The 142,098-nt window shown below is 46.2% G+C and overlaps 6 protein-coding genes across 15 annotated transcripts; all 6 read right to left on the reverse strand.

The window, feature by feature from the left end:
* Positions 1–15,327: 15,327 nt before the first annotated feature.
* Positions 15,328–20,097, reverse strand: LOC142902618 (ADP-ribosylation factor-like protein 8B). The gene is made up of 7 exons (XM_076047841.1): positions 19,843–20,097; positions 18,013–18,093; positions 17,817–17,890; positions 17,589–17,682; positions 17,132–17,199; positions 16,652–16,722; positions 15,328–16,560 (listed from the first exon to the last, which is right to left on the reverse strand). Exons 1-7 carry the CDS (start codon positions 19,963–19,965, stop codon positions 16,511–16,513), a joined length of 561 nt encoding a protein of 186 aa, XP_075903956.1. The 5' UTR covers positions 19,966–20,097; the 3' UTR covers positions 15,328–16,510.
* A 691-nt stretch (positions 20,098–20,788) lies between these two features.
* LOC142902668 (N-acylethanolamine-hydrolyzing acid amidase-like) lies at positions 20,789–25,075 on the reverse strand. The gene is made up of 11 exons (XM_076047943.1): positions 24,823–25,075; positions 24,288–24,452; positions 23,742–23,865; positions 23,572–23,662; positions 23,121–23,206; positions 22,766–22,938; positions 22,622–22,684; positions 22,475–22,541; positions 22,287–22,315; positions 21,568–21,637; positions 20,789–21,455 (listed from the first exon to the last, which is right to left on the reverse strand). The coding sequence occupies exons 1-11, from the start codon at positions 25,065–25,067 to the stop codon at positions 21,438–21,440; spliced, it is 1,131 nt and encodes a 376-aa protein (XP_075904058.1). The 5' UTR covers positions 25,068–25,075; the 3' UTR covers positions 20,789–21,437.
* Positions 25,076–28,568: 3,493 nt separating this feature from the next.
* Positions 28,569–32,268, reverse strand: bhlhe40 (basic helix-loop-helix family, member e40). The gene is made up of 5 exons (XM_076047904.1): positions 31,849–32,268; positions 31,648–31,711; positions 31,397–31,504; positions 30,929–31,052; positions 28,569–30,812 (listed from the first exon to the last, which is right to left on the reverse strand). Exons 1-5 carry the CDS (start codon positions 31,923–31,925, stop codon positions 29,983–29,985), a joined length of 1,203 nt encoding a protein of 400 aa, XP_075904019.1. The 5' UTR covers positions 31,926–32,268; the 3' UTR covers positions 28,569–29,982.
* Positions 32,269–35,118: 2,850 nt separating this feature from the next.
* Positions 35,119–101,682, reverse strand: itpr1b (inositol 1,4,5-trisphosphate receptor, type 1b). Of its 10 annotated transcripts, none has more exons than XM_076047873.1 (62): positions 101,417–101,680; positions 100,100–100,213; positions 97,384–97,454; positions 94,042–94,157; positions 93,788–93,874; positions 92,946–93,104; positions 91,809–91,907; positions 91,606–91,689; positions 91,330–91,476; positions 91,122–91,226; positions 90,960–91,004; positions 90,838–90,867; positions 90,357–90,511; positions 87,276–87,375; positions 87,035–87,195; positions 86,734–86,875; positions 86,485–86,643; positions 86,229–86,401; positions 85,810–85,929; positions 85,542–85,733; positions 85,215–85,466; positions 84,978–85,119; positions 84,716–84,869; positions 84,412–84,605; positions 84,202–84,328; positions 84,037–84,091; positions 83,780–83,945; positions 83,517–83,684; positions 83,369–83,437; positions 83,141–83,278; positions 82,893–83,018; positions 82,546–82,746; positions 82,136–82,387; positions 81,574–81,699; positions 81,260–81,388; positions 80,297–80,417; positions 80,024–80,208; positions 79,030–79,178; positions 78,196–78,307; positions 76,738–76,773; positions 72,050–72,085; positions 70,926–70,973; positions 69,948–70,077; positions 68,399–68,583; positions 60,481–60,664; positions 60,100–60,362; positions 59,102–59,302; positions 57,900–58,010; positions 57,373–57,468; positions 57,158–57,292; positions 56,444–56,551; positions 55,754–55,946; positions 53,115–53,237; positions 47,771–47,946; positions 46,642–46,806; positions 46,198–46,387; positions 45,937–46,029; positions 44,574–44,722; positions 43,897–44,062; positions 42,506–42,666; positions 37,106–37,267; positions 35,119–35,475 (listed from the first exon to the last, which is right to left on the reverse strand). In XM_076047873.1, exons 2-62 carry the CDS (start codon positions 100,189–100,191, stop codon positions 35,389–35,391), a joined length of 8,301 nt encoding a protein of 2,766 aa, XP_075903988.1. In that variant the 5' UTR covers positions 100,192–100,213; positions 101,417–101,680; the 3' UTR covers positions 35,119–35,388. The 10 variants fall into 10 exon arrangements, with proteins under 10 accessions (XP_075903988.1, XP_075903987.1, XP_075903981.1 ...); XM_076047872.1 differs by having other exon boundaries at positions 55,715–55,946; XM_076047866.1 differs by having other exon boundaries at positions 90,960–91,226; positions 101,417–101,681.
* Positions 101,683–109,249: 7,567 nt separating this feature from the next.
* Positions 109,250–110,820, reverse strand: setmar (SET domain and mariner transposase fusion gene). The gene is made up of 2 exons (XM_076047963.1): positions 110,653–110,820; positions 109,250–110,069 (listed from the first exon to the last, which is right to left on the reverse strand). The coding sequence occupies exons 1-2, from the start codon at positions 110,731–110,733 to the stop codon at positions 109,272–109,274; spliced, it is 879 nt and encodes a 292-aa protein (XP_075904078.1). The 5' UTR covers positions 110,734–110,820; the 3' UTR covers positions 109,250–109,271.
* Positions 110,821–118,251: 7,431 nt separating this feature from the next.
* On the reverse strand, positions 118,252–129,037 carry lrrn1 (leucine rich repeat neuronal 1). The gene is made up of 2 exons (XM_076047960.1): positions 128,729–129,037; positions 118,252–121,467 (listed from the first exon to the last, which is right to left on the reverse strand). Exon 2 carries the CDS (start codon positions 121,305–121,307, stop codon positions 119,151–119,153), a length of 2,157 nt encoding a protein of 718 aa, XP_075904075.1. The 5' UTR covers positions 121,308–121,467; positions 128,729–129,037; the 3' UTR covers positions 118,252–119,150.
* Positions 129,038–142,098: the final 13,061 nt, after the last annotated feature.

The following is a 142,098-nucleotide window of genomic DNA, read 5'->3' on the forward strand; positions in this document are numbered from 1 at the left end:
GGTTAGGGTTAAGATTAGGGTTAGGGTTCCTCAAGTACTAGAAGACCCAAATTTGCTGTGGGCGCTTCTTGGGGGCTCCTTATGAAAGAGCAAGTGGCCCCATGTCTCTAGGACAAAGTTGAAATTTCACCCCATAGACTTGCATTGAAATAAGGCTGAAGCTAGGGTTAGGGTTAGGGTTAGGGTTAAGATTAGGGTTAGGGTTCCTCAAGTACTAGAAGACCCAAATTTGCTGTGGGCGCTTCTTGGGGGCTCCTGATGAAAGAGCAAGTGGCCCCATGTCTCTAGGACAAAGTTGAAATTTCACCCCATAGACTTGCATTGAAATAAGGTTGAAGCTAGGGTTAGGGTTAGGGTTAGGGTTAAGATTAGGGTTAGGGTTCCTCAAGTACTAGAAGCCCCAAATTTGCTGTGGGTGCTTCTTGGGGGCTCCTGATGAAAGAGCAAGTGGCCCCATGTCTCTAGGACAAAGTTGAAATTTCACCCCATAGACTTGCATCGAATTAGGGTTAGCGATAAGCCTGAAACTAGGGTTAGTGTTAGGGTTAGGGTTAGCTGAAATTGGGGTTAGGGTTTCAGGGTTCCTCATGGGCTAGAAGCCCCAAATTTGTTGTGGGTCTGTCTCAGGGGATCCTGATGAAGCAGCAAGTGGGCCCATGTCTCTAGGACAAAGTTGACCTTTGGCCCTCATAGACTTGCATTGAATTAGGGTTAGGTTTAATGCTGGAATTAGGGATGTGTGTATTATTTTTCCTGTGGTAATCCTTTTCAGAAGTATCAGGTGAGTATCTTTTTATTTTCCTACAAGAAAAATACTTCTCTGGGAGGTCATTCCCTATTAGCGGAAAAATCAATGTTTAGTCGATTGAACTCCAAGGGTAAGTAAAATCCATCTACATAAATAAAAAGACCCTGAAAGTTTTTTTCATGTCCAACCTTCTGATCCACGACTTGCAAAATTTTCATAGAACACATATTTCTGCAAGTTTTGGAAAATCTTTGCCTTAAACCTTTTTCCAAAAAAATTAGGTAAGTTAGGACAGGGTTTGGTGTTGGGATCAGGGTCTGGGTGAGGAAAGGGGTTGGGGTTGGGGTTAGGGTTCTATTGCATGGATATATCAATGTAGATCACTGTTTTGGTGATTTACAAGGGTCACTGAGAGGTTTGAAAAGATTTAAAAAAAAAAAAAAGAATCTGAGGAGTTAAACATTAGACTGAAGACTGGATGGGCGATAAAAGTGGAGCCACGGACCTCTGACAGACTTTATGACATGAAAAAGAAACTGACTGACCTTTCGAAGTAGTCTGACCACACACACACACACACAGATACGCACACACCATCATTAGTCACACATTTACCTTCCCCTCCAGGCCTCTTGGCCGCAGATCACAGCCTCCGTCTAATTTATGAGGGGCAGAGCCGTGAGCTCCACGTGCCTCTTCGCTGATGTTTACGCGGGAGCCGCCGCTGCCGCTGCCGCCGCCGCCGCCGCCGCCGCCGCCGCCGCCAAGAGGACATTAAAGGTTTGATGCTCACCTTCCCACTTTGACTGAACTCTGACTCATTAAGGGGCTGTTCTGACTTTGACACGGCGCGCTCTATCATTTTTTTAAAGGTTCACGTCGAGGTTGGGGGTGGTTATGGTGTGGGGGGAGACAAACGGAGGCGACGCCGCTGACATTAATTAGTAAGAGAGGTGAGAATGTGGGTCGCTTTTTTTTTCTTCCAAAGATTTCAAAGGGCCGCCGCCGCCGGTTTGAAGGAAAGCAGGGAGGCGCTGTCACTCGGCGGGATAACTAATGGATGCTAGTCGTCGTCACGGCGAGGCACACCTGTCACGCTCCTCTCTGTTTTATGTCTCAGAAGAAGAACCACTCCTGGCTGCTTCACTCTCTCACTCTCACTCTCTCCTTTTCTCTCTCTCTTTGCGTCTCTCCCAGAGGCGTAATTACCTTCGACAGCCGCTGGAAAACTGGGAAAAATAATTCAGAAATGGGGGAAGGGAAAAAAAATCCCTTTTTTGCTGTACACTTACACACACATGCACACACACACACACTCATACACACACACACACTGGGACACTGGGACCCCCTCCAAGACGCTTGACACATTCCCGAACAAGTCTTTGTTAAACATGCAGGGTGGAGCCTTGCTACAACAGGCATCGGGGAAAATGACACGAGGGATGTTGAAAAGGAAGCAAAGAAGCAGCGTTTCAAAACCTCCCGTCTCCTTGCACAACTCAGTCGCAGTCACAGTGGAGTCGGTGTACACATCTGCTCAGTGGCTGGTTTTAACCTTGGTTGATACTAAAAGTCTGAAGCGCCACACATCCGCCCTCACACGCTTGAACAATTTCAAGTGTTTTGTTTCCACAATTTGTCAAGCAAATTTTGAGGACCCGCTAAAAAAAAAATCAAGATGAAAACAATAAAAAAAGGAACGCGTTTTCATATTTTTAATTTTGTGCTAATAAATGTAATTTTTCATGTTTAAATATAAAAAGGAATAACTCAAATATAATATATATATTATATATATATAATTTTCTTCAAGTCTTGTGAGGGATTTCAGAATAAGAGACAATTTTGAAAGCTGCACCTGCATAAATATTACACAACTGCCTCCTCCCCGACAGTGTAACTGACTCCCTGCATGGCTGTGAGGATCCATCACTTTTCTCTATTTAGCCTGACTCAGACCACGCCCCCTCACTGCCCCTCCCTCGCCCCGTTCTTACACACATCCATAAAGTGATGATATTTTCATAACCTGATAACTGTGATGTCATGGGCTATAAGGGAGCGACAGCTGCAGGAAGGACCCCGTCGCTGGCCAACGTCTCTTCCATCTAAACCAGGGCGGCGCTCATCCTCCCTGCAGGGCCGGAGCGAAGCGCAGCACCAGCCAGGGGCGGTGCAGAGGTTTAGGCACCAGAGTTGTTTTAGCAAACGCAAATTCCTCACAATGGCATCAAGGGAAAGAGGTGCAGGACAAACTCTCCTCGGTTCTGGGGAGTCGAGCAGATATTAGCTGTGTATTCCAAACTGTTGTAGCGGTGGAAACTAGCTGGACACGACAAAGAGCTTCAGTGACTAAGCTGGGACAAGATGCGGTGGATGACAAGTCGCTCGTCATGTTGCACAAGCGACACACAATCAGCCGTCATGCATGAGGTGTGTGTGTGTGTGTGTTTGTGTGCATGCATGTGTGAGTGTGTGTGTGTATGTGCAGCAGCTACAGCGAGACACTGTGTTTGCGCTATCTCTCTTTCTTTCCTCTTGTTTGGGTTTGCTTAACTGAAGCCTAAACTTCTGCCGATCAAGTGCGGAGCAGCAAACAGCAGCTAAGATAAGAGGCTAAATTCAGCCCCCCCCCCCGGTGCCCCCACCCCCTCCCTCTCTCTCAACGGACCAACAGCTGAAGCTGCGACACAGTTGGTCAATTTAGCAAACGTCTAAAGGTTTCATACCAGCGGGTCTTCGTCGTGTTTCCCACCTCCAGCTAATTCCAAAGGAATGCGGCCCCATTGTGCATGTGCAGAACCCGCCCCACGCTCCCACAGGAGGGGTCTAATTAGGCTCCGCCCACCTGTGAGGGGAAAACTGCTTGTCTTTGTTAAAATTGTAATCACCTGAAAGCACCTGCTTTTTTTCTTATGTATTTATGCATTTGTCTATTTATTTTCCTCATAGCAAACAAACACAGATGTGAGGCTTTTGAACACGCGTAATACAAACTGTGTGTGTGAAAACGGTGATAATATATTCACAATGAGATGCTGTGTGGTTGCTTCCCTTCACCAATGGAGATGTTACAATGACCTAATGAGATAGCCTAGTTTTTGTTTGATTATTATTTTTTATTATTTATTTAACCGGCTTATTATTTATTATTTATTTTACCATATAAATCAATTGAACTCTTTTAAGAACACAAAGCAGGTCAAAAATGCTGTTAAAAAGCACTTTTTGTCACAATAAAATACAGTTAATTTATGAAAACAAGGTTTCAAAGGACAAACAACGATGAAAGAAAATTCATCTCATTGTTTTCCTTGTTGTTGACAGTCGCCTTGCATGGATATAAGATGAGATTTCATGACTGTTGTTCAGGAATGTTTATTTTCTAATGGATTTTTCAGAATGATTTTCACCCGTCAGTCTGAGTGACAGCCCAACACAGCCGGCAGTGGCGGCGGTGCTCGTGGTGAGAGGCGGAGCCTGCGGGGACGGAGGGAGCAGCGGGGAACAGGTGGCCATTCCTGTCAGCGAGCCTTCCCCGAAACATCGCACAGAGCCAGCGGGGCGACAACGCTTTTACAGCTCCCACCGGGCGACTTAAGCCCATCGGCCGACCCGGAGAAAAGCCTGTGGTGACAGGTCACCTTGGCAGAAGGTGGCGCCGTCTCTATCTCGGCCGGGTGTGCGGCCGGGTTAAACCTGCAACTAGACGAGTTGTCGAGGAGAAACACAGAGAGGATGTGTGACAAAATGAAGGTGACTGGTAGCCACTGTGAATGCTGCTGCAGAGGATTAGCTTGGCTGCTGTGGTGGCGCACTGCTGTCGTTGAGGGTGATGCACCAAAAGCTTCATCTGAACGACCTTCACTGGATCGTCACCCGACCTTCAGTTTGTTTCCTTTCCTTGTTTTTGAAGGATCTCCTCCCTCCAGACGTTGCATAGCGGTTCGTTGCCAGATGAAGATGTGAAATAATCCCAACAGAGTCTGAAAACATCGTGTCAGGCCACTCAAGTCGCTGAAAAAAAAGAGAATTAAAAAAAAAAAAAAAAAGCCAAGATCTCTATGAGCCAAGACATTCCTTCACGGTTTCAGTTCCCTTGCTGGACTTTGAAGTCATAAATAAGCGATTGAATGTAATTTTTTGTTTTAGCGCGTATTTTATTGCACAAATACACACATCGTTTTTTAGACCCACACAGTTGTTGCTCTTACTACAGGACACACTCGACGCGCTGCATGTTGTTTTACTTTGGCTCAGGTCAATACTTCTGACCACTGGTGTAGTGGGTGTGCTCTTAATTCATGTCATTTTTAAGCAGCCCATTCAGCAAAGGATAAGTGTCCTGTTTTATAAACAGTGACGTGTTTCACTACTCTTCAGTTTCCCCATTCAGTTGAACTGGCTGTCTGTGTGTTGGGTGGAGCACTGAAGCCTTTCTACGTCTTTGCTCATCAGCGCTGAAGACGGTCTTGTGGGGAGCAACAGTGACTCCCAACGCGGAGGTCACAGGATCGAAACCCAGCGTGGAACAGAGGTACAACACTTGAGTGTGTGTGAGCGTGTGTGTGTCTAAACCAAAATCAAACCAAACGAAACTCAAAACAAACCTAAAACCACCAAAACCACCAAAACTTGCGTTGCGTTGCGTTCGTCGAATTTCCAAGCATTTCAATCTTCCGAGCATTTGGAATTTCCTTCAACTGAGATCAACAAGAAGCAGCAACAAGGTAAGTGGAGCTAGCTAGCTAGCTCCCCCTTTCTTCTTTTCAAACTGTTTTTGAATTCATTTTTAAAGGAGCGGGGAAAATTATTTTTGTCAAAATTTGACATAAAACTTCAGCTACTTGTTGTGTTGTTGTACAAAGTGAACAAGTGTTTACATCCCAGATTAGTCCAGTGGGTTAGGCTGCTGACTCTGGTGTGGAAGATGAGGGTTCGAATCCTGGTCTCCACCTTCTGAAGTTCTGTTTCATTTTTTTGCTCCTGTCAGTCACTTTGATTTAAAAGACAAATGCTCAACAGGACAGAGAGCTCTGTCGTTTGTGTGTGTATGTTTTTTTTGTTTGTTCTTCTCAGGAGAAAAAAAAACTTGAATCACTTTAATCTGCCTGAAACTCGCCCAAATGAGTGTCCTATCAGAGGTTAGCGAGAGACAGAGTGGTACGATGCAAGAGCACTTTGAAACCAAGGCTTCCAGAGGATAAGTGTACCAACAGAAAGGTCTCCAGAGCAGCCAGATAGCTCACGGCAAAAGAGGAAGGACTTTGAATCCCAAGGTTGCTGGTTCAAGACCTGGGACAGACACACTGGTGTTTTGAAATTCAGAAGGTGCAAATGTGTTTGTCAACAGAATTGCACAATCCTGCAGTCTTCAGAAACACTGTTTTTTCATGCCGAGCCACATGAAAACTCTTGGGTCCCTTCGACAGGAAAATTAATCTTTCAGGGGCCATTGGACTTTAAAACAGATCTCTAACAGTGGTTGGACTTGAACCTCCAACCACAGGAATTATAAGTCAGTGCTCTTCCACCCTGAGCTATCAGTTGACGCTTGAAGCAAATCCACTGGCAAATTTATCCTTCATTTTTGGCCCATTCCTCTTCAAAATGAGTCTCTATCTAGGGTGAGACTTGATCCACCAACCTTGTGAGTCAGAAGCAGTTTTCCTACCAAATGAGCCATCTGTTGACCGCCCTTACTTAACCTAACCTAACCTAACACATATATCTTGATATACAATCACAATTCAAGGAAAACTAATAACAATAAGTAGCTAAGAATTAATATTTGATACAGTCCCTGATATGATTTATGTTAAGAGAATATGTTAAATAGAATGTAAAATAATTGTGATACATTTCTGAAAAGAAAGAAATGTGTGTTGTTTTTTTAATTGGTAAAATAAGATTAAAATGTTGGATTCATTTTTGAAAGCAAGATTATTCTCATTTCAGGATTTAATTTAATCAGTGAATGTATTATTATTTCATTTAGCAGTATCAAATCTGTTGAAGAAAGACCTCATGCACTCCCTCATCAGTCCAGCAAACATGGTTTGTCCCATCAGAACGGTTGACTTATACAACACAGCGCCATGGCGACACAGCAGACAGTGCCTCAGTGCTGCAGCTCCGGGTTCAGGAACAGGCTGCAGGCTCTCGGCCAACACATCCACAGGCGCTCTAATAGACCCATGCCACTATTTATGCCGTGAATGATTTTGGGCTCGTATAAAGAAATAATTAAGTCAAACTGTTGTTTTGGCTGAAAGGCAGAAGGTGCCTCGTTTGGACTTGGACTTGTTTCTCATCCAGGTACGGACGAGACCGGAGGGGAGAGCACATAAATCTCACAATCCAGAGAGATTACACACTATTAAAGTCACGTGATCCAGGCTGGACGTGAGTCGGGGTCTCTGTCTGACACACTGGCTCCGTTCTGAGCCCCTCTGGTGCTGGAGCACCGCCAGTTCCTTTCACTGGTCGCATTTCATCAAATGTAAGCACGGCGTCACTATAAATGTTAACGCTAACGTGACGACCCAGTGACCTACATAGTCAAACAGGAAATGATGCAAGGAGGGATTGCTGTTGCACAGCTGCTCATTGTTCACAGGTCACCTTTCCTTGTGAACACGGTTTCAGTTTTTTGGGGTTTTTTTTTAAACCTGATAATCAAAATAGAATGTTTCCCAATCCTGTTGAGTTTATTTCACACGTCGATTTTGGAAAAACTGGATAGAAAACATTTGGAAGAGGGAGGCTGACAGAGGTGCTTAGACAAACCTTCTGTCCGTCTCAATGCTACTGGAGAAAGACTTTAGCTGCAGGTTGAGCAAATTAGCTTTGTGTGCTGCTATTGAAAAAAATGCAGCGCACACCGCGCAGTTTTGAGCTAAACTCCTGCCAGAGCCAGTCGCAAATAAAACCAAAAGATCATTTACACCTAAAAAACTAAAAAAAATATGCATAATAAACCACATTTTTATCATTTATTGTAAAAAAAACAAACAACAAAAAACAATATATTTTTAATGCTGTGACATCCAGATGGTGACGATGTGGCAGGTGTCACATTTGTGTATCTATTCCTTCAATGAGAGACTCTGCTGGGGAGGGGGGAGGGGGGGTGCCTTGTTTAGCAGAAACTGTGTTAGCCTCAATCAGCCGCTGCAGGTCATCGGAAGCTCTTTGCCGCCAGCAAGACACACGTTGCGATGTGTGCATAACAGTAAAGACAGGTTGCTGTGGCCTTTACACTGCGTTCAGCCTTTAACATGAAAATAACGCAGTTGTTTGAGGGTCCATAACTCAGCGTTGACGAAGCCTCGTGTCTGCGGACGGGGAAAAAACTCCCTAAATCGTTTTCATCTTTTGACGTCGGAAAACAAAAGCTCCTCTGTCCTGAAACCAAACAGGAGAATGTGCGAGAGGCCGTAAATTCAGCAGGCTGCTCCCCGAGCTCTCCGGCGGCTCTTCAAAGCCAGAGCAGGGGAGGGAGGGACCTCCGCTGTGAGCTGGAACACGGGCTCGGCCGTCAGCGGGATTGTTTGAGAACCTGCCAATTTCTCTGGATTATTGTTTTTTTTTTACCAGTTAGTTATTGTTGTGTAACACAAGAATAATTTGGGGGGATTTATTTTGAGGACATCTCCCTTCCCTTCCAGATTTGTTTTTAGAAATGCACAATACAGAGATATTTCTACTTCTTTTACTTTATATGATTGTTATAATTGTTAGTTAGTTATTGTTACCTTTACTATTTCTATTAATGCAATCTACTGCTCAGGCATTTTGCTTTGGTTGTTGCTGATGTTTTTTTTTTTTTGTGTTTTCAAAGTTTTTATGGCCTGTGACACAAAAACATTGAAGGAGCAGGTGCACCAAGCGTGGGACCTGTGCAGGCGTCTGTTCCAGCAGCAGCAGCAGCAGCAGCAGCAGCAGTGGGGTGCGGCCCAGCGCCTGGGAGAGAGGCTCCCGCTGGGACGGCAGCTCCATCAGTCAGTCTGATAAAGAGTCAGAGTGACAATCGGCCGAGTCCAGCCGACGCTGCGCCCGTCCCGCCCAGATAAAGTCCGACAGGCCGTCCGTCAGCCGGGAGACACGGAGCCGCTGGGAACAGCCCAGGATGACCCGCCGCCGATGGAATGTGGCGGCGGTGGGAGGAGCCAAAGGTGGCAGTCAAGGGAGACTAAAAGGGGGGGGGGGTATGTGGCTCCGGCTGAGGACCACCGGGTCGGCAGAAAGCAGGAAGCTCCGAACTGCAGGTGTCACTGCAAACATTCCACACGTCAGACCTGCACACAGACGCACAAAGCCAGAGGAGGAGACGGACAATGAGTCAGACAACCGCCGCCCTCACACAAACTGGAAAAAAAAGTGATGAGATTCCAGATAAAGGTGCAGAATTCAATGCGAGTAGAAATCTTCTTTGGATTTTCTTTTATCTTTCACACGGCAGAAACCGTAAACAATTCTGTCGTTCGTCAGAGACGACTGCTCAGCTCGGCTTTGGTTGCGCACTGAGATTAAACAACAACAAAAACAACAACAACACAGCCAGACTCTTCGAACGAGCCGTCAAGCGTCATGCGAATTTAATCATCTCCAGCATTAAACTGTTGCTCCAGTGCTCTTAGACAGTAGATATCAGCAAGCAAAGGAACCAAAAACAACTAAAAGATTCCCAGTCTGTCAGTCAGTCAGTCAGCCAGTCAGCCAGTCCGTCAGTCAGTCAGTCAGTCAGTCAGTCCGTCAGTCAGTCCGTCAGTCAGTCAGTCAGCCAGTCAGTCAGTCAGTCAGTCTGTCCGTCAGTCAGTCAGTCTGTCCGTCAGTCAGCCAGTCAGTCCGTCAGTCAGTCAGTCAGTCCGTCAGTCAGTCAGTCAGCCAGTCAGTCAGTCAGTCAGGCAGTCAGTCAGTCAGTCAGTCTGTCCGTCAGTCAGTCCGTCAGTCCGTCAGTCAGTCAGTCAGCCAGTCAGTCAGTCAGTCAGGCAGTCAGTCAGTCAGTCAGTCTGTCCGTCAGTCCGTCAGTCAGTCAGTCAGTCAGCCAGTCAGTCCGTCAGTCAGTCAGTCAGTCAGCCAGTCAGTCAGTCAGTCAGCCAGTCAGTCCGTCAGTCAGTCAGTCCGTCAGGCAGGCCATGCAGAGTAATTGCCAATAAAACTGATTTGCCACCATTTAATATGAACAACTGCATTGAGAGAAGGCTGTAGTGCCCTGTGAAGCAGCACTACAGCCTTCAGTAGTGCTGCGTCAGTCTGTTGCCATGGTGACGGCTACTTCCTGGTCCCGGCAGGAAGAGTGTCCGGGAACTATTGATGCACCTGCAACGTTCTTTGGGTCCGTTGCTGAGCTGTGACGGTGTTCAGAGCAACACGAGGTCGTGGTCCGAGGCTGATCCAGGTCTTGGTCTTCACTAACTAAACTTCTTCTGAGCGTCCAGCAGCAGGCGTCAGGCTGGGTGCATCGCAGGACAACCTGCCTGCTCACCTTGTCCTCGTCCTGACTGCTGCTGGCACACGATGAGTCCGAGATGACGCCCCCTCCCCCCCGACTGTCCTCAACCGCTCTGCCAGCAGGGGGCGGAGCTTCTGCTGAAATCAAAGGCAGGTCAGCCAGATCCGGGTCCAGCTGTCGCCTGGTTCCTGCTCCATCTGGCCCAGGGGAACATCTGTCCTTCCCACTGAACCGGCTCCAACATCTCGTCAAGGCCTCCTCCAGGGATGGAGGGTAGATGGCGGTGACGCCTTCGTTATCCTGCCCTCCGTATGATCAGTCATGACTCAGTCAAAAACTGCAGCGCCACCTGAGGTTCGCAGCCTGAATTGTGCTTTCATTGTTTCCCTTTCTCTCTCCGCAGCCCTTTCGCGATTTCAGCCGCTGCCAAGCTGATTCCACGGCCACCTGCGGAAAATGACGCAGCCGCTGCACCGACGCTGAATGCAAACAAAGACAATCTGGGAGCTCCTGGAAACACGACTGCAGGGAAGACTGGTGGGTCGTCCACTGAGTGGAGCTCTCAGCACCTTCTGCTCTCTGGTGAAGCCATGCAGGGTGGGTTTTAGGAGGACTTGAAGCAATTTTGTAACTCAGTACTATTGCAGTAGATACTCTCTCTCGCTCTCTCTCTCTCTCTCTCTCTCTCTCTCTCTCTCTCTCTCTCACACACACACACACACACTCTCCCTCCAGTCTAATCCAGTTTTCTAAAAGTCCTGCAGGAACTTTGAAAGTTTCCTCTGGGTTCGGTGCAGCAGAGCAGCAATGACAGCGGCTCACTTCTCGTGCACGGCAGCAATCAGACTCTCGGCTCCAGCTAACGTTGCTTTTTGCATCTCTGCAGAGAAGCAAAAGGGGTGCACGTGGCCGCACGTGAGCGGGAATAACAGTGGAATATAATATTATTATCATGACATGAAAACGACTTCATGGAAGAGTATACTTTAGGAAAATTGGGTAAAGTTGAAATAACTTTCTACTGGCATCTGCTCAGGAGAATGTAGAAGTTTTTCAGGGTGGATGGAGAGGCCAGTTTATGGTCCACTGTGTGAAAATACACAAGGAAAAAGGACTGGCGAGGGAAAAGTATTTTATGTTTTGGGGCTTTATGTTGGAGAGTGGGACGTCTTCAAAAGGTATTCATGATAATAGAAATAAACAATCAAGGTAAACAACTAATAAATGCATTTACGACAACAAAAAAAACAAGTATGTCCCTTCTGTCTTATGCACGTTTGCTGCTCCAGTAGAATTAGAGAGTCAATGGCAGCCGCAGATGGATCAAATTAAAGCTGCACAGCGTGCAGTCCGACCAATAACCATCTGTCTACTTTAGAACGCTGTGAAAGTCATTAAAAACTTGTTTTTATTGCTCTTAAGTTTGTTAATTAAAAAAATAAACTAAAAACAGTGGCAACAAGTGGTTACAGCGGGAGTTTCACACTGTGGCACTAAGAAAAGGGAAACACATGTGGCCGCCCAGCAGCAGAGCCGCTCGCAGCCAAGTTGAGTCGTTCACGCCCCAGTCGTTCATTATTATTCAGCACACACAGCGAGTGGACTCCCTTGTTCAGAGAATTACACTCCCCTACATCAACTTTTCATTAAATATACATAAATCCAACACGGTTTAATAAAGTGGACTACAGTGAACCTGCCTTAAAAATGCAGGCTGATAAATACTCAATCTATATGTAAATAGGAGGTACACTGGGGGAAGGAAGGAAAAAAAAAACATTGCAGAGAAAATGCATTAGTCGCCCTGTTTGATCAGAGCCGCAGGAGCTGAAGTTGAGCTTTTTTTTTAATGGAATCTGAGGACGGGAGAGGGTCTGAGCCGAGGTGGCGGCGTGAGAGCGGCGCTCGGAGGGGACGGCGGATAACTGGACGCACTCCAAAGATTAGTGGCGCGGAGGGGAAGCGGAATGATTGCATTTGGAGATTTTCCTCTCTTCCGACGCGGCACACAAAAAAGAGGAGTGAAAGTCGCAGTTTACGGCAAATCTTTCACAGAGCATAACTGTTTGTTCCTCTGCGGGTGGTGGCCAGACGACAGCCGCGCTGACAGAAAGCCAAAGTGTGCAATAAGAATAACAATAAGAGAGAGGAATAATCATGGAAACAGTGAGATTAAGTATTGTAATACTGGGGACTGGTCCTCTTAAAGGGCCAGCGTGGAAGATTGAGCACCATCTAACTGTCAGTGGGTGCATTGCAAACAATAGAATAACATGTTTATATCACTCAACGCCACTTTGTGCACTTTTCACGCAAATCACTCAAAATTCTTTAGAACAAATACAGTCCAAGTCAAACATCTCTGTGACGCAGGCCGTGACGAGCACAACCATCTGTTTGACAGCTGAGTAAATGTGAACAATGACAGGACGATCCTCCTCACTGTACAGTTTAAATGAGACCGATCACATTTCTCAAAGTCGGCAAATCGTCCAGTTTGTCAGGAGGCTGGTTGTTGCAGACAAGAACAAGCTGCGATAATTCACATGGGAGCTTTTCAATATGGATCGTTGCTGTGTGTGCGTGTGTGTAACCACCTGCCTTTTACAGGGTGTGGAGCAGTAAAGGATGGTGACTGGCACATGCCACGCAGCTCCGCATGAGTCATGTGACATTCCGCACATTGCAATTAACGGCAAACGCCGGCGGCACGAATGAAGTGCGTGCGGACGCATGCCAACGACGCTCCCAGGCCACTCGCGGCTCTGCAGGAACTCGGCGACGACTCGTAAAGCAGATGTCAAAATCCCCGGGAGAAATGAGGCCCAGGTGAGCACAAGACTCAGAGGACGCCGTGACATCATCGTTGCCGTCGTCGCGAAACGATGCCACGCAGCAGCATCAAACACAACAACAGGCCTGGAAACTATGCCGGCCGTGGTCTCCTCTCCTTTGTGTGCCATACATTTGTTTGTGTTTGCGAATCAGACGTGTAAAAGATCTTCCCCAAACCCTGAAGTCACAAAGTAGGCACGGCTCAATTTGTCTTCACCTTCCTGTTTCAATTTCTGAGCGGACTGAATGTTAGTACAGCTTTGGAGCACTTTGAAACAACATGCCGGGGGATTAGGAACAAAGAGAGGGACAGATGCCAAATAAACCCAGATGCACATCAAACACACACAAAATAACTTGGAGACATGAGAGAGAAAAAAAAAATCCCCATTTGCTGGACACTAATTTCTACCAGAGACAACCTTAGCAACCTCTTCCTTTCCGGATTTTCTATGAGAAGGTGCCAAAAGCAATAAGCGTACCGGGTGTGATGTCTTCAGCTTCGCTCAGAGCTGTCAGACGGCGACGGGGGCCAGAGCGGCCCGTCTTGGGTCCTGATGGAAACGGTTCTGCTTTCCAGGCCAGACGCCGAGCTGGTGTTAATGTTTTTAGTGCAGTGAACACAAACCAGCGCAGATGAACATGGACGTCGTCAGCTGTGGAATTTCTTGCCAGCCTTTTTTTTTTTTTTAATTTAAACATTGTTTTTTATTGAGGTAGAAGGGTTGAGATAGGGCAGCTGGACTTGTTCTTGTGATCTTGAAGACGTTTCCTCTCTAGCATCTCTGGAACGCTGAGATTTCAAGAGGGAGACAGGAGCGACTCATCAACAGCACTGAGCTCCAGAGTTTTAATTGGCTGATGAGATGATGATGAGCACTGGGTGCGAATGTAAAAAACACACCAACCCTTGAACCAATAGGACGCTGTCGTTCGCTTGCTCAACAGGCAGTTTTCCTTTCTTAAAAAAAATAATAAAAAATTGAATTACAGGAATGTTCCAATCGTTGTGTCAGGTTAAATCCCTGTAGTTTTGCAGAGGGTGTGTTTGCGACAGGTGGTGAGAACCAAACCTGTAGTAGTATTACATAATGAGTCCGCTGGTAATTGAGTGTAGCTACATTAATGGCCTGTCACACCTTCAGGTCTCCTGTTCTGACCTCCTTGGGCTTCATTTGGAACCGCAGTGCGTTATCCCACACACACAGACACACACTTAAAATTCCCACACAGGCCTGCACGGCACGCCCGGGCCCGCTGACCCATGGACTCCATCAGACGACACCTACATCTGTCTGCAGCTTCGCTGGATGCCAGCAGCTGTTTGTTAGAGATGAATTAGGTCGCTGCCGCTCCCACAGTGAAGGTGCGCGGTCGGAACCCATTCCGCTGTGAGAACACAGTGGCCTTTATTGACCAACTCCAGTTCGAGGACACAGCCAACTAAAACTCTTCCCAAATTTATTGGCCAGGAAAAATAACAGAAGGTGTCAAACACGGAGCTAATGCTGTCTGCAAGTGTCGCTGAGGTCCAGGATGCTGGCAGTGGTGGCTGCACAGAGGGCTTCACCATCTTGTGACACCGCTGACCTGGAGTCGGTTCTTCCAGGTTCACGGCGCGCCAGCTGCCTTTCGGTGGGAAAACTTCCCGCTTCGCTTCACCGGCTGCCCGGGTTCCCGCCCATGAACTTGCACCAACTTTCCCACGGTCCTCTGCCTCCACCTGGTGGCGACAAGCGGAACTGACGGGCGTGCAAAAAAGAACTGAGGCGCGACACTTGGAAAATAAAAACAAGTTTTTATTAGCAATCACAAGGAACATAATGCACGACATGTACGGGAGCATCGGTCGGAATAAAAATGCTAACTTCTTATTTACAAAGTCTGCAATTGAATGTGGATAAATTCAGCACATGCACATACAAATTGCAAATAGGCTATAATATTATTATAATTGTTTTGGTTTTTACTACACAGGTAACAAAGCTTCCCCCTAAATGTTCCCACAGTCACCAAAAAAAGAAGGAAACTCTCTCTCACAGCCCCTCACTGCTGCTGTGGTCCCAACGACACACCGAGCACAGCGACGATGGACGGCAGACACAGCGGCATGAGGCAACAACAGAGGGGAGACGTGTGCAGTGAAATGACATGATGGCACACAAAGCAGGAATCCATCCTCATCCAGCAAACGCGCGTGGAAGCGTGATGGAGATCGACTGGCCGAGCGAGGGGCGGAGCTCTACGAGGCCGAGAGGAGGAGACGGTCAATCGATGCGTCGCCAGACTGAAGCGAGACCAACCCTGACCTCCTGTGGGTCGCTCTCTTAACAACAGGGGGCGCAGCTCTACTTCATTGAGTGAGTTTTCTTGCGAATAAAAAAACCTTTTAACATCCTGAGAACTTACAAGCAGCGGTCGTCTGCGCGTTCGAGCCGAGAAAGAAGCAGCGCGGACGGCGCGAGAGAGAGAAAACGCCGTCAGGTCGGCCCTGAAATCTCGACACGTCTCCTCCTGCCGCCGCCGCTCGTCGCGTCGGCCCCATCGTCACCGCGCTCGTCGTCGGCTATCAGCATAGACCTCGTGTGTTTGCGCCATCAGTGGAAACACAGAGGAGATTGTCGAGGGTTAATCAGGGTGATTCGTCCGTCTGATCAGTGTTGATTCCGTCAAGAGGCTTTAGAAGTTGGGACGACTGTCTTCCAGGAGCACTAACCCAGACCAAGGCACTTAAAACACGTCGGAGCCACCGCGGGGCTTCACCTCACGCCTCTCCAGATGTTTGTGTCTGAACTTTGACTTAAGTCACTTGAGAGAAGGTACAAACTTGCTTTGCCTGCATTTCTGCAGAGTTGATTGGGAATCGAAGGCATCGGCGCGAGCGAGCGAACGAACAAACGGGCGAGCGAGTGACCGACCGCTGATCACCGCTACGGTCGCTAACGGCACAAGTCACAATCACAGGACGTAAAAAAAAAAACAAAAAAAACACACCTACTGCTGACAGGCGACAGGACGGAGGCAGCGCGGCTCCAGCCGGGCGCGTCCGGTCGCAGTGCACGCAGCGACTGTAAAGAAACACTTTTTTTTTTTTACAGACAGTCTGTCGTGACAGACACAGAGACACTGCGACGAGGCATGGCGGGAATCTGCAATCTGCCTTCTAGCGCAATAATGACACGTTGTTTGACGTTTTCAAGACTGCGGATGTGGTGGTCGGACAAGCGGTGGCGCTGTGCAGGAGGGTGGGGTGGGGGAGGGGAGACATGTATAGTAGTGTAGTGGGTGGAGGTGCAGGTGGTGACAGAGAAGAGCTGATCACATCATCACAGAGGCAGTGCGAGGCGTGGCTGTCAAAGACCCATGACCATCAGTGGGGCTGGGGGGTGGGTAGGGGTGGGGTGTCGTGGCCACAGCTGCGACTGGGGGGGGGGCTAAGGGTGAGGGGGGGGGGGGGGGCATCGCTTTCAGCATCTCCTGGACTTTGAGTGCTGGATGAGCCACTGCAGCGTGATGTCTGCACACAGGGAGACACAAGGAGGTTTCTCCATTAGTGAGACTGCAGGTTCGTTGTGACAGAGTTCGGAGCTGTGAGTTTGCTCCCCTACCGATGTTGTCTTTCTCTTTGCAGGAGACGGAGTAGCAGCAGATCTCTCGGTCCTGGATGGCAGACAGATTCCTGAGGTGGACAAAGAACCGCGTTGAAGACGGATCCAATATTTGAAATGAATACTGATTAGAGGTGAAAACCAGCCACTAGTTTGCACGCGTGTGTGCATTAATATTTTAGAAAATAAAGTCATAATTGATAAAGAAATGCAATCAAATGCTTTTAGATGCTTTTCGTTCTCAACATACTAAAAGAGTTGACGTGTGTTTATCTGGAAACATTCAAAAGGTGAATTTTCATTCTAGAGGTGATGGCGAGGACAGTTAGTTCTGGTGAACTGGCAAGCTGAAATCAGAGAAACCAGGCAGAATAAAGAAACTTTCCAGAACATTTGCAGATGTGAAGGAAGCTAGACAGTATTCCATTCATTGACATTTCACCGTTGTCATTCCCAAAATGCTTCTCTTGCCTTTCTTACATTTTTTCAATGAGCTGCTTCTCATCGAGTGCGTTTGGCAGGTCCCGTTTGTTGCCCAGTACTAGAACCTGCCGTGAGAGAGGAGACAGAGGGATTCAGGTCCATCCATCCTCACCAGAGCACAGTGTGATCAGGGACTGGAAATGAACGACAACACTGAACAAGGAAGAATCTTCTGTGACTAGAATCCCATTGACTGACCTCACCAGGGTCAATTAGCCTGTCAGCTCTGACATGGAAAAAAAAAAATCATAAAAAACAAAAAGGATTCTGGCTTGGTTTCAAACAGGCACTTAGCTTTAATGTCATTAGGCCTGCGTCACTGCAGCCAATCACTAATTATGACTTAATCAGGAATTGTTTGCAGCCGATTATTTTTTTTTAAACAGGAAGAGGAAGTGACTCGCTGCATGAAATCACGCGTTTCTGGGGGGCACCTGGGGTCACAAGCACTTACCGGAATCCCCTGTAGCTGCGGTTTCTCAAGAAGGTTGTGAAGTTCGTTCCTGGAAGCTTCAACCTTCTCTTTGTCTGCAGCGTCCACCATGTAACTGTGGTGGCGGAAAAGCAAAGACACAACTTGCTGTTAGATTATCCCTTACACTTTCAAATGCCTCACTGTGTCATTGATGCAAGCTTTTTTCAAAAGAAAAAAACAATTGAAAAGGACCAAAATGTTACCCACACAATGGCGTTGACTCCTCTACAGTAACGTTCCCACATGCTTCTGAAGCGAGGCTGACCACCGATGTCCCATATCTGAGGGGAGAAGAGAGGAGTCTTAATGCACAAGCGTTAGAGCGCTGGGCACAGAGCTGCAGGCCAGAACGACCGGAATGATTTCAATGCGATTTACAGCATTATTTATTACGCGGACATACCTTTATTGTCACGTTGCCTTTGGTGACCTTTCGCATATTGAAGCCAACCGTGGGAATCATGTCTTCACTGAACTGACCCGACTGTTGCAGAAGAAAGCAGAAGGTTGGAGAGGAAACTGGTGAAAATGTGCATTCGCAAAAAAAAAATCAAAAAACAAAAACACAATGTTGAGAAAGAACAGACATTAAAACAGCATGATGTTTCACCGCCATGCGTCTTTCTCTTCTTACCTTCAAGACGCAAATTGCATTTCTTATCTATGTATGAAACTTTACTAAACAGAACAGTCTAAGGAGAATTGTTTGCCAGTGACTTTGATTGTGACCAAAGTCACATGTAAAGCACAGATAATGTGAAGGCATTTTGTCCTCCTTTTTCTGCAATGGACAAAAGAAAATTGAATTGATTAAATTAAAGAGTAATTTTATCTGCTTGGGGGCCTGAGAGACCTGAGCTCCGCCTTAAACGACTCAAGCTCAGATGACACAATCAGTGCATCAACTACTGTGGAGTCAAATCAGCTGCAAACAGCTGGTGTTTGGCAACCGGAAATGCCACACAGTTTAAAATAGGAGCATTAAGATATGCAGTTGGAGGAGTGGAAGGCGATACATTAAAATGTATGTTACAGCTTCGATATACTTGGTTATGTGGTTTAAACTTGGCTTCAGTCCAGTTTACCAGCCGTGACGGAGAGAGGGGGGAAGCAGCTTTATTTTAAACCTATTGCTAGATCACCTGACGTGACCACAAAAGTGCGATTGTGTAATGAAACCAAAAGGTATTAGACTACACAACAACTGCCACAAGTAGCAGTCCGACCTGTTGGCACACAGGTTGGGCGCCGTTGCACACAGGCGACAACATAGAGAAAACAAATGCCAGCGGCCCTACAAGGAAGCAGCGAGGCTGCACAACAAGACAGACACGCCGACAAAACCCGAAATTATCTACCAGGACACGCGGGAACAATTTGGAGCAGAAAGGCTCTCATTAATGGATCCCAACACAGCGCCAAACAGTCAGAAATGCAGCTAAAATAGCAGCCTGGCGACTGATCCACGCCTCGTCACTCTGATTCATTTCGGCTGGATGACGTAAACAGGCACACACACACACACACACACACACACACACACACACACACACACACACACACACACACACACACAAAAAAAACCCGTGTTGACAAACTAGCTGGCGTTGTCAACACATCCGTGATGCTAACACACACACACACACACACACACACACACACACACACCAAACAAACAAAAAAAAAAAACCCGTGTTGACAAACTAGCTGGCGTTGTCAACACATCCGTGATGCTAACACACACACACACACACACACACACACACACACACACACACACACACACACACACACACACACACACACACCAAACAAACAAAAAAAAAACCCGTGTTGACAAACTAGCTGGCGTTGTCAACACATCCGTGATGCTAACACACACACACACACACACACACACACACACACACACACACACACACACACACACACACAGGTACAACCCGCCCGGCCCTAAAAAAAAAAAAACAAGTCCGTTCACATGACCGCTTTCACAAGACAGGGAACTTCGTCATCCAGCTCGCCGGGACAACAAGTGCAGGATGTCGCCCTGAACGTCGCTCCCGTGTCGGCACGCGCTATACAAGCCCAAAGCGTCAACGCTTCTCCACAACACTGACACATAATTCAAATGTACAGCAGGAAAAGAGAGTGACATCCAGCAGCCTCTCCCCAGGCAGCAGACGGCCCCACACTTGACGCTGCACACTGGGCTTAGCTCAGCCTGTCTTACCGCTATCACGTTGACGAAAGTGGTCTTCCCGGAGTACTGGAGGCCCACTAACGTCAGCTCCATCTCCTCCTTCCAGAACAGGGAGCGGAACCAGTCCAAAAGCCGGTTTATAAGCGCCAGCATCTTGCTTGAGCCAGTAGTCGCAGTGGCTGGAGCCCAGTTTCTCTCAGTGTGTGTGTGTGTGTGTATGTGTGTGTGTGAATGTTGCTAACTGGCAGCAGCAGACGCCTTCCAGGAAGTGGCTAGCTGCTTTGTCATGTCATGTGATTCGGCGACAAGCCCTGCTGCCTCTGCTGCGCGACCAGGTGAATCTCGCGAGACTATGTCCGCCGGAAAGTGGGATGAAAAGGAGGAGTTAAAATCTCTTCGATATAATGTGTTAAGTATGAATGTTTCTATTTGAAACTCTTTAAAAATCGGGTGCGTGGAGGGGAATCCGGGTCATAGACCAGTAACAGCTGATCATTAAAACCCACTTGTGACCAATGTCTCGCCCCGAACTACTTTCTGATTGGTTGCCTCGATCCTACCACTCCTAACCTCTCACCCAATCAAAAGTAAGTAGGGGCGGGTCTTTTCTTTACAAACCTTTTCGAGTGCTCACTGTATTTTCGCGAATGTAGAGTGTAATTTGAATAAATAGATTATTAAAGAAAAAAGCATTCCAACACAGCCCCGCATCAATCAATCAATCGTTTCCTTAAATTATTAGAATACAATCGCGCAGTGATGATTAGTTTTATTATAAACCCGCATTGTTCCTGAACTGATGAGCCTGTCAATATCGCTGTTTTCAGATTGTGTGCGCGCGCGCGCGCGCCTGTGTGTGTGTGTGTGTGTGTGTGTGTGTGTGTGTGTGTGTGTGTGTGTGTGTGTGTGTGTGTGTTTCTCTCGAAAGTGTCAGAGTAAATAAATACAGTGGAAACAGTTGGCTGCACCAATGTACTGATATTAGAAAATGTGATTTTTACTTTTGAATACTTAGATACAAAGAATGCATTTAATAATTGAAGTGACATATGCATAAACAGCGCTGAATGCGTCAGAGTTATAAAAGCTGTATGAGCAGTAAAATGAAGAGGAGCTCCTGAAGTGCATCAAGTCTTCACCTGAGATGTTCCTCTTTGCACACGTGACCGTCAGACCTCCAGAAGAGTCGTCGGCAGAGGAGGGTTGGAGGGTTTGCAGCAGTCGAGTGACTCAATTTTAGGAAGAGAACGATGAAAGAACAGATGACGCGATGATCTCAAGGTTTGTGTTTTTGTCTTAAAATCGTGCCGTCCTTAAATTTGCTGAGTTACATTATAACACGAATAAGACAAAACCATGCATGTGAGGCAACTTGGGAATTCTAAATTGTCTGTAGGTGTGTGAGAGCGAACGGTGGTTTGTTTTTCTATGTGGCCATGCGATGAACTGGCAACTTGTCCGGGGTGTCACCCTGCCTGACAGCTGGGAGAGGCTCCCCAAGACCTCCACGACAAAGTGCAGGACAAAGTGGGTAATGAAGATGGATGGATGCATTGGCATTACAGTGTAAAGTTCATACACATGAGGACGCTGCATCAACATCTGTCTGGGGGCTCCCAGTGAAGTCACTGTGGTCGGCAGCCCTTGAAAGGGGAATAAAAACATTAATGCACTCAAAGGGGCTGTGACTGTGTTTTTATGAGTTGAGAGAAATATTGAGTCATTTGGGTGCATTACAGATGCTGAGGCTATTACCTGTGGTCGGACCACAGTGCTGTATTTCTCCGGGTTGGCAGCACTCATAGTTGTTGTATAAACGGTGATTCTACAAGATTATGAACATAAACAAATAAGAGACAGTGTCAGAAAAAGTGGAACAAGCTCTGCAAAGGCTGTTTAGAAATTCAGGCCGACCCACGCATTGCAAAATTCACTTCCCTCATGTGTACCGAAAATAGAAATAAAAGCCCACTCTTTATCTCTCCTGCAGTCTCCACCTTTCAGACTGTGCGGGCTAAATTTCTCAATTGGGGTAAATCGGTGATGTCAAAACGTGTGTAAGGTCCAACAAAGCATCAGTGTTGGCAGGAAGCAGCGAACACAGCTTCCTGCCAACGCATGCCGCTTTCAGGAGGAACTAGTCCGGGGTTGTCGGGTTGGATAACTAATCATGTGACACTGCGCCACCAGAGTCTGTGCTGAACAATGCAGATCTGGAAACAGGTTGAATGTGGGGCCTTTAAATGAACAACGAGCACAGACAGAACTACGTCTCAATGGCTGTAGGTCATGTGCAAACCACAAGACTGCCGTCCTACATGCTGCGTTGCTACGCGCTAAGGTATGGCGTGAAACAAAAGGCATATTGGTGCTGCTGCTGTAGTTAGACGAGGGCAACAAGGGCACACAGTTGTCAGTGTCAACAATCATGTAACGGGACAAAAGTACAATGGGAGAAAAGAGTGCTTCCTTACCCATTACACACTGGGAACAGCGACAAAACCTGCAGGACAGAAGTCGGTCAGAACGTTCGCAACGTGCAGCTTCATTTATTTACAATGGAGAGCTATCTCCAAACAATACCATGCGACTCCGGTCCAAAGGACAGACACATCACGTGTGTCTCCGCACCTGGCACGCAGCCCAGCGGCTCGGTACTTGCCTGATAAAGCGTCTCCATGTTGATGTGATCTTGGCCGGTCACAGTGAGCGCTTTGTTGGCAGCTTCCCTGCGTCCCAACACATCGTCACAATTGTGCCATCGACTTTCAAGCAGACTCTTTAATTTTCAGCACATGGGAGGTCTCACCTCCGATGGTCCCTGCTCGGTGGGGGGCGCCAGTGGTCGAAGTTGGTCTCCACTCTGTACCATCTGAAAGAGGAAGGCGGGGCTTTGAGTCTGCGCTGACGCAATACCTCGGATCCTCGGATCCTTTTTTTCTGCCGCTCCTACCCTCCGTTCAGGGGCTCCAGAGGCCAGATGTCGGCAGGTCCGGCCCGGTCCCTGGTGATCACGACCCCTTCGCCCGCTCGCACCCCACCGACGATGTAATACACTCCTGTGATGATGGGGACTTTGGCGAGACGCATCACCGCATCCTGGAAATCTTCTGCTTCCTCCAACGTCTGCATAGTTTACACACCACTAGTTAGGGTTTCAATTCCTCAAGCTTGCACCGAAGGTCCTGAAAGACACCTGTGAAGGTCCCTCCCAGCTTGACTTAGCCCTCTGTTTGTGGCCGGTCTGTGCTGAAAACAGAGGCTTCACAACATGGGACCTGGAAACCACGAGACTGCAAAACACCCACCTCCCTCACCAACCAGCTGACTGGAGATCGCCTGAAGAGGAGGGCAGACACCACGTTCTTCCACCAGTTCCACCAGTGCTCAGTGCCTGAAACAGGTAAGGCAGGTAATTACATCTCTAATAGGCAGTGTGTGTACGTGTGAATATGTCAGCAACCAAAAAAAAACAACCAACTGGTGCAACTAGGGCTGCGACGATTAGTCGACGTAATCGATTACATCGACAACATAAATGCGTCATCGCGTCATGTTATTGCTATTGTAAATTGCGACATGCTCATTTATACCTGCAGTGCTGTACTGGGCGCTGAGGGTGGCAGTGTCGCTTGTTGTTTACATCTTGCAAAAAACACGGAAGAAGAACGGCTTCTTCTCTCAAAGGCTCGAAAACTCCGAGCCAAAGTTTCTGAAGTTTGGATGCAACCAGTCGTAGTAGAGAAGGTGTGTTCCTACCTCGCTGGTCCCCAGAGACCGTGAACTTGTTGGGACTCTGCCCGGTCCACAGGCCGATGTAGCCGGCGAACGAGGTTCCACGGTACGCCACCTGGAGGAGCCAACAAGGTCTCGTTATGACCATCTCTTCTCTTCGTTAGCCTGGAAAAATCCAAACATCCAAGTGCTACCTTCCCATTCCTCAGGAAGACCAGGTTGACGGTCAGATTCCTCAGAATGGGGTGTGGATAGTCCAGGTTCCTGCCGTGGAACACGTTGCCATCCTTGTCCTGAGCCACTATGCTGGTGCAGAATCTAGAGCGGGAACAAAAAAACACGTTGAAAATCAAAATCAGCTTCATTTGTATAGTGTCATATCAAGGCGAGGTTCTCGCAGATCTGGTCTAGGCCAGATCTTCCCACCACTCTGCCTGGGCTTGTTTGAGCAAAGCCTCATTCCAGGAACATACATTACACCTGTCTGCTGTTGTGAAAACAACAGCAGACAGGTGTTGGCTCCGCCCACTGAGACCACCTCGTGTTTGTCACCTTCAAGTCACGTGGATAGGTTTTAGCGGGAATCTAAAATCCAGGGTTTTAACTGGATGCTGTAAACAGAAAGCTAAATATGTTGGAGTTTTTCTTTTTCTTTTTGCAACATCTTGGATATATTTTTTGGAATCATTACTCATATGAAGCTTTTTAAAAGATGTCACAACATCCTCTGTCAGACTTACGCCGATGCTTCGTAGGCAAAGTTGAGCATGATGACATCAGAGAGGCTTCCTTTGAAGTACGACGCCAGGCCACGGATTTCGCCTGCGTAGGGCGGCGGGACGTACTTCTCCAGGGCCAAAGTCACAGGTTTCAGCGCCTGATGGACCCATTTAGGGACCGTAGAGCTGTCAAAAAATAACATAATATAATATAATATAATATAATATAATATAAAAAAGAATAAACATTTTTAAAATGTGGTTGTTAGTGTAATCTACAGTCGGCAGAGGAGAACAAAACACTCATTAATCCAGTCACTGTTGACCCATGACCTCATTCTCCGAAGAACTTTTTATTTTTATTTTATTTTTTTAATGTAGTTGATTTTCTACTTCATTTAGTTTATCTGTTTCTATAATATCTCGATGAAACTATCCAAGTTGTGCATTTTCTATATCCTAATATCGTAGTTGTAACACACTTGTGACAGTGTATGAATTAATTCCAGAAGAAGTAAAGGCAAATTGTAACATTGTAATACGCACTCAGACTCACTCGATGATTTGCGTGGCTGCTTTCTCCAGGTAGTCCGGATTGAACACTTTGAGCAGCGGCGACCATCGCTCCTCCGGCGCCGCGTCCAGGTCGATGTTGAGGGTCGGGGGAGCGACCTCGGCCAAGCTCGACGCCGCCAGCGCGAGCAGGAGCACCGCTGCCCACAACATCGCGGCCGACTCGTACCGGGACACCGGAGACATAAAGTGGCTCCACTGCCGCTGCGAAGTGCAGCACGCCTTCATATATTTACGGCTCAAGGGCCGGGCTGATACATCCGGTTGAGACGCTTTCAGAATAAGAGCTGGCCATTAGTCTCCTGAAGTAAACCGGAAAAGATTATCCAGCAACTCAATTTTACAGCTGTGATACTTTCTAATCTTTATATTTACAATTGTGTGTGTGTGTGTGTGTGTGTGTGTGTGTGTGTCTGTGTGTGTGTGTGTGTGTGTGTGTGTGTGTGTGTTTTAAGTTATTGTAATACTTGAGGAACGCAAATAATAGACATATTTGTAAAATAATCCATCGATCCATTTTCAATACCTGCTTATTCCTGAGCTCAGGGTCACGAGGGCCAGCTGGAGCCTCTCCCAGCCGAGGGCGAAGGCAGGGTAATAACCACACATAGACATCCTGTTATCATGTTCTTCTTCTTCTTCTTGGATCTTGAATACTTAGGTTCTCAGCCTCGAAACACGTTTCGACTGTGATAGTACAAATAGTATGGTGTAGGTTTTGCTCCTATTTTGGAAAGAAGTAGAAAATTGGACAGAATTCTACAATGTTGATTTGTACGGCACTTTCTCTAAGACCACAAAGACGTTCACGACGAAACCATTACAGCCCCTTTTAACAATTTAAACCACAGATTTAGTTTTTCTTTTTTGTATAATAATAATAATAATAATAATAATAATAATAATAATAATAATTCAACTCAATGAAACAATGATTATATAAAAATGCCTTCTGCTCTTGGGGATTAATGGATCCTACACGTGCTCGGATCACTGGGGTTGCTGTCGCCGGCTCCAGCCTGAGGGTGAGACACACCCTGGACACCAGCTTAGCACAAAGACACATTCATGTTTGGGGCCTGTTAAATCGTGTTTAAAAATACCAAACAAAAAGATCATATTTTGAGTGCCCAATCTCACTCACAGTGATCCCTCTGTTCTCCGTTTTGAAGTCACGCTTTTATGATTCGGACCTCCAACATACAAGCTCATCCATTTGATGTTGTTGCCACGCATTTATTTGTTTATTTCGCTGTTTGAGTCTTGTGACCGTCCCTGTCGCCGACTCCCTCACAGTGCTGTGATTGTTGTCTGCTGCTGTTGTCCACGCTGGCCCCCTCCAGGCCGCTCTGCTTCGAACCTTCCGATCAGAGAAGGATCCAATGCAGTGAGATGCTGAACAAATGTATGGTGACAGAAATCTGATTGGAGCAACAGGCCGGCTCGTTCAGAATGCTGAGTCTGTTTTGAAGTGGTTACGTCAGAAGTGCTGCGGTCAGTACCACCACTTGAACGTCCACCAGTCTCTTGTGATGCCAATGGCCAATAGTCGTCTATTTATGGCCACCGGGGGGCAGCACTATACCACTTGTCGAGGGTTGGTCGAGCTGTATGACGCCTCAAGGAGGCTCTCCGACCAGAGACGCTTGGATGAATATATTTCAATCCAATCAGTCATTTTTCGTATAAGTAATTCCTGAGATGGAGCTTTTGGCCTTGGATTCACATGGAAGCACTTACGTGTCTAATTAAAGTGTGTCCAAAGCCACTCAACAGTGGGGGGAAAAAATGCAGTGCCTTTACTTCTTTGTTCTTCTTCTAACGAGGAAACATTGTCCAGTTCTGATCAAACTGAGCACACCGCAGCGCCCTCCCCCACCGTCCCTGCCTTTTTCTCCATAAAGGTTGCTGATTGGTCAAGTTATACTTTTGACCTGCTGAGTTTGCAACTGAGTTTAGTGGTTGAGCATCCAAACTGCATAGCATCCATCCATCCCTCTATTTTCAAAACCCACTTCTTCCTGAGCGCAGGGTCACCGGGGTGCATTTTGTCTGGCTTGGTCTCAGCAGAAAAAAATGAATTTGAGTTGTTTTGTGGGAGGTTTTAATTTAGTAGTCCACTGTGGTTTACCAGCAAATGTGCCGGTGATAGGCCACACTTCTGCTGTCACGCTCCAATCGCTGTTCACCACCCTTACCACCACCACACAGCCAAATATAAAATCTTCCAAAACAGAGCATGACCATAAAACCGATCTCTCGGCTTCCGAATGGCTGGTCTCAAACCAAAGGCTGGCGTCAGAACAATGACATGACACGTCCATCTTGATATGCAGTCCATGAACCAAGCTGTGGACGTTGTGCTAATTCAAGATTTTCCGCGCTGAGAGCAACTTCCTGCTGCAGCTGGAAGTGAGAATAACCCTTGTGAAACAAGACAATGAGGTTGGTGGCAGTAACTAAGAAGTGAAAGTGGAGACTCCACTACAGAGGAACTACATTTTCATGTGGTCTTTAACTATAAACAAGCAATTTTACATTAGGCGGCCTGACCTTGGACTTATTCACCATGTTGAAACGAGCGTGGAGGGATGGAAGGATGATGTGACTCTGACTCTACGCACAAATCGTGATCTGCAAGATGACTTGGCGACCCCTCCAGGTTGTCTGTGTTTTCTCACATCTAATGTAACTAAATCTGTTGCAGGTCGTTTCCTTCAAAGATGTGTTTTTAATAAATACTCAATGGTAATAAAGGCCAAAGTGATATTAGTAGGAAGCGAATTAAAATGGACTGGTTGTCATACAGCAATCTGTCCACAAGATGGAGCCCGTGCTATGTTTACGAGCGCATGGAGGCCTTCGTGGGTTATTACAGCGGCCAGAAGAAGATCAAATTACAAAATGCCAGCGTGATTACAGCATCAGGAAAAGTGAGACCTCCGTCTCTCATATAGCCACTGTGGGCGGCAACCACCTGACATTAAGATTTCTTTGATATTTACTATAAATAAAACTAATGATGAGTTCCCAACAACAACACACACAAATAAGCCAGGGCTCGGTGCAGACTTGTCCTCACTATTACAACATGTCAAAGTATTTTGTTGTTGTTGTCGATGTTGTTGTTGTTGTTGTTGTTGTTTTAATGTTAATTTTAACCTTTAAACCGAAAGAAATAAAAAAAAACATTGCCAAATGCTGCTTCTCAAGCAATCAGACACATTTTCTGCTTCAACACACTGTGCACTGTGAAAGTACCGTTTTAGATCAAACAAAGTCCCACAGGAAACGTTGGACTTCACCCAACTGAGGCAGCAATTTAGGTAAATGTGTGTGTTAGCAGCTCTCCTGTCATGTTTTTTTACATTGAGGTAACAAATTGCTGGCTTGTTTCCAGGCAAGACGTAATCGGCTCTTGAGTTACAGGGGGTTAAAAGTTGTCTGGGAAAAGAAAAGAAAAGAAAAAAAAATCAGCAGTGGGATTATTAAACCTGGGGGATTTTCTCTATCAAAGATTCACTTTAATGGCACCGGCGATTCCTCTGAAAAGCTTCAGAACAGGAAATGTTTACAGCCTGTAATCTAAGACACGCTATTGATTTACACGGGCGCTGCTGCTTTATGGGTTATGTAAGTGTTACATAAGTATGCGTTGCTATGAGGAGCTGTCAGGTCGGCTGTCGACATCACGTTAAGGGCATCAGGGAGTCAGACACAGATTCCACAGAGGGGAAAAAAATCTTTATTAATATTATAATATATATTTATATATATTTATATATCAATAATACTTTATATACAAAATATATACAACAAAAACAACCTTTTATGTTATGCTTCAAAGACAAATCCCATGTACCTCTTTTTTTTATACAAAACTATTATTTTTTTTTTCTGTTTTGACATTACATTCACTCTCTTAGCCAAGGACACAGCATTTACAACAAAAATACATTTGAACACCTGCCGTGCGCACGTGTGTGTCAGTGTGTGTGTGTGTGTGTGTGTGTGTTACACGAGTAAAGGCAACAACAGGAGCTAAGGTCAGGCCTTAACTTGAAGGGGGAATTTTTTTCTGCAAGCGAGACGTAAAACTTTGGGCGCGTTAAACTGTACACCATCTCCCTCCCCCACGGCGCCAGCCGCTCTGTGGCAGCCAGGCCAATACACTCAGCGGGTCACGTATCAAAAATAGAGACGTATGCGGGGGAGCGTCGAAGGGGGAGAATTAAAAGTACGGCGACTTGATGGGAGCTTTGTCTAGAATAGTCGTGAGAAAAATAGTCATGACTAAGAAAAAAAAAGCCACATCGCTCTTCGAGTGACACACCTGGTCTGGTGACAACGCCCTGAATTCTTTGAACGTCACCAAGACTGTGGTTCACTCTGGTTCACCCCCCCGCCCCCCCAACTCCCCTCAAAAATGTACAAATAAAAATAAAAATAAAACATGTCTTCCATGATGTTGACTGTCAATACATCTCATAAACTAGAAAAAAAAGTGGTTTGTTGCAGGAGAAGTGACAAACACTGAGGACAGTTCATAGATCTACAGCAGATAGAAGAATAATTCAAGCAGCAGCATCTACAAGGGGCTCTTTGTTCATCCTTTACATTCATTTCAGACTGGTGTGTGTGTGTGTGTGTGTGTGTGTGTGTGTGTGTGTGTGTGTGTGTGTGTTTGTGTTCAAAAAGAAAAAAAAAAACATAGGTCCAATATCTTTCAAGGTTGGGATTTTTAGGACTTATCTGTACCTTACATTCTGAGTAGTTTTGTGTTGTTGTTTTTTTTTTAACCGCTGACATTCAACACTGAGGGTGGAGCGGATTAAGCTTAACGAAAAGCAAAAACGCAAACAGACTGACTCCGAACGCACGCGTGGCCTTTCCGAACTGACTGTCTTCACAGTGTTTCCCTGCGCTGCTCAGCGCGCCGCAGCTGATCTCTGAGCCTTCACGCCGGGCCAGTTCTCCTCGTGCCGAAAAACACAGGTTGTTTCAGGCTGCGCCGCTGCTGATAAGACCATCTGGGTTTTAGTTGAGCCGGGGTCGATCGACGGGAGGGTCGAGGGGTCGGGGCGGAGAAAGAGTCTTTGCCCGAGCCCTCCTTCCTCTCTCCCAGCGGCAGGGATGCACCTGCTCAGTCTCGGCTCTCCAGGCTCAGTGGTGGAACCTGCTTCAAAGCCTTGTGGAGGGTGGGAGAGTCCAGGGGTCCATGGTGAGAGACCGGGGACGCAGCCCTGGGGGACATCCCCAGCGACGACGGCAGGGCCTCAGCGCTCATGCCCGGGTACATCACGGGCATACCGCCGGGGTACCAGCACTTCTCCAACATTGGCAGGTAGGCGGCCACGGGTGCCGTGGAGGGCGGGATGAGGTAGAAGGGGAGGCAGAAGGGCGGCTGGTTGGGGGAGAAGCCCACGTAGCCGCCGGCGCCGCCAGACAGGCAGTCCTCCTCCTCCTCCGAGGGCTCGGACCGGGCTTTCTTGGCCTTGGGCTCGTCGCCCTCCTGCTTGATGGCGCCCGCCGTCCTCTCGGCCGCCAGCTGCTTGAGCTCCCCTTCCTTGGCGTAGCGCTCCGACCACTGCGCCTTGGGGTCGCGCTTGTCGTGCTCGCCGCCGTAGCCGCTGTCAGTGTCTGTGTCGCTACCGCTCTGCTCGCCCGCCCCGGGGCCGGTAGTCCTCTGGATGACGGGGACACAGTTCTTGGCCAGGCCCTCGGCGGCACTCTGCGGCTGCCCGGCGGGCTTCTTGGCTTTCTCCATCACTTCCTGGGGCTCCTCCGAGGTGTGGCTGCGCTGCTTCAGGACCTCCGCCGCCACCTTCTGGACGTGGCTGATGACGTGGGACGCAGTCAGGTCCCGGCTGCTCTCCTGCCGCGCCACGTATTGGAGCACCTCGTTGGCGCACAGGTGGAAGCCGGAGCGGAACATCTCCTCGCTGTTCTCAGCCACGTCGCCTCCGTGGTCACCTGGTTGGTTAAGGGGTGGAGCACAGGGCACGTTAGGCCAATCCCGACTGCGCTCTTCCAGCCGGACGCAACACATCTCGGAAGGCCGCGGTCGACTCGCAAAATGCAGAACTTACCGATCCGCAGCTCCTTCTGGAGTGCCATGATCTTCTGCTGCTGCTGCTCCAGCACGGAACTCAGGGTTCTCACATGCTTGAGAGTGAGCTCCAGGACCACAGCTTTCTCCAAATGACCCAGTGTCTAAAACAGGAAGACCTTCGATAAGCATGTTGATCTTTCTTATGTAACACATTCTGCAGCCTAGAGCAGAGGACGAGCCTCACACCAGTCATGCAATCCACGTAAGCACAGAACAACAGGGGCCAACTGAGAGTGAAACTTTGGCAAAAGGAACCAAATCGATTCAATTGCAACATACAATCAACAACTTTTTTTCCCCAGAGATTTTCAGCGCGATTTTTTATTTTTTTTTAGACTATTTTTTAATTTTATTTTAAATTTTTTGAATAAGGGGGAACGCCATGTGGCGAATTAGATCCCTGGGCTGCTCGAGTGGCTAAATGTGGAAGATAATAAAAACTTACCGTCAGCTTTAGATGTTCGGGCAACAAATCCTTCAGCTGGGCGATGCACTCGTTGATTCTGTCGCGTCTCTTCTTCTCGATCAGTCTGTGCGGCAACTTGTACGTCTCCTGAGGAGGGTCGAGAATGTCGCGGGTGAAACTCGGCTCTTTTTTTTCTTTTTCTTTTTTTAAACTCCCCTCCAACCGCTTTCACTTAAACTGATGGACAAATTGTTTAAACTGTAAAAAAAAAAAAATGAACTCGGATTTACCTTGCTGTCGTCCCCGCGCTTCATGCCCCTCCGGGATTTGTACATACAAATGGGGAAATCCATTCTATAAGGAGAGGATAGAATAAGTTCATTCAAAGTGAGGATAAAGTTGACGTGGAAAAATAAATGTAAAAAAAAAATCAATAAAATCAATAAATAAAATCGAAAATATATATATAGCAAAGTCTTATTATTTCTTACCCCTGCATGTCCGCTAGTTCCAGTGGTGCGTGTTTGGGCACAAATGGAGGTGGTTGCGCACTGGTAATCCTCTCCATGACGATCAACTCCGCTTTTCTGTTTTGTTTGTGTTGTTTGAGTTCGAAGAAGAACAATCCAACAGAATAAGTCCAAAATGTCGTCTGAGATCGAGCTTTAACAAAAACAGGACTAACATATATATTTAAAAAAAAATTGCTTTGATTTGAAAAAATAAAGGTCCTCCAAGAAAAAGAGCAAGAAGTGCGCAGCGTTGAGCTTGTGTGCGGCGCGCAGTCGGTGTTGTCACCCCGAGGTCCGGATTCGGTAGTGCGTCTGGGGAGGTTCCACGCCCGGGTGGATGTGTGAGAGCTGGGTGGGTTTGTGACCAGCCTACGTGTTAAATAAACCCTGTGGCTGCAGGCACGTCTCTCTGCTACACACACACACACACACACACACACACACACACACACACACACACACACACCGTCACATGAGCCTCACGTGTTGCACGGCGCTTTCAACTCCTCACCCTCCCTTCCTCGCGCGCGTGCGTGCACCCACACACACATACGCACGCACACAAGCTGCTGCCGCTGCCGGAGTGCAAATCCGTCGGTGTAGTACACCTCCTCCTCCGCTGGGGCTCAGTCTCGTGTACCACCACGCTCCCACCTTGTTTACAAGAAGACACGTAAAGGAGAGCAACAGAAGGGACACACGGATTCAACAGCATCGCAACGCGCACAAAAACGATTTAATACGGACCCGAGCGAAATTACGTTCAACAATCATTAGTTCACGAAAGACACGTGCAAGTGAAACGAGTAAAGCGTCAATATGCGTGACGACAAAAAAAAACTAACTGAATCCCCACGTTTGTACGTGTGACATAGATATCTATGCGTGTAAACATCATTTCACAAAATGTGCCGCCACAAAGGGTCAGTGTGAGTTTTGAACGTTTCCTACTGTTGCAACATTAATACTACACACCACACAGCAAACTACCACCCAGGTCGTGGTCATAACAGCAGTGATTATAATATAACGCTTGTAATGTATCAACACTAATGATCGTAAAGTGCTTGATGACGGTGCCCGCGGCTGTTTTCCCCCGCCCCGTGTCACGCGCTCGGCTGCGGACACCGTGTAATTGCAGGTGCTGGCACGTGCACCTGCGGCGGGATGACACTTAAGCCCGCGTGTACCCTGCCGCGCGGCGGTCACGTTGAGCTCCTCATGGCTGGCAGCGAGCCGAGCGAGCGAGCGAGAGAGCGCGCGCGCGCGCGCGCGCGCGACAGAGAGAGAGAGAGCGAGGCAGCGGCAGCAGCTGCAGCTGCGGATGGATTCCTGTTGGTGACGTCACGGCTGCGCGCGCAAGCAGTCGCCCGAGAAGCGAATGCTTCGCTCGGTTCCACCCGCCGACGTCCCGACGGCAGCCGAGAGGTGGTTCCGCAACGAAACGTCATGTAATGATAATAATAATAATAATAATAATAATAATAATAATAATAATAATAATAATCGTTTCCTTCCTTTTATCTTCGTGAATAAAACATTTAAATTTTATTTAATTAATTGCAAAACATTTTTTCTTCAAATTGAGGCTCAGTTCTCCAGCCACTCATCTATTTATTGATTTATTGCTGTAATTCTTATGTTGAACAAGTAAACAACATGCTGAATTTTTGTGCACAAACCCAGGTAGAAAAGTTTGAACAAGGTCAAAAGTTGTGATGTGATCTTTAGTTTTAGCACAAAGTTAAAAAATAATAACAAAATAAAACAATAACAACAAAACTGGAACATGAATTTAAATAGGATTAATCTTTTGTAGATCAGAAGGGTCTCCTGCCGCTGCTGATGTGTGTCAGTGTGAGGTTGTATGAAATTATTTATCCGGTGACACACAATTGAGTTTGATTCTTTTGTGTCAACTTCTTCCAGTCAGACGACTCGGTGTAAGATGAAAAGCCGACCAGCTGCTGCAAAACCCTTTTTCCTGTGAAAAAGCTCAAAATATGATATTCAGATTCTGTTACATTTTGCGACACATATTGATTGTGCTTTAGTTCACAGTCTTTTGCTTTGCACTTTTAATGGTGTGAATGCGTGTTGACTGTAGTTGAGTGTCAGAAGCACTTTTCACAGTATTTGAAAAAAAAAACCCCAAAAAACAAATAATGTTAATGAAGCAACTTTTCTGCTTTAAACATCGTTGGAGAATTGTTGAATTAAATTGGAAAAAAAACATTAAATCTCAAAATTCTACAACGGTAGTTGTTTTTGGGATAATTTCTAAAGCACTCAAAAAATACAGAAACACAACACAAGTTAAAGGGTAATTACATCCAACTTTAATAAATAATTCTACATTAATATACAAATTGACAGAGATTAGATTTTTTTTTACTTCTTAACATTCATGAGTAACAGGTTAAACATATTTTGTCTCCATACAAAAAGCAGCAACTTTATGTACACAATATGATCTGCAATATCTCTAAAAGCAGCATAAAAGTCAATGAACACGTTCGGCTAAACATGGGCAAATAAATAAATACATAAATAGATGTATAAATTAAAAGTAAGTGAGTTTGCACGAGCGGCAAACTGGAGTAAGACTTTCAAACAGACAGGCACGGATGGAAGGAGTTTGCGGCAGAAGTGGAAATGACGCAGAAACGTGGTTTGCTGCAGTGCGAGAGTTACACAACTCCTGGGCGGCTGTGTGACGCACACGTCCACCTGAATAAAGTAGACGCTACAATACATAAATTCTGGCTAAATCCAAAAGGAAATAAAGCAAATTTCACCATCAAACAGGAAGAAGGAAAAGAACCCAGCTTTGACCTCGGATTTCCACGGGTTGAAAGGGAACTATTGCTCTCACATGGTAGACTACAGCCAGCGCCGCTGACGCTCGGTTAATGTGCACGTTCTCAGCAGATAAAATGGAACGAGGTCAGGAGCAGCCTATTAAAGTTTATTATCTCTATATTCCTTTGAAGTAAAGACGATCATCTAAACTCTACACTATCCAGTGGCAGTAAACACGAAACGTTGGCCCACGCTTGAAACGTGACTGATGGAACTTAAATGCACGCAGGGCTGTGGTTGCATATTTAAGGGAATATATTGCACAACTTACCCCCCAAAAAACAAGGAAATAAAATGGAAATTAAGACATTCCAGAGTGCTGTTACGCCTGAAACATAAATAATGAACGTTAATAAATAGGAACAAAAAGACGTTTTGTTTCCCCCCCCCCCACTGGCCCAGACGGCTAAGTTACTGTTCAAGTCCAACCAGTGAAGGCCATGTGCTGCGCTGAGTGAATCCAGTTTACGCCTAAAAACAGACAAAAGGAGAACATCCCATGGTTTGGCACTGACTCCGACCGGAGCGAGCGGGACGAGGTGGGTGAGCGTGACGGCGCCGAGCGACGCCAGCGTGGGCCAGAGCTACACACTCGCCTTATGACTAAACTATCTTGCAGCCGTTTTCCCCTTACGGTGACGACCGGCGACGGCCGCTCTACGCCGGCTGCTGCGGGTTGACGTTCATGTGCTGCGGGTGTCCCAACAGGCCGATCCGCTGCTTCTGCTTCCTCTGCTCCGTCATCTGTCGGAGAGAAAAGGAAGAAAAGAGAGCAGACGAGTTCACCTCAGCTCAGCACCTCGGTCCTCGGTCCTCGTCTCTGAATCTCCGTGGCCTTTGATGCCGCTCGCTGAGCAAAAAACGCTCGGTTGCTTTGTGACGGAGGCAGCTGAATACCAGACACTAAGACCGAAACTTGGCTGCAAGAAATTTCAGAGATCAAGCAAAGTGCGTGAGTCATAACGCAGGTGCGAGCCTCTGTAACTGCGGCAATTAAAGTGACTTTTTTGGCCAAGAATGTGACTTTAGGCGAGGCAGGGGCAGCCGCTCGCGCCTCGGCACTGAAACGCAACGATATCAATAGTGAGACGAACAAAGTTTTGCAATGAGTGTTCCAAGAGAAATAGTTTGGCGCCGAGAAAATTAGACCGAAATATCACTGAGTCGTTTCACAGTCGTCACATTCGCGGCTCCGACGTACACCATGGTTTTCTGGTTAAGGCAGTTTTCTTTGAAATTGCCCCCCACCCACCCCCCAACTAAAGCAGCAGCAGCAGTGCAGTTTTCCTGTCGGCGCCGCACCCAGAACATTTATTCCAATTAGGCACAAATTTGATTTCACACTCGGTTCATTTACTGATTTTTCCTGCCGAGACTGAAGGCAGACGGCAAAAAAAAACACACACAAAAAAAAAATCTTGACTGGTGGCTAAATTTGTGAGCGTTGTGACTGCGACCTTCGACGATTTTTAGAAACACAACAATCATTTCCCCCTACTGTCTGGGTCAAAATGTCTCGCTGACATTCACTTCCTCTCACATAGTTCTCATTTCAAGTGTAGAGCCACTTCTACAAACGGGGCTTACTAGAAACAACGCAGCAGCGCCGCGGTTGTGAAATCGCTGCTTTCCTCCGCGTCCAAAGCCGTTACTAGGAATTTGGCCTCCGCTTCGTGTTGGAATTAGTGATGAAAAACTGTCTTTTTTTTTTTTTTTTGGCTGTCTTCTCATTCATCAAGCTGTCGCAAAAAAAACAAAAAAAACAACCAAACAAACAACAAAAAAGCGAAAACAACCTCAAGTTAGTCTCGGTGAGCCGACAAGTTGGAGTCTGGCTCAAGTGTGTTGTGCAAAAAAAGACCTGGTGACTCATGGTGTCTTGCATCCAGCCGCAGATTGTCGTCTAACGATCGACGAGCCGCGATTACAAACAAACAAACTAACAAACCCCGAGCGGCATCTGAAGAAAACTCCCCTTCTCACTCATCTTGCTTCTCACAGCATTTCTGTCAAGTTTATATACGCTTTCACACACACGCACATGTGCACGCACAAGCACACGTAAATGGAAAAAAAATATTCCATTATTAGTCTGACACAGTGGTTTTGCTGCGGCTGACCGTCGACATGAGCACGAAGCCCAACTTTAAAACCTTCCTGTGAGACCTTTCGACTACAAAGAAGCTCCACACATCCCATGTGGCTCCTTTATCAAAGTAGGAATACTGACACATTCTCAAGAATTCTCGGCAGAATATTGCTGAACATGAATAAAAATAAATGAATAAACAAAATAAAATGATAAAATAAAATAAACATACAAACAAACAGAGCAAAAGGTCCACGGCCTTTGCGGCGTGGGACCAGCACCCACCTGCTCCTTCAGCTCGGTCAGCTGACCCGACAGGTTGGACACCAGCTTCATGGTGGACTCCAGCTTCTCCTGCAGGTTCCGGATCTCGTTCTGCTCGCCGTCGCCATCGCTGCTGACCAGCGACATGGCCCGCATCCGGGGGAACCAGTCCAAGTTGTGCTCCTGGTCAACAACAGAGGGTTTAAAAAAAAATAAAGTTCAAATTAATTTTCCAAACAAATAACAAAACCAATTTTGAGGTGTTTCACACCAAACGCACTGGGAGGGAGGAAGAGCTCACATGCACAACTCTGGAAATCAGCCCCCTCTCTGATGTCACAAAGGGCCGTGATGCCTCGTCTTACGCCAAACATTTTAAGCAAAACCAGTTTTTTTTGTAGGAGGCTGCGAGCATAGGGCTAAACATGCTGTTTGTCTGGGGTTTGTTTTTTTTTTGGCAAAAATGAATCGTGTGAAGCTGCCTTTTGCACCGCGACTGAAAAACAAAACTCAGTCAAACAGACAAAGACATAAAAATAAAAAAAACCCGGGGGTTAGAATATGGAATCCATGACCGCCGCTCCTTGAATGAGCTGTTCTGATTTTTTTTTTTTATCTTGCAGCGCCACAAACAACAACTGAAAACAAAGCACCCCAGATGGAATCTAGTGCACACAGATGACCTCTTTCATCAGGTTCGTGACTCTCGATCCCGCACTGGTGCGCCGTGATTTGGAGCCTACCCTGGTCACATGAACCATGAGGGACTTTCCAAGTTTCAATCACATGGGATGCGAGGGCAACTTTTGAAATCACAGTTTGACGGGCGTTAGGTCTCACCCCCGCACGCCCGCCTCGAACAGACCAAACAAACCAACAAAAATCTAAAAAAAATCTAAAAAAAAAAATCTAAAAAAAAAGGAGTAGGTTGACTTCTCCCTCTTAGTTTACAAAGTGCAAATATTGCTTCATTTTACGACCACAAATAAATACACACCCTGTGATTCACCGGGCCGCCAGCTTCCAGTAAAGCTGCGACGAGGGTCTCTGAGGGGAAACCAGACACAGGAATGAAGCCGCTGCTGTTCCTGCTGGGATTTGGACTCGGACTGAGTTTTGGTTGAGCTTTGTTAAGTAAAAGAAAAAGCCAATGAGTCGAGCCGTTTAAGAAGTAAAAACATGCGTCGTGTCGAGAGAGAGTGGAATAGCAGAGCAGTGAGGAAACATTCCTGCTCGCTGATTGGACGGCCGCTGCCAGTAAACGTTGTGATGCACAAACATGTCGGTAAGTCAAAACGATGCAGTGATTTATTTTACAGTAAACAACTAGTTTACAGTTAAACAGCTACTAGATTTGAGTCTTTTGAGTTCTATGATGATAAAAAAAGTGTTACAACTTGAGTAGAGCTATTTCATCTCGTTTTGTAAACATTTTTTAACAATACAAAGACTTTGAAAGACTTAAACATTTATTATTTATTTATTAATTTTTACTTGAACTATTATTAATTGACTTTATTTTATTTGAATTGAACAAAAAGCCAAAGCGCGGCGACAGAAATCAGACTGCTACGATTTGCTCTGGATATTTCTTGTCAAAAGGTGAGAATTGACACGTTTTAATGTGCGCGGCCTCTCCGCTCCACGACGCGAGTCAAACGAGTATCAAACTTTCGCAAAACTGCACCGCTCCCCCGATTTCAGGTCGTCAGGCTAGGAGTGAGTTGCAGTGGGCAGCTTCCTCTGAATAACAACTGTACTACTGAACTCAACATCGAGGCAGGAGATTACGAAGCTGCAGGACCTCCCCTCAGGAAAACTCCAACTTAAGAAGCATAACGTGGCGATGATTTCAGTGTCACGAGAGGAGAAAAAAATGAGCTGCTATCATGCAGCCGCCCCTCCAGTTGATGTCCTGCTATTGGCGACGTGTGCAGCCAATAAAACGGCAGATAAGGGAGCGGCGAGGCCGCCGTTTGGGTCGAGGCTGCGGTCCAAACAGCTTTTTTTTTTTACGGCACTTTGTCAGTCGCCGCCCATTACCAACTAACTTCTCCTCCCCCGCACCCCCCCACCATCCCCTCCCGTGATGGCAGAGTCACAGCAGTCATGTGACCTCCAGGCGAAACACGCAGTGGCAAGCAGCTTCCTCGCCTGCCGCTGAGGTCACCGCAGCGCGGCCCTACCGGAGAATCGGCTCAGAAAAAGTCCCTCCGTTGGTTGTGGCGGTTGATGTGGAAATGTCGGGGGGTGGGGGTGGGGTGGGGTGGAGTCGGGGGAGCAGGGGGGGGGGGGGGGGCGGGGTGGTTGGTGGTTGGTGAGGTGTCCGTGCAGCACCGCAGAGTCAGTCCCGGGTCAGGGAGCAGCTTGAGGGGAATCACGCAGCTCAGACGCACACTCATTGTGAAAGGCGGTGACGGCTGACGACTGCGGCGAGCAAGTTCCACTTCCTGAATGTGAGAGAGGCGGGCGGGCCATCAGGCACGCGTGCGTGTGTGCGTGCGCCACTTTCACGACTCTGTCGGCCGGCCTTGTTTCCGTCGCGCCCCGGTGTTTACAAACTGAGAGCGCTTCCAGTAAACGCAGCAGCGCCACCGCCGCTGCTGATGCCACTGCCTCCGCCGTCCAGACTCTCTGCTTCTGAATGGGACTGAAGGAAGGAAGCACATTTTTTTTTTAGTGGGGGCCCTCGGAAACAGGAAGTGGTTTTTTTTTTTGTTTTTAAAGGGCCACGGGGAACATCACAGTCATGCCACAAGCCACCTGATGAGCTGGTGGCTGGCCTGGCGCAGCAACAGATATGCAAAGTGATGCAGTAAATACATTAGACGGGAAGCAGGAAGGGGATGCGGTGAAAGCACGTTTGCCGGTCGGGGTGTTTCATGTTGGAACCAGGCCAGGCCGACCGCTGCGAGCCACCGTCACATTCGGCACTTGACTGTCAACCCTGCACCATTGACGTCAGTCCCAGTCATTGTCGGAGTACTGAATCCCCCCCCCTCACCCACTCACCCGGCCCTCCCCCGTCCTGTTCTGACTTTGGCATTATTGCAGCATCAAATGAATCGAAACAGCAGTGGGTGGGAGAGCTAGGACTCTGAAGAATTTCTGTCGTCATCGTGACGCCCAGGTGGGGCAGGAGAGATTGTGGAAAGCTGGAGACGGGCTCGACGATGACAAAGCGACGACAACAACAACAACTAACCGACTTTCCACACAATCTGGGTTAAACAACATGGAAACGTTGTTTACCTGCAGCAGCAGCGTGCTGCTTTACCAAACCAACGCAGTCAACTGGCTTTACTGTAATGTGTACATCCATCTTCTACACCTGCTGATTTGTGCACTATCACGGGGCGGAGGCAGGTTGACGCCTTGGACAAGTCGCCAGTTTATCACAACCATTCGCCTCTTAAACATACACACCAAGGGACAATAGAGTTTCCAATTCACCTCACATGCAGGTTTTTGGACTGGGAGGAAGTCGGAGGACCTGGAGAGAACCCACGCAGACGCAGGGTGAACGTGCAAGGCATGAGGCAACAGCGCCAACCCCTGCACCACCGTTCCACCCTCAATTTGCTGCATTTCTTTATAAATTCATACAAAATTGAATGATAATGGTACTAAAAAAAAACAGACTCACACACAGCATCGGCAACATGTGCACCTAAGACCTTGCTGCAGTTTTCCAGGGCAGCTGTTGCACAGCATCGCTCTCACTTTTCAGACTGTCTAGCAAATAAAGCAAAACGCAAGATCAATTAAGTCGGGATTGATTGAAGTGCTCACGTCTGTGCCGGATCTGTGCGATATGCTCTCTGGAAGAGGCGGAGAAGCTCAGCACAGGGAGGCCTTGTATCAAACACCTGCTTGTGAGGCCGAGGGTTCAGATCAGCGGGTCCGTCGACGGGTCATCGGGGTCTTTTGCACCCTGAGCGCCCTCCCCCTGCACAAACTAAATAAGGCTCGGAGGCGCGCTCGCGTTAATGAGCAGGGTGGGGGTGGGGGTGGGGTGCGCAATGGGGTCAATCAGGTGCTTTCTTCTCACAAGCCAGGGACCTGCAGATGGAGGCTGCTGGTGCGCTGGGCTCAGCGGCCGGGCCGACGAGAAAGTGTGTCAGACAGCAGCAGCGAGTGCGTCAGGGCATCAACCACTTCAGAGGAAGGGGCTTTCCTCCGCCGGTGCTGCGACGTGACAGCCACGCAACTTTGAGGAAAATCTGACCGCTTCCCTCTAGTTTTTAATTCTGTCGCCTTTCCACAGAGGGGTCAGAGCCCTTGTGTGCGTGCATGCGTGTGTGTGAGTGCGCTGCTGCGGCTTTCAAATGTGTCGCGGCGAACGCAGCCGAGGTCTGAACGCAACATTTTTGCCTCTGGTCCCATTCCACATGTTTTTAAGACCCAATTTGTTTCATGAGAGGGAAACCACGAGGGCAGGCTGGGGCGCTCGCCAAGCGCCTGTCACAAGGTGACGCAAGGCTACGAGGTGAGACGGGCGTACGTGTGCGCGCGCACATGTGTGTGTTTAGCGAGGCCTGTCTGCTGCCAGGGATTAACACATTTCATGCCGCCGGCATACTCTGTCTCAGAGTTAATTCTCCATTCACAGAGCTGACTGATGTGATAATACCTCAGAGGGATTCGGGGTCATGGAGGGAAGGATTGCGTAATGCCGTCCTGGTAATCTGGGACGGATGATGCAAAGAAGAAGAAGAAGAAGAAGAAGAAGAAGAAGAAGAAGGTCGATTGACTGCTGGAGCGAAATGAAGAAGCGGCAGCGGCGGTGGGATCTTTTAAAAGTGACGGAGAGCGTGTCGCCTCGAGTGTAGCTGAGGGGTGAAGGTTAACCTCAGCAGCCACCACAACAGTCGCTTTAAGGGAGCGACATGCAACTTCTGCATTTAAAGGCTCTTTGAAGAGCAGCGATTTGCCGTGTGTCATGGAGAGGAGGCATAGAGTTGCTTTTTGTTTCAAAAGTCAAGGAGGGAATTCTTTTGAACTGCTTTTACAGATATCGGTTCTTATTTTTTTTTCATAGATCCACCCAACGCAGAGCCTGCGCAAAACCCTTATATCCCTATAAAGGCTTTTACTGCGGGGGGTGGAGTCCTGTAAAAAAAACAAAAAAATAAACTGCAAAGGACATTGGTCCAACCAACCATCTAATATTTCAAAAGTGGCCCAATCAGAATTTTTAACCGCAGCTGTAGTACCTAGAAGGCTTCCTGACTTCTTTGAAAAAAACCTTCATCCGCAAAATAAGTTTTCCGTCACTCCCCTCAGCCTCTTCTTCTTCTTCTGTGGCGTTGAGAGTTCAGCTTGCAGCAGACACTTCCTGCTTTAGCCACAACTGAATGCGAGTTGGTGAAAACGCTTCGGATTGGAGGCGAGGTCGAACCTCGGCCTCGTGGGCCTTACCCTGATCATTTCGGCCACGTAGCTCTCGGGCCCCGTGTACTCGGTGGAGTCCTTGACTTTGACCAGGACGATGAAGAACAAGTAGTGCCACATGTTGTGCTCCACCTTGATGTGCTCCTCGAAGGTGACCGTCTTATTGTCGAACTTGTCCCTCTCCAAACCTGGAGTGTGCAGTCACACACGCACACACACGCACACACACACGCACACACACAAAAAAAAAAAAATCTGAGTCAGATTGTTTCTTCGGAAGAGTTAAGAAACTCACCCGGTGACATCATCAACCTTGTGACTAGAAGAATACGAAGTCATGACTGAACAGGAAGACAGACATCGGAGGTTGTGCTTTGGTAAAAGCGTTCATCAAGTCATTGTCAAATCAAACCAATCAGCGGTTTTGTGTGTGTATGTGCAAAAAAACAAAACTAAAAAAACAAAACAAAACAAAACCTAAAGTTGTTGCCCGGTGACAATATCCAGAACCGACCGACAGTTTCCAGTTAGACGGCGCCGCTGCGGTTCAGCTGAGTGACGGCAGAGCGCAACATGGTCAAGACCCGAACGGCAACAGGAAGAAGAAGCACCCCTCCTCCTCCTCCACAGCTGCACCTGCCATGACTAACTACTCATTCTGGGAAGAGGAGGCGTTGCGTTGTTTATACTGCTGAGAAGAAAAAACAAGAAAAAAACAAAACAACACAGCCCCCATTTTGCAAAGATCAAGTGTGCAATGCAGTAGCAGCAGCAGCAGCAGCAGCAGCAGCAACACGCTCGCACAGGTGCAGCAGTCCTGAAGCAGCCAGCCAACCAGCCAGCCAGCCAGCCAGCCAGCCAGACTCTGAGAGTGCATGACCTCTGCGTTCGCACCATGTGGTTGATCGGAACAGGCTGAGGCTGCTGCTGAGACCGACGGGAGACACCCGGAGAAAAACGGCAAATCAAAACGAGCAGTTCTGGAGTTCTTACTGGCAGAAAGATTCTGGCAGTAAGAACTGTCTGTAGCATTTTAGCCGCGTTGAACAGTCACAAATCACATGAAATACGTTTTTGCACAACGGATTGAAACCACCTTCGGGAGGTAGTTGCATCAGTGTGTGGGGAGACAGCTCCATTCAAGCCAAGCTCCAGGGCAGGTATCGCAACAAGTGCCGCTGTCACAATTATATGCCATTACACACTATACCCGCTAAGACATCATTGCTACAGCAACCTGTCAGAACGGTCAATAATGTCAGTCAGCCCTAAGAATCAGATTTGAGAAGGAATCTGATTCTGAACGCAGCCTTAGTGATCACTAAAGGGAGGGAAGGCAGGGGGCGGAGGGACAAGGAGGGGGTGACCAGGAGGCTCATGGGTAGTGTGAATAAAATGTGCACCACTTCCTTCCTCACCGCAAATAAAGCACGTCGTCTTGAGAATTTCCTCTTTCTTCTGCTTCTCGCTCCTCAGGTCGGCAAACGTGTCGATGATGACGCCAAAGATGAGGTTGAGCACGATAATGATGACCATGAAGAAGAAGAGGAGGTCGTAGATCACCCGGGCTGCGAACAGAGGCTCCTGGCAAGGCCGCGCGCGCACACACACACACACACACACACACACACACACACACACACACACACACACGCACACAGATTTTGCAGGGTTAAGGCGCTGGTTCCCTGGAGATGAGGCCGACTGCGTGCGCCTTTGTTACACAAGAGCAGTTAAAAACAAACCCAAACAAAGCAACTGCGGACTCACATGAGTCAAATGTCCGTGGTGTCGCCTTCCACTGACTTTCTTTCTGGCAAATCATTTTGTCATTGTTTTTTGCTTTTGTTTTCAGATGACAAGTCAATTAAACAAGAACATCACACGGTACCGTCAGACCAATTTAATCAATCAAAGCGGGAGTGTCGAGAGTTTGATGTAACTTTGCTTTGATCCGACTTGATTCAAACTGTAATTTCCAGGCAGATGAGATTTTTTTTTTTCCATCTCCACCTCCTCCTCCTCCTCAATCAGAAGTCTCTCTCTCTCTCTGCGTCATCCTCTCCTTGCCGTTGCCTCCCAGTGCTTCTCTAACCTCTTTGGACGGCTTCCGCAGGACGTCCCCGACACCTCCTCCGCTCCTCAGGCCGTGACTCAGCACAGTGACGATGCACATGAGCAGCGAGTCGCACGCTCGCTCCTTGTCTTCGATCACGACGGCCGAGGGCTGAGTGACGACGGAGGCTGAGGAGAGGACACAGCAGCATTAGGGTGCAACCGGCGTGACGCTGATCACATGAAGTGGAGAAATAACAAAACAAAAACAAAAAACAAACATTTTGACAGTATTGAGGAAACCTCTGAGGCTCTGTGCACACACTGCCATCACTTACAGGACTTCCCATTTATATCAACTCAATAAAACAAAGAGTGGGCTTCAGCTTCCTGTGTGTAAGGGCAGCTGTGAGGACAGACTTTTCTTATTTCTGGGGAGTTTGCTCACAAACGGGACACACGGGTTACTAAGAGAGTTCACCTAAAGCCTTTTGATGCTTCGTTAGGAAGTATATCACGTTAGAAAATTCATGGAAACTGCATTATTTGGGGGTGGGGGGGGGGTTTACTGCAAACTTTCTTGTAAACATTTTTTACACACTTTATGGGAAAGTGTGTCAAAAGAAGAGGCGAACTACAAAAGGCCCATCCATGTTCATCACAGCTGTCATTTCATTCGTTTGTGCACACTGGGTTACTAAGCTGGTCCCTGTCGGGGTCTGAGAGTTTAAAACAAGACTGGGAAAGTTAGCCAGTGTCCAGACAAAAACCAGTCACCAGACTGAGATCATTAGCGAGCCTGAGAGGATGACTGAGGGGGGGGGGGAGTTGTACAAATGGAGCGTAGCCCCTCGGCAATCAGAGGATTCGACATGGATGGCTGATCAATTTTTAAAGTGGTGCACGCCTCCGTCTCTGATTGGAGACGTCTCCCCTCGGGGTCATTGGGTTTGCAGGAGCAGGTTGATCGCCTATTGGCCGCCACAGGGTGGACCCACTGACCCGCCGGTATCCGATGGTAGTTAATCCTTGATCTTTCACCCTCCCAGGCCTCAACATCGGGGAGTCACACAAGGAGCCTAAACCCGGCTCCCTAAGAGGTCCCGGTTGGTTCAACCAGGCCGAATCCCGTGATTGAAATGAACCTTCTCAGGAGACGTCTGCGAGGTCTTCTTAAGATACCTTCACATGCAGACTGGCGCTCCCAGAGTCAGATGGTCTGTAATAGCAGTCACACACACTTGGGAAAGTCTGACCCTGACCTCTGACCCCTAGCATGCACAACCACGTGGATTCAAACTTAAAAGGGCCCTGAGATCCTGTCACCCGGCCCGGTCGCACACAAGTACGACTCTCTGCGCAAAAGTTGTTGTGTTGTTTTTCTGAAAGCAGTGTGAACCTACTGTCCACTGCAGCCTCGGTGGAACAGTTCTCCCCGCTGTCTTTGTGGCAAACCCCTCCAGAGAAGAACTCGGCCGCCAGACTGGCTCCATGTTCTGTCCAGACGGGAATGAACACAAGACGTTATGCAACTATCAGAATCTTCAAATATTACACACAGGGATGTGCTTCAAATACAATTTTGGCCTCCTGCCAGCATTCACTTGGTGTGTTTGGACCAAGGTGAAGCATCGACCCTCCGGGGTCGTGTTGTTGCTGCCTACCGAGTGTTTTGTTGGGTATCCTGTCCACCGCTAGAATGAAATCGTCTTTGAAGAAGATGTAGCCCACGATGGAGAAGAGATAGACGAGGATGAGGGCGAGCACGGCGGTGAGAACGATGGAGCGGCCGTTGCGGGTCACGCTCTTTATTACGTTGAGCAGGGTTTCCTCCCGGTAAACCAGATCAAAGAGCTGCGAGGGAGAGCGGGAGCAGGAGGAGAACTTTCAATGTATCAGGAAACAGTATGTGACTAAAAAAAGAGGCACCATAAACAAAAAGCTGACATGTGTTATTATTATATATTTATCTTATTAAAATACTGTGTTTAATAGAGTGTTTCTTTGACAATCAATGTACAGCGCCACCTTTACATTTGTCCAAGGCTGCGTGTGTGTGTGTGTGTGGAGGCTAAAGAGGCGGGGTTAGTGTGTGTGTGGTCACGCACCAGCAGGCTGTAAAAGAAGACGTGGACAAAGACCCCCAAGCTGCAGATAATCAGGTAGAGCAGGTGGTACAGGAACTCCACGTCTGTGATCATGGCTGTGTAGCCGCGTGTGAAGGTGCCGCGGTTCCCAACAAAGCTCATCAGGAAGATGACCTTGTTGCATAACTGCACAACAAAGACAGGCAAAGACAGAACAGACATGTCACGGTCGTGCACGGGAGGTTCGAAAGTGAACAGAAAGGTGAGGGGGAGGGGCCTTGGGTGAGGAATCCGCTCGGCTCATCTATCAACACCCGAGAGTTATAACTGACATCGTAATCAGCAGTCTTCCAACTGTCAGGCCAGTGTCGGCATGTGCGCTCCAAGAGAGACGTGCAGGAAGCTGCTCCGGGCCAATGATAATCCTGCGTCAACAACATTTAAGTGTTTACTCAGTGGTTCTGGCTCGCAGCCATGTCAGTCCAGCCACGGCAACCTGACGACTGCAAGCAAGGCTTAGTAGTGTTGTAGTCCTGGAGATTGGTCTTGGTCACCAGACCGCTTTTTGAGAGTCTCGGTCTCGTCTCGGACTCCAAAGCATTTTCACTGGGTCTTGGTCTCGGTCTCAGATTGGACTAGACTCTGGATTTTTGATCAAGACCAGTCAAGACTCAGCCAAAATCACAATGACAGATAATAACAGAAAGGAATCCAGCTGCTGCTGTTTTACACTCTGTTTGTGACACCCAGAGTGACACCCTGGCCCCTTATTCCTAGTTCATTTATTTTTTCATTTTATGAAGCAAGATTGTTTTTTTGAAAATGGTTCAAAATAGTTGGCAAAACAGCAACTTGTTCAAGAACATGATTAAAGAATGCCTTGCTGAAAAGAATGTTGAATGTTGCTGTTCCATTTGGAAACAAATTTGAATTTAAATAAGAGACTGGTCACTTTTTTCTCTTTTGTTGTTATTATTCTTTGATATATAGAGTCTTGGTCTGGTCTGGTCTTGGTCTCCAACCCCAAATGTCTTGGTCTGGTCTCAATCTCGATACTCTCTAGTCTTGCTAACGACACTAGCGCTTAGTGAAAAAAGACACAAATCAAAAACAGGGCCTCTCTAAGAGACGCACGGATGCGCACGCTTACGTTGAAGCCCCCCAGCAGCAGCAAGGTGGGCTCCAGCCCCACGGAGAAGATGAGCCGCAGGATGGTGGAGGCGATGAGCGCCCGGATGCCGTGGGGCTGAGGCAGGACGATGACGATGGCCAGAGAGACCAGCATGGTCATCCACAGCAGGGCCGACAGATGAGGCTCCAAGGTAGCTGCGGAGGAACGACATCACATCCATCACTCCATTACAGCGCCGGCTCGGCTGCCCGTGAGGAAACGGCCAGTTGTGAGCTCTCGTGGCTGCGCTCCTGCGTGTCTTGATGTTTTAACGACTCTCTGAGTGCGGCGACATGACTTCATGAGGAAGAAGAGGTGAAGAGTTCTGATGCCAAAAAGGAAAAAAAGAGACAATAGCAGGACTATTCCAGCAAACTGAATGCCGCTTGGCTCCCCGCGCTGCCAGAGTAATAAGATCATGATCCCTCCAGTTTAGTTTTTGGACGTGCTTACTGTGTGTGTGTGTGTGTGTGTGTGTGTGTGTGTGTGTGTGTGTGTGTGTGTGTGTGTGTGTATGTGGTCATTGTAGGTCAGGAAAGCATTATTCAGAGCTCTCCAGGCACTCACTTAGTGCCAAGTCCAGAGCAGTGAGCGGCCTGTAGCACACACACACACACACACACACACACACACACACACACACACACACACAGACAGTCAGTGCGAACACACAGCTATCTCCCTCCTCGTCCTCCCTTCTGAGGCCTCCTTCTTCTCGCCTCTGTGTGCACAGATCACATGACAGGTATTTGTTACATAAGCCCCCCCGCCCTTCCACCCGCCCCCCTCCACTTCCCTCCCCTCCTCTCCATCGCCCTCCCCGCCTGGCTAAAAATACTCTCAGCTCCAGCTAAATTCATCAGGGATGGTCCTGGGCACGGCATCCTAACAGGCTGCCCTGCCGCCCGGATTTGGCTGCCAACCCAGACGCAGTGCTTTGTACCTCACACGCACACACACAGTAAAACACCATCCAACTCCCTGACTGGCTGACTGGCTAACTGTGCAACCGTTAGCAGACAGATGTGCATCAGACTAAACAACAGCACCACCACCAAGGTTCATTCAGCTTCCTCGAGTCTGACAGTGTTTATTCCATTCTCACATTTTTTTCACACTCACACCGTCAACACTTCCTGTGATATGACGGCTGAAGCATGCTCCTATATGTCTTGCGGTAGAATGTGTTATTTTTCCTTGTGATTAAGATGAAAATTGCTGAGGATTCCACCAAACTCATGCGAGCAGGAAGCGAGCGGATGGAAATGTCAAGACCCCATTCAAACGCAAGCAAAAAAAACCCAACAAAACACGAGTGTGACAGTTGTTGTGCATGCGTAGGAGACTAGTGATTGAGCTCAAGGCCAAAGCTCGACGCAGGAAGAATAACTGAGTTGTGAGAAATGTGAGGAATGAAGGAGCAGCAGGAGAAGGTTCAACCAGGGAGAGACTGGGCGAGTCAGGGAGAGAAGAAAAATCCATCTGCTCTGGCCACTGGATTTTATTGGATCTTGTGATACGTGTGAGATGCCTATTAGTACCAGGTGTAAACGTGGGCGGCGGTGAAGTTGCAATCGAATCCCATAAAAGCACTCAAGGCCAGACGCAGGACAGGGCTGCAAAAGTGCTCCCGGTCAAGGACTCGAGCCGCTCCTTGAAAACGCTGGCCAGAGGAAAACCGCAGCATTCGCCTCTGGGAAATGTTCACCAAGAAGTTACTCAAAGGCTTTTTTTTTTTTTTTTTTTTTTTTTTACTGAGGACCGTGGCACACCTGGCCACTGCGGAGGGAAAGTCTCCAGCCGCAGTCTCTCATTAAACAAGAATCAGTTTGGTCGGCAGCCAACGCAATGATGTCCACGCGGATTTTATAGTGTTTGATTTGTCGGTGCGATCAGCAAATTAAGCGGCGAGAGGAGCGACTCGGTGTTGGGTTTTGCAAAAGATGTTTGCAGTGCTCGAGCGAGGTCACGTGTTTCAGTTTATTCAGCATTTACAAGCGGCTGGCTGGAAAATTAAACCCCCGACAACATGGCTTTAAGTGAATGCAGAACAAAGTGTGAGCACGTGAGAGGGGGATGAGATCCCTGCAGATATTAAATAATCATCACTCGGTGACTGGTGCCTGAGAGTTTATTGCTTTACGGCTGAAACTAAAATCCCATCCCTGAGGGAACCACTAAGCCCTCAGATGACCTTTAGCTGCCTCCCCTTCTTTTCCTCTCTAATAGGCTTGTCTTGGTGTGAGTAAGTTCAAACAAAAGGGGAGCTCGCCGTTTGACCCCGGACGGAACAATTGAAAGTTTATGCCGATCACAATGTGCGTCTTCTTCTCTATCTGCTCCTCTGCGCTGGAACAATGCGGCCGTTAACGTTTGGGGCTTAGCGCAGCGCCGGCGATACGACCCTCCAAGGATACTGATGCAACGAGGAAAGAGGAACGAGCACAACAAACGAAAAACATCTGCATGATTTGGCTTTTGGGAAAATACTGCAGCCACGCAGGAATTAGCAGCGCAGAGCCTGAATGACGGAGGACTCCCGTCACACCCGCTGACCTTGTGAGGCTTTACAACCCCTAATTGCTCACAGTTTGGCCACATGACTGACCACTGGCCAGGGGTCAATGTGGTGTCTGGAATTAGGAACAAAAAAAAAGTCGATCCTCACTAATGGCAAAACTGATTGGTGCTTTTTTCTCTGTCCACGCACACGCAGGGCTGGAACTTTCTTAAGGCGTATTTGGCGTGACCTGTGCCGAAATGTGGCCGAGAGCGTGGTCATGCGCTTTCGAAGGCTGATGAAACTCACACCGTGTTTGCATTCTCGGGTTTGCTCATGCGACGTGGGATGGGTGTTATGAGATTTGCGTGTTCAGAACGTCAGGGGCGTTCACAAAGTCTGACACCTCAGCGCGGCTACGTGTTGTGTTGTTGCGGTGAAAAACGCGATAAAACGATTTCGCCAAAATCCAATTTGACGAGGCCTCGTTGGAGCGAAGCGCCGGACTCGCCAGCGGTGAGTGCCGGCGTGTGATCGGCTGCCAACCTGGCTGCATATAAATGCTTTGAAGAGGTGTAATTATCGCTTGAGCGCGGGCCGACTTTACAAGCGTGAAACGTGTCATTTTAAGAAGCCTTTTAAGTGATTGTTGAATTCCGCTGGCATATCCTGCCGGCGACAGCAGCCGGGCCGGAAAAGCACGGGCTGGAATGCGACTCTGACAGGGAGAGACAGTTTAATTATGTAATGTTGGACTATTGAGTCCACATTATAAAAACCTGACTTTGTTTTCCTGTTGTTTTTTTTCTTTCCCTGCGTGCTGCCGTTCACTCCCCTCTGACCAGGTGCGAGTCTCTCTGTCAGAAGTTGTGTTTCCAGCCCTAGAGTTGTGCAAAACCTAAATATCACAATAAAACACTGGTAATCGAAACACCTAAAAAAGAAACTCTCAAATATGGCTAAAAGGTTTTGACAATCACATGAGATGTTTTTTCAGACATATCAATATAGAGGTATATCACAAAAGTGTCATGGAAACTTACTTCACTTCAAGTGAAAATGGCGCGTTATGTTTGGACGGAGGAGGAGAAGGAATATTTTCTTTTACAGGAAATCAAAGAGAAAAATATAGTAACCATTCTGGACAGCAAACAAACGTAAACAAACAAAAGCAAACGTAATTCTACAAGTATTAAGTCGCATCACATCACACCATTGAATGAAAACACCTGCAAATCCCAATTGTACTTTGTTGAAATTTTTGAATTTTAGAATTTATTTTGTGAAAAACTGTCATGGGAACGCAGCTAGAGACATGTTGGAGGGCGAAGGGGCACAGGCAGCCCCAGCCTGTTCCATTGCCCACTGGAGGGACACCGTGCCAGTATTTACGCAACTGGGTGTAAAGGCAAAGACACTTCATCGCGAGGAGAGGAAACAGAAGACTTGTGTTGACATGTGACACCGCAGCAAGTCACCGGTGGACCTGAGCGAAAGGTACAAGCGTCCACAGAACAGGTCAGGGCCCCATGAAGCTCAGATCCATCTTGGGCTTTTGTGACAGTTCAGGGCTCCAAATCTGCAGCTCGGATTACTGTCTCATCGCACCTCCAACTTAAGTGTAGTTCGGGAGGTGTGAAGCTACACCCAAACCACAAGACTGATCTACGAATACACACACACACACACACACACACACACACACACTTCGGAGTCAACGTCCGACATCATTGTTGTTGTTGGCATCTTCCCACAATGCAAAACAGCGCCAAGAGTTGCTCGGCAGCCACGCTTTTCCTCATGGGCCTTTCTAAGAATTTATGCAACTATCACCACACACACACACACACACACACACACACACACACACACACACACACACACACACACACACACACACACACACACTGCTCCACCTCCTGGCTGTTGCCGCCTCACTCTGAGGGACAGCTACTCTGGTGCAACGTGGTGGTTTGAAAGCAGTGAGCTGATAAACTTGTCGCTATAAAAGGTTATCCGCTGACTGGCGGACGTGACCCGGGGTCGGCTGAGGTTGGTTCAGGGCGAGCACCTCAGCGAGGAGCCGCACCTAACGAGTGGGAGGGTGTAACATGTGAAGCTACACTGCACAACAAAACGGAACACAACATGCCGATAATCCATTTCTGATGAGAAACGATAAATCCTGTGTACCACACACTCACTTTGTTAGCCATACGCTGTTAAACCACAGTACACAACTTAAGGGGTTGCAATGAAAACTTGATGTACGTGGTGTTGTGTCTGTGAATAAATAGAAATTAGGCCACTTGCATGCACTCTGAGGAACTTTACCCAAAACCCAGGAACCTTTTTTAGGCAATAAAGTGGAAGTTTAGTGAGATTTCACTTGTTATCAAAGGAAAAACATGGCATTGTTAAACAAAATTTAAGAAGGACTTCATTGAGCCTGTATCATGTATTTGGACTTAATGCCTTTACATTGCTGACAGAGTCCCAGAACGTCAGATGCCTGATTTGCAAAACCCGTCCAGGACAGAGATAGAAACATTCACAACAATATGAGAAAACTAAAAAGAAAATCCTGGTACTTTCTTAGCAGAACACTGACTTATTTGAGAACTTCCAGCCATCACAAGGGTGGCAGTGTGATGAGAACTTCATGAGAAACTTTTCAAACGTTTCGAGGAGACAGTATGAAAAACAAGACGAACGCAAACACATCGCCAAGGTAGCAACACTGTTTCAAACTGACAAGCACTGTCATGATGACAGAGGAAAACATGTCTGTCAATCAAAAGAAGGCCACATTGGAACACTGACCTCCACGAGCCCCCTCCAGGGGGTAAAAGAAGGCCACCAGCAGGTTCATCAGCACGGCCAGGTTAAAGGAGATGCTGCTCCAGAACGACATGTTCCTGGAGCACCAGTACAGGATGGGCTGAGCTGGAAGACAGTGGATCACAGCCCATTAGTGACAGTCACAGTTCTGTGAATCAGTGGTCTTCAGGAGACAAATGCAGTGCAGCGTCTGCTGAACGGCGGTTATGTGCCACATCCGAGCCAGCCGACCAGCCGACGTCCTGGAGGAGACATAAGGGTCAAACACACAGTGGCAGAGCAGCGATTCACACCACTGAGTTTTGTTGCTGCTGGCAGAGTGAAAGTTTCTTTTACAGGTACTACCCGAAAAATTCAAGTAAAAGTTGTTTTATTTTGGCAATTTAACATAAAAGATGAAACCAACAAATTTTATTGAGCCATTACACGCAAATTGACATCTCAAGCGGTTCCTTGTTGTAACTTTGCTGATTAAGATTTTCAGCTTATTAAAACCACAAACCCACAAACTCAGAAAATTAGAATACTGTGAAAAGCTTCAGTTTTGTCAGTTCAACGAGTCCAAAGAATACAAAACACCTGCAAAAGGGTCCTGAGCCTTTAAAAAGTCTGTCTTGGGTTGTCTCAGAAGAAATCACACATGGGGAAATACAACAACCTCTTCAGGAGATTCTAATTTTCTGGGTAGTACCTGTACACTGGAGGTGAAAAAAGTCACGACAGCCTTGAGACTTTGATGAGTAAATGCAGTTCATTGATTCGCTACTGACGCGGCCGTGAATCACAGCCCAGTCAGGAGTGGTTCTCATGTCATCAAAGATTCTCCCCAACAAGCAAGTCAAAGAGGAACTTTGTACTATTTTGCCACCAGTCGTGTTTTCATGTTTGTATATGGACAGAGGATTTCAGCATTCCGCAGAAAAGAGAAGTGCACGTGGGAGTTCACTGGTAAATACCAGCGAAACACCAGGTTTGACTGACTCAGATAGAGACCAGGGCAGTGGGTTGCTCTCTTTAGGTCTTTATGATTATACAGAGATTCAGAAAGAACGGGCAGGACAGAACATGTTGACGTCACTACAGGAGCTAAATGAGGCCGTTCATGTCTCTTAAATGGCAAAATGGTGATGCAAGTGGTTAGTACCGTCGTGTCACGTCAAGAAGGTTGTGGGTTTGATCGCTGGCCTGGAGTCTTTCTGCATGTTCTGCCTGTGTCTGCGTGGGTTCTCTACGGGTTCTCCAGGTTACTCCCACAGTCCGAAACATGCGCATGCAGCAAACTGGGAACTCAAAATTGTTTGTGTGTGTGTGTGTGTGCGTGTGTGTGTGTGTGTAAATTGTTGTTTGTCTTTCAATGTGGCCCTTTGATGAACGGGTGACTTGTCCAGGGTGTCACCCCGCCTCCACTCTATGACAGCTGGGAGAGGCTCCAGCAGACCACCGTGACCATGAAGATGTATGGATGTATGGATGGATGTTTCAATGACAGACTTGGACTATCCAAAACTCGACACAGTCAAACTTGAAGATGTGATCACAGCAGGTACAGAGAACTCTCTAACACGGTGCTTTCCCTTCACTTCTCTCTCCCGTTTTTGCTGTTAAAAACATGAATTCCTGATAGATTTAGAAGTTTGCACAGACGGAAGGGGCAAGTCAGAAAGCAGAAAGTTTCCTCTGTTTTGGTTTGACTCATCTTCTGTTACACAGGATTATACAGGAACCTAAATCTGCGTTCCACTTTCAAAATGTACGTCCAAACACAACACCGGGGTGGCGTGTAAATTCCAATTTGAAGACATTCCTTTTTTGTGAATGGGAAGTGAGCACGATTGTTTTCATTAGCCGCTGTATCACTCTCACAGAGACGACAGACATCACTCACTCATGACAGCTTATCAGTACAATTTCCATCGTTAATCATGCAACAATAATGCAATCTTAGCTTCATGGGAACTTATTTTGCTTTATGAAAGGTGCCTGGTTTACATCTCTCTCTGCCTCCATCCCTCCAGGGCTCAGAGTTAATGGAGCCCCTCCCACTTTCACAAGTTCACAAGTGTTTTGCTTTCACTTGCAGAAAGATTGTCTACATTTTTATAGAATATGAGACTGGGAATACAATTTAACATTCCTCATACTGAACCTGATTACAGACGAATTGTCACATGCTTAAAACAAGTCACAAATGTTTGTAAATTGAAGTTTGTCAGTCTAATTTGACTTAAATAGTACCTATTACATCATTAGGGAACTTTTCTGTCTTAAAGATACAGGTAAAACCTGCTTAAGGGCCTAAAAAGGTGTCTCGTCATGGACAACCTGAGCTGTCAACACAACAGTGTGCCTGCTAATGATGGTTTGGTTCCTGTGTTTTACAGCTAACAGTCACTTTGCTCTGTAAACATCACGTGACTGGAAAAAGCACAATGATGCCTGTATTACAATTATTAATAATAATTTCATAATATAATCCGTACCCAGAAGCATGTACATTTTTCCTGAGCGGCCTGGAGCGATGTGAGCGGAGAGCGTGTAAACCCTGAGGGCAAAAAGGTAAAAAGTTGAAGAAAACCACGCACAGGGAACGGTGTTTGTGTTACCAGTCGCCTCTTGAGTACCTCGCAGCTTCTTCTGCCAGTTCATCTCATTGAAAAGATCTTCTGAGCTCAGGAAGAAGTCATTGATCTTGCTGCCTTGCTCGTCACGCTCGGTGGTGTAGTAGACTCGCAGCTTGGACTCCTGGGTGAGGAACTCGCAGATGTTGGGCACGGGGAACACAATCTGCTCCATGGTGCGATCCAGCCGCACAATCTGGACACAGCCACACCAGCAGCCAGAGGTCAAACACACAAATTGAAACGCCTCTGCACTCCTTCTGAGGCAATTATTGCGCAACGCGTTCGCACCAGTCATCTGACTTTGTTGTTAACAAGTGACATCCCATAATGCGAGCTTAAAAAAATTAAAGTTTACAAGGCCGTCAACAGCTGCCAGCCCTTCCATCTTGCTGTGGATGAGCTGCAAACGTGGCCAAGGTGCACACAACTCTGACAAGGAACACAGTCGCAGTCAGACGAGCCAAGAAAAACAGCATCACATGCATCAAGTCAAGGGAGAAGCCCAAACATGTGCCACTGTTGCAAGCAAGCAAAGGCAACGTCCCATGACAGACGCCTTTTTTTTTTTGTTTGTTAGAGGTTGGGACATAAGAGAAACTGTGGGAAAGTTTTACAGTAAAGAAAAAAGAAAAAAAAGCAAAGCTAAAAATAAAAGGCGGCGAGGACGACTGCAGTGACGTAAGCGCTGACCTCGATCTGAGCCGTGTGCTTGGCGTAGAACTCCAGGGCCTCGTCCCCCTCCCCGTACGTGCCCCCTGGCTTCAGCATGGCCTGCAGCTCCTTGTTGTGACGGGCCAGCTGCAAAGACACAAACCACACCAGCACATCAGTCCCGGATGGATCACTGACTGTTCGCGGCAGGACCGGTTCTTCGCCTGGCTGCCAACGGAGGCTTCAGGTGGTCAAATGGAAAAGCATGTGCTGCAGCGCCGCGCTGACGTCGGCGCTCAGTTCAGCTCAGTTCAACTATTGTCATTGTTTTCATGCAAACCATTTCTGGTGGCGCAGGTGTGATATCACGGTGCGTGTCATGGAAAGATAACCACATGCGAGTTCTGTTTTTCGAGCAACACAGCAGCGCGGTGGTTGGTACCGTCACCTTGCAGAAAAAGGTTACGGGTTCAATTCCCCTGTTCCGGGGCTTTTCTGTGCGGAATTTGCATGTTCCACTGCAGGTAGTCCGGCTTCCTCCCACGCATGCACGACGTGCTCTAAATTGTCTGTAGGTTTGAGTGTGAGTGCATGCAAATGGTCGTTCCTCCCTGCAGGAGAAGCTGCGGTAGAAAATAGATGGAGTTGCACCGTGGACCATGACCTCAAGATGAGAGCAGAAGGGAATACGAATGTCTCTCGCTGAGGAAAATAATATCCCCTGACTGTGCACCACTGGATGATATCGCTGACCTGATGTGCCAGGATGTAGATGTTATGGCCGACATTGCGCGGGGACGTGGAGTGCTCCTCCTCTGCGTCCTCGCCCTCCGGCGGCGGCTCCACCTCGATCTCACCCTGCATGTAGGCCTTTTTGATCACCTCCACCTGCGGCAGAGACAGACTGTCGGTGGCGGAGCCTTGGCATGTGACGTTGCGACCGCTGCAAGTGGCGGTCTCATACGCACAAGCTCCTTGGGCCTCATGTTGTACAGTATTCTCTCGGCGTTCTCGCTGTCGTGGCGACTCTCCATGATTGCGAGGAGCAGCTTGGAGGCGTTATTCTGTAAAGAGGCAGTAGAAGGAGGGCAGAGTCTGACAGCAAGCACGCAGGTTTTCTTCTTTGTTTGTTTTTTCAATTATGGAACACTTTACGATTGAGTTCGATTTGACGCGCTGCAGGTGTGTGAGCGCAATCACTCATAGTGTCACATTGTGGTTTTCCACTGCTATGAAAATGCTTCATGCTACTCTACAGTGCATGTTCTCATGTTATTTCCCCCCCCTCAGCGTCATCCATGACGTGTCTGATTCAAAGCTCTCACCATTTCGATCAAAATAAACCTCTTATATATTCCATTAATGCGACTTAGAAAGACTGTTGTGATGCATATGATACCTGTTGGGGAGGAAAATATGAAACCCACGCATAAGGACGAGTGCACCTGCACTTCCTGTCCAGGAACTACACATCAGCAGATCAAGGGACGCTCACTTTGAGTTCCAGCACCAGGTCCATCCGCTTCTTGCCAAGAGGGTTGATGTCGTTGAGGATGAGCGCGATGATGATGTCGATGCCATTGCACTCATGAGTGGCGATGCAGTTCTGTGAACCACATGAAAGGAGAGTGAATTAAAGCAAAGAGGAGAGTCGTTGAGTGTTCTCTGATGCTGCTCCAGCCTCCTCCTATAAACCCTGGAGTGCAGCAGGACAAGATTTGTGGACACACTTTGGCATTTTTATTTTCTGGAATCACATCATAGATGTTATTAGTTTAAGAAAAATAGATCCTATATAATCAAAAATCCACCTTTCCTTTGTTTTTTATTTTATTAATAATAGTGGGTCTAGTCAGTCATGGAAAACAATGAGAAATTCATATTTTATTTTTCCCTTTCTTGGAAAAATGCCTCTGGAGATGGGAGTATGAGACATTTAAGGGCAGCAGGTCCTCAGGCTGCGCTCCTCCCTGGCTGATGAGGATGTTGCACGTGACCAAGTCAACAGTCATGTGCCTTCTCAAAGTTCCGCACTGTTGGTGAACGTTGATGGGTGTTGACTCTGTCACTCTATTACAGTTTACCTTACCAGACATGCGACACAAGTCAAACTCTGGCTCAAAGCAAACACGAGTGACTGGAAATCCAGTTTAGAACTTAGAACTGATGTCATGGTCTTCTTAACTTTTTTTTGGCTGAGCAGAACAACCAAATCTCATTAATTCAATGCTGCGTGTAAGTAGTCGTGTATGGTAATTTTTTGCAGAGATTTTAAGGAGGCAACAATACATTGAATGTAATGTCTATACAAACGACCGGCAGACGCAATGACTCCAACCACTGTTGTCACTGACTCGGAGGCACAAAGATATTTTTCGCACCTCACCCCCTTTAGCACTTTTGTTGCTGTTATTTTGCATGTGAGAACAGTGTCAAGTCTGCTGGTTTTTGTTATAACTGTGTTTTGTGGAACTTAAATGAGCCATCAAACAACCTGCATTTGTCCATTTGTTTGTTTAGTTGCGTGAAACTACCAGACATCGGCACAAACCAAGTCAAAAACCTCAGACAGACACAAAAGAGAGGGACATATATTATATTTTACAGAAAAATCCATTCGTAAAAGTTAATAATGAGAAATGGCAGAGATGTTTTGTTTTTTTAAACCCTTGAGCAAGCAGTGTGCTTGTGAATCACCTGGTTTTCATGACATGGACCTTGGCAGTACTCAGTCAGACTCTCAACCGTCTGGTTTATGAGTCCCACATTCTTCTCGTTGATGTAGAGACCCAACAGGCCCAGTCCGCCAGTGGTGCTGCCACAGATGCAGTCCAGAAACTGGAGGGTCTCACAGACCAGGTTGTAGTTGTTTTTGTTGTTCTGGTTGCGCAGGAAGTTCTGGGGGAAAATGAAGAACAATGAGAAGCCGATGCCTTTATCTCTCAGGAATTGAGCCGTTTCTGAGAATTTGGGAAACCTGGGGCAGTGTCACACTGCCTCACAACGAAGACAGAAGCAAAAGCGAAATCTTTCTAAGAGAAATTAGGGTCTGAAATCAAAATGACTGGCTTTCTCGAGACACTCATCTTAGCCAAACGCAAATTTTCAGTCAACTTGTAATTGAGATAGAACTGGAATTAGTCGTGAGGCTGACTTTTTTTTTTATTGTCATCCTATGTAATAATTCACAACGACCATAAAATCACTCCTTTTATTTATTTATTTAGGGAACAGAAACATCTCGCGGAATTGATCTTCGGTGCTGCCCAGGGAGAACTACATCAATATCTTACACCCACGCTGGTTCAGAATGGACGAGACAGGGTGATTCAGCACGGAGCCGACCGATTCCTAATGAAAGACGGCGCTAGTTTGAGGCATACAGTGAATCTGTGCACAGAGGAAGTCTTCTGTCTGGGCCCACTGGAGCCAGCCATTATTATTCCCCTGCACACTTCTAAAAGCGAAACCAGACCAAGACGCACCAGATATAGGAACAGCTGCATCACAGAGTTCTGCAAACGACGTCTATTTTCTACACGGTTTCGTTTCTTTGTAACCGAGTGTGGTAAGAGAGAATCAGAACGCAGATCAGGAAATGCTTGCGTGGGGGCAGTACGAGGGGCGGGGGGTGGGGGGGTGGGGAGGGCGGTAGCTGAGGCAAAATGAAAATCCTGTGACAACAGCAGACTGACCTGCAAGTCTCTATTGTGGTTCTCGCAGAGCAGCTGCATGAGTCGCAAGATCGGCTGCATGATGGTGATGATGACGCTCATCTCGCCTTCCTCCTGGCTTTTGTCAACCGCCGGCACGGGGGTCCCGTCGGCGGCCGCCTGGTGCTCTTCCGCCTCCGCCTCTCGCCGGTACGTTGTGAAGGCCTTCTGGGTGACGGCGGAGGCCTCCACCAGCTGCTCCTTCACCTCCTCGGTCACCACGGCAACCAGAGGCACGTCTTTGACTAAAAGTCCGACACGTTTGGACAGACACAGCATTAAACCCCCCCCCAAAAAAACAAAAATACAATGATATTTAATGTAAAGGCCCCCTGAATCCAAGCCTTGTGGCCCCTCCCGCACCTTTCTTCCGTGCAAGTGCGTCTTTGTCAGGTGGCTCATCGTCCTTCTTCTTGCTGCCTAAATCGCTGGTGTTGACGGTCACAGTGGCTTTAATCTCCTGCTGCGCCAGCTTCATGCGCTCGTAGAACACCTTGAAGAATTTTTCCGACTTATTATCCCCCGTCAAACGCTGGAAGAAGGACCGCTGGGAAAAAAAACAAGAAAACAAAACAGGTCATTGTAATGAAGAGGTGAAAGCAAGGTGTGGGGGAGATGCGTCCTAAATATTATAGTATAGCGACAACAGGCATCACACCTGGTCAAAAGTGTGTGTCTAGTCAATACACTGCCACGCCGAAAATCTTTTGTTAGTACTTAGCCAAAATAGTTTTCTTTTTGTGTTTTTTTTTGTTGTTTTATTTTAAATGAGTGAGCTGTGCATGTGTTGATCACAGACACCCAGAAAATGTTTTGGGAACCAACGTTTCTTGCCCTTCAAGCTATCTCCAAAGTTAGCGCTTCCTCAGGTTCCTTATCTGGGACTTTCTGCCTCTGTTATGGTTTCTGCACAGCGCTGCGAGGCAGAGGTACGCCTCGAAACGCTTACATAATCCTCCCCTCAGCGTGCCAGGAAAACACGCTGCTGGGCCTCGCCACGCTCACCTGACTTTACACCATCTGTTCTCTGCTTCCTGGCCACAACATGCTTCTAGTGCCCCTGGGCATCAACGATTGCACAGCGGCAAGTAACGTTGAAAAAACAAAGGCAGGGTTTAGGTTGGGGTCGGCCCAGCGTGCACACGCCCGGGTGCAAGCGGCACCGTTTTGCTGCTGCAGGTGATCGTGACCCCGGAGGAAAGCGTGGTCACAGGACCGGCCGCTCCAGCTGCATTCCTGCGTACGCACTTGACCGCAGATTTTTCACTTTGCATGGGCTGCGTGAATGTGCAAACGCAAAGGTTTGATCCAGCATGAGTAAGCGTTTTTTTGCAAAGTCCAGGAAACAGTCGGTCGCCGGAGCAGACAAAGGGCCGTCTTGTTCGAAAGCTGCATATGCCGAGAGCTGCTGCTGTTTTCCCCGCGACACGCTCGTATGTTCTGTCCCATTTTCCCTTCGACAATCCCCTCCTTACATAAGACCTGTAATCAGCTGAGTGGTTACAGTGAGGGCACACAGCGCCTCGGCTCTATCGCTGTTACATCAGCCCACTGAGGGTGAGCTCTGGAGAGAGGGACTGTGTGAAAGAGAGAAAAAAAAAAACCCTGCCCTACTTTTCCCGTGCCAGACCGGCACGAAGTGAAGCGTGTGGTGTGAGAGAGAGAGGGAGAGAGAGAGAGAGAGACAGAGAGAGAGAGAGAGAGAGAGAGAGAGAGAGAGAGACAGAGAGAGCATGGAAGAAGGAGACAGGGTAGTTTTGTGGGGGTTCGATGCAAGCAGAGGTTATCACATCCGTTGATTGTGGGGTAGTTTCAAAAGCCTGTTACACAAGACTGTTGCCAGGTTAAGCTCAAGTTTCTGATGGAAAAGGGACAGGCGTGCAAACAGAGGCACAGCACGCACTACAGTGACGTGATGTTCTCACGGGAGGGAGCACTTTATGGGAACTGTTCAGTGAAAATCACTGCAGAAGGAGCACAGGGATGCAAAACTTGCAGGGGGTATTTCAGTTTTCCTAAACCTTGTTCTTATTCCTGCTTTACTATTGTACTAGCTGCAGCCTGGACAGACTGGCTGCAACAAAACCACCGTGCACAAGTCCAATTGTTGAAATGATGGTGATCGAAACCCTATTTTTCTTGTGTTGCAGCCTGAGCTTGTTTGCTGCACAAGCTCAGGCTGCAACAAAAAAAAAAAAAACGGCCTCAATTTCACTATGAGTTGGTCTCTCCCGCTCAGCTGTGCAGTGAAACCTCGAAACAGATAAACAACACAAAGGTGGTTTGACTAAACCTGCATCAGACTCCTGGGTCAGCTTTAATAGGGGTTTGGACCCTTTAATCAACACGGATGCTGAAAGGCTGACGTCATTGTAACACTGTGAGGCTAAACGCTAGACAAAATGTTGGAATCCTCCTTTATTTCTCCCTGCCATGGTTTAATGCTGACAGTTTGTTGTTTGCTTGTTTTTCAAGCTGTTTGCATCACGCTGTTGACGAGTCACAGTCATTCATTGCTAATGATCTGATTAAGACTCAGCGGCAGACTTACGCAATCAGGCCGACTTATCCAGGACAGCAGCTTTACAAGATAAGTATATTAAAAAGGTCTCATGACTGGAGATGAAATGTCTTTTTCTTTTCTTTTCTTTTTTTTCTTTACGAGGAAATTGTTTTGTCAACATTTATTTGTCGCACACGCCCGACGGCAATGTCGTGCAGGAAGTACAGCTCTTTGCAAAGTGTGCAGAGTCAGTGGTGCCTGTCCTGCATTTGATTGCAAGCTTCATCCACTGCAAGGACTGAACAGAAGCTTGAAGTGGAACTCATCAGTGTCAGTTTTTCTGGGATTGCTACTGTTTTGAGTGTAAACTTTTGTTAAGACAGTTAAAAAAATTGTTGTGGTGTTAAGCGAGCTTGGCAAAATTGAGATTTCAAGTAAATCATGGCAATACCAGAAGATTTAAACCCTTTTTAACTGTTATCGGTGTCATGGCAAATTGTGATTACTTGATCAATCACTAACCATTTAATCTACTGGCAGGTGGCTTCTGTGAAAAAACACGACTCACCACAAAGGTGAAGCAATGAGCAAAAAATGCTAATTAAAAGGAAAGCCCAGAGGGTTTTCTTCCCTCGCTGTTCAGACGACTTTGACAACAGCGCTTTCGAGTGGAATTCTGACCACCTACTGCTGCACATTGACAGCTGAGTCATTCTTCCATGCAGCGAGTCTGCCTGGGCTTGACCCCTGGGGCAGTTCTGCATAAGGCCAGTCTGATGGGCCATTACGACCCCTGGTAGCTCTGTTGATCCTGTAGCTGTCAGTCATTTTCAGCCCAGCGGGCTTGAGGGAGCCACATGATTCGCTGCTCAGAGTTTCAACATGGTAGCACAGCGGGTCCTCCCCTCCGATTATCCTGCACATCCACTTCTCTCTCTCTCTCTCTCTCTCTCTCTCTCTCTCTCTCTCTCTCTCTCTCTCTCTCTCTCCCTCTCCCTCTCTCTCTCTCTCTCTCTCTCCCTCTCTCTCTCTCTCGCTCCTCGTCGGTCGGCTGCCACCTCAGTTTCTGGCATCAACACGAGTCGGTTATGTAAGGCCTGTTTATACCAGCAGTTCAGGCGCTCTTATTATCCATCTCATGCCCCGCCAGGCTGACACCTCGGTGAGTGACACAGCCATCTTTGTCCTTATTGGGCAGCCTGGGCGGCGTACTGTACTCTGCCACACCTGGCTGGAAACCACAGCGAGCGGCTCTTTGAAGATATGACACGGCTGGAAGTTATTGTTGCACAACCAACCAAAGAGTCAGGGCAAAGTTTTAACCATGGAAAGATATGTTGGGCCATTGTCTAGACTAAGTCGCATTAACTCAAATGCATGCATTCACTCTGAATCTCAACACTCACACTGGGAGAATCCCTTGCACGCTCTTGATCTGGACCAGGACTGGCATCTTGATGCTTCCAGCGCTTGGCTACTTATAGCATTTCGGGGACTCGTTCTGTTCTGCAGAAGCTTTTTAAAGCTTTCCAGGAGGCAGATGTAAAATGAACTTGACTGGAAGCAGAGGTGCTTCCCTATGTGTGTGTGGGTGAATCATGTTTGAAAGAGCCAGAGGGTAGCATGTCACAACAAGCCTATTGAGGAAGAGTGGTGGCACCTGTTCCCTCCTGTGACAGCCGAGGGATCTGATGTCACAAAGACAGCGTGGAGTCGATGGAGCGCAGAGCGGGAAGAGCCCAGCGTCTACACTTCTTCCCTTACATAACACACACACACACAGTGTCTCCGCTCTCCGCAGGGCTGTTTTTGGAATGAGCTTTTGCAGCCTCTAAGTATATCCAGGAGTGTGTGCATGTGTGCGTGCATGTGCAAATAGGGTGTACAGACGCCATGCACGAGTGTACTTTAGCACTACGATGCAGAACATCTGCTGAATCTGCAAGAGGCAGCGTCAGCCCGAGGCTTCACCGACTGCCACTGCACAGAAACCAGGAGGGCTCGGCCCAAGGTGTCTCGTCACGTCTTATCTCGCTGTCAATGCACGCTTAGGATATTTATGATGAGTTATGTAGGTCAGTGGCTAATGTTTGACATGTGAATGTGCTGTTGTATAAGCACTTCATCAATCATTGCCAGACTTTCTTTTTTTTTTGTGAAGCAAATATGAGATTGCCCATTAAATGACTTCCACCACATGACTAGTGCAGAGTGTCAATTGTTACTTTTGTCATTGAGTTATATAAATGCATAATTCTATGCGGGAGCACGGGGTGGGTACAGACAGGCAGCAGCTTACAGAAAGGCCACTGGAGTTTTGTCTTCAAAGACATCTGAAGACCGCAGGAAAGAAAGAAGGGCCTTGTGAGCTTATTGCTATGAATCTGTGATTGGGCGACGCAGCAAATTATCTTCGAATCATCATCATTGGAAATAATGGCTGCTTCCTTTGACTCCAGAGAGCCAAAAGATAATTAAAAAAAAAAAAAAAAAAATATTCAGGCAACCAGCAAATTAATTTAAAAATGCACCAGCTTCCTGGTTCCAGCAACTCTTCTTTGCCCTGGATGTTACATAAAGTCCTGTGAAAGACTTTGGGGCAAGATATTTTGAAAAACTGTGATAAGGATATTTTTTTCCCCTCATATTTGATAAACCACCTCTGGCTGGCTACATGTTGAGACTGTTCTCCTCTTTTGCTTTGCCTCTTATCTGACATGCTGATGGCCACACAGTGACCCTGAGTTACCTTAAAAACAAACAGTCTCGGAGAAGTCTGCAGGCGTGTTTTTGTCCCGCTTTCATTTAGGCAACAAGCGGCCTTCTGTCCTGAAAGAGGGCCAGGCAACCCCTTGTTATGTAAGACTGGGAAATGTGGTGCGTCTGCTGATATGTTGTAAATTCGCTCTGCGCCATGCGTGATCCTTCAACAAAGCTCGCTTGTGTCTCTACCAAGAAGGAGAAAAACACCTAACTTGAATTCTGCAACAAGAAGCTTCTTCATAACTGCGCTGCAGCCTTGTAGTTATAGCCAAATGAAGTGAATAATCAGCTCCTTAAGGCCACTTCATGCTTCTTTTCCACCGGAAAATGTGGAGTTGGAAAACTACCTTGCTGCAGTGTCGCCGCCAGACTTCTCCAAGTGTTGGCTGAGATCCTCACAGATGGAACAATGCAGAGTGGAGAAGTCATGTTTGTCATGTGCCAGACACATGACAAACATGATTTCAGCAGACTTCCTGACAGCATGACGAGAAAGCAACAGTGTGCGTGAGCCGGACTGTCCAATTCCTGCAGCCCATGCAAAGTATGAGATGGGGGATAAAGTGCTTAAAATCCTTAAAGAAGACCTCAAACTGATCATAAATAAAATTTAAAAAAAAGTGTTAAAAGGTGATGAACTGGGATTGGCATTTTATTCAAGTACAATTAGGCCAGATTTAACACAATTAGGGCGTATTCACACCTGCTTGTTTGGTTTCGGACTAAACAAAAAAGGTCCCTGGTGCGGACCTTTTGGGCTGGTGTGAATACAATCCAGTGAACTCTGGTGCGGAGCAAACAGCCGGTCCGACACCTCGCCGGAGAGGTGGTCTCAGTTCGCTTCCAAACGAACCATGGTGCAGTTCGATTCATGTTACACGTAACAGGCTTCCGTAGCCACAGGAATTATGGGAAATGGGTTAACATAGTAGAAGGTTTAGTAGTACGTCGTCGGACCGTGAGGCTAACATTAGTCGCGGTTAAACGTGGAGCAATGAGGAGACGGTTCTTGCAAAACGTCTTTGATTTTGCAAAATGGTAAACATCTCCTCATAAAATCAACATTGCATCAAAAGCCGCTGATGCTCCGAGTTTCCTGCAAACGCTTGCAACTGTATGAAAAAAAAAAAATTATTATGAGCACAACGAGTGCAGCACGCTGGAGCTCCATGATTGTTTACTTTCCGTATTTTCCTGTGTTACCCTTCCCCAGACCGTTTTGTCCGATGATTGAACGATCTTTGCACACATGTGGGTTTGTTATCTTGCATCGTGAAAAGGAACCACACCAAACCAAAAAAGATACATTGTATTTTGGTCCGGACCAAAGAAAGCGAACTAAAGGACTTTCCTGGTGTGAATACACCCTTAGACACTCTAAACACAAAACCCAACCCAACTTCTAGTTGCTGGCTCAGGTGAAAAAACAAGGCAGATCCCACCAGTTGCTGCTGGCATCTTCGTCATATCCTGATCCATGCAAAAAAAAAAAAAAGAGTTAATTAGCAAATGAAAAGACGGCCAACCCAATACGGTAGATGAGCTGATGATCTCTTTAAATCATTTAGGGGGTTATCACTCAAACAGCTTCATGGTGCACAGGTCCACGGAGATGTTTTGCTTTTTAGTGCCTTCTGCTGACTTTACGATGTATGACCTAGTTAAGAAGTCCGTTTGGAATGCTAGTAGGAGGCCCAGGGCTCAGGGCGTCACTCACCCAGGCGGTTCAGGCAGGCAGCCGCTTATGTAAGAAGAGTCATGTGAGTGTCTTTGTGTACACGTCGGAAAGTCAGGACTTATCAGGTAACGAGCGGGGCTGATGTGGGTTGATGATTCACAGGGTAATTCAACTCTTAACCTCTGCGATTCTAAACCGGTTTTCAAATGCTAATTGCATTGCATGTTGGTAAATAAGTGATGTCGGCAAACACAGCACACATTGGCTGCTTTTTAGTCCATCTTATGAAACAACAGTTCTGCAGGGAGAGAGCGACACACGTCACAGAACAGTCTTTGGTTAAAGCAAGACACTGAACTACACTTTCCTCAAAGTCATGAGTGCCGTCGACCACTTGCATTTCCTGACGAGATGAAACTTCCAGCCAACTGTGGTCAGTTCAAATAAAACCAGCTTGACCCACAATCCAAGGCTGCTCCCTCCATTCCCGGAGACAAAACCTGACATACCAGCACGGAGGACCGTGACAACACACCTATTGACAGATTCCAAAAGAATCCCGCCCTGTGTAACAACGCTATGCAAATAAGAACCTATTATGCAACAAGCGTGTTTGTGCAGGAGAGCACAAATACACAAACCACAAAACCAGAATACACACATAGAGGGCTTGCAAACGCTGCTAACGGAGCCTCTTCACAAATTTGTGCACGCACACATGCAAGTTCACTGCAGACAAACAAAGCACTCAAAGACGAAATATTGCACGCGCAGCAGGTCCCCCCGCAAGCCAACCACCACCTTCTTGCTGGGAAGTTGGAATAGACATTTAAGTTGCCTTAGCAACTGCTGTCTCGCGATGACGTGCTCGGCTGCAAAGCGTTGACCTCTCCTCCTCTTCCGCTGCTCTCCTCAATTCCCCTCTTCTTCTTCTTTTTTTTTTTTTTTTTTTTTACCTCTGCCACGTTCCTCTTTGGAGCACAACTCCAAATGTCAAAATGTTCAAATAGGTCAGGGCACTTTCTGCTTTTGACTGTTAGGTTTGCATCTGAAAATAAGCCTAGGTCCCAACGCTCCCTTGGTCCTTCTTCTATCTTTGACGTTTATTGACAGCGTGGAGCAACAACTTTAAGTCCTGGCAGCAAAGAAGTGCTGACTTACTCCAATCCCGACCCTTGGAAAAACTCTCCACATTGTTATTTTTTGCCCATGTCTCTTTGACCACCGTGTTAAATCTTATGCAGGGGAGTGCTGGGTCTCATTAATGCAACTGGCCTTCCTTCCCCTGAAGTGTTTGTGCTGAACATTCTGCAACCCACTGACCCCCACCAGCTCACCTGGATGACTGGGTTTCCTCCCTCCAGCATGGCGATGGCCAGCAGAATGCTCTCCTGGAAGATCCTGTCACTGGTGGCGTTCATGATGAGATCGATGACCAGATCCGAAGCCCCCTCTTTGTCCAGGTGGCACTGGACCTCTGCCAAGCTCAGCTCCCCGCGGCCTCCGACCCCAGAGCTGACAACTGTGGTCACAGAGGTGAAGGAACTCGTCATTCCCATGCATTTGTGTTTCAGACAGGCTACACGTCAAGCACGTCATAGCCTTGGGTCAATTATAGATGCATATTCATGTTCAACAATATTAATGCAAGCAGAAATGACATCGTAAAACAGAAGTTTTGTATTTTCAATTTTACTTCAGAATTTAAAATGTTGTGCAAAGACATAAAGAAGTAACTTTGTTAGGCATGAGGGTCACTACACCATGCTGGAAATAAGTACAGCACTTTTGCATGTCATCATTTGGATTACTGTTTTTTTATTGTCTTGATCCAAAGATAAAATCAATCAATCACATTGACTTTGAAATCTCACTCATTTGTCTTAGCTTCAAGCGCGGCAGCACAGATTTTTGTTTCATTAAAGATTCAACTCAAGTCGCAGCACAAAACATCCCAGATAGTTCTGTTACCCTAAAGGACATATTAACCCCTGCAGCTGCTGCTGCTGCTGCTGCGGGTAACCGCCAGCAGCCAGAAAAGCCAGTGGTGACATAACAGCAACCATCAGAGCCATCTCTGGCCGGGCAAGACACTGAATCAACAACACATCCCATTCTAGATGGACAACGGCTCTCTGGTAGCTTGGCAACGACACGGCCCGCACTCCGCACAGCAGCAGAGCTGCGGTCTGAGGGCTTAAAGGGGCACAAGGCCATGTCTGTGAATATGATCGCATCATTTCCTCCCTTTGAGCTCGAAGGCAACGGCGGCCAGAGTGCGATCAGAGGCAGGGAAGGAATAAATGTCAGTGCCAGAACAATCTTTTTTGTTTTGTGAAGGTCAACCTTGATCGTGGTAAGATTTGTGAAATGACAAACGGAGGCTGCCGTCGCAATCACAAGCGCGTTGACTTCTGCGTGTCTCTTTTCTTATCTGTATCACGCAGTCACTACAAATATGCTGCAAATATGCAGTGCAGGTGGGCGAACGCCTGCTGCGTGCACGTTTTGTTTACAGCCGAGTCAAATGGAAAGCGTTGACAGCTGCTGACTATTGTTGCGATCGGTCTTCATAAAACAGAAACATCTCCCACGCAAGGGGAACTTCCGTCATCCACAAACACTCTCCTATACACAATTAACTTTTTGTCTGTTTAAAAAAAATACCCTATGTTACAAAGTTAATTTATTATTTTTTTTTTATGTAAATTTGGTCACCATGAGGTTAGACGGGGCTAAAGAAAAACGCGTCTTCCTGAAGCGAAATATGAGTTTAAATCATTTCATTTTTTTTTTCTGAACTTAAAGCTTGAAATGGCAATGACCAATTTTCAGCAAGTCAGTCGTTTCAATCTTGCCGTCTTGATGACACATGGTTTTACACACCTGTGGGTGATTTCCCCGGGCCTCCCGGAGCCAGCGGGCCGTTGCTGAAGGTGGTCAGACTGTCTCTCCTTGGGCCGGCTTTGACATTTCCGTAGTAGCGATTGACCAGAATCTGCCGCAAAGCTTCGCCCTGCCAGCGACAGAAGGTGTCAGGAGAAGAGTTGAATTCACAGAGACGGAGACGGTTCCCCAAGTTCAGTGTTGTGTGTTGTATCATAAGATGTGTACGGTCTCATACTGGACCCACTGTAAGATCTTTATTTTGTATTTCAGACTCAAGTGGAGTATAAAAACCTAACGCCTCCTAACCAAAAAACACACAGTCAAAAAAAAACAAACAAATCCACCTGGCTGGGACACATTCCCAGGAAATGTGTATTTTTGTAAATTTTTTTGAAGTTTGATTAATGAAAATAAGTAAAGGATGGACATTTCTCTTGTGGTTACTGTCAAAACAGTGGTGAATTAGTTAGGATTCATTTAATAGTGGTTAATTCATTGACTTTATAGACAGACGAAAGACAAAAATATAATGTGAATCTTGGGAGATTTAAAAATTCAAAAAGCAAATAAAAAAAAACCATGAAATTAGATAGAAAGTGGAATATTTTAACCTCAACAGGTTGTCCTGAAAAGACATGAAAGTACAACTGAGCCAAAAGCAATTATTTCAGCTTTGCTGTCTAATCTCAAAGACCCCTGTGAACTCCCCAGTCTCAACATATATTGTTGTTCAGTCCTTTCCCATTCTGCCTTGGTGTATAATCGGGTCAGCGCACCCAAATCATCCCTCTGGACCAAAATATCCCTCCAGCCGTCAAAGAGATGATCAGACAAAGCTAATGACCACCACATGATGTTGCTCACATGTTCCATAGTGGTACATTAAAAGGAAGTGAGTCAGTGCCATGCTGTGGAAGCAGTGCGTAAAGATGGAGACCTGGACCGGACCACAGTCAGAGCGAACTCGGTACCTACCCTCTTTTCATCCTCCAGCTGCTTCTGTGGTTGGGTGGGATCAAGCTCCTTAAAACGTGAGGTGAATTAGTAGAAAGCAATGAAAATAAGATCAAACAGAAAGCAAACAATAAAAAATAAAATAAAAAAGAAGTTCCAAACAGAAATAAGGAAAGGAAATTAGAAAAGAATATACGGTGTTATTACAGTGCATATTAGTTACTCCACCAGCATGCAGAAAAGTAGCTTTAAAGTAAAACGTGCTGTTTTTAAAGGGAAGTGGTTTTGTCAAGGAAGAAGTGAGGTCAACTAAAAATGATGCAAGGCCTCATGCAAGGAAAGACTGAAATTATTTTTTTTCTTTTTTTTTGGTATTATAAACATACCAGTGATTTGGTTCACTTCTTAGTTTAAGTCAAACTCATGTCTATCAGCTTTTCAGCATTTGTGTAGACCTTAAAACTCAGAACAGACCCTCCCTTTAGTCCACAGTAGGAAAAACCACTTTGTAATTTCCTAAAATTTTGCCTCCATCCCAGTCATGGTGGCAAAAATAATTATTTACATAAGAGACTGACAAGCAGGACAAATCATGAAAATGAGAGGGGGAAAAAAGAAAGAAAGAAAGAAAAAAAAAACTTATCCCAGGTTACATAATGGAGCTGTGAGCCACTGACACACACTGTAAAGCACCAATCTGGCATGGAAAAACACCTCAGCCATGACTTCAACACCCCCCTCCGCCCCTCCCCCCGCCCCCCCACCAACCCCACTAGAAGAGGGTCAAGAAATTGGACTTTGCTCAAAACCCAAGAAGCGGATGGAAAGACGAGGAGAGGAAGGGAGAGAGGTGGGAGACTGATGACTGGCCAAAGTGGGAGGCGGTGCACACAAACAGGGGCCGTTACGTAGCACAGTTCAAGTTCCACAGAGCCACACAGTCGACTGTGCCTTTGAAAAGAGGAAGCACGACTTGGGCTGCAACTCTTATCTGGCCAGATAAAAGAGGCCTGTTTTTTATTTTCTTTCTTGAAACGACTGAGCCGTGCAATGGGATGGAGTCAGTCTCTGAATGTGACGGGTGATTTTTGACCGGCAGCGACCCATATTAGCAACAAGCAGAGCAATGTGGGACTCAAACACACCTCGGCAGGGACTTCAGGTTCGGGTGGGGGAGCCAGCTGATTGGAAATAAGAGGATGGTGTTAGTCAGAAAGTTGAGGATGCTGAATTAGTTATGATGTCTCAAAACAAAAAAGAAGACACTTGAAGAAATCCCTCAGAACCATCCTTAATGGCAGCTAGGCGCTTATCTAATGCTACATTGCTTTCTACTGCTGGCCAAGATTAAGTCACATGCACAGCTTGTAAATGTGCATGACTGATAGAGCCATGAAAGCATGTTGCAGTCAGAGAACTTGGTGATAATGGATCGCTCATTGCATAATTTCATCTGGATATGCTTTGCGGCGTGACTCTTTATGGCGCTTGCATGATAAGCAGCAGGAAAGCAGAAGCTCTACATCTAAAAACCAAAGTGTTAAACATTATGACTCTTCTGCAACACACAGGGACCTTCGCTTAAAGTTCTACCACAGTGCCACAGTGTCGTGGTTAGTGCCGTCTGGTGCTAAGGGTCAGTCCCCCGACATGACACGACAAAAAGTAAGAGCAGATATATGCACTCGACTTTGCATATTTACAAGCCAATATATACACTCTGAAAAATGTACATATTGGTTACTCTAACAAAATGACTTGAGAGGTAATTTCCATCAGAATTTTTTGTCCAAGTGGTACTGCATTTTGTTTTAAGAATTTAACCTATACTAAAAAAAAAACAAAAAAACTTTATGATTATTTGTGATTAAACAGAAAATGTGAAAAATTATTTTTTTTAGATAATATATGACATATGTATATATATATGTATATATATATATATATATATATATATATATATATATACATATTTTTTTTATTTTTTTTTTACTAACAAATCATTATTGCTGGCCTTTAGAAATATCTAAAAAAAAGATCAAAAATTTGTAACTAAAAAAACAAAACAAAACAATTTAAAAAAAAAATGCATCTCTTAAACTGCTACAACTGAAACAGCAGCATGAACTCAAGAATAAAGTGAGAAAAATAAATATCCCACAAACAAAATCATGATAAGTGTGGGTTTGTGTTTGTGGTTAGTAAGTGAGTTCACTGGGGAAAAACAAACAAAAGTCACAGCGTCAAAACGCTCAACAATTATTCATATGTATACGTACCTAACTGAATTATGATGTCATATAAAACCAGAATTAAACAGACAGGCAAACGGACAAGGAGGGGAGCTCATTCGTAAAATACGTGCCAAGCGTTGATGCTGATTAATAAGCAAATTCGATAGGAATCTACAGGAAACAAGCCGCTGTCGACACGTCAACGCGGATTTCCACCTTGAAAACCTTGACGCACTCAGCATCTCAACTGCGCCCTTGAACTCGTCAGCTTACATCAAGATGACCAGATAATGAGTTTCACGCAGGAGGAGCAGCAAGGATGAAGGCGCCACACAAACACAAATGTACAGTAGGCTGATTCCCGGCAGGCGGCCGTCACATGACGTCACTTACAGCAAAGAACGGCATACTCGTCTGGGGACGTCGGAGGGCCTGCGATGCGTTATCACACCCTCCTGTTGAATAACACCACTCTGAGCTTTGACCCATATCCACATACGGTAGAAGCAGCCAGGCCTGCACCGCCACACCTTCGTCCAGGCCGGTTTTCACAGAGGAAACCGGCTTCTCTTTATTACAAGTCGTCCAGTAAAGAGGCCAGAGGGACGGTTTTTGTTTAGCACTCTGTCGACCACGAAAAAAGCTGGCAAGAATTAACATGTGCAAAGTTGACTGAAGTGTTGCTCTTGCCATTTAAAAAACAAAAATAAAAAAAGAGAGAAAACTCTCTGCAGGCCGCATGTCTGCGTCGTGGTGAGGACAAACCGCTTCAACTGTCTCCCGGTTGACATTTCTATTGTTTTCTTTTTTGTTTGTTTGTTTTTTGATTTGCCAATTGCCAGCAAAGGTTACACATGAGCGCTGAGCTCAAATTCTGGGAAAAACAGAGAGGGAAAAAAAAGTAGAAAAGAAAATTGTTGGCTCTTATGTAACCGCTTCCTGAGAACTGGCTGGAGTCCAAGAATCGTGCAGCATTAACTTAAGGAAACTGGGACAGCCCTGCAAGTGGCTGAGAAGGGTGTGCAGCGCCCCCTGTTGACAGGAACAAGAACGGCCACCTGGAGTCTCCTGACTTCACCCGTGTTTGCCGGGTACCGGGAACCGGGAGGGGTTATCTGAGGCCGGCTGGCAGAGCTAGTGTGGCAGAGAGAGCAAGAGTGAGACGGGGAGGAAAACCGCTCGGAAGAGACTCACAAAAGAAAAATAACTGTAATATTTGTAAAGGGAAAAAATGACATGAGGCTGCAGTCCAAACAAATGCACAAGGATGTCAAAGAAGTGAGTAATCTTGAAAGTTGCCGCTGTGGAAAAGAAATGAGGGGCCACGTAAAGTCCCTGATGCAGGTCTGACTTCGTGTGTGGGTTCGGCAAACGTTTGCGTTGCATCATCAGAAATAAAGACAGAATAAAATATCATCTCCGTCTGACCTCCTCCAACCTCACGCAGTCACGCAGAAACACAAAGGGGAAAACACACAGAGGCACTTTTATCATCTTTCTATTTGTGGGAGAGCGAGATAACCTCCGCTCGGGGGGGGGGGGCGTGTTCCCCCCCCTGGAGAACACGCGTGGTCGGTCGGGTTTCCAGACTGGGCATGATGCGACGAGCAGGAACTATTCCGGGGCTCTTGTCAAACAGTAGTGAAAGTGACAGCTGCGCTCGTTCCTCGAGAACTTTGGGCGGGAGCCGGAGCCGCAGCGTGCGTCGTGGTAGGTCAGAGAGCAGCGGTCTAAACACTGGCCGCTTACATAACAGCCACCGCGCCGATTTATCTCGCTGCCGCGCTGAGAGGAAGTTGGTGTTGTGCCTGTCTTCCGTCCAGATGACAGATCCGCACACATGCACGGCCAGCCAGCCCGGAGAGAGAGAGAGAGAGAGAGAGAGAGAGAGAGAGAGAGAGAGAGAGAGAGAGAGAGAGAGAGAGAGAACGCTGTGTGCCATTGTTAATATTAGTGCGGCGGAATGAGTGACACGCAGCATGTGCTGCAGGGGTGAGTGTGAGCGTGTGTGTGTGTGTGTGTGTGTGTGTGTGTGTCCGTGAGTGAGTGCATGTGTGCATATTTAGGATACATCGGGGGCAAGCCAATGGAACAAAGGCTCCAGTATTGAAGAAGAACAGGGCTGTTTGTGTGCAGGGGGTTTCCACTGCGACACCGCCGAGTGGTGTAAATAAGGAGGGAGGAACGAAAATTTGAGAGCAACACACAACAAGGAAACAGCCAGCGTGAAGCTTCCTGGCAAGAGTGCCCCATTGTTCGCCATACTGGTGATTACTACTCTCTCTTGATTAAACCATTGGTGCACTTCCTGTTTTTCCACATTTCATTGTGTCTTTCCTTGCGGCGAGTGCTCAATTCACCTTTCAGAGGACGGACCGTCGGCGTGAAAAAAGCCGCAAACGTCAAAACCTCGGAGCGAGCGAGTCCAATCGCCCCAAACGGTTTTTGGTTTAGCTTTTGTCAGACCTGCCGATGCAGGTCAGCAGCTCCGATTTCAACTTGGCATCCATCCTTGCCAAGACCGCGTCAGCAAGCAAAGTCGCTGCTAATGGGATAGGATTAAGTGTGGATGGATCCCACTGTAGCGGCTGTTTGAACATGTCTGGGTTCAGGGAGGCATCGCCGCGCACTGTGACTCTCCACTGGTCAGTCGGGTAGCAACAGAGAGGCCCAAGCTCATGTCTGTCTCATGGCTGAACTATCCTGAAGACTCACTGGAATAAATGCATATTTTCAAACAGATCTCCCCTGTCTAAATGTTTCCTATGGGCACTTTAAGCTATGGATACGTGACATGAATCCACAGATGTGGGAAACGAGCCGTCTGGCACATCGGCTCAGCCTTTATCCTCGTTTGACACGCAAGGTGACGTTTATATCCACTTCCTGAAGGCCACGGGTCGCGACCGCCAATGCATTTTGGCAATGCAGATCCATGACACGCATGCACGCACACAGTTAAGTCCCCCAAGTATTCGGCTAGCCTTCTGTTAGCTGGAGTATCACCATCTATATATACACTAACACCAGGCACAGGGAGTTAGGATCAAACTCCTTGACTATGACCGCCATCATAAAAGTACCAAAGACAGCGTGAGTAAAAAAAACACAACAACAACAACAACAGAAAAAAAAATCAGATTTGGAGAAATTTAGGAAATTCAATTTCATATATAACATTGACGCACCAAAAAGCTTCTCAATGGAATTATGAAGAAAGATCACTGAGAGAGAAGAGATTCTCTGACACAACTGTGAGCGGCAATCTTAGTTGCTATCAGCGACACAAAAGCAGCCCAGACGGCTAAAAAAAAATAAACAGAAGAAGAAACAGAGCACTACAGACAAGCACATCTTGGAACTACACATGGTGGCAGTACGCTGTGTTATAAAATGGAGATCTGACAGGGACGCAGCAGGGATTAATGAAGGATCGGTGGGTGGATGGATGGATGGATGGATGGGTGGGTGGGTGACGCTACCGACGGGTGTCACGGATGAGGATGCTGATGCTGCTAGTAGGTCAACAAAGCGTGTCTATGCTGTTAGTGGGACACAGATCATGTGTACACATCACAGTAGTAAGTAAAATGATCAACCTCAGCCACATCCATTTCATCATCAAAGGTTATCAGCTGCAACAGAAGAAGTATATGGGGCAGAGTTAGTAGTGCTGGATATGATGTTACAGTCAGGCTCGGCGCTAAAAGTGCTAATGGTGCTGAAGCCTCTCACACAGACAGAGGATGTAGAGAATGTTCAGAGCTGAGAGCTAGAAGACAACTGGCCAAGCAGACCTGTGGCTCTTCATCATTTCCGATCGAATAACGCACATGTGAAAACCAATGTGCTTTACTCTTATTAAACTCATCAGTACGTAATACACCAGGTTCTAATAAAACCATTCATCTCATCTCGTTCTGTTTTTGTGCAATATCCTGGAGAGTCAAGGCATATAGATTTTTCACATCTTATTTCTGTCTACTTCCTGTTATAATAATTGACTGGCAGTTATTGACTATTGACTATTTAATATTATGTTATTATAACCTTTGCCTGCTTTGTTGCATATTTAGGTGAAATCATTTAGTTTTGTCTTGCATCCGTAAAACAGCGCAATATCAACAATTTTCCTTCATTATTTTTTTTTTCAAAACAAAGAATTAGGAAACTGAAAAACTGGGAATGATTGGCTTTCCCCAGAATCTGGAATATGATCGATGGAGGAAATTTGAAGTTCTGGTATTTCCAACATTCTAAGTGGGAGTTCTTATTTAAGCATTAATATACTTAAATCAAGATTATTTATTTATTTATCTATTCATTCATTCATTTGTATCTAGATGATTGAATTCAGTGTGTGCTTTGCACCCTTTTGTCTCAAGTTTACATTTTCAAAGAAAATTCTGTTTCTTGGAAGCAAATGTGTGTGTGCTGGTGACAGTTCCAGGTTTCTAAAGTATAGAATAAATTATCTGACTATTCACGTTGACCATCATGCCGCTCTTAACTGGTTGCGCACGTGAAGAGGCAGTGCCTCTCTTGTCGAGACGGGGCACAGGATTGCACAATTAGTTGTGGATTAGCACAGCAGCTCAGTAGCAGAGGATGAGGATATTAGTAACCAGTGGATGTTGTGTTAAATGTCTGAGGGGGAAGCTTGGAAGCATGCACGTCGATAAATCTGGTAATCATGTGCAAATTGGTTGTTGTGTTTGGGGAGAGGCAAATATCACACGCATTTCTAAAAAAAAAAAATCAAAAAATCAAACAATCGTTGTTGGCTGCACTGATTTCGAATACAGAACTTGATGAAAAAACGTATAGATCTTTCTCATGGTCTCCAGAGCCAACTGCTGCTGGGGTCAGTCAGACTCTCTCTTTTTTCTTTTTTTTTTTTTTAAAGTTCAGTGCATTTTGATCTCATGCCTTCCAGTAATTTGCTGCAGAGGGGGTAGAAACATTGTATCCTGAGACGTTGGCAGTGTTTTATCTAACGTGTGGGTGAGTCGTGGGTACAGCCACAGGCGGATGATGAAAACAGCAGGTATAGATACCTTCTCCCCGTAGCCCCGTTCTTTTGTCATCATCTCCCTCAGTGTCTGCAGCACTTTGATGCACAGGCGCTCCTCATTCTCCTCCAGCAGCTGCTTGGTGTGTTTGATCAGTCTGGCCAGGGAGAGACAAAGTCTGGTGAAAGCAGCAGTTCTGCCTCCAACTCACTACAGCATTTGAAGGAACGGCACGTTACAAGACAACGCTGTGACTGGGCTTTATGCACATATGCATTGTTGTTGGAAGCTCAGAACAGACTGGCACAATTGGTCGCAAAGAAAAATGGCTAGGACTGCAGCGAGGTAAAGTGTCCAGATCACAACAGATGTTTTTGAGGACGCAAAACCCCTGAGAGACAGACAAAAGTCTCCACAAACAACTGTCCTCGCCAGAGGAATCCATAAATAGTAGGATAATCCTCTCAACAACAGCAGGTCTGTGTGACTCGCCTGCTTTTTCCGGTAATCCTATCTAAGCTCTTATCAGGCACAACAAAATTTTTCTATAAAGGCTTCAGTGTGTCAGTGATTTAGGAGAGGAGTCCTTGGCTTTGTTTTTAAGGAACTTCTCAGTAGCTCGCCAAACATTGGCCAAACTTTAAGTGTTGGGTTTGTTGTTTAGAAAATTTTCTTTTTATCCTGCATGATAAAGGTAGATCATTATAGCATTATATCACGGTGCTCATATATTATAATGTATACATGTATTATATGTAATAGTAGACATGACGGTGGTGTCAATAGACACATGCTTTGTAGGCCTAAAATTAAAATAAGCAAGTATTACTTCATAATTCTGGAAAGATGTGTGTTGGAAGGTTGCAGACTTGAACCTACTTTGATATAAACCCTCCACTTTCACACTTCCTGCGAGCATCAGTGTTCTCAGGGAAGAGCAGCTCTGGCCGATGGAGAACATCCACCAGGACGGAGAGCTCGGCTTGGACCAGCGGCCTCAGGCGGTCCTCCAGTGCAGACACAATGTCCTGCAAAAGGAAAGAACACACAACCAGACACGAGATACATGAGAGGAATCAGAGGTTAAGCTGCAGCGAATGTTATGATAAAAATAAATAAAAAATATCTTTCAGATCTCCTCCATTGCAGCATTATATGTTTTTGCTTCAGTTCTTCATTTTTCAAAAGACCTTTGATCCAGCTCATTAAGACGCTTATGATAACAACTTGCTTCATGGTCGTAACTGTGTTTGCACGTCATGAGCCCGCTGGTCTTGAAATGAAATAGACCGCCCATTCTGTTTGAAATGGTTATCGCTGGGTTTCCATTGTGACCAGGGTTGATGTCTGAGCGGGAAGAGATTAGTCAGCGCTTGTTTAGCTTTCCAGTGAATCCAGAGTCACGCTTTACCAGAAACAGGGATGTGACCGTTAGTTCTTCCCCCCCACGCCCTGTTTGATTTTAATCTTTGACTACTGGTTACTCCACTTCAGAGATCTGATCAAATCTTAGGATCAAATCTTAGTCAGTCCCATACTGCAAACTGTTGACAATGAGCCGAAGCTGCGTTACCTTAGTGTCTTTTGTAAGTATGCTTTGATCTTTAAATCTGCAAATTGCAACCACGACAACATTGGCAGGAACCAACAGAACTGTTAGCAACAACTTTTGACATAAGTAATCAAACTCTATCATTTTGTATAGTCAGTAGAAAGTGCACGGGCAAATAATCAAGTTTTTTTTGTAATTGCAATTCAATTAAATCGAACGCTTCAATGGAAGCAAAGCTGATCAGACTGAGAAAACTTCGCAGAGAATGACACTGATTTAACAACATATTCGAAGTAAAATACATGATGTCACTTGGCTGACCTGTAGCCTCTCAATGATGTTTCTGTAGTCCTTGGATGAGGTCAGGCCAGAGTCCCGTCTGGAGGTGTTCTTGGCAGAGAGTCTCCAGTTGAGGATGCTCTTCTGCACAACATTATTGGACTTGACAAACAGGTTGTTCACCTGACTGTCTAAATCCACTGGGATGGCGATGGCTCTGCTCTTTGCTGGGAAACAAACAAAAAAACAAAACAAGATATTTTAATGGAACGCCAATACAAATATGGCACAGTGGGCGAGGCGAGAGCATCTTACCCACGTCTGACAGCACTTTGATGCAGGCCTCAACCGATGCCTTCTGGACAGGGTTGAGCCAGTTACAGTGGTAGACCCTGAACACTCCCTGAAGCAGTTGAACAAATACTGGCTGACGGGTCTGCAAGACAGGCAGAAGGCAAAAGATAAGAGCTTGTCCTTTCCATTTTTAGTTTTGCATGCCAGTCTGTGTAATTCATCTCTGTGTGTTTGCCACCAATGTTTTGGAATCATAGACGGTGTTTAACACAGAATGCAACTTGGTTCCTACCACCACACAGGAACGTCTACCTATCAGCTCGCTACAGCTCAAAATATAGTAAATACCTCCGTTATCTTTCCGAAAATGGCGGCCTGTTGCAGGAGAAAGAGGTTTTTTTTGTAATATGATAATGTAAAAGAGCATGGCTGATGAATCTTAGAATGCAGAAGATGACTTGGGGGAAATGAAATGAGGGAGACAGTGCAACAGATGGGTAGGTGAACACCACAACAGAGATACTGCACCAGATACTTGATGATCTACGGGGGTAGAAGTGTTATAATACTGGGGGAGTTACGGGCAACATACAGCTACTTCATCGACGTCTGGAAAATGGAGCGATCCTGCAGGGTCTTGGTAAGAGCTTGTGCAACACACCCACAGATCTGGGAACAACTGAGTCTGTGTGCTGACTAAGCTACGAAAATGCGTAAACCCACACAGCAAAGTGTACTTCCTGACAGTAAAAGCCTCATGACAGGACACCGGCGGTTGGGAAACTATGTGGGAGTCACTGTTACTTACATACATATGCCGTGCCATCTAAACAGATCGGAAAAATAATGGCCTATTTTTTATAGCAAATGCTTGAGAATATGGACAATTACTTGTAAAAAAAAAAATAATAATAATACTTTTTTTAAAACTCAGCATTTCAAAAGCTGCGAGTATTTCCACTGCCATGCTGCAGTCCGCATTACCTGCAGGCTGGTGCTCTGGTCAGAGAAAGGAGAGCTGAAGAAGCATGTGACAATGCTCATGACTGTCTCAGTTACATAACGCTCCAGCGTGGTGTCTGCATGCTTCCTGTCACTGGTGTTGTTGCACACCTAGGCACAGACAGAGGAGATGTTAGCATGATGCGCAGCCGCTCAATCGCACTTCCTGCGTGTGGGCCACAGGTGAGGTCACCGCATGACACCTTATCACACAAACCGGTTGTGTAACGTAAATAGAGATGGCATTCTCCATCGACCGGCAGCACGCCACCACGCTCATGTCTGATGTGGCTTACCCTGCAAATATCCACCAGGAAGTTCTCAAACAGCTTCCACATATGGTTGGAGGTATAAATCTCCTTCATCTCCACCTCTGTGTCCACATAGCAGTGGTTCAGGAAGTTGATGTAGGCGATCTTCACCTAACGGAATGGAAAAAAAAGGATGACGGTCAGCGAGGCTGCATCATACCAAGCCTTTGTTACCTCACAAATTATTATGCAAGTTTAATTTATGTTTATTATGTTTAGTTTATCATGTTAGCTAAGTTTAACACCTGCCTAATTGAAGGTAGCACCCACATCTGGTAGAATTTATGAGCCATTGATAATGTAAATAACTGATTATTCATCAGAGTGGATCATCCGCTACAGTATATCAACTTTAAATGGCAATATATCGTGAATATAATGTAAAATATGTGATGCAAAATAATATATGATGCAATAAATGATGTGATATACAAAAGACCAAATTATTTTTAATTTGGACTCCAATAATTGCCTTAATAGTGCCGAGATTACAGTCTGCATAGCCTTAAAAATATAAAGTCATAAAAACATTCTCCAAACAGCTCACCTCAGGAATGCAGTCCTCGTGTGTGACGACCCGCACAATATCGTCCAGGGGCAGCAGGGAGTTGCACTTGATCTCCGTGTAGACGTTCTTGCCCTCGGTGCAGACAGCCAGCAGCTCCACCAGGTGGATGTGGTACACCAGGGGGCTGTTCTCATCCATGCGGTCCCTCTCTGAGCGCATCATCTGAACCAGGGTTTGGAAGGAGGCGCGGTCATTGTAGAAGACCAGCACGTCCTCGCCCGAGTTCACCATCTGGGGAAATACAAGGTTTCAGTAGATAACATTATAAATGCACTACGTTTTACCAACATCAAAAGAATCATCATCATACTGCTTTTCTATTAGATCTCTTCCCACAATAGGTTTGCAGTGGAACAGGACAGCTTTATTTTGTTGAACAGATTTATCACCTCGGCCATGACAATATCCTGACACTTCTTGATGAACTTGTTCTCGGCCTTCACGATGGTCTGCAAGAACTTGAGGTACTGCACGTGTCGGCCATGAGTCTCCGTGCAGTGGACAAAGTGCTGCACCACTCGCTCGTTGATCTCACTGCACAGCTGGAAGTTGTTCATGAAGATGTGCTGCATGGTGACCGCTTCTAGGATCTGACGGAGTTGGACATAAACGAGGGAACTTAAATAAAAAGCTGAGTGGTGAGTCTGGTCTTCCTAAATGATGGTAATGTGGCATTAACATTTCGATGCTTCATCATGGCTTGAGTCAATCTCTGGCATAGATTGTCAGTACTCACCCCAGGGTTGAGAAACAAGTTGATGTGCTTGTGGAGAAGAACCTGATTCTGCTGATTTCCTGCACAGAAGTTCTGCAGGAACTCATGAGCCAGTTTCATGATCTCCTGCATTCTGACATCTTCACCCTGAAGCGTAACATTTTCACTATTCACTTTTTGATCATGTGTCACGAAAACATGTAAAAAAAAAAAAATAAAAATGTAAAGCTTCAAAGCCTCGTTCTTTAATTTACAAAAACCAGTTGCACCTTCTCGTAGGGGATCTGCAGGAGCTCCAGCACCACACAGTGAGCTCCCATGTTCCTCAGCAGCCTCTGCTGCTGCTTCTTACTCTTCTTCCCCGAACTTCCCTCCTGGACGCACAGCTTACTGAGACGCAGCAGGATCTGACAACACACAGCACCTTATTTTTATTCCAAGCGACGATAAAAGAAAACCCACAAAAATACAGTTTTCAGGAATAAACAGTGACCTACTTCTTTCACCACTCTGTAGTTGTAACTGCTGGTATCCTCCATCTTTTTGTCGGAACCGGGCGAGTCTCCCTGTAAAATAAGGAGTGATAAGGAGCAGAAGTCTAAGCCTCAACATGTTCATTCTTCCACAGTTTTCCAAACACTATACCTTCTTTTTGCTATCAGACTCTGAAGGTCCATCTCCGTCCATCCCGTCCTCGCCCTGCCTCTTGTAAACCCACAGCTCTGACTTCTCCACAATGGAGCGCAGCTGGTCGAGATCTGACTTGATCTGCTTGTAGTTGTCCACATCCTGACTGGTCACCAGCAGCTGGACCTGAGGGCAGGTGAAGAGAGCAGGGTTGTGAAGTTCTGAGTAATCCAGTGGCATGTTTCTTTTCAGGTAGGATGAACAAATGGAACAAGTCCTACTTGTTTGAAGGCCATGAGGACCTCCTGCCTTTGGCTGAAGTGCCTGAAGAGAAGGTGAAGCGCTCCAGATACGAGAGGAGGGTAATCGTGCATGGTCAGATGCAGTAAGACCCGTAGGAAGGTTCGCCCTCCGTGGTCATCCAGGTCCAGGGGAGTGTTCTCCTCACTAACAAGGAATAGCAGCACACATTTCACAAACTCTATCTCGCTTATTTGTTCAAGAAAAAAACTCATTGTTTAATCAATGTTTAATTTACCTTCCGCCAAATATTCCCTCTGCCTGCTCTTCAATGTTCTCAAAATCAAAATTTCCTAGTTATAAAAAGACATATTATTAATTAAAATAATAAAGTAAAAACATTTGTTTTATTAAATAATAACAGCAGACCTGAGGAAAGAGCCCATTATACTTGGTGTCTGACCTGTGACGTTATTTAAGCCATTTTGGATGGCAGCGCTGTCCACTTGAGGGTTGTTCTCATCAAACTCTTGTTTAAAAATACAAAGCAGGCAGGAGATCCTGTAGTCCAGTCGCACGTTCAAAATGAACTAAAAGAAAAGACCACATTTTTATATGGTAGAAGCAAAGAGGACGTCCCCTTTCAGGTTAAGGCAGTTTTCTGAAGGCCCACCTGCAGAATCTCGATGACCTTCAGCTTTGTGTCCATCACCATGATGTCCTCTCGCTCAGGTTCAGTCTGCGTTTTAACCACGTCTCCCTCGGGCTGATGGGTTGGTGTGGTGTGCAGCAAGCCACCACCTCGAAGCACAACCTGTGTCATCAATTCCCCAACTCCATGAATGGACTTCATCACATTACTGCCACCTGTGAAAACATCCGATGAATCTCCTTTTAAAAAAGTCAGGAAGAGACGTTCTCAGGAAAACTGAAGAGCCTGTCAGCAAAAATGGTCAAGGATATTTTTTTTTTTTTACCTTTGCTCTCCTCTCCCTTCTCCATCTTGTTAATGGGGTAAATTGTTGTGACATGGACACAGTCCAAGATATTCAGTAAGATCTTTGTCAGACGCAGCAAGTCGCTGAAGTTGTAGAAACCAAAATATATGAGGTTCCTGGCCAGGTTCACAACCTGTAGAACGGATAGATAAAAAAAAAGAAAAAAGAAAATCATGATTCATTATCAAACTGAACCTATGAGTTTGTTCATTTGATAAAGACATCCACCAAGAGGTATTACCTCAAAGGTAAGCTTGTTTTTCTCCTTGTCAGAGAAGGGAATGTTCTGTGACACAACCTCTCGCAAGTAGTTCTCCACAAAATCCATTGTGAGGCTGAAACGCTCTTTGATTTCATCCCTGGTGGTTCCATCGTTGTCGTAGCTGTTTTACAAGAGGACGGTTTTAACTGTGAGGCACTCTGATACCTTAGTAATAAGCCAGTCTGCCAATGGTCCATGGCCATGAGAGAAACTTACTCATCAATAGCGATCTTAAAGGGAATCTCAGACCACAAACGAGCGTATTTGACAGGCGTGACCTGCTCCTGTGGGTCCCGGTCCACATGCATGTGAAGCATCAGGCGACAGAAAGATGCCCGGAGGTCAAAGGGCAGGTCCTCATCGGACATACAGCGCAGGATCAGATCCACATCCAGCTGGCCTGAGATTTTGTTAATGGCCAGGTACTGACGGTCCAGACACATCCGGGCAAAGAGGTTCAACTGACACCTGGAAGGAGTTGTTTTATCAGGATAACACTGTTGTCGTAACTCATTTTTAAAAATGTGTCTCTCTATTCCTCACCTGTAGTAGCTGACCACCTCCAGGTCCTCCTTCTGACCTTCCTTGGCATCTTGGGCCAACTCCCGGATGCTCTTACTCCGGATCTCCTTACAGTTGTCCTTCCAGAAAAGCCAGACCTCCTCTTCATCCTCTGCCTCCACCGGACTTTCTCCGTTTGACACAGACTCGATCTCAAACCTCGAGAGGACCAACCTGGTAAAGAAAACAGGTTTACCCTTTGATTCTTTGTCCTGGCTCTGGCAACTATGACCATAGTGAAAAGGCTAACTTGGTCTCAATGAGGATGTCAGCATTGCTTGGGTCCAGCACAGCGTTGCAGATGAGCTCCTGAGTCACAGGGATGGATTTCTGCATTGACACGCAGAGATCTGAAAGGTAATCCAGAAACCTGCAGACAGAAGGTGCTGAATTATTCTTACCTGCTTATTTAAGGATATGGTGCATTTCATTAAATGCTCAAAACTACAACCCAAATGCATTTTCTTTTCATGCAGGACTAATCGATAACACCGGCCTTTCAACTTTGAGGAATTCTTTAAAGGAATTGAAAGAAAAATAATACCAAAAGCACAATATAATTTGCAGAATAGCCACTTCTAAATCTCTGCACTTTGAATTCACTTCAATTAGAAACTTTGAGAGGCTGTTTTACAGCTAAGACAGAAGCCCACTCCCTACTGGACCCACCTCGGCTCCCGATTCTTCCTCACTAAAGTGACAAAGGTGTCTATCTCAGCCGCAGTGATGTGCTTCTCCAACAGCTTGCGGTTGTTGTGGAGCAAAGCCGTTATCGTGTCCTCTGCCAGCACGTCATATCCTATCTGCTTCTGCATGAAGCGGAATTGTTTGGCTATGTATTCCTGTGGAGGGGAAGAGGGAACAATTGCCATGATGAAGGGCCTTTTGCGACACTGGCGAGAGAAAATTGACTACAACTGTCCACCTGGTTCTTCCTGTAGTCCTGCTGGGAATGGCGCAGCACTCTGTAACAAAGCCTGCAGATGTGTCTGAAGGGAGCGTGGCGCTGGTCACCCAGCTCCTCCAGCCGCAGCATTGGGCCGTCGCCACTGTCTGTGAAAGGGGCTTGGAGAAGTTTGAATATCTGAAATGGAAATTGAGGATTTTAGTTTTTTTTTTTTTTAAAGATGTAATTCTTGTCTGGACCATACGGTCTGACATGTTTGAGGCACACCTGTTTTAAAATATTCTGCTCCCTCATGAGTTTCTGCCTCTCTCTGTTGGGTTTGTTAACCATGATCTCCAAAACGTCCTGCCCACTGTTTGGGATGTCCACCACAAAGAAAACCAGATCCTCCAGGAGCTTGGTCACAAACCTGCAGAGGACATACAGGAGTATACAGTTAATGTACAAGGATTAAAGATTCAATTAATTATCTTTCAGAAAAAGTTACAGGAAGCATACATTTCAAATGAAATAAGGAATTTAAGATATTATCTCCTAAATGATGTGGCGAGTGCTTGTCTTGACAAACCTTCTTTCGTTTTGTGTAATTGTGCCCTTTTCTAGTTTGCCAGCGATAGAAGCCAACACTTTACTGGCGTCATTAGCAAAGTCCAGATCACGGACTTCTGCTGGTGGCACTGGCACGATGGCAAAGGCCTCCTTGTCTTCTTTCACTGCTGACGTTCCAATCTGGAGAACGTATTTATTTTAGTTTATCATTGGAGGAAAACCTCATATCCACCATCCTGGGAAAGGCGTTAGCAACTTACACACAACATTACAGGCTTCTCCTCCTCCTTGTCAATGGGGAGGTTGGTGCTGTGGACCCAAGTGTTTGTGCACAAGTGTCTTAGCCTCACGTAGGAGCTCCTACAATCCAAAAAATACAAACAAACAAAAAACAAGGCAGTATTACTAGAATACCAAAAAGTAAAAGACAGTCTTTTGCTACCACTTACTTCCACTTTTCATTTGAATTCTTAATAGTCAAAATATCTTATAAAACAATAAAAAAGTGAATTCCCACAAACCTTAAACATTTACAAGAGACAGTAACAATGAAATAGGTGTGCACAATTAGAGTACATTAAAAGGCAAAGGCACAACATCACAAGACAAAAATGGATGTTGTAAATGTACATGTTGTTTGACTATACAGAATTGAAACAGGGTCACACTTGAGTTCTTTATGTATGCCCAAACACTATGTTTACAGTCCAAGAACATTATTTTCATGTGACGTGATTTAGAGATAAGACATATAAGGGATAAAAATAAACCTGCTCTGCAATGTGCCAGCACTTTTTATGGGATACGGACTGGGGCCATAATGTTGAACACAAAGCAGCCATAGTGTTGGAGCAGGCCAGGGGAGCCCAGGCCAAGATAAATTGTTCCAAGAGGATTTGTGACACACTTTGAGCCATACAAAGAAGTATTTGTTTTTGCAGCCAGTTTTCTGAGATGTTATTATCAATGTCAGCTCGTCGGCTGCCATTGTGCACAACATAATTATGATAACATCTTCCGCCTTTAGCTCGATTCCAGAGTCGCCTTCAAGGCAGATTATAAACTGGGTATGTGAGATATCAGCCAAATGGAACAATTGCCAAGATGTTTTTTTCATCTCTGAACCATGCCGGTCTTTGTTTAACAGGCTTTTGAAAAAAATAAAAGTGTGTGTGAAACTCACCGACTGATGTAATCAAACTAGAAAATCTGTTGCAGCGGCGTTCTGGCAATAAGTGCTGGTGACAAGGTTTGATGTGACCGACAAAACTGGACGAAACTCTTGTCACAAAAAACAAAAAACGCAGCATCGCAGCTGCCTTTAATTGCAAATTACTGTTTTTATTATTTCAGCTAAGACAACACTATCTGATTCTTTTGAACCATGAGCTTGTGTATCTAAGCTCACGTGTGTGTGTGCATGGGACAAAAACAAAACTAACTCACACCTGCTATTATTATGTTTTGCTTGCACACAAACCCCACCTTCCAAAAAATGATTGTCTCTGGCTTTATGATCATATTTAAAAAAAAACAAACAAATGTTATGTTAGGTTCCGACAAACAACAAAGGCTGATTGATTATGGGCACACGAGGATAAGATTCATTATATAACCCCACACATGCACCTAATAAAGAGGAAAATGAGTGGACTCAGGAACAACAAGTGAGCGACAAATGCAAACAAGGTTCCACAAAAGGGGAGATAACAGCAACGAGGTGAGCGACATTGCAGATTATCCAGTAGTAACCTGTGCAGTATTGCGTCCCCGGCATTAATCATTAAACCTTTACTGTACACATAGTAGCACCTGAGTCAAATGCGGCTCTCGTACCCGCAGCACGTGTGCAGGTGTGTGCGCGTGTGGAGCTTTTCAGGCTTTCAGGGCAGACAGCGGCCCATAGATATATTCTTGGCAGGCTTTAGACAGACGCCCACTGACGCTAACAGGCTTATCTTTGTGTGCGTGTTCCCTCATGCGTTAATTAGTCGGCCGTGTAACGTCGGAGGAGCAGAGGGTTGTTTCAGGTGGAAGGAGGAGGTGTTGCAGCAACGCACACCTGTCAGCGCAACACAATGGGCGCTTTGACAAAACATGCAATAACTTCTGTTTTTTTTTTTTCTTATCCGAGCTGCATGAGGTGGAGACAAACACACTATTGTAAATCCAGTGCTCTCACCGAGCCTTTAACAGAAAAGTGACAGTGATAAAAAAAGGAGTATTATTATCCAGAAAGGTTTTTAATCCAGCGAGACGTAAAAATAACACAATAATGGCTTGTGACAAACTGTTTTACAAGTATGAGAAAGGAAGAGAGGGATACCTAATAGACTAAGAGGAAAGATTTGTTTTTGTGCTTTTAATATTCCTACTTTTAATTACGCTGAGTAGCATTTACACTGAGTGCAAAAGCAGCAAAGAAAACTACTGAACCGTACTCAGAATACGACTTCACCACGTGAAATTCCACACTGAGGTTTGGCCAAATGTGCTTCTCTGTCCTCTGCACATCAGTCACATGTGGCTTCCAATGGCAAGACAAAAGAGTTGGTAAGAGAGACATCATAAATAGTTAGGTGATTATGATTGTGGGAATTTATGACCCAAAGAAATATCGCCCTCCTGACGTTCCAAATGCCCCTCCCAGCCATTAATGAAGTGGCTCTAAAGGAGGTTGGTTAATATTACAAGGAAATGATGGTGGAAGCCGTCTGGAAGCCCTGGCTCGTAGCCCGGACAGATTCTGCTTTCTGCATTGTTTGCTGGCGATATTTTCTCATGACATCATCAATGAGAACACAATGGGAATTTCCTCTTGTACCAAGCTACTCGGTGACAGATGGATTTTTGTAATGAAGCGGTTCTTGAAGTGTGCGGCTGGCGGTGCTTTTTCTCCTCAAGAACAATTTGCTGATGGAGAACCAGTGAGTGGCTGCACCATTGCCGCTTGCTACTTCTGCGTGACCACACCGTGGCTAATCTCAGACGGAAAACCCCTCATAATCCCTTTGGATTTAAGGTCTTTCTTTGCATGTCAAAGACAGGGGAAGCAAAACTGTCCTCATCGTACCTTTGTTAGTGAGCTGACGTAAAACGTGTCGCCCTCAGCAGATACAGCGAGTACTATTTGCACTACTACTTTATGCCTGCCAAGGAAGCGTTCAACAAAGGATCGTGTTATCTCAGGACTTAAGCCTGATTTTTCTCTCGCCATCAATATTAAGATTTCAAGATGAAATTCTACATTTTTATAACTGAACAGTGTGTCCCTGTGTCCCGGCCATGCCGGCTGGGATTTTCAAACACAAGCCTTTTTATCTGTGTACTACATTATGTACCTGGGCACCATGGAGTCCCCTCCTCTCAGGGTGGTGGGATCCAGCTCAAAAATGGAGGAGATTTCCATACCATCAGGAACAGGCACAAGTGTGTACATGATTTTCTCCTGTGGCGCTCGCAGGCGGCCACGCAACGCTTCATTGTCAGCGTCCAGCTGAAACAGGGAGACATGCGTTGAGTGAGCAGTGAGGGAAGGACCAGCAAAAACAGCTCTGCAGACAAGTAAGTTTATCAAGATCACTGATTAGATTTCATCTCAATCTGAATGAACCGGTTGTTGTGAGAACAACTGGAGCTGCACAGAAGGCTTGGCTGAAGCCGCTTAGCTTTATGCAATACTGCCACCCAGTGGTATTTCTTTAGCAAGGCAGAGAGACGCTGCGCCACTACAAACAAAAGTGAATAAAAGGTGAATTGTAGACAGGAAAAAGTATTGGTGTTTTCTGATAGGTCCCTCCCATCAAGTAAAGATGAAAGTACCTGGAAATTAAAGGGAGTGAAGTCCACCACCTAAGAAAGGAGAGCAGACAAGCACAGAATAGATCAGCTGCAGGGCAAAAGCAACAATGCAACAAGCTCAGAGAGCAGGAAAGTTGCATTACCGAGGAGCGCTGCTCAGCAGTCTCCTCCTCAAAGTCTGGATTCACCTGTGAACCGCAGCCACACATCAAATACAACCACTGAATGAGGCTCAATGCATCCAGAGCCACCAACAGGCATCTGGTGGCGGATTGAACCTGGAAATTGTGGGAGTTGACACACACCTCACCCATCTCTGCAGCCAAATAACACCCTGTGGCCAAGTGCTTGAACCTGAAGAGACTGTTCCAATATCCTGCACCTCCCCGACACGGGTCATGATGGACCACCTGACCATGGAGAAACACTCATCATCACCTCATCTCAAGCCGATAGAAAGCAGCAAAATTCCTACAATGTAAGTTTTTACTCAGCAGTATGTGAAGCGCTTGCCTCGACTTCCCACAGTGCTTTGCTGCTGGTGGCAGAGGTGGCAGACTGCCGGCCGGTCGTCCTGAGAAAAACGTACTGCTTCTTTCTGTGGTCGTCGCAGGTGAGGAACTTCTCCTGTTCCGCGTGGAACAGCCGGACGACGTCCCCCTGCAACCGCAAACAGGAGGTGACAAAAACAGTTGGTGATGATTTTTAAAATGTAAACACCATGTACATTTTCCTTCTGTTCACATAATCTTGTTGATGCGATCGAAAAAAACACAAAACATTACTTACCCCTTTCAGTATTGTTTCCTTGTTGTCACTCCACTTCATAAACAGAACAACTTTCCAACTTGTGTTGCAGTTGACAGAATTAACCTGAACGGTAAGAAGTTGGAAGACGAGCAAAGGTAAATAGACTTTACAGAGTTAACAAAGTAGGCAGAAGACAGTGTCAGCAGTGTATTCCACTGTGCAGACAACAACTGGTCCTTTACCTCGTTGCATCCTGGGTTGTCGACCAGCTGGTGGCTGCTGGCATGAAGAGGCTGCCCTGCGTTGACGGGGTTAAGGACGACTTTATCTCCAATCACCACCTGGAGAGTCACAATACAGAACATGACAAATTAATCATGACTGTGTAGTCAAAACCATTTACATCAGATCAAATAAAGTCTCTTGGTGTCATCCCACCGAGATAACAAGGTGCCATGCACATAAAATGTGTTCACGTAATGTGGTTAATTGACGTTCATTGAGCAGGCTTAACTGGTATAAAGAGAGAGCGGAACATTTTCAGAGGATGACACACTGCTGCTCTGAGGGGCCATGGAGTCGGACTGAGTCCTACATTTATACTGAAACCCATAAGTGTGTTGAGTCCCAGGACATTTGAAACCTTTCTTGAACACTGCAATTTCCCTCTCTCAGAGGGATAACATACAAGTACTGGAGACACTTCAGCACTAGGGGGAGCTGTGGGTCATAGAAATTACTCACGTCTTTTTGTAAGGAAGATGAAACCTTTCCTTTTCCTCCACAAATGTTTTCTTATCACACACTTTATATTAAATTAGAGGTGAGGACAAGGTTTTTCAATTTGAATACATGATCAATTATACCCACTGGTGTTTTTTCATGTTTCGGTCCGCTGCTCTACCCTCTTGGCGTGTGTGTGCGGAGTAATGACGGCCATTATGCCTCCTGTGGAACTATTCCATCTGAGTGTCTCTTTCCTCTGCCACTTGACCAAGGCACTGGCCAGTAATTGGCCCTGCAAACCACAGCAAATTACCTTCCCTAGTTTTCCCCAGAGGGGGTTAATAAGTCTAACTCAATAAGAAAATTAGCCCTCTAAACTCTGTTAGGGTCTGTTTGCCAGCAGTGGTCTGCGGTGGAGGCCTTGAAGAGATTTCTGTTCCCTGGAATATGCATGTTCTCAGGGAGGGACATTCAGTTGGCCAGCAGTTTTTCTCTCTTGTGTGGTCAAGAGCAACTTAATCACTGGACAGAACAGAAGTGACTCTCACAGCACCCATCGAGCTGAAAATGTCAGTCCACGAGACGTCTACAATCAAAACGTGGAAGGATAATATGGTGCGATTAAGTCGACTCCAACAGCCCACTCAACCCACACTGTCTCCCAGGGACCGCAGCTTGTAGAAAGGCTGAATGTAGAACCAGGATCCCTCGTTCCCCGCCGAGTCCAGCGTCACTCTCATGGCGTTCTTCTCCAGCAGTGCAGGGAGCCGCTTGTTCACGGTCAGGTATTTATTGCTTTTCAGGTGCAACAACTGTTGGCAAAGCGGGAAAGTGGAGGTCCATGATTGCAAGAGAAGAGGACAATGTTAAAGTTGTGGTTCAAGCAGCACGCAGAAAAAAAAAAATAAAAAAACAAGAACAAGATCAAGAATAGCATGGACGAGGATGGAAATCAGTCACAGTCATGGCAGAAATATGCATTTTTGGCATGGTATCTTTACTGCCTCTCTTTACTGAGTCCACTAAATCTCTTAAACTTAAATGATTCTCATGACCTCCGGTGGTTCACCCAAGAGTTCCCACACCTGTCAGAAACATTTACCATCTTAGCATATTTATGGAGCCTTGAGCAGATTTAGATAAATTCCACACTTCAATCCAGGAGCAAAAACCCCAGTGCGGCTACATGAATTCTATAAATTATATACATAGATAAAAAAAAGTCAGTGATCAAGTTGACTGGTCATTGTTTATTCAGCCATATATTCAAGGACTGGTAATCTGCAAAGGCATTGTCTTTGTTTAAACGGTAATCTTTGCTATTGTGGGTTCTTGTGATCTCAGACCTGTACACAAACACTTCAAAGCTGTGCCGACCCTAAAACTAACCATGCCTTGCATTGAAAGGATGTACATGAATAATCCAAAGTGCCAGATGTTGTGCTGCAGTTTGACTAAAAAAGCAGCACCTCACGGCAGGAACTCCTCAACTCACCTGGATGACGTTTCCATATTGGATCACCGTCCCGAGCAGCTTGCGATTCTCAGACTCATTCTGCTTCTTCTCCAGGTCAGCAGCATGCTGGAGAGCAGGAAGAAAAGAGTCAGGAATAAGCCGGAGATGATGTTGGCACTTGCCAAACTATACACTAATTGCATTTAGGATCTACTGTATGTCAGACCCTAAAACATTTACGACAATAAATCCTGACAAATTAAACGAGTGTTAATCAGGGAAGTGGGACATACATGGAGTTTGTTGAGGAGGACTGTGTCCGTGGTGCTGTTGCCTCCAGGTTTTGCAGCCTTCCAGAACTGTTTCTGTGCCGAGTATCTGTTCATAGGACAGAGTCTGAACAGGCAGTCTGAGGAAGCAAGACAAGGTGACAAGGTTTAGGAGCTGGGAGTACTCGAGGTAAAATTTGACAGCCCTCATGTTATCAGCGATCTCTAACGTCTTTCAATCATTCAATCATTTTTCAAATACTTGTCAACATCACAGCTCTGGCTTCCACACATCGCTCACCAAGTCAATCTAAGTTCCCTGCTAACACTTCACACACCTCACACAGAAGTTTTCATTCATGTCAGTTAAACTTCCTGTTTCACTGAAACAGTTAAACAGTAAAACAATGTTTCCAAAGAGCACGATCATCAAAAAGAATTGAAAGCAGATTTGCTCCTTGTCGTACAGCCGAGCACTGAAGTGAAACTTGCTGAAATTAAATATCTGAGGTTGTTTAAAAAAATCATGAAATGATCCCATTGAGGCATCACGTGTGAACTTGTGAAAAGAAAAACAATTTCTGACAGATAGATGCAACCTGTTGAGCTGCACGCAGGGCAAAAAATAACCACTGTGGCTTCCTCCAGAAATGGGGCCAGTAAGGCGGCTCCAGGGATTAACCACCACGGGGCAGGGGTGAAGGACAGGGGGGCCGCGGACAAATGAAGAAAGTAGGACATTGAAAGAACATCTGTCAGCCAGCGCTGAGGGAACTTAAAGATAGGGAGGAAATAGGGCCAAAACAAGAAGGACGACATGTTGACATCTTTAAGGTACTGAGCAGTGTTCTGCAGCAATTTACCCACAATGCAAGACTTTGTTGAAAATGCAATTGTTAATATTGTACGGAGACTGAGCAGGGGCTGATATCTATTTAAAGATCTTATATAAATCAGTTTTCAGAACTTTATTTTTGATCCAGGAAAGCAGTACAGCTCTATCCAGTACATGTCTGGAAGGTGGCAGAAACAAGTCTCTGTCGAAGGGCAACTGGCTGAGGTTGTCATGAGCTTGGTAGAAAACGTCATATCTCTGCAGCAGGTGAGCACTCGGTTTCCCTTGGCCCTGATAAGCCAGAGCTTTGAATATGATTTGAATGTCACAGTTTAAAGAGGAACAAGTCGTTTCCTTGCATGCCATCAAAATGACAGGAGGAACCTAAGCAGAATATATAGAGACAGAGTAAGTTTTGTCTGCTGTTTTACTGGTATAGAAAATAATTAAAAGTCTGGATGCAGGACAGCACTACCGACCAGCAGTAGCACTTTTTACCTATAATATATGTGGAAATGTTGCCACTGAGTTACTATGCTACTACCTGGGTCAAGTCACTGACCACCACTGTGAGCAAAGCAAGGTATTAAAATCAGTCAGCTGGTTTTATGATGGAGCACTGCTCTGAAAATAACACGAAAATACCAGCTGCAATAGCCTCAGTGCAGTGTGAAAGAGGGTCGGTGTATGTAATTAGTGGAACTGCAGTTTACGAAAACAGGGCCAAACATTGTAGATTGTGACATCAATTCATAAAACATCTGCCACAACTGTGAACCACCAGTTCAAACTATGCAACAGGAAGTCACCACAAATAAAACCAACCACCTGCCAGATGTTGAATGCGATGACACAGTAGCCTGCTTTGCATAGTCGGTGAATAGAAATACAATTTTACATTTAAATGAAACTAAATTAAATCAAATTAAATCAAACTAAATTAAATTACATTTTAGTGCATTTTTAAAATGCATTTTAAAATAACCAGAACAGCTGCACAACTTCAGTGTCTTTCTTTCACACTGTCAATGATAAAAGTGCTAAATGTTGTAATATAGTGGATTATGCTTAGGAACGGGAATGGTTAAAACCAGAGGTGATGGAGCCACTCAGCAGACTCCAAAGCAGGAGAGAAAACACCTCTTCATGCACTGAGGTGTGAAGGAGTACAGAGTTAAAGCGCCCCAAATAACGATCTGACCCAACACTCAATACCGTGAGTCACAGAAAGATGAGATTTCCACCACACCGAACCCAGGGCAGGAGGATTCTACACAGTAAATCTATAAATATAAACACGATAAATACATAACAACATGATTTGGTTCAGATAAACATCTAAAATTATCTAAAAAATAATTATAATCTAAAATTATAAAAGATTTGAGAGAGGTGTCAGCCTTCTCATGAGAATTAAGACACTCAATGGCACTCTGCCTGAAGTGCTAAAAGCACCAGGATGGAAAAAAAAAAAGTGATGGCAAAGGTAAACAATTCACAGGGAAGGAAGGGACCGACAACCTGCTCCTTACTGAGAAACACTGCATCACAGTTAAGAAAACCTTACATTGACTTGTGGCCTTTTGCTCAGGAGATGATTTGATTTGATGTAAACTCATCACAGCATCCTTCCTCCTCATCGGACATTTGATTGATTTAATGTCTGTAGGTAGGAGAGCAATTTTTTCCCCCCACCGTACACCTGTAGGCTGACGACCGGATGCTCACACAGTCGGTTCATGGCCGCTTACATTCAGAGGTAAATGCACCTTGCAGTCATCACATCACATTTCTTAGTGGCAGTCAGTCTAAAGGGACCAAACTGATTCTGAGATCCAACGATTAAAAACAAAGCCAGTGCAGCTGGAAGATACAAGGTTGTTGCCTTCACTCAGAAAGAAATCATGGATGAATTTAGTTAGAGGAGAATGGCCGCCAAAATGTAATTTTGTAAACTGGCTGTAATTACTGCTTGATACAGGCTCTGCTGGTAGAAATGGAAAGACCACTAATCACAATATGAATGGTTTCAAAAAACAGAATTCTGTTTCAAAATAATTACACCGAGACTAATGTAAGATCTTAATATTTAAAAACAAAGAAAACACTGCTATATGAGTCAATGTTGCAGCCAGAGGGACCTCTGGTCCATGAATTCATGCATCGCTCTCCCTCTGGTCATCATCAAGCATCAATGAATGACGGCCAGAGCACCACAACAACCCTGGGTGCCTTTCAAACATGGTTGTGCAAGGCGTCAACTGAACAAAGTGAATTCAATCAACTGACAAAGTGCACTTTCCCATGCACAGCCTTTGGTTAGATCTCCTGTTTTTTTTTCAATGCTGTCAGTTTCAAAACATACTGTATATTACATAACAAAATGCCAAACCACAACAAGCTAAAACCTTTAGAAACAAATACGACAACCTCAAAGGAAGAAGTAAAGACTGAGGTTTTTTTTTTTACTGTGACCAAAACCCCAAACATAAAAGTTGTGGACGCACAGAGCAACAAAAGCAGCAGCTTACCTCTGAATTTCTTGGGTGGGTTGTTGAGGTCGCCCGTGTCTGGCTGAACCACACAGCGATCATCCACAAGTCTGGGGGCACAACAGTCATTATAAGTCAGTCAGACACAATCCACCAAAATAAATTTAAATCTCGCCCAGAATTCACGTTTATAACTGTCATTTTCCATCCAAGAATAAGGAACGCTGCAACAAACACACTTAAACACTCTTTCTTCACTCTGACCTGGACAGTAATTCATCTGCAACAAAACAAACAAACTTCAGAGTTAATGTGTCTTTCCGTCAACATTCTGACACCCCCGGCATGTTTTAAAGAGATTAAACTCCATTAAGATCCTAATAGTAGCCTGTATGATTTTGATTGGGCAAATTAAGAATGTGTGTGGGTGGCAGGATGCACAGCCACATTGTTCAGAGTTTCTCCACATCCCAGTGAACACCCCTGACCGAAGAGGACTGCAAGACAGCAATATGCCAGATTTGGTTAATTAAGAGATTAAATCAGCTGTGAGGCAGAAGGGGGGGGTGGGGGGGGTGCAAATTTAAAAGTCAAGGCAGTGACAGTTTATAGCAGCCATTATGGAATGGAAGAGACAGAAAAGGCATGTAAAGTTCATAAGTATCACTGATAAATCTGACTCTAAACTGATAACAGATTGTGATCCAACTCCTTTCAAAATCACTGCTAAAAAAAAAAAGAGCTTTGACTAAATTGAATGGATCGAGGTTAATAAGTCATCCAGAAAGGCCTCAACTAATTCACTGATGCTTAAAAAAAAGAAAAAAAAGAAAAAAAGAGATATTTGGTCAGGCAAAAAATATCAACCAGGAGGGAAGATAAAGCTGCAGATTTTCTAGCAAAGGCAAAAGTAGTGGACTGGACCATACTTGCACCATTGTCAGGGACACAGTAGCCTCTCTAAAAAACAAATCCAACAACATCAGCCTCATTATCTTCTATGACAGCACAATGAATCCACATTCTCTTGACTTATTTGGCTTCATTTGATGACATCACCACATCTAGAAATTCTCATTATACCCCAAAGGATTCTGTGAGATTGTAGATGAACTTCCAAGACAACAGTCCAGGAAGTGCATCTTTTTATGTCTTATGTGGTACACTATACTGTACTGTCAGACTGATGTCCTGATAAAAGGAAAGTCTTTGGTAATGAAAAACTGAAGCCTCATTCACAAAATGGGCTTTTAGGCTCTGGTCCAGATGGCCACTTGACAACTGGTGTAAATTAGTTAAATTAAAGTTCAAGAATAAACTCCCTGTTGTGCTAGAATACTGCTGTTGCTTCATCGGTCTCTCAACGTCAATACACAGGGTGTCATCCTCACTGAGCCAGCAGAGACTCAGGTGGTCAGGATGCTGCAGCTGTCTCTCAGGGGTCACATTCAGTGTGCTGGCAGCAAAAAGCAGGACCAAAGCTATTTATAGTGTCGTCTTCTGAGCCCATGCACACACATTTGTTGCCATGGCAGGTGACGCACGACACAAAACTGTGAAAGAGCGTGATTTGTGAAAGCTGACAATGTGATGGGCATATTAGTGTCAGGGTGAGTTTCAAAGGAAGATGAGAGCTGCATCACTCAGAGTGCCAAGCAGCAGACAGTGCAGGATGCACATCGCCACTGCTCATTTTCACCTTGAGGGAGGTAACAATTAACATCATGTCATGGAATACCGCCAGCGTTACAAAAGGGTTGGATGAACATAAAGTAAAGACTGCTGTAGTACAACCACATGTCCGTCATGACTGCCTTCTCCCTGACAGCGTCTCTTGTAGTCATCCGTGCTGAATGTATTTTTTTTAGAATACCATGTTTGCACGGTTTGTACATAAAGAGATGCACTTTTACAAGCCATTACCTACAATTAGAGGCTTGTCGGAAGCATCGAGTGCTTAAATAAACGTTGCTCAGTGTGTAGCAGGAAGAGAGGGGGTAATTTGGGTCAAAAATACCAACTGAGCACACAACACAAGGGGAATACAGAGAGAACAATCGCTTTGACACAATGCAGTACCTCTCATTAGGGGGTTTGCGAAAAATCTTTCAGCAATGATTAGCAAGGTTCTCCCTCATCCACATCAGAAAAATGGGATACTGAGTAAATGCGTGGCCTACCACTCAGATGATAGATGTATTATGCCTACACCTTGCAGTTATAATCTCCTTCAAATGCGGTCTTCTTTTTCCTGATGGCTGAGAAAGTGGCATGTGCCTTACTGTGGTTTTTCATTGACTCCTTACATTTGTAACAATGGACAAATATTGCACAGTGGAATTGGTCAATAGAGCTGTGACTTAGGTTTTTTTTTTTTTTTTTTTACAGATTCATCTCAAACTAGTAAATTACAGAGTGCTGCTGCTCTTTCCACATACAGTATATTCAATATGTAAAATTTTCAACTGAGCATGAATATTCCAGGTAAACCGCAAATGACGCATGATAATCAATACCTATCTATACACTCTCTCATCAATCCAGACACCCCTCTTCCCCATTTAAAAACAAACAACAAAAAACAGAAACCAAATGGAGTGATTTTAAATTAGCATTAACAAACTGTGCTCCCACACAGACAATCTAGTCTGAAATGCCACCGGTGCATGCCCCAGGAAGTATGTGGTCGGAGGCATTGTGAACGCCAAGAGAGTAGAAAGGTCACGGGCACATCAATTGAAATGAGAGCACTTACCCTAATGTGCTGATAAATCCACAGGTGGTGCCCTCTGCATACAGGGAACATATGTCCCCAATATGGAGGAAACTGGACATCTTGTCCGACATGATTGGTCAGGGTCGATTGCACCTGTGAAGGATTGAAACCAAAATTATTCAAAGCCATCATGGATCAAATGCTATTGCGCTTGATATTGACAAACTGGATGTCAATAATAGCCATTTAGTCATGAAAGCATCTATTACCTGAAGGTAGGTAGAATGCTAATTCAGATAGGAGTATTAAAATATTCAAGTCCAACACTGAATTGCCCCTAGCTCTTATAGATTTTAAGTAGCAATATTTATTAAATAACACCGTTTACTTGAAATAAACCAGTATCAGCATTAGTCTTTAAATTAAAGCTTGCAATGAGTTAAACGCAACCCAGTAGCTTATTTAAGATTGTCAATAACGGTCAATAGAACAAATAGATAATTAGACAACATTTTTCATTTATTATGTTGTTGCTAACTGTCATAACACAATTAACCAATCTGGAGCCTTTGTCAGTATTTACATTTGAGGGACTGAATCCAACATTGACAAATTATTAAAAAGAAAATATTAAAAAGTCTTTTTTTTTTCTCCTTATTGAGAAGCCTTTAAAAAAACAACGTGGTATTTCCACACTTTTCATCTTGTAACTTTACATTGACCGCTATAACCTATGTATGCTCTTTAAAGGTCCGTTTGTCAAACGACAAAAATGTGTGTGGAAAATATTTTTCGCGGTTTTAATGCTGCAAGTTGTTTAAACGCGATATGACTACAACTCGACACCAACCAAGAGTTGGCGGTGTTTAAAACTTTCCCCTCGGACATTTAACGTTTAGACATTAGACACATATTCACATTTTAACAGACCGACGTGAGGATAGAGGTCCACATTAACGTAGATTTAAATGTCCCTCGCCGGTTTCGTTTAGCTGTTAAGTAAAAACACAAGCTTCGCTATTTTTTTTATTTTATATATATACATATATATATATATGTATATATACACATCCGCAAGGCTGAGGCTTTATTCGTACGACGTAAACTCTCCATCGACAGTCATTGGTTTTGGGGTTTTGTTGTTGTTGTTGTTTTTTTCCTTTTTAGCTTTTCCCCGCTTGAAGAGACTCACATCTCTGCTAGCTTAACATCTTTTCCTCTCCCGTTTAAATCGCACGCGCACCAGCACGCGCACCAGCAGCACCAGCAACGCTACAAAACCGAGCAACGTGCGCGTGGGCTACCACTTCCTCTAAACCCGCTCAACAACAACAACGGATGAGATGAGGGTCTTACTTGGCAGATCGAAAAGAAGGCGTCAAAAATTCAGAAAAAAAAAAAAAAAAAAAAAAGAATAACAACAACACACAAACAGACAAGAGAGGGCAAAGAAGGGAGAGAGGCGAGGAGCCGGCAGGATAATGTGGGTCAGCAGCGGATCATTTCCACAGCGCTATCCCCGGTTAAGTCCATGGCGGTGAGGGCTCCAGGTGAGAGCGGGGCTGAGCTCTGTTATCTCTGACCGCTGAACGCGGCGTCCTCAGCAACAATCCGCTTCTTACCTCCTCCACATGTCACCGAGGGAACGCCCCCTTTTAGTTTCTATTTATGTTGCAGCGGCGCACTCTGGGAAATGTGGTTCTGCGTACACACCTGCGCTGCCCTTGAGTAACCCATCACTGCAGTCCTAGCCGGGTTTTTTTTTTCTCCTCTCCATTCTTTATTTCAGAATGGCGACGATGGACTGATTCTGTTTTGTATAATTTCGAAAATCTTGGGTCAAATAAAGTTTTATTTTATTTCAAATACATTCACGCCTATGGAGAATCTAGAGAGGAAGCTGCAGCGCCCGCACCGTTGCACACACACAGGGAAAACATGCTCCACAGCGAAAGGCCATGGTCTCAGGAATTGCACCCACGGCCTTCTGTCAAACCATCTGTCTTCTTTCACTGCTTGTCTTATCCATTGGGTCACGTTTTCACAAATTTCTCATCAGACACAGATTATTTATTTTATATCTTTTTTCTTTTTTGCCCTGACCAGACTGTAGAAAACTCAGTTATTAACTCTACAATTTTGAAGGTGGTTTAGTTTGTTTTGCAATAAAGATAAAATAAAAATATGTAGCTAAGAAAACCTTTTTTTTTTTTTTCTTCAAAGGACTGCTGTGACATTTGCAGTTAGCTGTAATCACCAGACCGCCAGTGCAGGCTGACAGAGCAGCAGCTCACTGACTCACTGCCAGTTTGGAATTGCTACAAGCTGACATCTTGTGCGAAAAATAACGGCAATCAATCTGAATTGGGGGAAAAAAAGAGAAAAGAATCACAGCTGTTGGGGGATTATGCCATGATCTGTTTAGCCCAAAGACCAAAAAACTCCTCTCTGTCTGTGAAGTTGTTGAGTGCATTTAACCTCTATGTGACTGAAGGGTTTATTTCAAAGTCTACATGATTTTATGTATATGATGTCAAAAACAGAAGCGGGGTGAAAGGAGGAGACCATGCTGTGCCTGTCAGTGTCAGTGTTGAGAGTAAAAGGACACAAGATAAAGCCCTCAGTCAGCCGCGCAGCCTCCTGTCACAAACACTGATTCGGCCTCTGGAGATCACATTCCTGGTACACCTGTGGAGTTGGTTGGGTTGACCCAGTGTTTGTACCCGGCCCTCCTTTCTCCTTGTGGCTTCTACTAGGTTGCTCATGTTGGGGTTGTTGTAAGCTTTGGAAACATTGTCTGACAACTTTGAGTGATCTGGTTCATTTGCAGATGACCCATTAAAATCACAGCGAGACACTTTCAGCTGCGGAAATTGGAACAGTCCCTTGTTCATAAATGTTCTAAGGCATTTGACAAGACTGACCTTCAGTAGACATGAAATACAGATTGAAGAATTATTTTTCATATTTTCAAAAGCAACAAAGGGGGTCACTTTCAAGTCTCTACACAAGACTTAAAAAACATGAAAACCTAGTTTGTAGTTAGAATAATAGACAACAGCAGTACTCGAGGCTGTTCATTTAGTTTCTAACGCTTTCACTATTAAAGTGACTTTGATAGCGTCCACAAGATGTACATCTTTCTACATCGCCTAAGAGTCAAGAGACAATTAAAATAAAGAGATATCAATGTGAAAATCTGAAATTTCACTCATAATTGCAAGTGTTCAATAGATTTGGGAAGCGTTCAAACCTGGGCTGTCAGGTTACCTCACCTCATGTTTCCCATGCAAATCATTAGTATTGTCAAGTTCTACCATAAATAATGTATGAGGTGCATTTAAAAGCCTCTTATGCAAAATGATGCCATACACTTAATGTGACATTGTCTGACTCAAGCACCTGTGTGTAAATGAGTCCAGATTTACAGCGTCATCAATATCAATTGCAGGAAGCCAAGCTTTATTTCCAGGCCTCGATTAAATACGAATACAAATTGCGGAGCACCCTGTTGTCATGGCTACGCTGTACAAGCGACTGGCTACCGTTTGACCACAGAGGAAGCCATTTGTTCTGTAAGCACTATATAAATCATACGCAATTACTGCTGCCTTGGTGAATGACGGCAATGCTAATAGTTTCAAGAAGGTATCTGAGCAGACAGAGCTTTTTTTTGCCACCCAACATGAGGCATAATGGCACAAAAAAAATGAATAAAAAAAGCAAAAAATAAATCACACACGGTGTGGTCGATGTGATGATGTGTGTTTGTTGGCGTACACACAAGAGCGGTGGGAGGGAGAGTGATTCATCACAACTGCTGACACCGCTGTCAGCAGGCTCTGGGACATGGAGAATTTTTTAGGCCGCATTTGCAAACAACAAAATAATTCTGAAACATCTGCATGCTGAAGAAACAAAACAGAACAAAAACGGCAGCAGAGACGAGATGTGGCCCTGCCGTGTCTGTGTGGGATGCAGCACTCACTGAGACACATCTTTGTGTGCAGCACATGTGAGATGGGCTATTTGTTGCGTGCGCATTGCGGCCGTCGCTCAACACCCCTGTGTGGGCACAATGGTGGTAGTTTTCAAGGCCGAGGTACAGATCGCCCTCTGCGTCCATGGGCTGCACACTGATACAGTCTGACTAGAAGTGAAACAAAGCCCACACACCAGGCAGAGCGTTTCCCACAATTGTTGCATCTGCTGTGCACAAACATCTGGAATAGAACCAACAGGAAACATGAAAAAGGGGGAAATCCATTTGGCCAGGCATCTCTTCTTCCTGCTCCGTCTCCTCTTGTGGCTTTTTAGAGCAGCTTGCAGAAGTCATGTTCTGCATCTGGCAGAGCTACAAGCAGGCTGCTTGGTTTCACGTTATGAAGACAGAGGACAGAAAACGTAACACTGAAGTGGAGACTAATGAGATGGATGTGCAAGAATTCAGAACGATAATTGCTGGGAAGCACTTACATAAGGATACTTAAGGATAGCGCACCGTTTTATTGCTCCTACTTTGCCTTTAAGAGCAGAAATCATTCTGAACTGAATCATAGTCCTATGAGACAAACAAATACTGTGAGACTTGATGATGGACTGGAGGCAAGAGGAAAAACTGACGGTTCAAACTTCTTCTTTTTTTTTTTTTTATTCTATTTGACAGTTTTATCTCTATTGCAGGAGCGCTGACGAGTGGCATTCATGACTCATGACTTTCTCACCATCAGCACTTAAGATGCACCACTGGATGACAGAATTTATAAAATACATTGAAAACAACAAAACAGTTCAACCGAGAAGGCAGTGTGTTTTCCCTACTGTCTGACTGTCTGGTGGCCTGTTTGAGTCAGGGAGCGAGACGTGACGTCACTAATAAGCCGCTAACATCATCGGGTTCCTGCAGAGGTTGGTCGATGGCACTGTCAAAGCTTAAGAGGTTTACAGTGTCACAGTTTACACGGATCCAACACAGGAGCCTGCGGACTGTCAGAAAGCTTCTTCGTCTGCTAGACTAAAACCATTCCCTTTGTCTTTGATTTACTCTTATTTTCTTCAAGTAGGTAACATCTTTACACCTTTATTTGTCTGAACAAAAGAAAATAAGAGTTATTTCTTCTTCTGCTGTTGCATTAGACGAGGGGGAAGGGGGGGGGGGGCTTACAGTAGGTGGCCCATCAGATCTGGGATTAGAGTTGCCTTCTAAAACAACATACATCACTACCACAGTACCATAAAAGATAGGAGATTTACACCCCTAAAAATAAAAGACAATTATGTCGTAATATGACCTGCGCATTCCCACTGGAAATAATCTGATTAGAGCAGCAGCAGATATATTCTAATTAGGTTCCTGTGATTTTTCAGCCATAGGTTGCTGTCACTGTGGTTGATGTGCTGCATTTCCATTGTTTTTTTTCCCCTGTTTGTATAAATGTCATCAGTATTTACTTGCAGTATAGTCTCTTATGTGTCGCATGCTTCCAAACGGGGGATGCTTTTGAAAAAAAACAAAACAAAACAAAACAAAACAAAACAGAACACTTGAGGACCCTTGCATACACTTGAACCATTGAGCCCACCTCCAAATAAATGATGTGCTTAGAGAGGAGGATCGCTTTACCACATCCCCTTGGTCATGACTAAACGTGATGTGGCAGACTGTACAAATATGTCGGACAGGAGGGTGGGGGGGTAATAACCTGTCAGCTGTTTAATTTTCTAGATACAGTGAAATGGAGCCTCTTCAGCAGGAAGGTGGGAGGGTAATGACAAGGCCTGGGGTTTGAACTTGCCCATCTCACTTGCAGAAAACGTTCCCTAAGCTGCTTTCACTGCAGGTAATCCATCAGGGACAGCCGTGGGCTGACAACAGCCAGACAAAACTCTCACGGCATTTCACCACCAGCCAGACACCCTGCCCAGAATGTTTCACTGAACATATAAAATGAAAATCTAAAAATAATCACATGAAACTTATTGTGGCTTAGTGAGCACAGAGTTTAATCTTCAGCACCTGCTATGATTTAGGCAAACATGCTATTTTACACATCCGGCGTTCAAAACAATCAGAAATTATTTCATCTGTTTATCATGTAATTGTGACATAATAGATCCCTTCCCAGGGAGGGTTAGAGGGACAGAGGGAAGGTGAAACTTGTAAGCAGATTGTTATAGCTTAGCTCCCAACAACAAACCCTATCGCTAACCTGAACCACAGTGCTCTATTGCACCAGGGTTTTCAAAAAGTGCTCGAAGCTGGAGTGCAATCACCAAGCTGCCTGAATCATATAGTATACTTTGTGTTCCAAAATCAAATGACACCTGAAACACCCTAATTACTCTTCCCTGCTCTGTCATCCTACTATTGTTTACACCTTGTAACATGGTGAAGTCTATATATGCACTCCGAGAGCATGAGAGAGAGGGAGACAGACAGAGAGAGAGAGAGAGAGAGAGAGAGAGAGAGAGAGAGAGAGAGAGAGAGCATGAGAGAGAGAGAGAGAGAGAGAGAGAGAGAGAGAGAGAGAGAGAGCTAATTACTGTGAAGTTGGTGTAGGTGCAGCTGTGGGAGGGTTTGTACGTGTGGGTGTGACGGTGGTGATGGCAGCTGTGGAGGCAGAGGCTCTCAGGGGATCCGCAACTTCTGGCTGAGCCTGCTGCAGGTGTCCTGCTGGGCCAAATTGAACTGAACATCAGTCAGGGGAGGAGCAAGCTTAAAAATGAAAGTGCGTACTTAAATTTTAAATGCTATGGAGTCTAATGTTGATCTTGAAAGTAAAATGACATTAAAAGAGTCTGTTATTAATAAACATTTACAACTATGGACTACATATGTTGTTTAAAAATACTTTTTATAACCCATATTACATTTATATTTGCTATTTGTCATTTTCTAAATTTTCATTTTTGCATTTGGAGTTTTATAGAATGCTGCACAGCTTTTTTTTTGAAAAGTTTGGTGGAAACTGAAATTTAGAAAAAAAAAAAAAAAAAAATCTCAACAGACAGATTGTGATTCCAGCCAACTGGATTTGAGATCTTTGCTCAGTTTTCATGAAGAACTCAAGACTAATGTTATTTTTCAGGGTAACACTGGAAACAGTTGACATGCTTCTCTCTTGAGCTGCCTGCAACCTCTTTCTTTTTAAACAAAGTTTAGGGCTTGAAGAGGGAGGCTTGAAATTAGACTTTGCCAGATGAGACCGAGCATTTTAAAAGCGGCTGCAGCGTTCAAGGCAAGGACATCTGCTCCCTCATCAGAGAGGTGCTCCATTTTTTGAATAAATGGACTACCGGTCGCCGTGTCTCCACTGGTTACCAACCCCCCGAATCATCGCCACTCTTCCTTGTCATCGTCACAAGACCTAAGCCTCTTTTTCTTCTTTCCCTCAGAGATCTACAGCTGAGGTTCTCTTCAGCAGACCTGTTTAGATCTTCTATTTATCTAGAAATGATAAGCTCTGGTTCCAGCCAGACTAACAGCTCCCCATCTTCCTCTAACTTCTTTCATGAAAATACATGGTACCATACGCTACTAAATTATTCCGTATTATACGGTAGGTACAGCTTATAAAATGCTTTTCATTTGTCTTAACTGATTGCAGACAGCAATCCTGATGGTACTGAATCTTGTGGCAGAACTGACTTTCTCGACAGAACCCTGTGGTATTTACTGGTGGTAACAACATGTTGTGTGTGTGTGGTATTTAATAGTTATGTGCCCTCATATATATCTGTTTTTGCTACAGTTCTATTTTAGAGCTGAGTCGGGCTTTATAAACAGGCTGCTTCCTCTGGGATTGCATGCCATCAAACAGGCAGCAAGGCTGCTTCTCCTCTGCTGAGTACTGGAGAAATAGGGGCACTATCTTCTATTCCAATGTATTCATATACGAGTCATGTTGCACAAACGGTCAAACTGGATTGCACTGTTTTTATATAATAGTTGCCATTAAATATTTTATGGAATCACAGTCAGAATGGTCATTACAATTAAAGCAGACAGCTTTTTTTTTTCTTTGATTTGCATCATTGCGATGCCTCTGTCTTGTCAGTCAACTCAGAAGTCCAAAGTCCATCTTTCCCTCATGTTGCTGACTCCAGAGTGTAGTTGCATGACACTTGTACCAGGTTGGTGACAACACCTTCAGCAAGCTCACATTGCTTTCTTGACATGCAGACGGTTCAACATTTTTTTCCCGATCAGATACGATGCAAAAACAGCAGACTGATGTAAACAGAGAATTCACAGGTAAACCTCACCCAGAACCCAATATAGGCCAACACAACGCTGTCCAAGTGGGGTGTTGTTCTGATGCAGTCAAAGGGCTGGCTCCTCCACGCCTCTCCACGGCCCCAGTGTAGCTGCAGCACTGGTGCCATTTCTGGATGAAACATGGTCTCCATCCTAATTAACCCAGATGTGGTTATTAATAAGATGAAAGCAGGTCTAGACGGGAAACGGGGCGGAGATGATACCGATTTCAGAATGGTCACACCAAATTGGGCCACCCACGTCCTCCGACGGGGGAATGAAGCCCGTTTCCATATAATGAAATCCCCCCTGGCTGTTTTTAATTGGACCCGCCTCTCCGGGGGTTTCAAGTGATGAGGGCAGTATTTACAGCGGGAGATTGTAGAACACAAAGACGTACAGAAATGCAGCCGTAACTTTGATAAGACAAGTGAGCGCGAGATGTTTGGACATCTCGGGGGAATAAAGATGAGTTCTGTGGGACGCGTGGCTATTTGGGGAAAACATTTCTCTCATACCTGTCACTGCCACTTTTCAGTTGTGTGTGAAATGGGGACGAGGCTGAATTCTGGCTGTCACACCCTGAATGTGGTGGTAAATGTCTCACACCTCCTGTAACAGATGAAATGGGATTTTTCAGGTTGAACTGAGGGGAATCTAACAGTGAAGTGCCTTTCTGCAGGGTAGCTGGTCGCTTCCAGCTACAACATCTCACTCAAAGAGCTTCATTTCTGACGGATTCCATTATCAATCCCCTACCTACTCCGATAACGAGGTAGGAGGCATGAAAACAGGAAGGGACTCCAGGACCTGCCAGGCTCACAATAATCAACCTGCACTGAAATGACTCACTGTGCTGATGATTAAACATGATGACGCCTCTGTCAGAACAAAAATTACAAATCTGAAAATAAATGACATATATTTGAAGGTATTTCTGAACTGGGTTTTATTTCAGCTGAGCACAGATAAATCCAGAGGAAGGAACTTGACACAGTCTTTGGCCCCACAGTGGCACTCTTTCCTCTGGAAGCTGTCTGTCCCGCTGACCAGCAGAGCAGCGTCTCCGCTACTGGACCGCTCATGTCCCGGCGGCGGGTTGTTGTATCCTCCTGAGTAGTCGAACGTCAGCTCCTCCTCCACACTGATGTCCCGGCCGGCAAACAGCGCCAGTCTGGGGACCAGCGAGTGCACGCGGACCGGCTGCATCAACAGGTTTGGCTGGCAGGAGTGGTTAAGGAAGCGACCCACGTTACCCACGGCCGCAGGGTCCACAAATGTCTCGGCAATGGAGCCGCAGCTGGTGTGCTCCCTCACCGCAATGATGTAGTTGCTGTCCACAGATTTCTGAGCGAGCTGCCTGCGCCGAGCCTCCTGGAAACCGATCACCTCCCCTGCATACTCGCACACAAATGTTCCACGCGGGATGGCCTCCAGCGTCCGAACTCCCCAGCCCTTGGTCCCCGCGCTGAATACCTCCAACCTGAGTCTGAGGCCCCTCTGGACCACTCGGTTGCAGCAGGCATCACTGCAGCCGCAGAGGACGTTGCATTCGAACACTGGTGAGCTGTAGTCAGAGTCGCTGCTGCCGAGGTTGACCAGTTTGCCTGTTTCACTGTACGCCTTACCGTGAGTCTGCAGGCAGGAGCAGCTCTCGGAAGAGCAGGACCAGAAAGGACAGGAGCATCCGGGCAGAGTGACCTCACTGGGCTCGACGGCGCATCCTGGTCCCTGGATGTTATCTGGAGAGTACTGAGAATAAATGACGGAGATCAGCTGGAGTTAGTACAACTGTGGATAATAGAGCACAAGAAAACAAAACTAAACTAAACACTAAAGTGTAAACGGGCAATTGTTCACAATTTGTTCTGCAGAGGCAATAATTCCTTTTTTGAATCTATATAGTTATGCTACTCGGTCATAGCTTTTCGTTGATGTGCTGCCACCTGCTGTCCAAGCAGCGAATCTGAGTTTGAGTTGAAACAAATAGTTTTGACAGTTTACACCTCTAGGATAATGTATTAAAATGCAGTTAAAATCATCAGCAGTAAACGGTTCCCTCCATCCATCCATCCATAGTCCCCGTGTCATGACTCAAAATATACTCTCGTCGAATTATACTTGCAACGTCGCCGAATAATGTTGCACGCTGTGCATTGCCACTTAAAAAAACAACAACATCTTAACCGTGCTTGTATTAAGGCGTAAACAGATAGAGGCGCAACTGTACAGCGAACTGGGGAAGATTTATGGTGCGACACACAAACAAAACATTCACTTCAGAGAGACTGATGCGCTGAACCCAACAGCGGACAAACAAACTCATTCACGTCACCTGGAACTGAGGAAACGTCGCCTCAGCGGAACTTCTCTCGAATAAAACAGGGACGTCTTCAAAGCCGAAGCTTAAATCCATCGATCAATTCATGTCTTCACGACTTGTATTCAAGTGAGTTCGGAACTGTTCGCCGCTTCGTTCAAGGATGGACACAAAAACACAACCTCCAACTTCCGGTGCTTATTTCACGCGCTAGCGCCCTCATCTGGCACATTAGCGTTATGACACCGAAGCGACTCGTGGCATTGTTTGACCATCTGGTTGTTCCGAGGAACAATGTGGGCACAGATGAAGCCCAGCATGATGTCTTTGTCCAAGTCAAGCTTTTGTGAGGGTGAAACTAATGTCCCATCCCTCTCCTGCACGTGTTTTATGAAATAATGCATTGTGTTCATTGTTTTTCTGACGCTTACAAAGCTGCAATAATGACAACGGCCCACAGATGGCAGTGCTATGCAAGCAAAACAAATTTCTTCATGTAAAATAGTAAATAAACAACAGCGAGTAAAAGTAAGTATCTTAACATTTTTGAACTAAACTCAACACAGAATCTACCCACAGAACCCCTCACATAATTGGAAAAGTGCAATAAAAGGAAGTAATCATGCTTCGTTTTCTAACATCGTGACATGTCAGGTCAGTGATGAACCTTTTCCTGACTGGCAACGTGTGGCAGATGTTTGGAGGTCACAGGGTGGGCCGGCGTTTTCACACTGCGCACAAGTTGCTGAAGGTTTCCCCTCATCCTCATAGTCAGGAGCAATGGAGGGGGTCACTGCAAGCTTAGACGTTGGCACATGTATTTGACAACGTCACGGTTGAGCATCATGGCAAGAGTTTCTTGCTAAGACCACTGAATGTGACACCAACTTAAAAAAAAAAAAAAAAAACTTCTACAAAAATTGTTTTTTTTTTTAAATAAAGAAATTATGGGAAAACCTATTTTTGGCACTTAATTACATATCAGTAATTCAGTGGAAATGATTCAATAGAGCCTCTGGGTATGAAACCATTCCTCCCACATATCCCTAAGGACTTGGCTCTCTTTTTTAGGGCCTGACTGTGAACCAATTTAAAGCTGATGACTAAATACTTAAAATTTTGGTGTAAAAGTTGCATAATATTTGCTGAATTTACAATATATTTGCCTTAAACTAGTTAAAGGCTCCACATTCCACTCGTTTTCAAACCTTTTTTGGTGAAGCGCTCGTGCTTGATTAATTATTCAAAAACTCCAGAACAACTCCAGAGAGCAGCATCTTCAACCTTCCATGTATGGCCTAAATGCTAAGACTGACACTCCGATGCCTGCTAAGCGTTTTGAAGGGTGTGTTACCCTTTGTGACATCACACAGGGCTAACTTCCAATAGCTTGTATTAGCACACAGATCATTATTAGACAACGTCAGGCTGACCTTTCACAAAATGAACAGTGTAGTGTGTCTGTCGGTTCAGCTATTCAACCTTTTTTTTGTTCTTCGTTCGAGTGTGTCCGCTGGAGTGCGACCTGCCATCCTGCTTCTCATTGTGTCGACTGACAGCAGCGGCAAGTTGTTGGGAGCGCTGACATGAAAACAGCTGTCAGGGATCCTTTGATTTTAATGAGAAGAGTGTGCGCACACACACACACACACACACACACACACACACACGCGCGCACGCGCGCATGCACAGACACACACAACGAGTAGAAGGGCTGAACGTGGAGTCTTGGTTAGCGAGTTAATGAAGCAGAGGTCTGATGGAGCCTGCACTCAGGGGAGATGATCAACAACAGTCGGCTGCTCCCGATGCTGCTGCCATGATGATTGACTCAGCCTCAAATTGGCTGCAAAGCTTCACCGCAGCAGCAGCAGCAGCAGCAGCAGCAGCAGCAGCAGCAGCAGTGAAAGGAGCTCAGCACCGGCCATGTGCACGCACTCAGTCTGACTGAGAAGAACAAAAGAAGATTTCAAAGGTTTCCTCCCCGTCCGGCCGCCTCCATCAGCCCCATGACTTGACCCCAGAGGGCGTTCAAAGGCTCCTCTTGATCCTCACTTGAATGCCGCCGAGTTCATCAAAGGCCATTCGCGTGCGCGTGAACAGCAGGGGCTCGGCGTGAATACAGCAGACTTACTGGCGGTTGGCGGTGGTTGGTGGAGCAACTCAACTGAACAAACTCCAGGCTCAAACTTGTGGCCAGCCAGCCAGCCGTCGGTCGTCTCAGAAGACTCTGACACCGTGACTCTGTCACATGACAGGATGTCGCACAGCAATTAGGCGAGGACTCGAGGCACTGGAGGCCATATTTAGCTTCTCGCTGTGAGTCTGAGGTCTGAGCGAAGTCTGACTGACAACAGAGAGATGCGTCGGGCGAGACGGTGTGAGAATATTCCGTGTTGGTGTAGATGTCGAAACTTTTCTTTTCCATTTTTTTTCCCTTGTCCCCGCTTTCTCTCTCTATTGAGGCCGCGCCTGCTGAGCAAAGCGAAGCGGGTTTATTAGCGCAGCCGTGCAGAGCTGGAGGTGCACAGTAAGCAAGCCCCCGCGTTTCTGTGCCCTAAATAGAAACCAGACGCGAGGATCCGTCTCCCACAGTGTGAGCAGCGTGAGCTCGGACCATGAAACATTTAGAACGTTTACAACGTTTATATTAATCCTCCTCCGTCCAAAATGTTAAGACCGGCGTCATCCTCAAACAGCTTTGCTTTCTGGAGAGGCTTCAGTCAGTCGACAGTCAGCGTTTCCAGGCTACACATTCTAGTGCACCTGTGTCGAAAATAAAGTGGCTTGGAACAATTTTTGAAGTTAGCATGACTTGAAGTTTTCAGTTTTAAAAGTTTGAAAGGTTATTTTTGAGCTTGTGTTTCCTATTCAAGACTCTGCAGTGAAGGTTCGGGACTCGTTTCAATAAAGACCTGAAGTGCCGAGAAGATCAGCCTGGGTCTGATCATCGACCTGAAGAAGATCGTCCTTACTGACTGGGCCGAAGCGTGTGCAAATCTTCAACAAAGCTTCATTTTTATTCCTGCTGTCAACCAAGCACCAGATTGTTGTTTTTTTTTATCCTCATATCACATCAGTGCCCTTTGTGACATCACAAAAAGCTGGCTTTCAGATCGTTCAGGATTGACGAGCTGGATAATAAAGACTGACGGATTTAAAGTGACACAGTCTTTTATTGTGTATAGAATTAATCTCTCTGCACCTTGAACCCCAACAGGAAGTCTATAAATTCTAGCGGAAGCAGGTTGAGTGGTGAGGTGTAGAGGTCAGCTGCAGCCAGACGCTGCTGCTCGTCCAGGCAAAGACGCTCTGAGCTGCATCATTTTTCAGATTCAACTCGAAGCTGTCCGGTAGATTTTGCTCCATTTCAATGAACTGATCTTTGACCCAAAGGCGATCACTGAGCTTTGTAACCCGCGGGGGAAGTTCAAGTGGTGGCGTCCAAGCAGAGACAAGGTCCATCAGCTCCTCCGTCCATTCGGCAGCAGCAGCCGGGCGACCAAGCCACGGTGCTCTCCACTCATTTCACGGCCCCTCGTCAGCAATCGATTCAAGTGCCTCTGTATTTCTCTCTGCGCTGCCTTCCTGGCGGCCACTCAGCTGTGAAATGGAAGTCAATTTGCACCAATGGCAACGCAGGCTGGAAACAACAGGTGGCAATTAGGGTCCAATGTGTTGTCTTCATCACCGTCACCACCATCATCATCATCACCACTGAAAGGACATCTAACATTTTTGAACAAAGGACGGTGCACAGTTTAATGATCCTTGAGCGAGGGAGTAAATAACAATGACAGTGTGTTCACCTCTTCTTCCTGATCTCTCGTCATATAGATTTATACCATACATTTATGCATTCATTATTAATCCTTAATTGCTAAAGAAAATGATCTTTGGATGGGTTTAACTCTATTACATCCACACACCTCTCAGTCTAAAGCCTTCTTGTGAGCCTGTTTAATGGGAAACCCGATTGGTCCAATTACATAACGTCAGACGGAAGATTCAAAAAACTATAACAAAAAACATTTTCTACATTTCTACATTCTTACTTACCAGGTGAAGCAGCAAGTTACATTTACAATGACTTGTGTACCTTATGTGCGACCCATCCCCCTATGGAAAACACACATACACAGACACACAAGTGCAATCAATACAGCAGAGCATTTTGTGCATTTCTGATGACTGTGCAATCAATGCAGTAATGGAGTGCGGCCGCCGATGTCGTCTCATCATTGTTCCACCTTCATGCAGCTGTTTGTCGAGCCTGACTCATATTTAACCAATCAAAAAACAGGAATGTGCACCCTCAGTTTTATCCAACCCGTCTGTCCATCATTCTTCAAACTTCCTGTCCAGAACCAGGCCTTTTATTCAATGATGGGTGGCATCTTTCATCTCCGGCTGCTTCGAGTGAAGACGGCTACCTGGCCCTGACAGCGGGAGCTCTGCTGCGTCTTCAGAAGGTAGAAACGGGCTCTGAGCCTTCGTGTCAGTGCTGAGACTCGACACACTTTCACACTCGGCAGCAGCGCCACAGGCGGAGAGACTCGGCTCTTTAATTGGGCCCTGGGAGAAAACAGTCCGTCCAAAGATTCATTATGCGTTTAACAGATGATTAACATCACCGAGCTGAACTCGTGTTCCCGCAGTCTTACAGAGATTTTTTCCAACAGTTCACTTCCTGTACTCACACAGCAGAGCAGGGAAATTATTGCTATTAGGCTACAGTGCAATGAAGATCACCTGATCAGCACCACTGAAACTAACCTGAATTCACACAGAGCAGTAGCTGCTGTCCTGCTTCCTGCAAACTGATGGACGAAATGGCAAAGACACAGAGTCATTCCTGCTGATTCTGTCACTTGTCAGAGGGGCTGTTGACTTGAGTCAATAACCATCTGCAGCCAGGGCTAAATGTGTTTACAAACTCGATGTGAGAAAACCAAAGATTTACAAAAACGACAGTTTTGATGTCTGACTGACAACAACGGCCGAGGTAAGAAAGTGGAAAGCATTCAAATCAGCACACATTGATAAAATACACTCAATTCTCACATTTGCATGGCTGCTATTCCAATTATTCAACAATTCTCTACAAACAGGAAGATTTTATACCTAATTGTTGATTAATGCATTCATAAAATTCCGTTTAATCAAAAAGCACCCCAGGTTTCCACTGATCATCATCATCTTGACTTGGTTTTAGGGCAAAAAAAAGGAAACTTTTTTTCCACGCTGAGCTCATCCTCGACCTTTAGAACCTCCGCCGCCTCCTGCCGGGTGTTACCTATTACCTGCTCACAGGCGCTCTGCGAAAAGTTAAATTTATCCCTGCAAGTGTGAGCGTTTGGAAATGAGTGAGCAGGCTCACAGGTGCCGCCGCTGCAGGGTGTCGCTCCTCTCAGCGATAGGTGTGAAGCTGCACAACAATAAAAATAATTGTGGAGCAGCATTGAGAGCTGCGTTCAGCGCTCAGAGGGCCGGGATCTCTGCGCACAGTTACACAATCACCTTTAAAATCTTTGCATGAATCATACATTAAAAATGTTAGTTTGACGAGTTTCAGCATTTAAAAAAAAAAAAATCTACTTTCAGACCAACAGTTGAGGTTTGTGCACATCATAAAAGGCAATATGATCCTGAGTCCTGTAAGCGGGAAACAGGGAGTACAATTTTAACATCTGACCAAACTGCTTTGCTACAGGAGAAATATAGATTGTCATGTCACCTATTCATTCTCACAGTTTACCAATACTTCTGAACGTAAGAAATGTACGAAGTAAAACACTGACTGAAAACATTTCATCGAGTACATTAGCTTACGAGGCTGCTAGCTCGGTGAGATCCCCTGCCTGAATTACTGCACATCCACATCGAGGAAGTTGCAGTCTGATCAGTTTTTGTTTTAACCCAACCATGCACAAACGGACCAATGAGGATCCTCATGAGGAGAAAGAAGTGGGGGCTATAGTCAGCTACAGAGTTTAGCCGTGACAAAAAACTGACTGCTAGTTCTGCTCGATGCTGTTTCATCAGTTTCATCATCTTGACAACATTCTTACATTGAAAGAAGAGCAAAGAACAGCACAAAGATTTTCTCCATTCCCAACAGGCCACTTTGGGAAAGAAGTTCGGTCTCCCACGCTCACACATCTAAGAACTGCAGCTCTAGTCCAATTTATTTAAAGGCACTTCTAATTGTATTGGGCTAATTCTGCAAGCAGTAAAAATCCAGTTTGCTCAGTCTGCAGGTGCACATATATTTGTTTCCTTAAACGCACTTTTCCCAGCTGATCTCCACCGTGACAAGAGGAAGACGAGCTGCGAGTCCTGGCTGACCGGGGATGGTTTTGTTCTGCTTCACCTTTACCGGTAAAAGACGGAGCAGCTTCTTATAAGTGGACATGATGCTTTGGTCATCTCCCACCTGCGGGCGCTGACCTTGCCAGTGGCATTTTAAGACCCCCGGGGACTTTTCCCACTTGGCCGCCAGCACTCGCAGGTGGATGGATGGAAGGGAAAAAGGGAGGGTTGTCATGGAAACAGGCAACTTGGACGGGACACGGCGGCAGATTCCAGCGAACACGCTGTGAAAAGCTCTCATTGATAGGCGTCCCAGTGAGCTGATTTCCACTCTGTCACTCGGCTGCCCGCCGAGTTGACACGGAAGCTTCTCGGCCTCAGTGCAGCAAACTGCCTGGCAGCGGAGGCTGCAAAAACATCAATGCAATGCAACCGCACTTGCCGGGCTAATTAAAGTCTAATAATTCAATGGTTCCATGTTCTACAAAATTCCCTTTCCCAACATTTTGTTGTTGTTTTTTTTTTTTTTACAATAATTTGTGCCTCTATCCTGTCAGGCCATCTTGTATTTCTTCTGCTTGCATCACTTCCAAAATGTGCGCTAAAACACATAATTCTGGAAGTTTCTGTTCTTTTATAATGTCACAAAGGGCTGGAAACTTCATGGGGAGGTTGGACAAAGCATCACTTTTAGTAGGAAAGTTATAAACAATGGGCTAAAGATTCCGTCGATGGACAATGGTTGGAATATGGATCCTCTGCGGATTCTATTTTTTCTCTCTTTCTACTCTCAAGTAACCACTCAGTGTGAAAAGACAACAAAATCTGCAACATCTGCTAGCGGTCCAGCGATCACCGTCTCTGCAATGTCGATGGTTAATCATCATGTTGTGAATTTCACCTGTGCACCTGGAATAAAGAAATACTTTTAAAATCGGTTTGAGCACAGAATCACTAATGTCAGTGCGCCAGTGTTTACTTGTTTACAGCTCAGCTGCCTCACAGAAGAGAGAAGCACCAGGATGAGTTCCGTACCAGGGGAGGTGGAGCCGACGCCGTCTGATTGCAGCGCAAGCCCAGAGCTGTCACTCAACATCACACACCCTCACTGGTGCTCCATCCATCCAGTGTGCACAACAACACTGAGCTCTGCTTTGTGTTGAAGTTGCATGCAGAGGACTGGCTGGAGGACAAGTTGAAAATTTGGACAGTTTAGTCCACCGAGCATCTTTTACACATGGCACAGAGCAGTCTAATTGATTTGTAAGTGAAAGAAAAAAAGAGATTCCTGGCGGCGAAATCATGGTTTTATAAAAAATAAGAGGAAAGAAGATTTTATTCAACCAGCTCCTCAATAAACAACATGTTTGTGTGTGCAAACCACAACAAATCCAGTGATTGTAGACACATTCTAACAAAAATAAGAAAGAAAACAAATTCTTTTTTAAAGAAGTAGTCCAGAAATTTAAAAAGCCTTACGTCTACTTGCCTAGTTGATAACATTCATATTTCTATTGCTGGTTTACAGTAACTGCTCCGTAAATGCAAGTCTAAACCAAACGTACGGTTATTTCATGTACAAAACGCTGTTTAAATCGTCGCTGATACAACATTACAGTGAAATGCTAACATTATTCAATAGACGGTATATAAAGTCTAAACATATTTTGTCAGCTTATATTTGAGTTGATAGACAAATTAGTATATGTAGATATATTTCAGTGCACAACAGTCAACAGTGAAACTGCTCAACGAGAGAAAGAAAACTGGCAGCTCCGCCGGAGAAAAGTGTCAAAAAACAAAAACAAAACGGAAACAAAAAAAACCACGGGCTGGATTTCAGCTCTTCCTCCGCTCACTTGTGCCGACGCGGTGATGGTGCTCATGCTGCGTTCCTCAAAACAAGTGCTAAAAATAAAGCGGTGACTATAGTGTCCAGGGCGCCGACAAAGCTGCCATGTCGCATGTTCGCTGTGAGTGAGAGGTGAAAGGCGTTATGTTAATAAAGTAGAGAGTTGGAAAAAAGAAAAAAAAAGTTGCTGTTCTTGCTTTTAAAGAGCAAGTCCAAGAAAATCTTGAGTTGAAAACAAGAAAAAACGGAAGTCATGAAGCCAAAGAAATGACACTCGGTCCACTCTTACAACAAGGAAGTAGGTGTTTATGTCGCTGTGCTCCTCAAATCCTCTGCCGGACAGTCGGCGTTACCACATGTAGTAGCTGCGCGTGGTGTCCACCTGACTGGGCTTGCTCTCTGTTGAGCCCTCCTTCTCTTTCTCGCTGTCCGCCTCCCACAGGTTAATGAGCGGAGGGTACAACTCGTTGAGTGGTATCGACGATGTTTTCTGCATGTACTTTTTCAGCGAGTGGTGGTAGTTTTTCCTCTTCCACCTCTTGGCGACGTACGCCCCCAGGCAGGCCAAGCAGATGATGGCAAACATGGTCCCCATGACGGCCGCCAGCGCCGTGTTGGTCCCCTGCTCGGATATCTCCACAGCAAAGGCCGCCGCCTTGGTGGTGACGTTGACGCAGGACTTCTGCATCTGCTGGTGGATGTTGGAGACAGTCAGGCACACCTCATACTCGGTGGCCGGTTGCAAGTGCGTGAGGTTGTACTCGTGGACGTCCACAGGCACCCGGGCAGTGTAGGTGATGTGCGGGTTGTCTATCTTCATTGTGGCCGACGACCACTTGAGGTTGGAGGTCAGTACGTTGGAGTCAATCTTCCAGGAGACCAGGATGGAGTGGGACTCCATTTGCTTGACATAGATCTTCAGGAGCTGCGTGTCGTCCAGCAAGGTGCCATTCACCCGCAGGACTGCCACCCTTGTATCGGCCCCCTCGGAATTCTGAGCCACGCACGTGTACCTGCCTGAGTCTTCCAGGTGGATTCGGGAGATTCTCAGGGTCCCTTCATGGCTGAGGTGGTATTTGTCAGACATGGTGTCCATCATCACCTTGTTTCCCATGGGCGTCACCCAGTAGATGTCCGGCTCGGGTTGCGACGTGGCTCTGCAGTCCAGGTCCACGGTGGTGCCGATGTCGAGGTTCAGGTGGGCAGGGAAAGTATCGTGCGAGATCATCGGCAGGCACTTGTTGGCCAGATTCCTCTGCAGCACCTCCTGCACCTGCTGGCCTCTTGACTCGGCCGGCATGGCGCAGAGCATAGACAGCGGTTCCATGAAGCGGACGGTGCTCCTGTTGGAGCTCATCCACCGGATCACGCAGTCGCAGCGCAGGGGGTTGCTGTGGACGCTGATCTCGCGCAAGTTGGGCAAAGAGTCCACTGTGGACTGGTAGAGGGAGTTCAGGGCGTTGTTGTTCAGCATCAGACTCTCCAATGCCGGCACGTCGCGGAAGGCCCGGCGGTCGACGAAGGACAGCTTGGGGTTGTTGGTGGCCTCCAGCTTTGTGAGCTCGGGCAGGTTGTCCAGCGCATGCTGCTCCACAGAGACCAGCTCTCCCATGTTGTTTATGCCCAGCTCTTTTATCCTCAGCATGTTCTTGAAATCTCCCTCTTGAATCTTGTGCACCGGGTTTTTGTTCAAGTCCAGGAATTTGAGGTTGGGCAACTTCTGAAGTGCCCTTTGAGGGACTAGGACCAGCTTGTTGTCATAGAAGGACAGACTTTCTAGATTGTCAAGGCCAACGAAAGCATTCCCAGGCACGTCTGACAAATCCATCCCCGCCAAAACCAGGCTTCTGAGGTTGCTCAAGGGCTTGAAGTTAAAGTCCATGATTCCGACGATAGGGTTCTCCCCGATCATGAGAATCTCCAGATTGGGTGTTGACTCAAACCACTGGCTGATGATCGTCTTGAGCTTGTTGGAGTTGAGGTGAAGCCTGAGCAGATTGTGAAGCCCAGAGAAAGCGTTGGGTGCGATGGTGTTGATTTGATTGTGGTTGATGTAGAGCTCCTGCAGATTGCTGAGGTCCTGCAGGCAGTAGTCTGACAATTCTGTGATCTGGTTCTCCTCCAGATGGAGGGTGGTGAGCTGGGACATGTTGATGAGGCCCACATCCCGAATGTTGCTGAAGTTGTTCTGGGACAAGTCCAGTTCAGTCAAGTTGAAGAGCTGCTCCAGCTCCTCGCTTGTCCGGGCGATGTAGTTGCTCTGCAGGAGGAGAACCTGGGTGTCACTGGAGAGGTTCCCTGGGATTCTTGTCAGGCGCAGGTCGTTGCAGTCCACTGTGATTGCTTCTCTGTAGGTGGACTGGGGCGTAAACCAGGGCCTGATCCCACAAACGCACATCTGTGGGCACTCATTGCTCTGCACAACGGAGAGTCCCACTAGCGAGAGCAGCAGGAGTCCAGCGAGCACCTGCCTCAGCTGGTGGCACTGTGACCTCTCCTGAGCCATGTTTTGGGGGAGACACGAGGAGAGGAGGGCGACTTTGGAAAAAAGTGTCTCGCGGTCATCAACCAGATTTTCTTCCGATTGGGTTCACAGTCCAATGATGATGAGCTGAAGTGTACAAGTTGAATTGTCATAAAAAAAGATCCTGGAGCTGAAGGGAAACCTGCAATGACAGAGACACATTTGCGTTACAGAGAGAAAGACTTTGTTGCTGGTTAATAACTTAACACTTATACAGTCTTCAATGTTTTGGAAAGCCGTGCAGGACATGACTCAGCAATGATCAAACACAATCTAATGTAAATTATGTTGAGCACTCAAACTAATTCAATCAAGTATTTAGTATGTGGGACAACAATTGTTCAGATAGTCATTCATGGAAGTACCGCATTATTTCAGCCAGTTTAACAAAGACTTATTTTATTCCTTTCTCAGCAGAGCAATCATGATAAAAGTTCATATCATTGTGATACACACACACACACACACACACACGCACACGTGCACGCACGTAATCATGCATGTCATGTCAAACTCAGTGTAGATTGTTTTCATCCGTCCAACAGGCCTGCTTTGACAACGCCATGAAACACTACAGACATTAGCATGTGCTTGCCGCAGGCGCCTTCGCCGTTCTGAATTTGGGACAGACATGAGAAAGGGGCTCGCAGCTGGTTAAGGGCTTTCTGCGGACTGGCTGGGCACATGAAGGAAAACTTTCTCAGACTCTTTGAGGGCTCTTGTCTGCAAATGGAGATTTTCAGGAGGCAGTTGCTAGAGTTGTGCACAGACCCTTTCACAAATGAAGGGCCCCAGAGAACAACGGATGTCTTACACTGCTAAAGCCACAGCATAGTTCAGATGTGAGTCATATTTGTCACCTGACCTACCAAACATCAGCAGATCATTGCTGTAATTTCAGCCTTTAGCTCAGCCAGCCAGCCGTGTTTCAGAAGACCTACATACTTGAAACTTTTCAGGCACCCGGTTGATGATGAATGCCAAGTAAGCTCCATCACCACAACAGTCCTGCCCCTCCCAGTTACCCATGGGCACGATTAGGTTTAGCAGGACTTTAGCTTTCCTACGGGAACAGTTTGGGAAGTCAATCATCCTATTAGATGCTGAGTATTCTGTCCACCAGCCCGACAACCCACCCACCCGCCCAGCTCAGAGCCGCGACACGCCACTGCACAATTTGCCTCCTCCGCCACACGCAGCTTTGTGGTCAACAGCAGCTTAAGGAGATAGCGCTTAAGAGGCTTTTCAAACAAGAGAGCTGACTAATTCATCCCCGTGCAAACTGCCTGGCAACAGCGGCGGGGAGACGGCAACAATCCCCGCCGCTGCCTCCGCTGCTCCTCCTATACCGAGGGATTTCCCTATGGGATGGGGCGAAGCACGGGTGAAACAGGGATCCTGGGATCACTGTGGGTTGTAAGGCGGCAGTCAAGGTAAGCAGATGGAGGAGCAGACAGATTAGATCACACACCGGCGTTGTGAATAATTGAAAATCTAAAGAAGTTGGGGAAAAAAGGCCAGAAGAAAAGAAAGAGCCTGTGACTAGCAGCAATCTTAAGACTTTCTTCATGGTCTATGTGTCCATCATCAAAATCAGTACATTTTGATGTATTTGTCTGGACATAAAATTGGTATATTTTTTATTTTTTTATTGACTTTCGGTTGTGCTCCCCTCGCTGTGGAATCTACTTGGTCCCTGACACAGTTTCACTTTGGCCATAAAATACAAAAGTAACTTAAATACACCAAATTGCTGTTGTGAAAGAAATATGATCACATTAAACATTTTGAATCAGTGTCCTGCAACATACTGTTGATTGTTTTGGTTTTTTTCCGGCAGCAGCTGGGAGCTGACGGGACTTCCTGGCGTCACAGGTCGATTGTCGCTGTGGGAGCCACAGGAAAACAATAACACACACACGGCAGGTAGAAGATCGACCGACAACATGAAAATCTATTCAATTATGAACCTGTTTATTGTGGTTTCACCTCAGAAGAATGAAGAGTGTTGTTTATTGATTGAAAAAAATAATTCTATTCAAATAGGATGTTTTCATTTTCAAGTTCATGAAAAATTAATCAAGATTTAGATCACATGATAAGCTATTAATTCCCTTTATCTGAGGCAGGAAAAAGTTTCGTTATCGTAAGAGTATCGTCATTATTCTTGTGAATACTATTAATGATCATGCAATTTCACAGTGTTGTCTCAGCGGTCCTCAGAGAAGCAGAAGATTAACCACTAGCCACTAATGCGAGGTGAAGATTTTCAGATCTTGGCAGCGCCCTAACGTTTAATTTCCTGCGGTTGGATGAGATGCATTAACATCATTATCTGGTGCGGAGCCGCGTTCTCTGGGTGTCGAGAGAAAATTAGGCGAATTAGGCGCTTTCATTCTGACGCAGCTGTGCAGAACAGCTGCATGTCACCCAGGATTTCTCCCAAACGCTTCTGTCTTTTGGGCTTTTCATGTATTTTCATAGGCGTCTAAGAAAATACATGAAAAAAAAATCCAGTTTTTGTTGAGTAAAAAAACTCCTTTATAAGGCAGATAAATTAATTTGTGCTCCATGTGAAGCCTGGGTGCATCACGGAGCGCTGGTGAAACAGCTCAGGGTGCGTTTAAGGCCACGGTTAACACAGTTTGGCGACGTAAACAGCAGCTGAGTGAGGCAAAAACTCAAACGAGATGTTGGAGTGACAGTCTGCAGGAGTAGACAAACTCCATCAACCGCCGTCTCTCAGCTCTGCAGAAAAAATGAAAATTGAGGTGAGTGCCGTTGCGAGAGTCCATTAACGTGGCCCTGAACGCACCACACAGAGGTGGCAGGATGTTGTTGTGCAGTGCTTTCAGGCCAGAGAGGAAGCGTAGCTGTGCTGAGGACATGGGCACTGAATGCAGATGGGTTTTTAAGTGCGCGGCGGAAGGGGGAGGGAAAAAAAACAAACCCAAGGAAACGACTCTAATGACTATAAATTATCTGCAACAAGCCGCTTATTTGTTTCCTATAGTCCGAGAGCACAAATCAAGAAAAACTTTGGCCACACACACAACAAACACAGGGCTCTGGACACTTCTGCCATGAACTGGACTCGATCTCAGCCAAATGAGGTGAGGGGGCGTTTTCACTGGATTCACTGGATGAAGTTAACATGATAATAAAAAAATGTGAAGACATGCGACAGCCACGTGGGCTCGTCAGTCCGCTGGGGTGTCATCGAGCAGAAACCCGTCACTCCGCCTGTCAATTAAGGTGCTGACAAAAAAACAACAACGAAAAAGAAGTGGGAATTGGAAACCTTCTGTGACGCTGTGCGCTGAGGTTGCAGGTGTGACATCACCTTAAAATAGCCGGCCTAATAATAATGATAATAATCTAGTCCACACAGCAGTGAATTTAAAGTCTATATTTAATGCTGTTTATTATCCTTCAGGCCCAAAATCATGGTTGATATTTGAGTGTTATTGGATGCAATTGTTTTGTTTTGTTATTTTTTTTTTAGTCTACTAGCAGAAGCCAACACAAGGTTTAGTTCTAATTGGCTATCCTGGTGAGTCAGATGACACTTAGCCTCCACACGCCAAAGTGAGTCACGCTGAAGTGTGCCGTGACATGAGATATGATAAAACATTAGAAAAAAAAATTTGATTTGTGAAGACGCACATCCTGCTTTCCCAGCCTGCGCAGGTTCCCCTCTAAGCTGTAGTTTGACATCTGTGCACGCGTGCACGCACACACACACACACACACACACACACACACACACACACACACACACACACACACACACATTCACACACTCACACATTCACACAGAGGATTAAACAAATATGAGAGGAAACAGATTACAGGTGCAGCAGGTGAGAAAACACACACACACACACAAAACACACAATCCCACTGAGTCTGCGAACGCGTCTCTTTGCAATGCGAGGCGACAGAAAGCTCCTCATAACTTTTTTTTTGTTTGGAAAAGCACTAAACAAACAAAATCCATAACCAGAAAAATAAATAAATAATGAGGATCCCAAATTAGACGACGACAGCAGTAGCAGCCAAGTGACAAAAGAACCCAAAGGTGTGAGAATATGTCGGGCTGACTGCAAGAGTGTCAAGAAAAACACACCGCGGGGGTTTAAAAATAAAGCCTGTTCAGAGCCGCGCAGCAGCAAGCAAACTGGATCTTTTTCCTCGGCTGATGAACGGATTGTGGAGCCCTTCATCGTCCTCACGGATTTGGAAAAGCAGCGAGGCTTCACTGCAGAGTCCCATGTAAACAGACGGCTAAAATAGAGCCTCTGCCCTTTAATAAATTGTTTCATCGATGGAAAACAATCGTCTATGTTCTCTTGTATTTGTACGTGTATGTTTGTGAACTCAACGGAACTGAGAAAAGTTCATCCTTTAATTTGTTTGCTTGTTTGACAATGTGTGCTGGATAACAGTCCTGCCACTTTGTGATGTCAAAGGGTGCCAATGGGCAAGGGGCTGAACGCCAGGAGCCCACTCAGCCCCTGACTATGCCTTGTGTGTTGTCCCTGATAAACATGCAGAAGGTCCAACAAACCTAATTACACTTGCTTGACTCAGAAAAATGGAGCTGTGATGTCACCCCATGTGACAAAACCTCTCCTTGGCTAGTGAGGACACCCCCAGTCAGAGGTTGGACCCGTCCTTGGACGCCGCCCTGTTTGTGATTTCTTTCAAACGTGTCCAACAAAGTAGCAGTTTTTCAGCACAAGGCTGTAAACACGTGGCTAAATGTGCTGTTTTTCTGGAGCACCAGAGAGTTTTCAGGTCTTGCTAAAACTGGAGTCCAAAATGAAGGTAAAGAGCTGAGAACAGGTGTAGTGTGGAGCCTTTAAAGAACAATTCCTCTGATTTACTGATGCGCCAGACGACGGCCGTTTAGTTTCCACTAACTGACAAACGCGTCCCACTCGGAGGAGCTGCTGAGGAGCGTTTAAGTGCCCACGCTGACCTGCTCTTTATTGAAGCAGATGTTAGGTGGACCACTTCATCACCAGCAACACTCTGGTCATTGATTTCACAGCAGCCTGATTGCTGCACCTCTCACTCTAGTTCACCTTCAACCGGAGGGCAAAAAAAGAAAGAAAAAGAAAACAATCCTCCAGGGACGCCGTCGTCCACCAGGAGGGGGCCCCATTCACGACCCGCAGCCTCGATGAATTGATTTCTGGCAGCTGAAGTCTTATTATGGGAAGGGGAAGTAAAATGTCAACTACAGTTCTGCGTGGCCATCAAACATCCAGGCAGAGAAAAATTAGGTTTCGTTCTCTGACTCAGTTCCAACTTTTAGTTTTGTGTCTGCAAACACCAGGGCTCTTAAACGCAATGATTTCAACTTAAGATGACAATCTGAGTTTTCCCAGATGTTGATTTTCCTCTTAAGTGTCTTCGCTCCATTAATTAAGTAGCTCTACAGAAAGTAGCACGTTTAGCCCTCTGTTTGCAGCCTCCTGCTAAAGCTGCTTCTTTAGGAAGACATGGTGGTCTGGAACCCTGACTAAGCCGGGAAATGTATCCACACCCTTTGTGACATCACAAAGGGTGTCGCTGCAGTTTGTTGTAACAAACACTTCTTGAAAGTGGAGCAAGAGAAAGCAGTAAAATGATATTGATATTAATTTAATATAATTGATATTCTGGTTTTTGGTTTCTGGTTCGTTCACCAGCAGGATGGAGGCACAGATTTCTGTTTCAGAAAAGTAAGAAGTGAATTTTTTGACGTGAACAATCTCTGTGTCTCAAGGTTTAACTGTTTCAGATTAAAACTTTGCACACTGTTCTGACAAGGAACATCCTTGCTGTCTACAAGGAACCAAGAAACCTTCCGCCACCAGCTGACAACATTCTTCTTTTTTTTTTTTTGCATCTCAATAGCCACACAGTCCTCGCATTGTGTCGATGAGCTCAATAACCCGCCCCCTCTCCTCTCCATCCACGCCGCGTCTTATACCCCCGGGACCTAATTGTTGTTGTTGGTGATGATGATGGAGGAGCTTTTCCCTCCAATCCCCCTCCATCCCTCCCCAGCCACCAACCCACCTGCTTGGAACACACACACACACACACACACACACACACACACACACACACACACACACACACACACACGCCGCTTTGTAACCATCAAGTTCAGGAGAAGACAATTGGACTCTTAAGAGTGTCTGAGCTCTCTTGCGCCATTCAATTAGCCCGTTGGCCACTTAGCATGCAGCGAGTGTGTCATATGTTTGCAAACACAACACAACACAACACAACAGAAGGATGCGACCAGTGGAGGCAGGAAGCAGCCTCTCCTCCTCTTCCTCCTCTGTGACTGAACTGTTTTCTTTTAAACTTGTGAATGATGGTGTGTGTGTGTGTGTGTGTGTGTGTGTGTGTGTGTGTGTGTGTGTGTGTGTGTGTGGAGTGGGGGATGGGAAGGGGGGTATTGGGTGCATATTAAAACAATACATCTAGATCCCCTGAAGCACCTCAACCTCAGTCATTGTGTGACTAAAGTTTCAGGGGCTGCGAAGTCAGCTGTCCTCCTGCGTCACAAAGGCGCAACAGCTGCAGAGACAGAGGAGAAGCAGCAGCGTCGTGGTGGTGGTGGTGTGTGTGTGTGTGTGTGTGTGTGTGTGGGGGAGGGGGGGGGTTACAATGGACCCCCTGCCAGTGCAAAAAGAAGCAGAAACACAACCTCCTTGTCAGCACATCCTCCTCCTCCTCCTCCTCCTCCTCCTGCCACACAGCGAGCGCAGCGCCCTGAGACTTGCAGGAGTGAGAATCATCTGCAGACACTCAAACATTAACATGCAAATCACACGCACGCCAGGCCCGCGCGCGCACGCCCGCGCTGCCACAGCGATCCCCCACACCCCTCACATCAAAGTTACTCGCTCCGCGTCAGGTGTCGAATCGAGCGAATGGCGCGCGCCGTTAAAGGTTCAGTCCGGTACGACACCGGGTTCGGGTTTTCATCTGCGGCGCTGCTCGCGTTCAACCCTCCATCCGGCTCGCGACGTTGCGCTAAAAACCACACTGCGTTTCCACGACTGGTGCGGAGGGAAAGAGGGGGAACCGTGTCCTTGAGTGCGTGTTATCGCGGTGGAGCCCCGACTCTTTGCATCGCCCTTGCAGGCATTAAGGAACTTGAATGGTCGGGAACCAAACACGGTTCCATCAAAACACAACCATGTTAAAAACAAACAAACAAAAAACACCAACGAGCCATTGAAATCAAAGGTGTTTACAAGCGCCGCGTTTAGGAGAGAGGCGACATCATGATCCCCCCCCCCCCGCACTCTCCCTGATACAGAATCACCCATCACCCAAACACCCAAACATAAATATCCGGCACCAGAAGTGTTTTTGCTCCAGCCGGCTCTCACCTTGGCAGTCCAGTCCGCTCTCTCCCGGGCGCTCGGAACCTCGACCCAGACCAACGCGTCTGGAGGCGAAGAGAAAATAACGCAGCGCTGCCGGATCGAGGGGTTACAGGGGGAATCCTCTCCAACAAGGGGGGCTCATGTGCCGCCTGCGCGTCCCGATCAGTCCCACGGTTCGGCGGGGAGACGCATGTCGCTGCCTGCGGAGAGATTCTCCCTCCTGTCGACCTGCTGCAGCCCGCGAGGAGTCTGCTGCTGTGTCGCTCCAGCGCTCCGTCTCATCCGCCGCCGCCGCCGCCGCCGCTGCTGTTGCCTCCTCCCCCTCCTCCTCCTCCTCCTCCTCCTCACCACCCCTCCTCCTCCTACGGTTGGAGAAGAAGAATTACAACAACACCTGGCGCTGTCCAGGCCAGTCAGCTGATTCCCCGGCAGGCTATTGGCTGGCAGGGGCTGTCTGTCACCGTGGGCCAAGCAGAGCAGAGCAGAGGCACCATCTGCTCCGGGCTTGTTGTGATGAGAACAAAGACAGAGGGGGGAGGGGGGAGGAGGGAAGGAGTCGGCGGGGGCAGGGGTTCGAAAGATGCGGAGGGGAGGGGAGAGGTGGGGGTGGAGGTGATGGGGCGGAGGGCACATGGCATTAGTGCCGAGTTGGGGGGGGGGATTAAACCCTGTCTAGACCGACGATGAAGATCACAAGACTCGTCGATTTCCCTCTTATAGCTGCGGTTGTGTTTGGGCATCAACAGTTGCTTTCATTGGCCGACATGGAGCCCTGGTGTTAATGCTCCTGACTGTCTGTAGTATCACATTCACTCAAAGCTACAGTGTGAGAAAATGTGGAGCAGGCAGAGAAAAGTCCCGTATCCTGCAGAAGGTCAGTGAATTCCACACCAGCTGAAGAAAACTAAATGGTTGCTTGCTTTGCTTCTCAGGGAGTGCACGGACACACACATTTCTGCAGGTCTCTGTGACATCACAAAGGGCACTGCTACCTCCCCCCAGCGCAGTGAGTGCAGCCTCAGCCAGGCGTGGGAATTCTTCCCCAGGGTTTTTTTTTTTTTTTTTGCTCTTTCACACATTTTAGTTTTTTCTTTTTTTGGGACTGTTAAAATATGGAAGACTTCACTGCAGCCCAGGATGAAAAATAAACATCTGAAAACGGCTACGAGATGAGAGCAGTTTTCTGTTCATTCTTGGGTAATGACATATGTGTGTGTGTGTGTGTGCATTGTTGTTTTTTTTGTTGTTGTTTTTTTTAACAATGCATCGACCTTTACTATCCTCTGGTTTTCGCAATGATCGCACATTATTGACTTTTCCATTCAGCGGCTCCTAACAAAATCAATAGGAAAAAAAAAAAGAGCACCAAATTTGGCCACCTTGGACAAAAAGAAAAGTGCCCCGGTTAGTCGCTCCAGGTATCATGTTTAATTAATGCTCCTTCAAAGTCATTACGCCTGCAGAGGAATTGATCAGAACCGTGGAAGGATAAAGAATAAAGACGAGATGTTGGAGTCTCTCAGTGACGTCACCAGGGGATATTTGAACACAAACAGCATCATGCACGACCGTGTACGACGTGGTTGTATCATCGTTTGGAGAATGCACATGCTGCTGTGTTGCTGTGAGACGAGCAGCTGAACATGCCGCCGCTGCTGCTGCTGCTGCTGCTGCTGCTGCAGCGGCTGCTCGGGCCTGTTGCCACGTCCCAAAGTGCATGGCAACTGCAGCCCAGCAAAAACGAGATGTGGAAGGCGGGAGGTTGATCCCCTGAATGAATAATTTGCTCTCAGATCTGCCGCCTCGGGACAGAAACCTCGCCTCCATTTCACCTTGCATTGAACCTGCTGTTTATATAAATATATATTTATTTTTCTAATGATTCCTCAACGCTGCTGTGAAATCTCTGATAAAAACAGGATTTTTATTCTTTTCATTCTGCATCCTGTTGGTGCGGTCTTGTTAAAGCGCTGCCTTCACTGTCCTCTCGGATCAATTTTGCTCCACAAGCATCACCTTCACTTTGAACCATCAGCCGCCTTTATGAGAGTCAGACCTTTGTTTTCCTCCTACAAGCAGATTTCTTTCCTGGCCGCGGTCGCTCCTCGCTCGCTCCGGAGGGATCAGTTGGTTTTCTCAGGATTGTACAAAGCTTTTGGAGACACCTTTGGTTGTGATTCAGCGCTTTACAAATAAAAAAAATGATTGATTGACAGATTTGTGTCTCCTGAACAGGAATTAAGGCCGAAGACGCTCAGGTTGTGATCACAGCAACACGCCAAACTGCAACGCTGAAAGCTGCCAGCAGGGGTGTGTGGTTTGTTGACGTCAGAATACAGAGACATATGACTGGTAAAACTGCGTCTAAACAAAGCAGGTAAAAGGATGAACAAAAAGCAGACCCGGCTCGAACCAATAGGAAGCCTGGAGCCATTGCCAAGCGGTTCAGAAACAGTTGATTGGGCAGATGGACAGAGGGTTCATGTTTCCACAAGGAACATTTTCTTGTGCCTCTTTCCAGAACATACATGCACATGAACTGAACCCACCCCACAGAGGAACATGTTCTCCCGGGCCTGTCGGGTCGCCGTCCTGCAGCCTGTGCGGTGACACACTCGCCTCCTGTCAATTATCTCGCCGTGCAGCCGGTGAGCAACATCTAAAGGCCGAACGGCAGCTTTGTCGGCCTCATTTTCAAAGGCTAAGAGAGAGAGAAAAGAGAGAGAGATTGCCAAACCTTCAAAGCCTCCCAGTGGGTTGGAGAGGGAGGTGTGTGGGCTGCAGGCAGGTATAGGGGGAGAGAAAGGCTCTTATCTCGTCTCTGCCTCCCATCCACACACACGGCGTGATGAAGACGGATCGCCGCCTCTCGGCCTCGGTCAGAGGCGGCGATCCGTGGAGGTAGGTGCAGGTTGGACCTGCAGGCACCGCGGCGGTCTTTCACCGAAGGTGCGGGCCATATTGGGTTGTTACAGAGTAAATTAGCTGACGGCAGAATACTGATTTGAAAGGAAAAAAAAAAAATTGTCTCTGCTGAACAGGAGGCTGCAGTGAGAGAAAGAGAAATACAAGAGCTCCAGGCATCACTAATACGTTCTGGCCAACCTTCCACAAAGCCCCCATTGAAGAAACCCTCACACTGTACAAAAATATTCTGACACCTTAAAGGTCCAATAACATGAAAGAAAAGTCCCATGTTTTGCATAACCCACATCTTCAATCCTCCTGTAGAGGAAGAGTGTGGAGCCTCACGGGAGAGACCAGTGGGATGGTTCTCCAAATCTCTCCAGCCTAGTGAAAAAATCTGCAAGATGATTGGAACCGTCAGATTTCCTCCTGTGGGGGCAGTTGGTAACAGTTCTAGAGTTGGTATTGGTGCAAGCACCAGTGCTGAATTAATTTGTCCTCTTCATTCTGTCCATCTGCTGAAGAATTCCGTGAAACATCTCACACAGTATCTCGCAGCTCCGGGTCAAACCCTGTCAGCAGATAAATGCAAATCTTTTGTTGTTATTCTCCAAGTTTATGTTTTAAACCTTTGTGTTGGGTGACTTCAGGGTGGTCTGGAGTTTTACGGCTCTGGTCTTGCACTCAGACGGCAGATAGGTCAGCACCACGGACAGCGCTCACACACAGGCCGTGGTCTCAACTGTGGCCGTTCATCACCTGACAGTGTGGGGGAGGTGGAGTGGGGGGGGTTGAGTGAAGACTGACCTTTACATGGACACATCCGTCACCCTGCTTGTCCTGCAAATAAACAGTAAATTATCCCTGCAAAAGTTCTGGAACCTTCCTGAGAGCGACAGCGTCCGGAAGTGAAGGCGTCTCCTAAAAGTCGATGCCCTTTTTATTTGATTTTTTTTTTTTTTTTTTTAAACCTTCCATTTTTAATTAGACAGCGTTTCCAATCAAATGAATCCAACGCCTCCTTGTTCTTACAGTTTTTTCCTTTGTCCTCACTCTTTTACAAGGCGTTTGATTGGCCGATTGGCTCCAAACACTGTTTGAAAAACATTGGCGTCCCAGGTCACTTGTTGTTATTGTGCGATTGTGCAGAGTCAGTAGCTTTGTGAAGTTATTCTCTAAGTTATGATCCAAAGTTATGATGCAAACAATACAGGTTCCCGCCTTACGATGCAGTACGACCTCTGAGTGCTAAGCACAAGGTAACACCTGCAACAACTTGGAAATGAACCGTCGCTGAACTGTGCTTCCCTTACATCCGCTGACGCCGGAGACGTTTCGCGGAGATGCACGTCTGTCGGGACCGGAGTGCTTGTCTGAAGGAGGAGTTAGAAGTTTGTTTATGAGTCACGGCTTAATATTTTAAAAGGGATTTCAGGAGGAGGCAACTGCTCACCTCCCACCAGACTCCAGACTGAGCCGTCTGCTCTGACAGGCTGCGTGCCTCCGGTTAGACAAACACGCTTTTGCTCCAACAGCAAGGATGACTAAGTTGGAGAGACAGGCGGCGGGTTTCCCGACTTCATTGGATTTATTTGACAAATCAGTGCAAGAGAAGAGTCCAAAGAATGCGTTTGGAAATTGGCAGCGCTGTTGTTCTTGGAAGATATTAGAAGAACCAGCGCTTACAATCAGCATGCAAAAGTAGCTGATCAGATTTTCTTTTTATTTGCAGCGAAGCCAGTTGGTGACATCACGTGCCCACCTATTGGTCAGAAGATGTGGTGGAAATGACCACACTGCAACGTCCACACTGTCAGACATGGCTTCCAAAGCTTCATTTGGGTCAGACCTAAAATCATGCAACAGTTCAGCCTGTTTTTCCTCAGAAGATGCTGATAACCGATACTGACTCATCATTGTGTTTTTGAATTTTTCTGTTTTGTTTTTAATTTACAATCTGGACTTTTTAATACACACATTTCTATTTCTATCCCTTTAACTTTATAAGCTAGAAATGCCAGTGTCCAGTGGACTTATTCTTCCTCCCGGAAGCAGGACATGCCTCACAAGCCTCAGGTATGAAATACAGCTGGTCGGAACAAACATCTAGTCCAGGATGCTCATGTCGTGCATCAGTTTTCAAAATAAAGACTCCCACTGTTTTCTCCAGAAGGTTGTGTTTTCCTAGGTAATGCTGAGGTGCCGGAGGAAGGTGTAAAAATGATAAAAGGCCGCGACTTGATGCCAGACGTGATCTGGCATTTGGCCGGCGGGAGGTCAGGCTGTCAGGACGGCCGACTGGAGGAGGCAGATGGAGACACTGGCAGGCTGGCATTCCACATTCCAACTCTTTAGGCTGCTGGAGCGGAACAGGAGGCACACAAACACACCACAAACATGTGTCAAATGGCTGCAAAATGTCTCCATCTTCTCCCCGCCTCTGTCTCTCCTTCCAGTCAACCACTGAGCTCTTCTCTTCCTCCGGCCAGGCAAACTCTCCTCCCGGGACTTCCTCAACGATTTGCTTTTCTGCTTAACACTAATTTTCTCCTTCATAATGCACCAACTGCTGGAGCAGATTTAATTTCCAAGAGGATGGACAGAGTGTGTGAGAGAGAGAGAGACAGAGAGAGAGAGAGACAAAGAGCCGCTCAAAGATTTTGCTTTTCTCTCTCGTTTCATGTACCAAAATGAACATATTAGTTCACTGCAATCTTCAGACATCTGTTCTTGATAAAAACCTTCTAGGTAAACAACAACACCAGACAAATGACACGCTCTGTGTGTCACAGTCAAAAAGCAGACCAATGTCTTCATTGCGGACAATAAATTAGGTTAGCGGTTAACGGTGTGATTCTCCCTGATGGTATTTGGGACAATGGTGGGCGGAGTTTAACTTAATTGTGTCCAATGCCAGTGGTGGTGGTCGTGCTGTTCGACTGCTGGTCTAACCGCAGTTCAGCAGCTTCTCTTTGCACTCGATCATGCTCCAATCTCCTGAGCTCCCACCTCGGTGCCCTCCGGGACCCCACTCTGACCTTGATGCCCCCTGCAGCAGAGCGCAGTGGCTCGTGGAGCTTTGAGCAGCGGCCCCACAGGGTGACGTCACAAGTGGAAGGATGAGGAAGTCAAGGAAGAAAAAAAACAAGCTCACCGATAAGTCAGCCGAGGTTTATTTGGGGCTTAGCTGTGGTTGCCGGGCAGATTTGGTCGTCAACTTGGGAACTTTCTTGTCTTGTCCGCTATCGTCCTCCTTCTTTTCCCACCTCTTCCATGTAGCGGCCTTGTCTTTTCAGAGGTGTTTCATTAATCAGCCACTTCCCTCAACACTTTCAGTCACGAATCCCAGCAAAGGGCCGAGGCCTGCATGTGAACCCGCCCTAAACGGGGTGAAACCAACGACCGCTTCTAAAGAAAAAAAGAAAAACAACCCAAAAAAACCCAGAGAGTATCGTGCTGCATGAGCGGGAGGATTAAGGGCTCGGGGATATGAATAAGCAAACAGAGTGTGAGAGGGTTTCTGTGTACTCCGGAGTGTGTGTGTGTGGAACAATCCCTGCATGTGAAGGAATCCCATATCCCCAGAGAGTGCACAGCAGCCTTTGCACCACTAAAGAAGCAAATTTACGCCACAACATGCACATCTTTAAATATTAATAGCATGGTCCTGGTAACGTGCGCCCCCAGGATCCTCCGTTCCCACGGAGACGGCGGCAGGCCCACCACTTGGACGGATGGATTCACAGAGAACTCGAGGAAGAGTTCAAAGAAATAATTAAAAAAAAAGTCACAGAGGATATTCCCACGTAGCGCATTGAATACAGATGAAATAATCTCGAGGCGCCGTCTATCTGTAGCGCAGACATCCTCCAGCGGCCGCTGAGCTCCCTGGGGGGCGACGCCGGCAGTGACACTGATGTGTGAGGCCACGGTCCATTTCCAGAAGGGAACGGATAATGAAATTCACGTTCCAGGAGCCAGAGGGGTTATTTTCAGCTCCCTCGGCTTCAAAAGGTGGGAGATTCCCATGAAAAGTGCTCCGTCTGCAAGAAAATGTATTTGTTTCCGTGCATGTTTTTAACGCCTTTTTCCGTGCCGGATGGAAAATGGGATTTTTTTTCCCCCCCACCACCCTTCATCTTCTTTAGATCTTTTCTAGAAATCGATTTGCTGCATGGCCACAGCTGCATTTGCACGTTTGTTTCCATTTTTTTTTTTTTTTCTGTCATGTGCGTTCTTTCATTTGTTGAAAAGCAAAAAAAAAAGAAAGGTACCGGGCACAAAAGTACGTGCATCAGGACAAAGGAGGCAGTGATTGGTGCTTAAATCCAAATTTACTGAACAGAAATCCTCTTTTGAGGCCCTGATGTAAATGCAAACACAGCCTTAATCCACATAATCTGATCAGCGCCGCGTTTTGTCTGCAGTTGCCAACGTTTTGTTTCAAAGGCAGGGCAACTCTTACTTTTAGTCTTCAGACTTTTGGGAAGCAGCAGGAGAATACAAGCTGCTCGCCAACACAAATCAGCTCTGGTCACATACAACAAGGAACGCTGATGCTTCTCCGGGAGCGTTGGTGGACTCGGGATTGGAATTGAAATGCAGTTGGATAAAACCTTTTTTTCTCCACCAGTGCATCTGGCTGGTAACAGCCTGGGACTTGCTGTTGGTATGAGAGTTGAGTTTAACTCAAATGTTGCCCAGTTATGATTAAAGTGGCCACAGTACCAGATCCACACTAAAACAGACTTTATGTTTTAGTTTTTTAAGGTCGTAATTCCGGCTCCTTCTCCTTGAGAGGACGCTGACTGATCCAGTTATATTTTTTTTCTTTTTTTTATTAAATGTTACAACCGCACAACCGATCAACTTCTATTATTTATTTGCTGGACTGCAAACGTGATGCCTGTTGCCAATATTCTTGCTCCTCGGCTGAGCATTGAGTATTCGGAGGCGCTCAATAGAGTTTTCCCGCTTTGATTTATGAGACTAACGAGACGGAATCCTTCAGGGTGAAATACCACCGGAGGATCGATACCCTTGATGAAGTGTCCTTGTTCTGAACGTCGTCGCCTTTAAGTGCAGAAGCGCCCCTTCTCAGCCGTGTCCGAGTCCCCATTAGCGTTGCGCGGCAGATAAAGAGCGCTAGCTGGCAGCGCAAAGCAAAGGGGTTCCAACACAAAGGCTTGCATCACACCTGCCGACCCTCACTGGGTCACAGAACAGCTCCTTTAAACACAGCCCACCAGCAAAAGAGGATTGTGTTTTGACGTTCAGCCCACCCCCATTCAGGGCCACTTCAGACAGAAGGGGCTTAAATCGCCGACCTCATGGGGATCAAACGGTCGGGGGTGGGGTGGCTGAGGGGTTGTCCGCCGAGCAAACGGCAGCCCCAATCACGGCTGCACTGTGATTGGCTCCCTCCAGCCGAAAAGCCATTAAACTGCCCTTGATTAACAATAAAGTCACACACGCCATCTGTTACTGTTGCCCTTTTTTTTTTTTTTTTTTTTTTTTTTACTGGCAATCCATTCGACAATGGACAATTGTACTGTAAATGTTTATTGCCCCCTCCCCTACCCCAAATCTTGAAAGGTCCCTAATGTAAATTCACCTTAAATTGTATCTCAGCCTCAGCAGAACAGAGACGGTCTACACTTTACTTTTGATGGCCCATTTTCTGCTTTTCACAATGTGCAGGAAGTTTTGAAAATCATCGCTATGTGAAATCATAAAACGGCACTGCTATCTCCAGGTGTTGGCTCCACCCTTCTCATTGCAAAACTTGCAGAAGGTCCAACAAAGCATCAGGACACAGTCCTTGTCAGGAGTCAAGTCCTCGCTTAAATACACAATTAACCTTCCCAGCCTTCCAGGAAGTGCAAACACAATCACAGCGAGGTGAGATGGTGAGAAGGCTGTAAACAGAGGGCTAAACATGCTGGTTTCTGATATTTTATGAAGGCTTTTTGTGGGTGACCAACCATCTGACGCGAGTATCTTTGATTCTTTGTAATGGAAGAAGTTAAGACGCAACGTTAACATATATTGAGCCCAGACGACTGCAGTGATCCTGCGCAAAAAAGGTACAATAGATAATAAATGATATAGCGCATACTATGTAAACAAGCACACAGAGATATACCGCCAATATCCAGCTTTACCTGTGTACGTACAAACACCACACATCACGTGCACGCTATCTGACTTGCATTACTCTGCATCCCTCCAACAAGTGTGTCTGTGATGTCATCAACCTGAGGTTGGGCCGGGTCGCCCTTTGACACAGAAAAAACCCCACCAGGGAGCCGAGGGAGAAGCGTGTGTGGTGTCATTGTGCGGCGAGACAGATGGAGCGCCCGTCATCCATATGCATGAGGGGGCCGGCGACCGCCAGCCCGTCACCTTGACCCTCGGCGTGGGGCCGTGACACCCAGCACTGGATGGGGGGAGGAAGTGGGAGCAGTCTGAGCCACTGGTCTTAAAGCAGTCGGTGCCATCTTGCCTGTGGAGGAATGGCGGCTCTGCTCGGCAGCACCTGCCGGCCTGTTGTGAGTGATGGATGAATCGGGGGAAGGAGAGAAATGTCACAAAGGAGCCACTGAGTCTCGGGCAGAAGCCTTGGAAGGAGCTTCCAATCGACCCAATCAATCACCTTTAATTTGTAAAGCACTAAATCGCATCCGGAAGTGTCTTCAAGCAAGAGCAGATGCCTCCAGAGCAGCACAAAGCGACAGTGGCAGTGAAGAAACCCCGAGCAGACCCCGACTCTGGAGTGCTTTGAGAAGAGTGAAGAAGAGAAGAGAATGATGAGAGTTCTGGATGACCTTTTAAAAAGGCCCCATATTATATAATAAAATCCCTCTTTGTGATGTCAAAGAGGGCGCCGAACCTCACTGATAGTGCTCCAAGTTTACATACCCCCTGCCCCCGCCTCGCTTCAACATTGGCTCCGCCCTCTGAACCAACATTCTCTTGTTTTTGTCTCCTTCCAAATGTTCGCTGAGCTGGAGGCTGTAAACAGAGGGCTAAATATGCTGCTCCCAGGAGAGATGGAGAGTTTTCTAGATTCACTTGATTTCCAGTTGCACAGCAAAAAATGACCTTGCCAGATGATCAGGACTGGTCACCGTACCAGCCAATCACACAGTCCTCTTTTCTGCTTGTTGGAACAGAATGAGCGGTGCTGCTCCGTTTGCAAAGGAAATTCCTCCCGACACGCTGACAGAAGCCACCTAATTACACATTTAACCTTTCCAGTCTTCCAAGAAGACCAAACACAATCACGGTGAAAAATGCAACAGAAGCGACTGCAATCCATAATTTAAATGAGCTTTTGTTGCCGCCCTCGACAAGAGCCAGAGCCGAGGAGTCTTGGCAGAGTGAACACCAGCAGCGGTGACTCGTATGGGACTGACATGTCTTGTCATGCCAGCCGCGTGTGGATGTCTTTCTTTTCAGCTTCCACTGATGACGAGTTTATATCTCCAAGACTGTTTCAATATTTAGCCGTTTGAATAAATAAATGTCTCCTCTGACTGGAGGGAGTGTGCGGCGGAATTTCTCAGCAGGGGGAGGCGATGGCTGCTGAGGTCAGATGGCGTCTTCGCCGGACCTCCACACCGTCGCCGCCAACCTCCTGCTCGCACTGTTAAGACTTTAAAAGCCGCTAATCAGTTGAAAGGGACTCGGAACTCAAATTACACTTCAGGTCCTAGATTTAAGCGTTTCAGTTTACTGCAATCATCTAATTTAATTTTCTGCAGCACAAGCCTCATTAATTAAAGCCCCACATGACTCTGTGACAAATAGGATCTGGTCTGCCTGCCTGTCTGCCTGCCTGCCTGCCTGCCTGCCTGCCTGTCTGCCTGCCGCAGTGGGAAGTCTGACTGGTTGCACTGTAAATGAAGACATCTAATTGGTTTGTCCAATGTCAAGGTTTTTCTTTCTGTGAAGATGAACTTAACCAGTGGCCAAAGTTTGTTTTTGTTTAGCTTTTTCACTTATTTGAAAGTGACAAATTGCTCTCCAGGCAGGCAGTCAGTCAGACTATAAAAATGCATTTGCATAATGCAATATTCCCCTCCCCCGCCATAATTTCTCAGGTTAGCGTGTTGATGTCACTGACAGTGTGCGGTTCACCGGCTGCAGAGTCCAAGGACGCCAGCAGTCAGTCCATCACTGAGACAAGGCAGGTGGAGCTCGGTGACAATCGGTGCAGCCGAGGCGACTTCTCCTCACCTGGGGGAAGGACGGTCACGCTCTGGCACCTCCTCTCTATCAATTTTTTTCCATGATGCAGAATCATCTGCGAGCCAAAGGAGTGATGCTGCTCATCAATGCCCTGCATCTTAATTAAACCCTTTTCTCTTCCATTCCCAGGAAGCAGCCGAGCCAGCTGATGAGCTGCTGGAACTCCCAACTACCCTCCTCCTCCTCCCCTTCCTCCCCCGCCTCCTCCTCCACCCCATCCCCCTCCCACCGATCACAGGTGCACGATATCTCCAGCTCCTGCACCGCCGTGGCTCCTCACTAATAACCAGTGACGGAGGTGCAGGTGGTGTCGGTGAGATACAGCGTGTCCACAGGAAACAAATGGAGAGAGAGAAGGACAGAGAGAGAGGGGGAGAGAGGGAGACAGAGAGAGGGAGTGAGGGAATCTCTCTAATTAGCCTCGGGCGGATGTGAGCAAAAGTCCTTCATGATTCCTCTTTCACAGATGTTGAATGTCAAAATGTTTTGGGTCCAAGATTCTGGCACCGCTTGTTGAGTAAAAACGCGGCGTGCCAGACGGACGGTTGCAGTCCTGTGGATTCATGTGTTTGGAAAGGGGAGCTGAAATATGCAAGGCAATTGGATAGAGCATGTTTTTAGAGTAAAGCACGAACAACACAATCACTCTGCGCCTCCCATCTTTTCAGCCCTGAGGGAACCTGATTGGTAAGAGGTTCCTATAAAACAATAACATGGTGCGTTGGGCTTTGGACGAGATGGATGGGCAGCAACCCCGCCTGTCGATTAGTTTCAGTTAGACAGGAAACAACAGCTGATGGTGTCACACAAAGTCTAAATCTGTCACAATTCAATGCGATTTGCAATAATTCTGCCGTTTCAGACAAAAAAAAGAATGAAACTGTAGATATATTCCCTCCTCTGGCGCCACACCCATGTATCTGCTCAAAACAAGATAACCTGGTTTCATCACTTCATGACCGGAGGCTGAGTTTGTTTCCCCGGAGACCTGAATCCACCTCACTGCCGCAGAATTTTCCCCCTTTGAGCTCCTCAGCAAGCAGCCGCCTGCTGCTTCGCCAGACCAGAAATAAAAAACTGTTTATCTGTTCAACACCCAAACAGCACAAATTAATGAATATGTATACTCCATATAACATGGCACCAACGCTCCCCCCACCACCACCACCCTTGTTTACATGTTAATTTCACAGGCAGCAAATTTACATATGTTGTGGACTTTCTACTTCAGATTGGAAAAACGAGATGAATCGATCCAGACCTGCACGTCTTTAATCTGTATTTTGATTGATTGTTTTTTATTGTGAAAGGAAAACATCAAAGAAAGATCTGGCATCTGTGTCTGTCCTGCTTTATTCTACAAGACTCATTTTCTGCAACTCCATCATAAAAATCTGCCCGCATAGTTTATTCCCGCTGTTTATCACACAATATATTATTGTTTAAAGGGCTCATATGGTGCTAGACTCCCTTCACTAACATATCTAGCAATATTCCGACACCGCCCCTCCCCCCCCTGCCCCAATCAGGTGTTGGCTCCGCCCTCTCACCACTTCTGTTGGCTCCTGTTTCTTTTGTGAAAAGCTGTGAACACAGGGTTAAATATGGTTTTCCTTGTTTTTTATTTCTAAAGAGTTTTCAATTATTAAAACCTGAGGCAGCTACACTAGAGTTCAGGGTTAAAAAAAAAAATATGATCTGCAATTCCTTTGCAAAACATTAATTATTATTCTTAGTATTAATTAACCGTTAAACTCAGGTTGTTGGCTTTTTTTTTTTTTAATCTTTTTGTTGGCCACATAATTTCCTTTCTCCCTTTGTACAAATGAGCAGCGGCGAGATATTTTTATCACCTGTCAGTTGGAGAGGCCACACTCAGGCAGGTCTCAAGTCTATTTTTAGGCTTGGCGAGCGCCAGCGGCCTCGTTTGAAGGGTCTCTTTCCATCGCTGCCTCTTTGTCTCGTGAGTGACGATGATGAGAGGAGATTCTAGGACGGAGCACAAGGTGGCTGCTCTGCGGCAGATTTTTAATTTAAACTGCAGTAACAGATCCTCACAGGACACGTTTGGAAAAGGAAATTTTAATTTTGAATTAAAAATAACAGTATCGCTCCTGCAGGAGGATCCTTCTCGCTAACGTGCTGAAAGTTTGGGTTTGAATTTTAATAAACTCCAGTCCAAATAGTTTTAATCTCTCCAACAGGAAGCCGCT

This window comes from Nelusetta ayraudi, unplaced genomic scaffold (genome assembly GCF_046127955.1).
Source record: "Nelusetta ayraudi isolate G7.1 ecotype Tasmania unplaced genomic scaffold, CSIRO-AGI_Nayr_v1 ptg000096l, whole genome shotgun sequence".
Lineage (NCBI taxonomy): Eukaryota > Metazoa > Chordata > Actinopteri > Tetraodontiformes > Monacanthidae > Nelusetta > Nelusetta ayraudi.

Coding starts and splice junctions, on each gene's coding strand:
- LOC142902618 (XM_076047841.1), bottom strand. CDS start 19,965: ATGCTGGCGCTTATAAACCGGCTTTTGGACTGGTTCCGCTCCCTGTTC. Junction 16,723..17,131: donor AAGCAGCTCATTGAAAAAAT/GTAAGAAAGGCA, acceptor TGTCCACCTCAG/GAATCTGTCTGCCATCCAGG. Junction 16,561..16,651: donor CAAAGAGAAAGACAACATCG/GTAGGGGAGCAA, acceptor CCCTGTGTGCAG/ACATCACGCTGCAGTGGCTC.
- LOC142902668 (XM_076047943.1), bottom strand. CDS start 25,067: ATGAAGGCGTGCTGCACTTCGCAGCGGCAGTGGAGCCACTTTATGTCT. Junction 22,939..23,120: donor TCAGCTGGTTGGTGAGGGAG/GTGGGTGTTTTG, acceptor TAAACTATGCAG/ACGTTGGAGGAAGCAGAAGA. Junction 21,638..22,286: donor CTGTTCCCAGTGTGTAATGG/GTAAGGAAGCAC, acceptor ATAATCTTGTAG/AATCACCGTTTATACAACAA.
- bhlhe40 (XM_076047904.1), bottom strand. CDS start 31,925: ATGGAGAGGATTACCAGTGCGCAACCACCTCCATTTGTGCCCAAACAC. Junction 31,712..31,848: donor GAACTAGCGGACATGCAGGG/GTAAGAAATAAT, acceptor CTCTCCTTATAG/AATGGATTTCCCCATTTGTA. Junction 30,813..30,928: donor CCAGAAGGAGCTGCGGATCG/GTAAGTTCTGCA, acceptor TTAACCAACCAG/GTGACCACGGAGGCGACGTG.
- itpr1b (XM_076047864.1), bottom strand. CDS start 100,191: ATGTCGGACAAGATGTCCAGTTTCCTCCATATTGGGGACATATGTTCC. Junction 91,227..91,329: donor AAGCACTGTGGGAAGTCGAG/GCAAGCGCTTCA, acceptor CTCCATGGTCAG/GTGGTCCATCATGACCCGTG. Junction 81,700..82,135: donor ACGAGGACTGCATTCCTGAG/GTGAGCTGTTTG, acceptor CCATTCCGTTAG/GTGAAGATCGCCTACATCAA.
- setmar (XM_076047963.1), bottom strand. CDS start 110,733: ATGGATTTAAGCTTCGGCTTTGAAGACGTCCCTGTTTTATTCGAGAGA. Junction 110,070..110,652: donor CGACGTTTCCTCAGTTCCAG/GTGACGTGAATG, acceptor ATTTATTCTCAG/TACTCTCCAGATAACATCCA.
- lrrn1 (XM_076047960.1), bottom strand. CDS start 121,307: ATGGCTCAGGAGAGGTCACAGTGCCACCAGCTGAGGCAGGTGCTCGCT.